The sequence below is a fragment of the Pipistrellus hanaki genome (genome assembly GCF_964339955.1).
Source record: "Pipistrellus hanaki genome assembly, chromosome: 7".
NCBI lineage: Eukaryota > Metazoa > Chordata > Mammalia > Chiroptera > Vespertilionidae > Pipistrellus > Pipistrellus hanaki.
In genome coordinates, this window is record NC_140509.1 from 4,438,306 (window position 1) to 4,577,761 (window position 139,456).

The 139,456-nt window shown below is 51.0% G+C and overlaps 5 protein-coding genes and 1 long non-coding RNA gene across 27 annotated transcripts; 4 read left to right on the forward strand and 2 right to left on the reverse strand.

The window, feature by feature from the left end:
- The first annotated feature begins 4,338 nt into the window (after nt 1-4,338).
- Nucleotides 4,339-18,986, forward strand: KIFC1 (kinesin family member C1). Of its 3 annotated transcripts, none has more exons than XM_084891111.1 (11): nt 4,339-4,548; nt 10,596-10,733; nt 10,874-10,973; nt 11,475-11,528; nt 11,619-11,669; nt 11,856-12,256; nt 13,991-14,770; nt 15,597-15,887; nt 15,967-16,040; nt 16,181-16,256; nt 18,797-18,986. In XM_084891111.1, exons 2-11 carry the CDS (start codon nt 10,707-10,709, stop codon nt 18,839-18,841), a joined length of 1,899 nt encoding a protein of 632 aa, XP_084747237.1. In that variant the 5' UTR covers nt 4,339-4,548; nt 10,596-10,706; the 3' UTR covers nt 18,842-18,986. The 3 variants fall into 3 exon arrangements, with proteins under 3 accessions (XP_084747237.1, XP_084747235.1, XP_084747236.1); XM_084891109.1 differs by lacking the exon at nt 4,339-4,548 and adding an exon at nt 4,563-4,720 and having other exon boundaries at nt 10,593-10,733; XM_084891110.1 differs by lacking the exon at nt 4,339-4,548 and adding an exon at nt 4,563-4,720.
- Nucleotides 18,987-20,015: 1,029 nt separating this feature from the next.
- On the forward strand, nt 20,016-25,160 carry PHF1 (PHD finger protein 1). Of its 2 annotated transcripts, none has more exons than XM_084891126.1 (15): nt 20,016-20,150; nt 20,823-20,998; nt 21,091-21,172; nt 21,467-21,562; nt 22,018-22,118; nt 22,206-22,354; nt 22,532-22,627; nt 22,808-22,876; nt 22,986-23,109; nt 23,216-23,283; nt 23,441-23,545; nt 23,668-23,854; nt 23,938-24,032; nt 24,292-24,372; nt 24,534-25,160. In XM_084891126.1, the coding sequence occupies exons 2-15, from the start codon at nt 20,840-20,842 to the stop codon at nt 24,820-24,822; spliced, it is 1,701 nt and encodes a 566-aa protein (XP_084747252.1). In that variant the 5' UTR covers nt 20,016-20,150; nt 20,823-20,839; the 3' UTR covers nt 24,823-25,160. The 2 variants fall into 2 exon arrangements, with proteins under 2 accessions (XP_084747252.1, XP_084747253.1); XM_084891127.1 differs by having other exon boundaries at nt 24,295-24,372.
- LOC311626230 lies at nt 20,513-23,020 on the reverse strand. The gene is made up of 3 exons (XR_014795655.1): nt 22,910-23,020; nt 21,082-21,150; nt 20,513-20,604 (listed from the first exon to the last, which is right to left on the reverse strand). It is a non-coding gene; the product is annotated as an uncharacterized lncRNA (long non-coding RNA).
- A 98-nt stretch (nt 25,161-25,258) lies between the features above and the next one.
- CUTA (cutA divalent cation tolerance homolog) lies at nt 25,259-26,765 on the reverse strand. Of its 6 annotated transcripts, none has more exons than XM_084891281.1 (6): nt 26,683-26,765; nt 26,077-26,285; nt 25,870-25,929; nt 25,736-25,781; nt 25,566-25,615; nt 25,259-25,482 (listed from the first exon to the last, which is right to left on the reverse strand). In XM_084891281.1, the coding sequence occupies exons 2-6, from the start codon at nt 26,256-26,258 to the stop codon at nt 25,356-25,358; spliced, it is 465 nt and encodes a 154-aa protein (XP_084747407.1). In that variant the 5' UTR covers nt 26,259-26,285; nt 26,683-26,765; the 3' UTR covers nt 25,259-25,355. The 6 variants fall into 6 exon arrangements, with proteins under 6 accessions (XP_084747407.1, XP_084747403.1, XP_084747404.1 ...); XM_084891277.1 differs by having other exon boundaries at nt 26,548-26,720; XM_084891278.1 differs by having other exon boundaries at nt 26,077-26,416; nt 26,548-26,720.
- Nucleotides 26,766-27,140: 375 nt separating this feature from the next.
- On the forward strand, nt 27,141-59,929 carry SYNGAP1 (synaptic Ras GTPase activating protein 1). Of its 14 annotated transcripts, none has more exons than XR_014795642.1 (21): nt 28,643-28,894; nt 31,949-32,070; nt 34,235-34,340; nt 40,124-40,215; nt 40,582-40,703; nt 42,298-42,451; nt 42,645-42,743; nt 44,592-45,218; nt 45,319-45,463; nt 45,678-45,822; nt 47,258-47,494; nt 47,608-47,809; nt 47,950-48,128; nt 48,661-48,702; nt 49,079-50,147; nt 50,519-50,692; nt 52,196-52,407; nt 53,295-53,398; nt 54,205-54,284; nt 57,385-57,501; nt 58,088-58,220. XR_014795642.1 is itself a non-coding variant. In XM_084891023.1 (19 exons), exons 2-19 carry the CDS (start codon nt 31,966-31,968, stop codon nt 58,232-58,234), a joined length of 3,948 nt encoding a protein of 1,315 aa, XP_084747149.1. In that variant the 5' UTR covers nt 27,141-27,401; nt 31,949-31,965; the 3' UTR covers nt 58,235-59,929. The 14 variants fall into 14 exon arrangements, 8 of the variants coding, with proteins under 8 accessions (XP_084747149.1, XP_084747146.1, XP_084747148.1 ...); XR_014795645.1 differs by having other exon boundaries at nt 28,644-28,894; nt 53,308-53,398; XR_014795643.1 differs by lacking the exon at nt 57,385-57,501.
- A 1,277-nt stretch (nt 59,930-61,206) lies between these two features.
- Nucleotides 61,207-63,906, forward strand: ZBTB9 (zinc finger and BTB domain containing 9). Its single transcript, XM_084891182.1, has 2 exons — nt 61,207-61,344; nt 61,505-63,906. The coding sequence occupies exon 2, from the start codon at nt 61,580-61,582 to the stop codon at nt 62,978-62,980; it is 1,401 nt and encodes a 466-aa protein (XP_084747308.1). The 5' UTR covers nt 61,207-61,344; nt 61,505-61,579; the 3' UTR covers nt 62,981-63,906.
- Nucleotides 63,907-139,456: the final 75,550 nt, after the last annotated feature.

Sequence of the window (139,456 nt, forward strand, 5' to 3'; positions counted from 1 at the left end):
AATATATTTTATTGATTTTTTACAGAGAGGAAGGGAGAGTGATAGAGAGCTAGAAACGTCAATGAGAGAGAATCATCGACCAGCTGCCTCTTGCACACTCCCTACCGGGGACGTGCCCGCAACCAATGTACATGCCCTTGACCGGAATCGAACCCGGGACCCCTCAGTCCGCAGACCGACGCTCTACCGCTGAGCCAAACTGGTTTCGGCCCAGGTTCAATTTTAATCAAGGGCACATGCCGGAAACCCAGGCTCGATCCCCAGTAGGGGGTGTGCAGGAGGCAGCTGATCAATGATTCTCATCATTGATGTTTCTCTCTCTCTTTCCCTCTCCCTTCCTCTCTGAAATCAATAAAAATATATTAAGGAAAAAAAGAGGTGTTGGTACTTTTAAGTTTCCTGAACTTCTAGGAAAGAATTACCTATTTATACTCCCAGTAATAATGTGTGAGAGCACCAATTTGACAGGAAAACATATTTCATTTTTCTCATTTCCTTTCAATCCTATTTATCTTACTGTGTAATATATTCATATGGTTCAAAATGTGAACATTAACCCATGCCCAGCACACTTTGAGTGTGTGGGCATCATGCCATCTTGGTCTTCACTTTCTACTCAGCTTTTCTCATCCCAGATACAGCTTTCCTTAGGGAATGAAAGGCTGCTGGTGCGCCTCAAGCCTCATGGCAGCCACACACCTTCCACAGAAGTGGATACGAGCCGCTGTTGGAATGAGATGGCGGGATGAAGGGTTGGCATCCTCCAGCAACCAAGGTCCGCACGGCGCGCCTGGACATCTGTGGAGAAACCTGCAAAGGGCCGAGCAGCAAAAAAGGCATCTGCCAGAGAAGCCAGGAAGAACAGCAGGGCAAGGAGGGGATGGAAGGTTCAGGAATATAACTTCCAAGGCAAGAAGTCCTCCCCGGCGTGTAGGAGTGATCTTGGGTTGTGGGAAAGACAGCCAAGGGCTACCCAATTCAGGCTGCTCCTGAGATGGGCAGGTGGGAGAGACTCTAGCAAGACCAAGCCTCAAGGACTCTGCTATCCTCTTAGCCCAACACCGAGACCTTTGGGAGAATTGACATCTTTGCAATATCAGTCTTTCCCTGCAAGCGCATAGCCTATGTTTCTGTCCACTTGGATTGTCTTTAATATCTTCCAGTAAAGCTTTATCGTTTTCTCCACAAAGGGCTTGCACGCCTATTATTAAATTTATTACTCTTTTATACTTTGTTGCTATTGCAAATTGTATATTAAAATTGTTATTGCAGTATAACATGAAGTACACAAATCAAGTGTACAGCTTCTTTAATATGTACTAGAAGCCCGCTGCACGAAGAGATTTGTGCAATAGGCGTTCCTTCCCTTGGCTTCCAGCACGGGTTTTCCTTCAGCACCCGGGACCCAGGCCTTTGCTCCAGCCAGAGTCTGCCTTTCTCATCTTTGCTGCAGACTTCGGAGTCTGCAGTCTTGTCTTCACTGTGGCAAGACTGCTCCTGTAGATCCCTTCACATACCTCCCCGCTCCCTTGCTCCCTCTCAAAGCAGGCGTCCTGCCCCGCCTGGCCACTGGGCCTGCAGCAGCTGGGTGGCCACCATCTATGGCCTTCTAATTTGCATACTCACTCTGATTTGCTGTGGGCATAGTGGAGGTATGATCAATTTACATGTTTGTCTATTATTAGGTAAGATATATTCATGTAACCAAATGGTATCTTTTTAAAAAATATATACTTTATTTATTTTTTACAGAGAGGAAGGGAGTGGTATAGTTAGCAACATCAGTGAGAGAGAAACATCAATCAGCTGCCTCCTGCACACTCCCCACTGTGTATGTGCCCGCAACCAAGGTACATACCCTTGACTGGAATCAAACCTGGGACCTTTCAGTCCGAAGGCCCTCCATCTATCCACTAAGCCAAACTGGTTAGGGCCGAATGGTATCTTTTTAAAAGTTATCCTTTCTAACTGATAGATATTGATGATAGAAATGCAATAGATTTATCTACTGATTTTTTATATTGATCTTGATAGGTGAGTTTAGAGATAACCTTGCTAAACTCACTTATCAAATCTATTGAATTTTCTTTTGGGGTTGCTACACATGCAATAATTTAATCTGAAAATACCGACATTCTTGTTTCTTTCCAATCCTTATATATTTTTCTAAATATACTTTTGATTTCAGAGAGGAAGGGAGAGGAAGAAATAGAAACATCAATGATGAGAGAGAATCATCAATTTACTGCTTCCTGCCCTCCTCCTACTGGGCATGCTCCCTGACTGAAATTGAACTGTGACCTCCTGGTTCATAGGTCGCTGCTCACGCATAGAGCACATTGGCAGGGCCAATTTTATATATGTTTGTTGTCATTTAGTGGACTGGCTAAAACTTCTATTATTGTATTGATTAGGATGATTGAGAGCAGGTGTCCTTGACCTGTTCTTCATTTTAAGAGGAATGCTTTCACAAGACAAGTAACAACAAGTGTTGGACAGGTTGTAGAGAGAAAAACACACAAATGAGAATGCTTTCCACATTTCAGCATTATTGTGATGTGTGCTTTATATGGGTTATGGGTTTTTCTTTAAGATCAATGGATGTTGAATATGTTGAGTATTTTTCTACATTAATAGAGATGAATAAACTTTTTCCCTTTAATGTACTAAAGGGTCCATATTTCTCCTAAAATGTGTGTTTTTAAAATATATATATTTTATTGATTTTTTTTTACAGAGAGGAAGGGAGAGGGATAGAGAGAAACATTGATCAGCTGCCTCCTGCACGCCCCCCACTGGGGATGTGCCTACCACCAAGGTACATGCCCTTGACCAGAATCAAACCTGGGACCCCTCAGTCGACAGGCTGATGCTCTATCCACTGAGCCAAACCAGTTAGGGCTGTGTTGTTGTTTTTAACTTCGATAAATGCCTTTTGCTATACATTCCTTTTCCGGTTTCCTTCCTCAGTTCTCCCTCCCTGCCCGTCCATTAGTGCTGGGCTTCTCCAGTTTCCTTCTTCATGCCTCACTCCTCTTCTCACAGTCAGCCCTCCACAGCAGGTTTGCATTTAGGGTAAAGCACTGGATTTGGGGGTTGGTGGCTTGAGTTTTGGTTCTGTGAGTCTCCAATTACGTACCAAGTCCGCTGCCTTTCAGTCCTCAATCCCTGTCTGACTTCCACCACGGTCGGCTGGGAACGCAGATGACTAAATGTAGTAGAACCACGCTGCCAGGTATTCACAGGTTGTTTTTGTTACCGAGATAGTTAGTTACAGGTGGCCGGAGAGAACAGGTACAGCTGTGTTCAAAGCTAATGGAATCTAGACCCACTCAGCTAGTGACCCTGTTCTTACTGTGGAAAGACACAAATGGAGTCTTTCTCCCCGCCCCCCCCCCCCCTTCCTCTGGGGCCATTGTTCCTTGAAACTTGGGACTGGACTAAACAACTAATTTTTTTTCTTATTTTTTCAGGTTTTTTTTTTTTAATTTCAAGAAAATAAATCACTATTGTTTACAAACATAAAGTCAGCAGGAAATTGGACATCCTGATCACAAGGGACTGATGGTCACACGCCTTCTGTATGAAGAGAATCAGTAACCCACCCTGTGTGGCCCAGATAGCAGCTGGGCAGCACCAACAGGACTTTTTATCACCTCACGTAATTATTCCGTTTCTCTCACGGAAACTGCTTCCACCCAGTTATTAGGGCACTGTTTGGGTTTCTGCCTGAATCAGGAATTACAATTCTTAGATTCCTGAGTGAACGCTCGACTCAACTGGTTTTTCAGGCTGCCATACTTAACCTTTTAACCTTCACCTAGCTTGCAGATAAGCTGTGCAAAGCACCTGACGCGTAGTAGGCGCTCAGTGAACTCAGCGATTATTAAATGGAGACAATGCACGTGCAGACCACCCTGAAAAACACAAGATACCCATAAACCAAAGCAGTGAACCCACCGTGGGTTCGAGGCTCTGGCGGCCCTCAATCCGTTCTCCAGCACTAGGTAACGCCATCCAGGCACGAGGAGGTCTGGTGAGGAGTCTGCAGAAAAAATCCTGAGCCTCGAGTCCCCACTGTCGAGTTTCCACGAAGCGTCAGGCTGCATCCCTTTTCCCTAAATTTGGTCAGAAGACGGGGGAATGGGCGGACGCGGCCACGCTCACAACCGCCTGAGGGCGCGGCTCCCACTTCCGGGCCGCCAACCAGCCGAATCGTCCGGCGCGAGTGCGCTCCCTACTTTGGTCGCTAGGGGCGCTAGTCCCGCCCGCGCCCGCATTGGACCCAGTGTGCGCACGCGTGATTCCTGGGCTCCAGCGTCCCGCCCCAGCTGCAGTGACGTCGTGCGGCGTGTGCAGGCCTCGCCTGACGTAGCGGGCGGCGGCCGGAGCGGCGGTTAGAGACGCGGGGCCGGAAGTGGGACTAACCCGCTGGCCAAGCTGGCAGAAGGCGCCGGCCCGACGGGTGTGGCCTCGGGAGGCGGAGGGCGCTGCGATTGGCCCTCGGTTGTGGCGGCGGCGACGATTGGCCCCGGCGCGCGGAGCGCGGTGAGTGTGGAGACAGCCGTTGGAATTCAAAAGTGGCGGGTGTGGCCCGGGCGCTGAGCGGCCGTGCTCTGCGTCGCGAGCGGGCGAGGGAACGCAGGTCCCGGAGCCGCCGCGCCCTGTTCCTTCGTCGCGCCCCTGGCACGTGTGGCAGGAGCCGGTCATGGAGCCGCAGGTGAGTGGGGCCGGGTGGGTCTCCTGCCGGGGGCAGCGGGGCCGACGGCGGCCGCCCCAGTGCAACGAGCCCCCACCCCGGCCTACCTTGGCGGACGAAGGCCAGCGCGTCCCTCAGTGATCGGGGTGACTTGGGAGAGGAAGTGGGCACAGTGGGTACTAAGAGGCAGCGCTTTGGAAGCGTTTACTACAGAAGGCAACAAAAAAGGGAGATGGCAGGAAAAGCAGAGTGAAGCTACGAGGCTGGAAGAAATAATAGCGTGTGTTGCATGCCTTTTGGAATGATTCCGGGGAGCAGAAGAAGGTGATGATGCAGAGGAGAGAAGGAAGGATTGCTGAAGTTCGCGACTAGGCGAGGGGGTGGGATCTCAGCCGTAGGAGCCGAGTAGTGGGTATAGGAGGGGCTGGGTGAATATGTTTTCGCTGCAAGCCTCCAGCGTGCTTGGGTCTGCGGTGACTCTGTGCATTCCTACAGTGCTTGCAAGAACATCTTGGAACGGTTTGAGGCCTTGCCCTGCTGCATCCAGAGCAAGGTTATAGAAATTTCAGACACGGGGGAAAAAAATTTCTGTTTTAGTTTGTCCGTTAATTTTTTTTAATCCTCTCCCAAGGATATTTTTTTCATTGACTTTTAGAGAATGGAAGGGAGGGAGAGAGACACACAGAGAGAAACATCTATGTGAGAGAGACACATGATTAGTTGCCTCCCACCCCTGATTGAGGATGGAGCCTGCAACCTAAATAGGTGCCCTTGAGTCCTTGGGCCACGTTCTAACCATTGAGCAAACTGGCTGTTTTTATAGGTTAAGACTTTAGTGCTCATGCTAATTGTACAAAGTTGAGAGACATTGTGTCTAGCTTTATAGATGGGAGAAAAATAAATACTGTACTCTTGGAGTTGTCCTGAACAGAATAAACTTATGAACACATTTTCTGAACCTATACCAATTCCTGGATGGTAGGCCTTTGGTAGTAGAGAGACTGAAGGGCACAGGTTATTAAAAAAAAATTATTTGACCTTGGAAAATTTAAAGAAATAAATATATTTTGTGTACATTTCTGCAGGTGATGCCCCCCCCCCCCCCCTTTATGTGTATGTAAGCCAATGATTTGGGCATTGTGCAATTTAAGTATTCTTCTACTGATGGACATCTGATTTTATTCCTTTAAAAATTTACTGAGCCGTGCTACGTAGCAGACATTGTACTAGACACTCTGGTTATATAGTTGTGAGCAAAACATGTGTTCATGTGATGCTCACAATCTAATGTAAGGAAAGATAACAGACCAATAAACTAAAATGTAAGAAATCAGGGTATCAAGTGGTTTCAGAGTTTTCTCTATAGTGATACTCTGCTGTGAATGTCGTGAATATATCTATTTATATCACAGGTAGTTCAAAGTCACTTTCCCAAAGCTGAGCTTCCCAAACTAGCCCTTCAGGTACTCAGATCTCTCCATGTTATTTCTTACAACTGCATGTGAAGCTACAATGAAAAGTTTAATCAAAAACAGAACCAGCTCTTCCTCCTGATTAATAGAACCATGGCAGGTATCTTGGAGTCAGTCTGGACTCTTCCATCTCCCTTATTGCCTGCCCTCTATCTCTGCCCCCCAAGGCAGCTCCCAAGTAGGTCAATACAGTGGTCCCTCTTATCTGAGATTTTGCTTTCCATGATTTCAGTTACCTATGGTCACCTATGGTCCAAAAATATTAAACCGAAAATTCCAGAAACAAATAACTCATACGTTTTAAATTGCATGCCATTCTGTCCATGCCTATCCTTCGGTCCTGCCCGGAACATGAATCATCCCTTTGTTCAGCATATAGTGCTGTGTAGGCCACCTGTCTGTTAGTCACTTAGTAGCCATCTCGGTTGTCAAGGTTTCGCAGTGCTTGTGCTTGTGCTCAAGTTTCCCTTATTTTACTTAGTAATGACTCCAAAGCCATTCACATATTTTTATTACAGTACTAGAGGCCCTGTACACAAATTTGTGCACCAGTGGGGTCCCTTGGTCTAGCCTGTGGGATCAGGCCGAAACCGGCTTTCTAACATCCCTCGAGGGGTCCCGGATTGCAAGAGGGCGCAGGCCAGGCCGAGGGATCCTACTGGTGCATGATCAGGACCACATGACTGGAGCCAGGGAGAGACTTGGGAGGTTGGCCAGCTGGGGAGAGACTGCAAGAGGGCTCCAGAATGTGTCTGGCCCTTCTTGCTCAGTCCCAGTCTGCCAGACTCCAGCAGCAAGGTAACCTACTGATCACAGTGTCTGCCTCCTGGTGGTCAGGGCACATCATAGGAGTGGTTGAGCGGCCTTAGCATATCATTAGCATATTATGCTTTGATTGGTTGAATAGCCGACCAGTCTACCGGACACTTAGCATATTAGGCTTTTATTATATAGGATGTTGTTAAATTGTCCTGCCTACTAGTTATAGTTATTAATCTCTAAATTAAACTTGACCATAGATATGTGTGTGTAGGAAAAAACCATAGTATATATCGGATTCAGTACAGTCTGAGGTTTCAGGCACCCACTGGAGATCTTGGGAAGTTTCTCCTGCAGATAACAAGGGACAAGGGGAACTACTGTGCTTGACTTTTAGTCAGCATGTAATGCAGTTCTTCTTTGGCCTTCTTTCTGATGGATTTCTACTTAGCACTTAGACCAAGCATATCAAACTCACGCCTGGCAAGCCGCATTTGACACGCTTGGCTTAGAACGGCCCTTCTCTACGGAGTTCCTTGAGAATTAAGCTCTAATGCCCTAAGGCATCCTTTTTATCTAATGAATTTACTTCTCTTTCAAGCAACTAAAATGTTCAGAGCTATATACATCCTTGAGAAAACTGAGAAAGTAGATGGTGTTCAGTAGAGCTTAGTTCTCTTGTGGTGCCCCAGTTTGGAAAGGCTGCCTTAGAAAATAGCTCTGGAAGCAGAGACTTCATGTTCATTACTCGCCAGTACCTACAACAGTGCCTGTTACAGAGCAGTCTGTCAACAATTCTTAGTGCAAAAATTCTTGTTGAGGCCAGCTGACATGGCTCAGTGGTTGAGCATAGATCTATGAACCAGGAAATAATGGCTTGATTCCCAGACGCATGCCCGTGTTGTGGGCTTGATCCCCAGTGTGGGGCATGCAGAAGGCAATCGATCGATGATTCTCTCTCATCATTGATGTTTCTATCTCTTCCTCTCTGAAATCAATAAAAACATGTTTTTAAAAATCCTTCTTAAATGGGTGAATAAATGAACGATGAAGTGTCTGCCTCTGATACTTCTCATCTTCCAGTTCTATTCATTCTTCACTTTGCTCATAGTTCACTTTTTACTAGTCATATTATTCTCCTGACTAAAAGTCAACAGGGTCTCTCTTTTTTATTTTTTATTTTTTAAAATTAATTTTATTGATTTTTTACAGATAGAGAGTTAGAAACATCGATGAGAGAGAAACATCAATCAGCCGCTCCTGCACACTCCCTATTGGGGGTGTGCCCACAACCAAGGTACATACATGCCCTTGATCGGAATTGAACCTGGGACCCTTGAGTCCGCAGGCCGACGCTCTATCCACTGAGCCAAACCCGGTTAGGGCAACAGAGTCCCTCTTGCCATCAATAAACTCTAGGCTCTATAATGGCATACCAATCACCACAGTCTTTTCTCTTCTGCCTCTGTTCTCATCTCCCCACTTTCTTTTTTAAAATTTTATTTGTTTTTTGTTTTTTTCATCTCCCCACTTTCTATGCAATTCCCTCTGTTCAGCTTAACAGAACAGTGTGTCTCTTGTTGAATGCATTCTTCCTTGCTTTTTGCCTGGAATGCTCTTGGCTGAAATCCATCAAGCCAACTCTTTCTCACCCTCAAAGCTCTGCCTAAAAATACTTTTTAGAAGTGTTTTCTGACACATTTGTACTTGATGCCCACCCCCCTCCTCTGGGATCCTTTTATGATAGCACTAAGTAAAGTTTTAATCACCTCTAAATGCTTCCCTTCCGGCTGTCCCATGAGCTGCTTGAGGGCACAGACCACAGCTGTTACTCCAGAACCTAGATCATTTCCTGGCACTTAAAAGGCACTTAGTAAGCATCGAATGAATGAAGTAAACTGAAGGGAAGAGAGAGACTGGCCTTGGAATTAAGTTACTTCTAATAAAAATCAAAAGTTGATCTATACACAGTGTTCTCCTGGTGGTGGGATAGAAGTGAGGTGACTAATTGTCCCTGTTTGCTTGGGAATGTCGCAATTTTAGCACTGAAATTCTCATGTCCTCTGAGAAACCCCTCAGTTCTAGTCAAACCCGAATGGCTGGCAACCATGGGGTGAACATAATCCCCAGGCCTGCATTGTGCTGCTTACAGTGAGGTGCTTTTTCCCATTGCCCCCACCTCATGCCTCTATACTTCCGTGGTCTCCAAACTGGTCATGCTACTTGCTGGTCTTCCCTGCAAGTCGACAGCCTTCTTACAGCTCATTCTTATTCTTTACAGTAGGCTCGTTTGCAGAGTTTTCAAATGCTTCATCAGAAAGTGTGTGTGGCTTTCCATGTATGCAGGGGTAAAGCCTAAACTCCTTAGCTTGGCATCAAAGCCCTTCAAGCAGTGTTGCCTAGTGGTTAAAACATGGCCTTTAGAACAGACTGTCTAGATTCTAACCCTGGCTCTGCCTTCTATTGGCTGATGACCTTAGACAAGCTATTTTACCTCAGTACCACCTCTGAGCTGCTCTGAGGACTAAGTTGATACAGATAGAGCACTTAAAACAGTTCCTAATAAATGTTACCTGCTCCTCCAACCCAGCTGCCAGCTTTATCTATCTTCCACTCTCTCCCTTACTTATTTCCTCAGCTCTGGCTAAAAGAGTGTGTTGGTTTCACATTCATACCATGTGGGTGTGTGTTTTTGCCTTCTAAAAGAAGTGTCCAGCCGAGACCAGTTTGTCTCAATGGATAGAGCGTCGGCTTGGGGACTGAAGGGACCCGGGTTCGATTCCGGTCAAGGGCATGTACCTTGGTTGTGGGCATATCCCCAGTAGGGGGTGTGCAAGAGGCAGCTGATCGATGACTCTCTCTCATCGATGTTTCTAGCTCTCTATCTCTCTCTGCTTATTGAAGTACTACCCTTAGAGCTAGTTGAAGTCCAAAGTCCGCCCAGCTTCTCCCTTAAAGATTGCTTCCACTTCTCCATGCTTTTTAAAATAATTATTGACTAAAGGCCTGGTACACGAAATTTATGCATGGGTAGGGTCCCTAGGCCTGGCCAGCGATCAGGGCCGATCTGTGGGGTGACCAGCAGGACAATCTGTCCCCCCCTTGCACCCGCCTTGGCCTGGTGGCGCCCACGCACCTCCTCTGCCGAGGTTCAGCGCCTCCACTGCCGCCCACAGCCAGCGCCACGTCGCCGATGCCCACCGTGTTCCATGCTGCTCCCTAGTGGTCAGCACAAGTCTAAGTCCCAGTCAGTCGAACTCCTGCCCATGGGAACAATTGGCATATTAGCCTTTTATTATATAGAATAAATATATTTTCAGAGAGGAAGGGAGAGGGAGAGAGAGATAGAAACATCAATGAAGAGAGAGGCATTGATCTGCTGTTTCCTGCATGCACTCTATGGAGGATCGAGCCTGCATCCGGGCATGTGCCCTTGACCAGAATTGAACCCAGGACCCTTCAGTCCTCGGGCCAGTGCTCTTTCCACTGAGCCAAACCAACTAGGGCCTCCATGCTTTTTGGCTGCCATATAATGTGGCACAAGAGGTCCAAAGTTAATGCTGTTGGTGGTGATGTTGAGAATTAGGCTGGGGGGCCAAAAAGCAGAGGTCTTTGGACGTTTGGGTTCTTGGGTGATGTCTTAAGTGTCTTTCTTTTCCCAGCAGAGGTCCCCTTTGTTGGAAGTGAAGGGTAACTTAGAGTTGAAGAGACCCTTGGTCAAGCCCCCTTCCCGGCTGCCTCTCTCAGGAAGCAGGTGTAAGAGGAGGTTTGACCAGATGGAGGATGTCTTGGAGCCGGAGAAGGTGAGCTGGGTTTAGAAAGCTGTGTGTGTGTGTGTGTGTGTGTGTGTGAGAGAGAGAGAGAGAGAGAGAGAGAGAGAGAGAGAGGGAATGTAAACCTATCAGGGAGGATAACTATGGACCCTGTCCTTGTCCATTCCTAGAAAAGGACACGAGGCCTGGGCACAGTGACCAAATTTGCCATATCCCACCACAGAGCTCCCGTCGGCACCACAGTGCCCCAGACACAAGGCCAGGCCGCAGGTGAGTTCTGGGGTGGACAGATCAGTGCTCTCCAACTCACTTTTCTTTCAATTTTAGCTTAGTTTGAACAGGTAATATGTTTCACTTGTTCTAAAATTTCAAAGGCTCCGAAGTTGTTATACTTCTGAAAAGGCTCCCTCTTACTTCTGTCCCCTAGCCACCCACTTCCCCTTCGTAGGGACCACTGTGTCTACTTCAGGGATATTCTATGGGTATTCAAGCAAATACATGTTCCCTAACATCTTTTTACAGAGATGTAGCACACTTTTCATATGGTTCTGCCCCTGCTCTCTTTGCTTCTCCAGGTCCAACTTGTTTCTTAGCATGTTCAGTAATTTCTGGTCCTGGGGAAGGCTATCTTTAGGAGCTGGCCAGACCTAGTGGGAGGGAAAGTTTTCTAATTCCTAATCCTCAGTAAAAGCAACTGCCCTCCCGTCGCCCAGCCAGAGTGCATGCCGCCCTGAGAGTGACGGCTCTTTTCCTCTGTCCCGTTCCCGACAGCTCCAAAAGTTCCCAAGAAGACAGGACCCCGATGTTCCACAGCTGTTGCCTCAGGTAATTAGCCCTTAAGAGCCCTTTCGGGGTACATATAAAGGGAGAGTGATGGAGGTGGAAGTTCCTGATGTCAACTCCCCAATTCTCTAGTGTTGAAGAATCAGAAAGCGGCCCCCGCTGCTCCTGCCCAGAAGCCTGGCAGTAGGTGACAAACATGACTGTTGGGATAGGGAAGGGGAGGTGGTGAGTACCCCGAAGAACCCATCTGGTCTCTTCCCTATCTGGAGGAGAAGAAGATGTAGCATCCGGTGTGGAGGCCCTAAAGGTTAAGAGGGGGAGAGATAGGGAACTAAGACTTGACCTCTGTCCTTTCTGTGCCCATCTTAGCAACAGCTGCTCCTCCTAAGCTGGGAGGGAAGAAACCCAGCAAACGTCCTGGCTGGGACTTAAAGGGTCAGTTAAGTGACCTAAATGCAGAGCTGAAATGCTACCGTGAGAGGACTCAGACTTTGGACCAGGAGAACCAACAGCTGCGGGACCAGCTCAGGGAGGCCCAGCAGCAGGCCACGGCCCTGGGGGCAGAACGCAGGACACTCGAAGGGGAGTTGGCCAGGGTTCGGGCCCAGGCTGAGCAGGGCCAACAGGAGCTGGGGAACCTGAGTGCCCGTGTCCTGGAGCTGGAAGAGCGGCTGGGCACACAGGAAGGCCTGGTGCAAGAGCTCCAGAAAGAACAGCTGGGATTGCAAGCGGAGCGGAGGGAACTGACCACCCGGCTGGAGGAGCAGGAGGTAAGGACCAGCTTTTCACTAAATGCTGCTCCTGCTTTCCAGGTTTGGGCTTAGAATCCCTGACCACCTCTGTCCAGCAGCATACCTATATGTCTGTCCTTCTTAAAAAAAAAAAAAAAAAAAAAAAAGCTTGTGTTTTTCCTCCCAAAGATTATTTATTTATGTATAGAGGCCCAGTGCACAAAATTAATGCACAGGAGTGGGGGTTGTCCCTCAGCCCAGCCTGCACTCTCTCCAATCTGGGATCCCTCTCACAATCCAGGACTGCTGGCTCCCAACTGCTAGCCTGCCTGCCTTTCTGATTGCCCCTAACCGCTTCTGCCTGCCAGCTTGATCACCCCTTAACCACTTCCATGCCAGCCTGATTGATATCTAACTGCTCCCCAGCCAGCCTGTTTGCCCCCAACTTCCCTCCTTTGCCGACCTCATCACCCCTAACTGCCCTCTCCTGCAGGGTTGATCACCTCCAACTGCCCTTCCTTGCAGACCTGGTCCCTCTTAACTGCCCTCCCTTGTAGGCCATCTTTTGGTGACCATCTTGTGTCCACATGGGAGCAGCTATTGTGTGTTGGAGTGATGGTCAATCTGCATATTACCTTTTATTAGATAGGATAGAGGCCTGGTGCATGGGTGGGGGCCAGCTGGTTTGCCCTGAAGGGTGTCCCGGATCAGGGTGGGAGTTCCCTTGGAGCGTGGGGCCTCCTGAGCGAGGGGCCTGTGGTGGTTTGCAGACCAGACACGCCCCCTGGCGACCCAAGCGGAGACCCTGGTATCTGGAATTTATTTACCTTCTACAATTGAAACTGCAGCCTGGAGCAGAGCCAAGTTTCCTGCTTATTCTGTGGCCAGCAGACATTTCTGTTTGGATTTGTTTACCTTCTATAATTGAAACTTTGTAGCCTTGAGTGGAGGCCTAGGCCTGCAAGGGCAGGCGGAAAGCTTGGCTTCTACTGTAGCCTGGGAAACCCAACCCTCCCTCCTGCTCTCTGTGGCTGTAGTCATCTTGGTTGGGTTTATTTGCATACTCGCTCTGATTGGCTGGTGGGCGTGGATGGTGGGTATAGGAGAATGATGATTAATTTGCATATTACTCTTTTATTAGGTAGGATTCATGTATTTATTTATTTTTTAGAGAGAGAGGAAGGGAGAGGGAGAGAGAGAAACATCTATTGACTGCCTCCTGCATGCCCCCTACCAGGGATCGAGCCCACAACCCTGGCATGTGCTCTGACTGGGAATCGAACCGACAAACTTCAGCAAGGAATGACACCCAACCCACTGAGCCACACCAGCCAGGGCTGTCCTCTGTTTGCATAGCTCTTCCAATCTATATCTCCCCTATTCCTCCACCCTCCTCTCTTTCTGTGTCTCCTCATCCAAAATCCCCATGCACTTTTCTCCCTCTGCACATTACTCCTTGGTGAGCATCCACTAGATTGAATTTTACTTCCAGGGGATTTTGCATGTGCGCTTCCCTTTGTGGGATGCTCTTTCTGTACTGTCCTTCCCCTGGGTCACTCCTATACTTTTGGGTGTGAGCCTAGAGTCACCTGCCTGTGCCTCTTCTGGATATTTCCATTGCTTCCTGCTCTACTACCTGATTCCTATTTCTTATCTCGTTCTTTACCGGACTGTGAAGTCACAGTGGGCAAGGGCCACCCCCTCCACCCCCACCCTGTCATGACTTGTTCTGATTCTTGCTTTATCTTGTCCTCTCTGTTTTGTTCTGGGCAGAGGAGGCTTCAGACATCAGAAGCAGCTCTGTCAGGTAGCCAAGCGGAGGTGGCATCTCTGCGCCAGGAGGCTGCAGCCCAGGCGACCTTACTGGCTGAGCGAGGGGAGCGTCTCCATGGGCTAGAGATGGAGCGCCGGAAACTACACAACCAGCTGCAGGAGCTCAAGGGCAACATCCGTGTGTTCTGTCGGGTCCGCCCTGTCCTTCCAGGGGAGCCCACCCCACCCCCTGGCTTCCTCCTGTTTCCCTCAGGCCCTGCTGGGCCCTCTGACCCTCCAACCCACGTCAGTGTCCTCCGGTGTGATGAGCGCCGAGGGACCCTGAGTGGGGCGCCAGCCCCCCCGACTCGCCACGACTTCTCCTTTGACCGGGTATTCCCGCCAGGGAGTGGACAGGACGAAGTGTTTGAGGAGATTGCCATGCTTGTCCAGTCAGCCCTGGATGGCTACCCAGTATGCATCTTTGCCTACGGCCAAACAGGAAGCGGCAAGACCTTCACCATGGAGGGTGGGCCTGCGGGAGACCCCCAGGCGGAGGGGCTGATCCCCAGGGCCCTGCGGCACCTGTTCTCTATAGCCCAAGAGCTGAGCGGCCAGGGCTGGACCTACAGCTTTGTGGCGAGCTACGTGGAGATCTACAACGAGACTGTCCGAGACCTCCTGGCCACCGGGACCCGGAAGGGCCAGGGGGGCGAGTGCGAGATTCGCCGGGCAGGGCCAGGGAGTGAGGAGCTGACTGTCACCAATGCCCGCTATGTTCCTGTCTCCTGTGAGAAAGAGGTGAGCGCTGTGGCACTGTGGCTGGAAAATGGGAGGAGTGGACGGGAGATGGAGGTGGATGAAGGGAAGCTGTGAGGACCAGTTGCCTGTTGAGTGTGGGCTGGGCTGGGGTAGATCTGCCTTCATAACCACGGAGTGGGGAGGAGAGCCACCTGCTGAGGCAGGGCTGTCACTTGCACCCTGCCCACTGCCTCACCTCCCTTCTTTTTTTTTCTTTTTTAAAAAAATATATATATATATTTTATTGATTTTTTACAGAGAGAAAGGGAAAGGGATAGAGAGCTCGAAACATCGATGATGAGAGAAACATCGACCAGCTGCCTCCTGCACAACCCCCACTGGGGATGTGCCCACAACTGATGTACATGCCCTTGACCGGAATCGAACCTGGGACCTTTCAGTGCGAAGGCCGACGCTCTATCCACTGAGCCAAACCGGTTTTGGCTCACCTCCCTTCTTATTGCTCTCCTGCTCACTGCGCTGGAGCCATGCTCTAGCCCGTTCCTGAGCCCACAGGGCACACTGAGCCTAGCAGGGTCATCGGGCTTGCTGCTTCCTTTTGCCTCAAATAGCGTGCTTCCTCATTGCCTTAAGACCCGGCCATCCTGTCTAAATTGCAACCCTCACCTCATTCTTACACACTCCTTATTTTTGTTTCATTTTATTCCTTAGCACTCTCAGACATGTTGTGTATTTTACTTTTTGTCTCTTCGCTGGCTGGCTAGAAAGCTCCACAGAGCAGGTGCTGACTCGTGCTCATTGCCGTTATTGACATTGCTCTGTGCTAACTTCCTGCCTGCTTTTGCCCCTTGCTCTTCCCTCCCAGGTGGAGACTCTGCTTCTTCTGGCCCGCCAGAACCGGGCCGTGGCCCGCACAGCCCAGAACGAGCGGTCGTCACGCAGCCACAGTGTGTTCCAGCTGCAGATCTCTGGGGAGCATGCTGGGCGAGGCGTGCAGTGTGCGGCCCCCCTCAATCTTGTGGACCTGGCCGGGAGCGAGCGGCTAGACCCTGGCTTAGCCCTCGGTCCTGGGGAGCGGGAGCGCCTTCGGGAAACACAGGCCATTAACAGCAGCCTGTCCACGCTGGGGCTCGTCATCATGGCCTTAAGCAACAAGGTGGGAAAGGGGTTGGGCAGGTGGGACCTGGGGCTGAACCCTGTCCAGTCCTAATCACTGCTCCCCCGCAACCTTCTAGGAGTCGCATGTGCCGTACCGGAACAGCAAGCTCACCTACCTGCTGCAGAACTCTCTGGGCGGCAGCGCCAAGATGTGCGTGGAAGGGGCAGGTGGAAGGGGTCGTGTGGGAACTGACGCGGGGGTCAGGTGGGAAAGGGGAAGCAGTGGAGACCTGGTCCAGGCTCCACACGGCCACTAATGCTGGGGTTTGGACCCCTCTTCTCTCTCCACAGGCTCATGTTTGTGAACATTTCTCCCCTGGAAGAGAACGTGTCCGAGTCCCTCAACTCCCTCCGCTTTGCCTCTAAGGTGAGGTTACCACCGAACCCGGCCCTGCAGGACCCCTGGCGGCTGGGTTTCTGCCTCCGCACCCTCTGTCCTTTAGGCCATTCGTCCAGAAAGGACTTACAATGACTAGCCATCCGCAGCACACACCCATCTAGATAGACTTTTAACTCTTGGCTTTTGGGGATTTTTAATTAAGTTTTTAAAAATAGGTAAACTTCATAGGAAGCTATACACTACCCCATCACTTTTTCCCCCACCTGTCATTTTTATCATCACTTTGCTTATTCTAATGTCCCTTTTGCAAATACAAGCAATATGCATGTGCTTATTCCCCTCCTCCTTATATAAGACATCTCTCCCCCTCTCTCGCGTATGTTATTCTGCATTTGTTTTGCTTAATAACAGCCTCAAGATTACTCCCACCAGCACACAGAGACCATCTCATTGTGTTTACATCTGCCTAGGAGTTGTAGAACTAAAGTTTATCCGCCAGTTCCCTCTACTGGGCACTTGGATTGTTTCCACACTTTATTACAAACAAGGCCGTGTTGACTAGTCTCTTATGTATATCACTTCCTATTTGTTTAATCACATCTAACTATCTAGGGAAGGATGCCTTGAAATGCGATTGCTGGATCAAAAGAGACCTAGAGGTTTTTCAGACCTTTCCAAATAGTGTGAGTTCAGGCTCCGAACCTCACAAGGGTCAGCTGTGGCCGTGGCCATGAATTCTCTAGGACAGCAGTTGCCAGCTTTTTGGACCTCATGGACCACCGGTTGGCGACTGCTGCTCTAGGATGCTTATACTCCCTCCACTAGAATTAGGTCAGAAAGCTTTTTTACTGCCTCCTCTGAAGGGTAATTTCCCCCCTCTGGTCACTCATTTTCCTGAGGCTGTAGCCCTGCCGTGGGTTCTGGCTTTTTTCAGGGTCTCTTGTCAGGTGTGCCCTCCTGCTCCATTGGGGCTTCAGCCTTTCTTGCTGCCATGGAAGCAGCCAGCCACCTTGGCACCCTTACCTGGTCTGCTTTGATCAGTATTTCTCTTGCTATCTAGCAATCCAATTAAAGTTATATCAACATCATTAGCACCAAACAACATAAACTCCTTAATATCCTCTAATACTCAGCTTATATTACATTTCACCTAATGTCTCAGCAATGTCTTCTACGTTGGGCTTGTTCTGATGAGGATTAAGCAAGGGCCACTCAGATAATTTAGTTGAAATTATCTCTTAACTCTCTCTTTAACCTATAATAATCCCACCCCCATTGATGGTATCTATTTATTGAATAGGGTCATTTGTCCTACAGAATAGCCATATTCTGGATTTTGGCTGATTGCTTCCTCTTTCCTCCATAAGTTTTGTTGTCTTGTTTGTTGACTAGATTTGAATCAGGTTTAAATTTCTTAGCAAGTAAACTTCTGTGAGGTGGTACGTTTTCTATCAAATCATATCCGAAAGCACCTAATATCTAGTTGTTTCACTTTTAATGATACAAATATTGATCATTGGATTTGGGTGTTGTCAGCCTGATCTATCCAGTAAAAACTCCCAATCGACTTTTTCACCTGTGAAAAAGTGATTTTATCAAGCAGGGATCATACCAAGGTCTTATTTTACTAGGGAATGTTAAAATGGTGATTTTCTAATTTTCCCAGTTCTACATTTATTAGTCCAGATTCTTCTATAAAGTACTTCCCATCCCCATCTATTTGATTACTCTGAAATTCAGCTCATATATGAAAGGCAGAATAAATGCTGGATTCTTTATCAATTTTCATATTATAAATTGATACCCAGGCAACTCCTAAAGGTGCTCAGTGAGTTTTCATCCGGAGTTATCATTTTACAGATGCTTATGTATTTTTAAAAATATATATTTTATTGATTTTTTAGAGAGGAGGAGAGAGGGATAGAGAGCTAGAAACGTCGATGAGAGAGAAACATCAACCAGCTGCCTCTTGCACGCCCCCTCCTGGGGATGTGCCCACAACCAATGATGCCCTTGACCGGAATTGAACCTGGGACTTTTCAGTCCGCAGACCGACGCTCTACCACTGAGCCAAACCGGCTTCGGCCAAATGCTTATGTATTTGATACATGTTCTTTGCAGGTGTCATTCTTTCTGATGTGCAAATTGTACGTCTTTGTCCGTTGTGTGCTGCAGTTTGGCTATGTCCTTTAAATGGGTCCCCAATAGTCTTTATTCCAGGTTCATCTTGCACATTTCCTGCTCTAGACTTGAAATCATTGATTTTCCAAGGAGCCTTGGTTTCTAAGTGTTACTGTTCTATTTAGCTTATTAAACATTAGTGGTGGGAGGGCTAGAAATGAAAACTCCTTCTTTCTCTGCATCTGTTCTTAGGCCTTTTCACCTCTTCCAGTCCCAGGCCTAGTGGAGAACTAACCGTAACTGAGGCCAGCGTGAACTGTCTTCAGAGCCTTATTTCAGTGCTCTCTGGGGCAGCCCTAATAACGGGGTTGGGGGATGATCTTTGGAAACCAGTCTCTTGGTTGCTCTGAAAACTTTTTTATTCTGTCTATACCCTCTGCCCACAGGTGAACCAGTGTGTTATTGGTACTGCCCAGGCCAACAGGAAATGAAGACAGATCCACATCTTCTAGGGGTGGATGATTTATTGGGGTAGGAGTGGTGCCCCATGTTACCCAGGCCTATCAAATAAAGAAAAGTTTTCTGTGTTGTTGTTTTTTCTCTTAAATAAAGGTTTTGTTAGCAGTTGCCCTAGAAGGATATTTTTCATATCTGTAAAAAGGGGAACTGTGGATCTGTCCACTCTACCCAGCATTTGTGTGTTTTGAGGGCCAGAGCCACCTCTTTTCTCCTTGACAAGCCATACCTTGGGGTCTGGGTGGCCTCCAGCTCCCATTCCCTTACCCCTGGTCCATACCTGGAGGTGTGCCCTCTAGCTATCCACAGGCACCCTGAGAGGTGGGCACTGGAGCCCAAGGACCGGGCTGGTGCACCCTCCCACTCATTGCTGGCTCTTTCCTCCCGCCCTTTCCCGGTCCGCCCGTTCGAACGGCCGGGGCTGGCCCTGCCCGCTGCCCATTGGCCAGCTCTCGCGGCGTCACCGCCTCGGTACTAGCCCTCTGGCCCGGGGAGCGCGGGGCCAAGCAGGGCGGCCGAGCCCCAGACGCCAACTGCCGGCGGCCGCCGCCCGAGAGCAGGGCCCCGGCCTCCCAGGTGCCGCGCAGGAGGGCCGCGCGTGCGCAGAAGCGCGGGGGGGGGGGGGCGCTGCACCGGGAGGGCGGGGCCGGGCAAAGGCGGGAGAGGAGGGCGGGCGCCGGAGGGAGGAGGGCGTGGTGGCCCAAGGGCAGGGTGAGGAGGGCGGGTCCCGGGCTGGAGGCGGGGCGGGACTTGGGGCGACCAAGGATTGGGGGGCAGTTAGCCGATGTGGCATGGAGCGGGGACCAGTCCGGGGACGGGCTGCCGGGAGCGGGGAGCCCCTCCTAGCCCCAGGGCGGTCCCGCTCCGGAGGAAGGGGCTTCGGGGACACCCCTTCCCGCGGGCCCGCCGGTCCGCCAGCCCCACCCGCAGACAGGCGGCGCGGGCTCCGCGCCCTGCGGGCCTGCCGGAGGTGAGGGAGGTGGGGTGAGGTGGTGCCCGTCCCCCGCCCCGGGCTCCTCCCCCCATGCTCCCCTCCCACCGCCCTCCCCCTGAGCCGGCTCGGCCCTCCCTCTCCTCCCCTCCTTCCCCGGCCGCCTCCTCCTGCGCGGCTTTGGCTGCTGCGTCATACGCCCCAGAGCCGCCGGGACGCAGGGGCTGGGCCCGGGGACCCCCGGCCTGTGCCCGCACGCCCCCCGGCGCCCAGGCGCGCCCGCCCCGCGCGGGGCTCTCGCCTCGGTCTCCCGCGCCCGCCTCTGCCGGCTGCCGGCGGCCCAGCTGTCACTGGTGAGGAGGCGGCGGGAAGCGCGGGGTGGGGGAGGCGCCGGGAGCCGGGGGTCGGCGCGGAGCGCGGGCGGGAGAACCCCGCCACCCGGGCGTCGGGCGGGCTGGGCCGACTCCTGCCCCGTTGGACTTGCGGTCACGGTAGTGGAGCCCGAGCCTGGGACACGCCCCCCTCCTGGGGCACTCAGGGAAGTTATCTAACCCGAGGGCAGGGATCCCCGAATTTGAGGATGACCTGACATAACCTGGTACCCGGATGATTATTCTAAATGAGACTCGCGGGCCCAGGGAGCCAACTGTTTCTACTCTGGAAAAACATCTCCAAAAGAGCTCCCAAAATACATCTCTGGGTAACCCCAATTATACCTCTAACTGCAGGAGTGGTAACCTTTGCTTCCGTAACCATCGTTCCTGTTAAAATCTCAAGACCGGGACAGTCCCAGGGGAGCTCTGGAAGCTGGGAAGCTGGAGAACTAGGTTGGGGTGGGCTGGTTAGGGGGAGAGACTGGTCACTATAGCTGCGAGAGCTGGAGTCCAGCAGAGGGGTTTCCTATCCAGCTGTCTCAGGGGTATGGAGACAGGGAGCACAGCTGCCTGAGTCCTTGACAGAAAAATAGGCAAAGAAAAGAGTGTTTCTCAGCTTCCATAACCTCCTCACATTCTGCTTCTGGCTAGGCCCCCCCCAGGATGCAATGGCACAGCCCCCCCGGCTGAGCCGCTCCGGTGCCCCCCCACTTTGGGACCCAGCTTCCCCTGCTTCCACCTCAGGCCCCAGGCCTCGACTTTGGGAAGGTCAGGATGTGCTGGCCAGATGGACAGATGGGCTGCTGTACTTGGGAACTATCAAGAAGGTAAGACCTTTGACCTCTGACCTGTCACCTTTCCCCCAGTCTCTTCATCTAGTTCTGATGCCCATTTTACCTTCCGTACTCACCCCCTGCAGGTGGACAGTGCCCGGGAGGTGTGTCTGGTCCAGTTTGAGGATGACTCCCAGTTTCTGGTTCTATGGAAAGACATTAGCCCCGGTGAGACCCTAGAGTAGGGGTGTCGAACTCAATCAGAGAAGGGGCCAAAATCTAAAATCCAGCCTAAATCGTGGGCCGAATGGTTTACTGAACAGTCATAAACTGACAATGTCATAAACTGACAGCGGAGTGCAGTGATGACAGCGAGGTGCGGGCCACATTGCAAGGCCTGGCGGGCTGGATTTGGCCCGCGGGCCTTGTGTTTGACACATGTGCCCTAGAGGCTTGGGAGTGCGTCCGTGGAGGACAGAGACCTGCCTAGAGGACAGGCCGTGACTCTGTGTTCCCTCGCAGCCGCCCTCCCTGGGGAGGAACTCCTCTGCTGTGTCTGTCGCTCAGAGGCCGTGGTCCCTGGGAACCGGCTGGTCAGCTGTGAGAAGTGTCGCCATGGTGAGAGCACAGGACACCTGAGCGGTCCAGCTTGCCCTGGACATTCCAGGCTGCCCTGTCCCTTCCCACCAGCTCTGGTCCTTACATCGCCTGTTCTGGCCTGTGCCCCAGGCCCCCGCTCTGGCCAGTCTCTTCAATCCTGTAACCTCCCTCCCTCCCCACCCAACACAGAGAGGCGGCCATGGCGGGTGTGTGTGTGTGTGTGTGTGTGTGTGTGTGTGAGCTTTGCAGGCAGAGGGTGGTTCAGATAACCTTTCTTAACCATATGGCCTTGGGCAAGTCTCAAAACCTCTAGGAGCCTCAGTTCCCTCACCTGTAACATTAGGGTAACCCCCGCCCCCCTAACAGGACCATGACCAAGAATTAAATGAGATAGATGACTCTTCCTCTCCCAGGACCTAGTACATAGAGGTTTTCAATTCAGTAAGCGCTCTACCATCAATATCATTATTCAGCTTATCACCAGGACTGCCATGTTCCGAGGGCCCCGGCCCCTGGAGAGGGCGAGGGCACGTCCTGGGTCTGCCGCCAGTGCATCTTTGCCATCGCCACCAAGGTAAAGGCACCTTCCTGTGGAGCGTCCCACCACCCTCTCCCAAGCCTTTTCTCGCCCCCTCTGAGCTGGCCTGCCTTGTCTCTGCAGAGGGGAGGTGCACTGAAGAAGGGCCCCTATGCCCGGGCCATGCTGGGCATGAAGCTCTCCCTGCCGTACGGACTGAAGGGGCTGGACTGGGACGCGGGACATCTGAGCAACCGGCAGCAGAGCTACTGTTACTGCGGTGGTCCTGGGGAGTGAGTACTGAGGGCGGGGGCTCAGGGACAAGGAGGCCGCTGGTTGTGCAGGAATCCCCGGGGATGGAGGAGAGAGAACAGGGCAGCAGTGCTGAAGGGGAGGCAGTCGGTGGTGACCAGGGTTTGAGGCGGTTAAGAGGGGGTGTCTGGAGGTCACTGTCCTGTGTGCCCCCTCAGGTGGAACCTGAAAATGCTGCAGTGCCGGAGCTGCTTGCAGTGGTTCCACGAGGCCTGCACCCAGTGTCTGAGCAAGCCCCTCCTCTACGGGGACAGGTGAGACCAGGACAGACTCCGGGATCCGCTCCACCTCTCAGCTCCCCCACGCCTGCCTATCTCGGATCCGCTCTCTCACAGCCTTGGAAGTGTTGCTCACGGGTTCCGTCCCTGCTCTGTGAGCCCTGCAGAGCATGGTGTCTTCCCGTGTAAGGCGTGTTCTCTCTTGCCCACATCCAGGTTCTATGAGTTCGAATGCTGTGTGTGTCAGGGGGGCCCTGAGAAGGTCAGGAGGCTACAGCTTCGCTGGTGAGCTTGACCTCAGTGTAACCTCTCACCCACCTGCCCCAGCCTCCCACTCGGAACTCCCTGGCTTCTGTAATGCTTCCACAACCTTGACACCTCACTGCTTCTCCAGGGTGGATGTGGCCCATCTTGTCCTCTACCACCTCAGCGTTTGCTGCAAGAAAAAATACTTTGATTTTGACCGCGAGATCCTCCCCTTCACCTCTGAGAATTGGGACAGCTTGCTCCTTGGGGAGGTAAGGGGAGGTGGAACTGTGGGGCTGTGGCGGGAGAGGGAGATGGGAAGGGAGGGGAGGAACGGATCACTGCTTCCAGGACCCCATTTCCCCTCCTCTTGCCCAGCTCTCGGACACTCCCAAGGGAGAACGTTCTTCCAAGCTCCTCTCTGCACTCAACAGCCACAAGGACCGGTAAGGTGGAGGGAGGCTTGGGGAGACGATGTGGATGTGGCTGCCTGGGAGGGAGGTGCTGGCATCCATCAGACACCACCTCCGGAAAGGACGAGGAGGTCAGCAGAGGGGCCCTTTTCTATAACACTGACCTGTATCATCTCTCTCCTCACCCCAGTTTCATTTCAGGAAGGGAGATTAAGAAGAGGAAATGCTTGTTTGGTCTTCACGCTCGGATCCCTCCTCCTGTGGAGCCACCTACTGGAGATGGAGCCCCCACCAGGTCACTGGTCTAGGGAGGATGGGGGAATTCTCAGGGTAGTCACCTGGGGGTAAATGCATATGGAGGTGGGGGTCTTTGGGGTGTCCGGGAGGGGGCTGGGGGGATAAGGAGGCCTCTTACAGCTTCCCTTCAGGGCAGGGCCCTGGGGGAGGGGTTCCACGTCCCCTGGGGAAGCGCCGGAGGCCGGAGCCAGAGCCCCTGAGGAGGCAGAAGGGGAAGATGGAGGAGCTGGGGCCATCCTCAGCGGTGCGCAGCCAGCCAGAGCCCCAGGAGCAGAGGCAGCGGGCCCCTCTGCAGAGGGCACTGCAGGTACCGGGCAGAGGGAACCCCATGGGCAGATGCTGGTATGGGGGATCGAGGGTTCTCTCTCAGTCCTTTGCTCCTACTTCTAGGCCTCAGTGTCTCCACCACCCCCCAGCCCTAACCAGAGTTACCAGGGCAGCAGCGGCTACAACTTCCGGCCCACAGATGCCCGCTGCCTGCCCAGGTCAGTGCTTCTCCCCCTCCAACTGGATATGCTGCCCTAGAACCTCTCCTCTAATTGCCCACATCCCCTGCACTTTCTCACCCAGAATTCTCATTTGGCTACCCACTTTTTGTCCCAGAGAGACTTCTAGAACCACTGTCTGCTCCCCAGTATCCGGGGGTTGGGGTTCCTCGGGGGTAGTGTTTAAGCTCTGCCCTTTTCAGGGGGAGACCGTCCTGCTCTGATTCAGGTCCTGACTTTTCTCCCTCCCCAACCCTAGTAGTCCCATCCGGATGTTCGCTTCCTTCCACCCCTCTGCCAGCACTGCAGGGACCTCTGGGGATGGCGAACCCCCAGACAGGTGAGATTCTGCCCCTTTACCTGTGACAGCCCTCTTTGCCCCTGTGTTCTTAAGGTCCTCCATCTTCAACCATTTCTTCATTCCCCTGATCTACCTGTGGCCTCTGTTTCTCATCAGTCCTTACCGGTGTAGCTGGATTCACAACTGCCTTCTCTCCCTAGGTCACCCCTGGAACTTCACATTGGTTTCCCCGCAGACATCCCCAAAAGTGCCCCTCACTCGATGATGGCCTCGGCACCCTCAGGCCCAGCGCCCTCCCCAGGTCTTCCTAGACGCTCAGCACTCTCTTCTCCCCTGTGCCGCAGCTTGTCTCCGGGGGCTGGGGGAGGAGTCCGAGGTGGGGTTGGCTATCTGTCCCGAGGGGACCCTGTCCGCGTCCTGGCTCGGAGAGTGCGGCCTGATGGTTCCGTGCAGTACCTGGTGGAGTGGGGAGGTGGGGGCATCTTCTGAACAGCCTGCCTCCGCCCACCTCCCCATTCACACACACACCGGCACTTTCGTACCCTGACCTCTGACCTCACCTACAGCTGGGATGTACCTGGGAGGTAGGCGGTAGTTTTCCTACTGCCCAGGTGGGATCCAGGGGAGGGGGGAAGAGGCTCTCTTCTCTACTCCCTTCCTGATTCCCGAGCTTTCCCCCACCCTGCTTCCCACTTCCTTTGATGTTATTTTGTTACAGCTTTTAAACTATTTTTAAAAATTATTTAACCCCTGGGATGGAGACTGAGGAGGGGAAGGATGGTAAAGGATTCTGGGCTCTGTATGATTGAAATAAAGATAAACAAACCCAGCAGCTGAGTCATTCTGAAAGATGAGAACACAGGCGCTGGAAGCACTTGCATCTTCCCAACCAGACTCACATACGTGACGAGAAAAGGCAAAGGCAGAAAGAACCAAAGGTGGGATTTATTAGGGCCCAGTCATCCTCTGCAAGCCAGAGGGCACTGAAGTACGTGAGGGGGACACGGCAGGAACGGGGCTCCTCACGGGGGGACCGTGCTGGAGTCGGAAGCTGACCCTGTGACCTGGTGCACCCAACGCAGGTACGGGGAGTTCCCCTGCTCCACGGGCAGCGAGATCACCTCGGCCACTTCGTACGGGTGCACAGAGCTGTGGAACAGAGGGGGTGGGTCATTCAGACTGCCCACATTACCTGCCTTACTTCTGCCCGCCCCCCAGTTCAAAATTCTCACCGAACAAACTCTGTCAAAGCTGGAACCAGGGAACTTGAGGTTTTAATCATCTAAGGGGTGAAGACAAAAGTGGTTGAATCCACCCATGGGGCTGATCTCGGGATCTCATGAAGGAGAGAGGTCAAAGGTCAGAGGATTGAGGTTTGGTGGGGTGGGGAAGTGGTTCTCACCATCAGCACCTCACTGTCCTCCTCAATCTTTCCTTTCCACTCATAGCTGAAAAGGTGAAAGCAAAGGTTTTCCTCCAGGAAAACGATCGCCAGGCGCCCCGAGCGTTAGGTTAACCCCGACTCCTCTGACTCACATGGATGTGATCTGAGGGATGAGGTTGACACAGGCTGCCAGGCGCTTCTCCACCACCGCCCTGCAGGCGAAGAGACACCCCACTCAGAGCACACCACGACCCGCATTTTTGCACTGCCAGCCCAGAGGTGGGAAGCGGCGGGAGGGCGCCCTTCAACACCCCCAACTCTCCCTCATGGTCTCCCTCTTCCCACACTGGGGTCCCCACCTGGCGATCTCCTTGGCGACCTTCTCATTGGGGCAGGTGACAAAGGCTGCAGAGACCGAGCCGGCAACATAACCCGAATCCGAGGTGGGCGAGGGCTGGGCCGGGGGGCTTCCTGACGCCATGGACATCAGGGCTCGGGGTAGCGAGAGGAGGCGGGAGGCCGCAGGCGGCAGCGCCGGCATCCACAGCAGCGCGAGGAGCAGCGCGGCCTGGGACAGGCGGCGAACTCGGTGTCTCCCCACTAATGCCACAGGCAACTGCACCCCAGAAACCCTTCGTTTGGACAGACACTGGGATTCTGCCCTCCCTCTGCTGCACCCCGAAGGAAAGGTCCCTGAAGCTGAGAGAGAAACGTGAAGAATTAAGGCAGAGGCTCGGTTACACTCCCTCCTCAGGGGCCAACCTCTGGGGTTCGGGTGCAGGTGGCGGTCCAGGCTTCCAGAACCGGAAGGGGCGGGGCCGGTCACTCACCCCTCCGCCGAGCAGGATCGCGGGAGCCCGCACCCCTCTCATGCAGCCTACGCTGGCGGAGGAGGGTTGAATATCAAAGGCCACAAGTCACGCCGAGAAAGGGCCCCGAACTCAGGAAGCGTGGCCTCTACTTACCTGGGTGGTGACCACGTGACAGTGAGAGCTGCGCCTCCAGAGCCAGCCAATCCGGCCCTCGCACGGCCCGGTTTGCCCCGCCTTCCGGCGGGGGAGGAGCGAAAGGGAGCTGACCAATCCACAAAGGATCTGCAGCCGTGTACGGATACGGCCCGCCCGCTTCCGGATCCGGCCAATGGCAGGCTGAGGAGCGCACGGCGGCGGCCCACTGTCATGTGAGGGGGCGGTACCCGCGGACGCGGTCTGTCAATGAGGGGCGCGAGGAAGCCAATCGCGGGCCGGCCCTGCGGGCCACGTGACGGGGGAGCTGGCGCTAGGAAAGCGGGGCTGGAGACCCCGCAGACTCGATACGTCAAGTTGTAGAGTGGGGAGTCATCCTTAGTCCCCAGAGTGCACCCCACAACGGCCCCTGCGCGGCTCCCGGGACCTGAGGTGGGCGGGTCTGCGGAGGTTTACCGCGGAGGGCGAAGAGAGCGCCCCCTGCCCTTCTGCCTAGGACTGGCACTCGCCTGGGCTTGGGCATGAACAATGATAATCTGAGGAGAAGCCAGCTGTCCCTGGGTAGGGGGGAGTGCTGAGGCAGGCACGCGCATGGCTAGACCATGGCTGGGTGAGGAAAGACGTCTTTTGGAAGGAGCCCCTGTAAATGGGATGATGAAAACCGGGCTACAGGCGCCTCGGCCTTCTTAACTTGAAACCCCAAAGCTGGAGACAGACTGGTAAATCCGGGAAAAGTAGGGCTGAGGTTGGGGATATGGAGAGGACACTGAGAAGTAGTGATGGTCCCTTTGTCCCTATCCCCTTCCTATTTCACTCCCCGGGACTGGTCTACCTGTCAGCTTGGGTCTCCTTCCCTCAACCCATCCTCCGAGGAGCCAGGACCTGCCCTACATAACCTCCCTGGGGCGCAAGCACATCCTGTGACCCAAAAATGGAGAGAGGGGCCAATGAGAGGAGCGTGGTGGGAGGACGAAGCAGAGGAAAAGGCTCTTTCTTGCCACACCCTCCACCCAGTGTTCCTCCTTCCTCCAAGGTCTAGGGTCTCTGGCCCTCGGGGTGGGTATGCCTGGCATTTCCCAGGCTGACACCAGAGTTCCTTCACGCACACCTCTCTGGGGCTGGGTCTCCTCAGAGCTGCCTCTGGTTTGGAGTTTGTTTCTGAGACACATCTCTGTGGGGTGGGGTCTTTTCCGTGTTTGCATGGGGGTTTCTTTTTGTTTTTCTGTTTTAGGGATTTGTTTTCCCGGATCTGTAATCACTCTCTCTCCTAGAGATTTCAAACTCTCCTTTATGAATTTTGGGGTCGCCGAGTTCTCCATCTCTGCACTAGCTAAGTGTCTTTTTCCTTCCTCCCTCTCTATCTCTGATCTCTTCCCCTTCTTCTCCCACTCTCATCCCAAGCACAAGGTCTGCAGTTCTCTGTATCTGGGGTCTCTGATTGACAGCTCTCTCTGCATGTGGGTCTAAGTCTCAGATCTGGGTCCCTGAAATAACCATTTGAGTCTACTGCCCAAGATTTCTGTGGCTGTGAACTTTGTGAGACTGGTTGCTCAGTTTTTGACCTTTCACCCCTTTCTCTAGGGGGTCTGTTTTTGGGGCGTTGTTTTGCTTTTACAGAGGTTGAGGTCTGTTTTCCTCTAGGTTTTGGACTGTGCCTCACATTAACCTCCCCACACCTCACCTCCCTGGTGACAAGGTATCGTTCGCTGGGTCTGGGGTCTCTTGCTTTCAGGGTCTGGGATCTGCAGCTTTAAAACTGTTCTCTCTCCAGCGCTAGCGCGCTCTCTCTCTATCTCTCTCTCTCTCTCTTTCTCTCTCTCTCTCATTTCTGAGTCAGGGGTCTCTGTCTCTCCGATTCCCACTGGTAGGGGTGGGGGCTGCAGAGGCTCTCTCTCTCTCCTCCTCCTCCTGCTCTCTCCTCTCTCGCTCACTCCCCCGCCCCCCTCTCTCTCTCTCCCGGCTGCCGCTGCTGCCGTTGGCTCCCATTCTCCTCCTCCTCCTCCTCTCTCCTCCTCTCTGCTCCTCTCCGCTCTTCTCTCCTCCTCTCTCCTCCTCCTCTTCCACCTCCTCCTTCTCCCCCTCTCTCTCCCCCTCTTTCTCTCTTCTCTTTCTCCCCCGTCCCCCGCCCCCTCCCTCCCAGGCCTGATGAGCAGGTCTCGCGCCTCCATCCATCGGGGGAGCATCCCCGCGATGTCCTATGCCCCCTTCAGAGGTACGGTGGCGAGGGGAAGGGGAGGGCCAGGGAGGGGAGGGGGAGGGCCAGTTAGGAGGGGTAAAGGGGGGAGGGGCAGGGGCAGGGCGGAGGAGGGGGCAGAGCCGAGGCCACGGAGGGGAGCTGCTGAAATGGAGGGAGACAGGAGGACTAGGAAGACAGGATAGGAGCAGTGAGGAAGGAGGGATTGAAGGCCAGAGGACAGGGGAAACAGGGACCGGAGGGGCCAGGAAACAGGCCTCAGAGAGGGCTGAGGTGAAAATGAAGGGGAAAGAAGAGATCGCAAGAGAGGGTGGGAAGATAGGACAGGGTTGGAGGAAGAGCTGCAGAAATAATTCTGAAGCTAAGAGATGAGGAAAATATCAAGGAAATAGAAGGGCAGAGTCAGGAGAGGGGCTGGGAGGGAGGAATGAAAACACAGGGTTGCAAAGAGGAGCCAGGAAGATGGGGGTCAGAATGTGGTGGGGGTGGGGGAGGTCAGAGAATGGTATGGAATAGAAAAAGAGAGGAGGATGGAGGAAGAGAAGAAGGGGCCAGATGGAGAGAGAGGGAGGCAGTGTGTGTGGGGGGAGGAATAGAGGGTCCAGATGGAGGGAAGAGAGGAGAGGGAATGGGTTGGGGGAGGAGAGACCAGGGCAGGGGGAGGGCTAAATATGTGTGTGTTTGTTGAGGGGGGAGGGGGCATACAAGTAAGATTGAGTGATGGGAGTGGGGGGCAGGTTAGACTGCCCAGACCTCTCTAACGCCCTTGGCCAGGATAATGTAACCCCTGGGGTCTTATCTGCTTCATTCACTTCCCCACTTTTACTCCCCTCCCCCATCTCCAATCCTTATTTCCATTTCCCCCTCCCTCCTCTGGTGTCCATCACCTATATCTTTCCCCCCATATGGTGTCCGTTCTTTATATGGGTCCCCCTTCTGTCCTTCCCCTTTATCAGTCCCTTCTCTGGTGTCCTCTCTCTCTCCCCCTCTCTCCCGCCTCTTCCCCCCTCCTTCTTGGCCCCCTTGTTCTAGCACTCCTATTAGGTTCACTTCATTCTGCCCCAGGTCCAGTTGGGCCCTTCTGGTATATTTTTCTTGCAGGGATTTGCCGTGTTTCTACCTCCTCTTCTCCTCCATCCGTCCCTGTTATTTGTCTCCTAGCCCATCCCCTATTGCCTACTCCGTTCCCCATCTTGTCCCCACAAGCCTGTGCCTACCCAAGCTCCCTTAACCTCTTCTCATCCATTCTTTTCTTTTTGTCCCCTCTACTTTTTGGAGTGTTGGAGATTTGAGGGGCAGTTTTGATGGTTGGAATAGGGCCCACAAGCAACCCCCATCTGAGCCCTGTGGGATTTCTCATCCTAGTAAGCCTTTCCCCTTTCTCAGCTGTGTTCCTCTTGCATCTGCCTCCCAGACTCACCCTTACTTAAGTCCGGAGTGTGAGTGTGTGTGTGTGTGTGTGTGTGTGTGTGTTTCTGGAGTTGCTCCTAAGCTAAGTTCCCTGTGTTCTTCCCTGCTCCCAGGAAGAAGGTGCCCCCTGAAGTCTAACCTGCCTCCCCGAGGCTGCAGCCTGAGCCAGCCCCTCCCCTAATGACTGTGTATCCGCAGATTCCTCCTCTGGGGCCCTCAGAGTCAGGGCAGGGGCACACACCTGCCGTGTCTGCAGCTCAGCCTCGGTAATCTCTGGGTCTAGAGGGGCTTGCTCATAAGGTCTCTGAGGTGGCAGCGAGATAAGTGAGGGCTTCAAAGTGCTGGGGTTTCTAGACATCTATGTTCTGGGGATCCATCCCGCCTGTGACCTGCAGGTGGGGAAATCTGAAGACCATATTTGTGGACAAAAGGGGACTAGATTTTCTCAAAGCTCTCCTATTCAGGGCATTCAGTTGGAATGAAGCTCAAAGATCAGATATTTTCCTGCAATATGCTCATGAGTAATTACCCTGCAAGGTGACAGAATTTGATGTTCTTCCTCTAAACTCTCACACTTGGACACCTTAAGCCTATTTTCTATCATTTTGATGTTACCAATTTGATTTTCCTCTCATCTCCATTGGGCCTGTCCCTGTGATGGTGCGCAGATGGGGGTTAAACAAGAAGCAGTTCGCGGGATGGCAGCACAGGGGGAATACGGGCAACCGTGGGCTGCTGTTCTTAGGAGTTTTGTCCCCGCCCCCGGGGCCAGTCTTTGGAGGCCACTCTATGTCCCAGGCCTGGATCACCCATTCTTTCTTCTTTCTTCTTCAAACTCCTCTACGGGCCTTGGGCTTGGCCTCCATCCTGTCCGTGGCGAGTAGGTGGGGAGGCAGGGCGGGTATTAAACCTTGGCCTTCATCCTGTCTGTGGAGACTAGTGGGGGCGGAGGCTCCTAGTCTCACTCCCAGGCCCCTTCACAGCCAGATGCTGACAAAGAACCAGACTGTCCCCAAATGCTGAGCAGGGTGGGCTAGGAGAGGAGGGAGCAGAGCCTAGGGAAAAGCAGGAGGGGAGGCCTGTTCATGTCTCTGGCTCTGAACAGGTAAGCTGTCTCTTCCTTCTCCAGAGGTTTAGTTCTCAGAATCTTATGACCTAAATGCCTCCCCCCCCCCCCACCCCCCAGCTTTCCTCTTACTCTCGTGCAGGGGGTTCGTGCCACCTTCTAAGTCTGTCTTCTTTGGTTACTTAATTGCCCTCCCCCTTCCCAGACACCCCCACCAACCTCTGTGTGCTTTTCTCTGTCAGTTTAGCTGCCTTCACCTTTTTATTTTTTGGAAGTGGATGGAGAGTTCCTTCACTCTTTTCTGCCTTCAAGTTCGTACCCTTTGTCATGCTCTAATTCCCCTCCTTGAGCCACCCTTCCAATTTCTTCCTCCAAGTCAACAGAGCCCTGTGCTGAGTCCCATTCCTCTTTCCCCCCAGACATAGAGGCTTATCTTCTGCTCCCCTACAGTCACCAGGTGCCTCCCCCATCTGCGATCTCAAGGCAGGTGTGGTCCCCTTCTCCCACGTGTGGACTCTCTTAGTACCCATTTTAGGCCTCTGTCTCCCAAATGCTTAGAGCCTCCCTTACTGTTTCTGTGTGTCTCTGTCCCCCAGATGTACGGGGACCCCCTATGCACCGAACCCAATACGTTCATTCCCCATATGATCGTCCTGGTTGGAACCCTCGGTTCTGCATCATCTCTGGGAACCAGCTTCTCATGCTGGATGAGGACGAGGTGAGCCGGGTGGGAAGGTTGGAAAGACCACCGGGTACCACAGGGGATGTAGAGAGAAAGATGGGGAGAGCCCTCACTAGTGACAGGGTGAGAGGCACAGAGAAGACTGACAAGAGTGGCATCGGCCAGCGTGGAAGGAGGCTGGCCGCTGGGATTTGGCTGGGATGTGGAAAGACAAGCATTCTCCCACCTTGGCTTGGGGTCTTCGAGGACCCTGTGAAGAGGAAACGAGGTTCGGAAGACTTGGGGTGCCTCCTGTTTTCACTGCCCGCATTGTGGGATAGGTTAGGGTGGGAAAGAGAAACCGAAGGGTGAAGAAATGGGGATTGCTCTGGAGGGATCAGCTCCACAGTGTTCTCAGGAACCTGCCTCTCCCCACACTGAGCAAGATCACTGCCTCCCAGTCCTGTTCCCGTCATGGCGCAACGTGCAGGGGGGTGGGGGTGGGGGCTTGAGGGACTTGGAGAAAAGGCAGGGACAGTGGGTTCTCTGGGAAACTGGGAGAGGCTGGAGGGTCCTGGGAGAGATGACAAAGGTCAGTGGATCTCGGTGGGGAGAGCAGTGAAGGCTGGGAAGGCACCTGAGATCAGGGTTTAGAGAGGCACTGAGGGGGCTTCTGCCAGGGAATCAGGAAGGAACATGGCGGGGAGGGAATGCCTGGAGGCGAGGGCACTGGGAGTAAGGGGAGTTGCCTAAAACAGTAAGTGAGGTAGGGGCAGGGACTAGCCAGAGGGAAAGACATGACATGAACAGAGGGTTCCTGTGGGAGGTGGTAGACATGCAGGGTGACCAGAGAGCCAGGAGAGTGTGGGTTCAGATTTGGGAGCTGGGTCCACAGTGGAGGGTCCATCAGAAGAAATAGAAGGGGGCGACTATGAAGGGTAGATGTCCAGATGTATGATTCAGGGAGTGGAGTGATTTGGGGGACCATCTTCAGAGAGTGATAGGGTAGCTCACCAGACCAGAGGTGGGGAGAGCTGGGCCCCAGAAGCTGTTGGGGAGGTTGTGTTAGAACTGGAGTTGAAGGTAACCAGAGTTTGGAGGGATCTGTGAGGGGGAGTGGAGAGATGGCTGAGTAGAAAGCTCTCAGGCCATGGTGGAAAGTCGAGGAATGGCCTGGGGGGAGGGTGACTTTAAGGGAGAGGCGGTGTGGGTGGTCGGTTTTAGGCACTGAGGGACGCACTAGTGGTCACCAGTCTTGACCAAGGATTTGTGGTCCTTAGGATGAATTGAAGAAACCAGGACCAATAAGAGTGGGGACTGTGGTGAGGTGTGAGGACGAAGAGGGAAGAGATGGATGGGGTAATGAAGGCATGAGAGGGAGACAGGTTGAGGGGACTTCGGGGACTGGTGGCCAGCAAGCTGAGGGGAACAGGAGTGGCCAGAATCCAGGAGGAAGTGTGCCGGCGGACAGGATTAGAAATGAACACTGCAGAGCCCAGGTTGGGCTGTGGGACGGGCTGGGCCCAGTGGGGGAGGAAGTTCCTAGGGGCAGAGGAGATGGGAGGGTGACAGGGGCAGGTTGGGAAGAGGTGGCAAGGGGAGGTGGGATGAGGTTCAGAGAGAAGAAAGGGAAGTGAGAGGTTGGGTTGGGGGTAATGGTAGAAGATGAAAGGGGGGAAGTGACCAGGCCTTCCCGGGTGCAGGAAGGTTGGGTCCCAGCCTGGCCACAAGCCCGTGGGGGCCGGGTGGACGTGGGAGGGAGACAAGCTGGATCCTGATTATAAATGCGGTTCCTGCTCCCCACCCCCTCCGTGACAGGCAGGAGGGAGAGGAGGGGTGCGGGAGGTGGGAGGTTGGGGGAAAGCAGGGAGAATGGACGACCTGAAGGTCAAGGGGAAAGTGCAGGGAGTAGCCAACTCCAGAGAGCTGAGGGGTTTGGGAGAATTCCTGGAGGACGTTCCAAAAGAAACGGAGGGAGAAGAGAGGAGAGTGGGACGTGAGAGAGAGAGAGAGAGAGAGAGAGAGAGAGAGAGAGAGAGAGAGAGAGAGAGAGACCTGGGAGAGAAGGGAAGGAGAAGTTGGCTCACGGGACACTTAAAGTGTCGTGGGGCAGGGGCAGAAGGTGAGCTGGCCTGATGGCAGGGGGGTGCAGCCTGCTTGTGGGGGAGGGCAAGGGGGGCCTGTCGGTGCCCCTGAGCTCTGACACACCCGCATCCCCTAGATACACCCCCTTCTGATCCGGGACCGGAGGAGCGACTCCAGCCGCAACAAACTGCTGAGACGCACAGTCTCCGTGCCGGTGGAGGGGCGGCCCCACGGCGAGCATGGTACGGCGGCCGATCACTCTGGTGCCCCGGACAGTCGCGGGGAGAGAGCAGAAGGCAGACGGGCTGCTGGGCGGAGGAAGGCGGGAGCGAGGGAGCAGCCGGGGCTGGGAGGCAGCGGACAGTGGCGTCCACGAGGGGAGCCTGGGCGGAAGGGTGCGCTCCGCGGGGCGAGCGCGGGCCGGGCGCGGGCCGGGGCTGCGGGTGGCAGTCCTTACTGTTTCGCTCCCTTTTTCCTCTCCAACTGCGAAGCATGACTTTTCCTGGTGCTTGTAAAAATAGTCTCCTTAGATCTTTAGCTTCCTGTTGGAGTGCCCGCCCCAGCCCCTCCCAGGGCTTGGTCTGGGATCTTGGAGAGAATAACCCAGTTCCGGCCCCTCGCCCCCCACCTCTGGTCCACCCCACGCTCCTGATTCTCCCTCCAGACCTTCTGGCCCTCAGGCCCTCCCTCTCTTCTTGCCCCCCTCTTCCTCTTCTCATCAACTGCTTCTATTTTCTGCAATTCTATCACCCCTTTCTCTTTCCTCCCGATTTCTCTTGTTTCCTCTACCCCTCTTCACTCCATCAGACCCCCATTCATCTCCTGTCTGTCTGTCTGTAGAGCTCTCTGCTCAGTCTGTCTCTTCAACTCTCTCTCTCTCTCCATCTGTCTCTTCCCCTCCCTCTCTCTTTCTGCCCCCCCTCCACCTCCCTCTTTAGTCATTTAAAAAAAGATTTTGTCTTCCTGAGAAGTTAGCTTAAAAGGTTTCCATGGGAACAGTGAGGGGAGATGAAGGCAGAGAACAGAGATTTGCAGCCAAGGTGCAGAGAGACACCCCCAGCCCCGGAACCCCCCTTGTCACTGCCCCCCCGGCACTGCATTTCCCTCCCAGGACCAGGGATCCAGGTCCTCCATGTCCTCCCCCACCCCCATCCCCACCCCCACCCTAGTGACTCCTTTCTTCCCCCAGTTCCCCTCCCCTCGGGGACCCAGGCTTCCAGCCTCTCTTCCTCTGAGAGAGCCAGGGGCCCGCCTCCATCTCTTGGCCCCCCTCAGCCCTCCTCTGGTGGGCCCAGAAGGCCCTCGGGGGTCAGCTCTGGGACCTGGGCGTTTGGATGGCCAGGGATGTGTCATTGTCATGGAAACCTCTGACCATGGGTGTGTGTGGGTAGCACATATATGTGAGGCAAAGCCAGGTGGTGGTGGTGCGTGATTTCTGTTCCATCTGTGAGTGTTATGTCCATGTCGGGGAAAGGTTTGTGTGTTTTTGTGCACGTGTGAGCACCCGAGTGTCCAGGCCAGCATGGGATATGTTTTTCCTATGTCCAGTGGTTGGTGTCTCTGCCCACTTATTCCCACCTCCCTCTTTGCCCTGAGCCTCAGGGTCTGGGTCTCTGCTGTGGGACTGCTGGTGCTCCTGGGTGCAGGCAGCCTGTGTTTGGAGCTGGGATGGCACTGGGGGTGGAGTTGGAGGTTCGGTAGGGTTGGGAGGCGTCCAGAGGTGTACATGTTGGGGGAGGGTGTAGAGAAAGAGTGATGGCTGGTGGACGTCTGGGGTTTTCGGGGAGCCGGGGCTGTGTAGAGGGCATGGAGGATGTGCGAAGGTGGCTGAGGCCGTGGGTGTGGGAGCCCAGGCCGGGTCCCGACCTCTGCGGGCACTGGGATCCAGGGGTCCCTCCGCGGGGGAGCCGCGCCCCTCGCTCTCCGCGGTGTGGGGCAGGGGCTGTGCTTCGCGGGCGATGGTGGGAGGCCCGGCTGGTTTAGGGGGTCCCCTGGTCCCCCTCCCCCAGTCTCTCTCGCGCTGTCTCCGGGCGACGGGGCTCGTGACAGAGGCGGCCACGGCAGCAGCGGTCGCCTAGCAACGGCGGCGGGGCCCGGGCAACGGCGGCAGCGGCGGGAGCGGCGGCGGAAGGAGCCGTTCCGCGGCCGTCACCGCGCGGCCGTCCGGCCGTCCCGGGCCCGCCGCCGCCCCCGCCGTTTCGGGCGGTGCGAGCCGGGCCGCACCGCCCCCCGTCCCGCCGCACCCGCCCCTCCCCAGCGGGGCGGAGCCCCTCCCGCCGGGGACCCCCAGGGGCGGTGCGAGGTAAGGGCGGGACCGCGCCGGAGAGGAGCGCGCGTGGGGGCGCGTGGGGCGGGGGCGCGCGTTGCGTGGGCTCGGCGGGGGTGGGGAGGCCGCGGCGGCGGCGGCAGCTGCTCCCTCTGCATGTTCTCGCTGCATCTTCCGAGTGGGGGGAGTTATGGTAACTGGAGGGGGGCGGCGGAGGTCCGCGGGTGGGGGAGTGCCGGGGACCGATCTTGGCCTCGTGGGGGACAGTCTCATGCGCGCGGGGGCGGCCGGTGTGGGGTGGTCGCGGAGCTCCTCTGTGGAGGCGGCAGCCTGTGTGTCCACGTTGTGTTCGTGCTCATACCCGTGTCCCCTGTGTGTCGGTGCCATGTGCACAGGGGCCCAGTTACTCCTGCACACATGTGCATCCAGCCAAGTGCAGACCTGTCAGCCTGTCCTGTTACCTGCCTCTGCCGCGTGCCTGGCTAGGGAGCCGCTGGGCTGGCCACTGGCTTGCGGGGCAGTCCGTGGCCATACCGGTACATGTCACCTCTGACCCTGAGCATGCATGTCCCTGGCGGGGGCTCACCTCGAGTCTTTCTCCTGTGTGTGGGATGTGTGGCTGCATGAACAGGATTCCTGTGTCCCTGCTGGCAGGTGTGTGTCTTTGCATGTGTGTTCCGACATTGATCTGGATATCTGTGTCAGTCCCAGCATGGGTGGCCAGGGTGTGTCTGGATGTGGGTGGTGTGCAAGGGGGGGAGGGAGTGAGTGTGTGTGTGTTCCTTGGAATTCTACTGTATATGAGACACCTTTGGGCTAGGCAGGTATGAGCCCCTCTTGCCAGGGCGTGGGGACAGAGAAGCTGAAAAGGAAGCTGAAAGTGGAGGGAAGAGGAAAAGTGGGGAGAAAGGGGGAGAGAAGGGATGAGAGAGGCTTGGAGGGGAGGAAAGAGAGGAAGAGTAGCTGGAGAGACGCAGATTGGAGGAGAGGAGAGAGGGTCAGAGAGCTTAGGAGGGGAAGTGGATGGAGACTTGGGGAAAGGGTCTGGGAGGTGGGGAGGAGGAGCCAGGCCTCTCAGTAAAGGGGTCTCTGGGAGAGAAAAGCAGGAGAGAGAAGATGGCACCAGCTCAGTGGGCCATGTCAGATCAGGGAGGCCACTGAGGCTCAGACACTGCTGAGCGAGGCCGGTCACTCAGGGACTGTCATTAGAGCTTCCTGTCCTGGTGCAGAGTTTGCACCCCATTTCTCTGCTCTCTGTCCAACTCTGTTCCTCACCCCGTTCTGCCAACCGCCCTCCCTGGCGCCTTATGTGAGCTGCCAGCTGGGAGTGACAGGGAGAAAGGCCGAAAGCAGGGTTCCTGTGAGGGGATTGCAAGGCGGGGACATGGCAAGATTCCAGAGACTGAAGAGGTGGGAGCGCAAGCTCTTGCTGTGTGCATGTGAGAGCAATTGTGTGTGGATACAGGGTGTACACATGTGTGGGTGTATGCACAATGCCTGGGTTACAGGCCTGTGTAGGTGGCTGTTATGTGTGTGCATGCAAGAATGCAAGAATGGGCCACGGAGACCCAGTAATCACAATATGAGGATCAGGTTTGCTGTGTGTGTGTGTACAGGGGTGTGTGCTGTGCTTTCTATACATGTCACTGCATGCAGCATTAATAACAGGATGTCCCGAGTTCCTGTCACTCTCCCCCCTTTTCCTATGTGCTTCTGCTGTTCTTAGCCTTGTGGCCGTGAGTTTTTGTACGCCTGTGTGTGTGTGTGGCCAGCTCCATACCTGTGACCTCTGTGTGAGCTCCTGGATCTTAGTTTCTGGTGACATGTGGAACCGAGAGAACCAATCGGCACATCAGTTCTCCTGTTAATTCTTTAGTTCCAAAGCAAAATTTTGTGGATTTCAAGTCAGGCTTTATGCCTTTATTGGGGGAGCCCACATCTGAAACCAGGCTGAGCTGGGCTCCCCGGAATGAGGGGGAGGCAGCGGAGACTCGGACGAAGGTATCCGGAGCCCTTAGGTGCCTTGTCGCATGTGTGACGGGAGGATGGTGACACATTTGCTCCTTGTCTTTTCTTTATCCCGGTAGCAGTCACGGGAGCCTGTGCTGGGTCAGGGAGGGCTGGGAAGAGGAGCGTCCTGAGATGGAGTTGTTCTTTTCATGTGAATGAGCGGTGTCGGTGCTTGTGGGATTTGAGGGCACCTTGATGTGGTCCGAACCCTGGTGTACTCAAGCATGTATCATGGTCATGTGTGTGTAAATGTCCGCTTCTGTAAGGTGCTGCCTACATGATTGCCCATGGGATTCGAGCCACACGTCCACACCAGCAGCCCTCCTGTGAGTGTCCTTCCAAGTATGTCCGCCCCTGTTGTGGTGCTCACACGTGTCTAAGCATGCACCAGTGGGGGATGTGGGTCAGCAGCACCCCGGCTCACGGTTGTCTCTGTCTTCTGAGCACCTAGATTCCCGTGTAGCTTTGTATTGTGGTTCTCATATACATGTACCTCCACAGCTCAGAGTCTGTTTCTGCGTTTACACATGTGTTCCTGAGGGGCTGACAAGGGCTCTTGTGTCATAGATCCACATTTTTGTGTGCAGTTCTCCGAACACCTGGGTTTTAGAGGGAAGGGAACGTGGGGACCGGTTCTAGGACCATTTGCCATTCTGGAAGCAGGCAGTGAACATGTGGCTGTGGCCCACCCTTGCTTTGGGATGTAGAGGGTTAACTGGCAGCTCTTCCGGTCCAACCCCCTCCATCCTGTAGCTTCTTGTTGCTGTGGAGATGGTAGCCCCGCCCCTGATGCAGTACCTGCCCCCCCATTGGCTGCAGTGGTGACTGGGGCTGAGGGGGGAGCCCAGGCCTGAGCAGCCATTCTGGAGCTGGAGCCGGAGCTTGGCATCCCCCACTTTCATTCTCCTCTAGCCCCTCGCCCCCCTGACCCCCTGCTAGCAGAGCCTCAGCTTCCCTCCTCCAAGCCGCCACCTCTCCAAGACTCTTGGCAGTCCCAAGCTTCATCTGCAGTCACCTCCTCTCCTCCTGCCCGCACTTGGGAGTCCCCCAGCCCCCACTGCCCCTTTCCCCACTGCCTGGCATTCTTCTCTTCCTTTCCCTCCTTCCCTCCTGAGTCCCCGCCACTGCAGTGCACGTGGAGCCAGCCCCTGCTCCCCTCCCCCTGCCTGGCCCTTCCTGGAATTGTCTGTCCCTGGGATTCTCCCCTTGCCACTCCTCACAGGCCTCTTCCCAGCTCCCCCCTCCAGCGCAGGGAGGGGGTCATGGGAGGCAGCGCAGGCCCTCCCGATAGCCCTGGCTTCCAGCGGGAGGGGGGCAGGGGGCAGATGCACCCAGCTGAGGGGAGAGTAGAGCTTGCCCATGGGCAATGACCTTAACCCAGCTTCCCCCCCCAGCTAGCCTCCTCCTGGGGGGGTGGCCACCAAGGACCTATCTTTTGTGGAACGGTGTCCTTTATTATTCGGGTTTTACTGACCCCCTCAGCCATGCCCCTGGGCTGACTGCCAGCCCCAGTCATGGGCCTGAGGCCTCCCACTCCGTCCCCCTCGGGGGGCTCCGGTTCGGGTTCCTTGCCCCCTTCTTCCCGCCGCCAGCCTCTCCGCCGCCGCTGCTCTTCCTGCTGCTTCCCGGGGGGTAGGTGAGGCTGGAGCGAGGGGCCAGGGCGGTGGGTGAGCGTGCTGGGGCCAGGGGCGGAAGCCTGGGCTGACAGCGACCCCTCCCCAATTCCCGCTGCCCCTTCCTTCCCCCCAGAGTACCACTTGGGCCGCTCGCGGAGGAAGAGTGTCCCCGGGGGGAAGCAGTACAGCATGGAGGCCGCCCCCGCTGCGCCCTTCCGGCCCTCGGTGAGTGAAGGTGCCGCCGAATGTGGCTGCTGCCCCTCCCCCAGCGTCCCCGCTGGAGCCGGGATTCTGAAAAGGGACCGCGGGAGGGATGGAGGAAAGAGAGACTCCCCACGTCTTTGGTTTCCCCCTGCTTGGCTCTGCCCCCCTGCTTCTCAGACCAGCCCTCCCACCTTCTGCAAGCTGGTGTGTGTTTGTGTATGCGCTCGAACCCGTGGGAGCAGAGGAAGACAGGCCGGTGGCAGGGTTTTTCTCCCCCTCTCCTCGCCCCTAAAGACTCCCCATCCTCCCCTCCCCACCTTCAGCTGAGGGCTGAGCTGGTGGGGCTGACCCTGCTCCGACCACCCCATCCCCACTTCCCTCCCCCAGCAAGGCTTCCTGAGCCGGAGGCTGAAAAGCTCCATCAAGCGCACGAAGTCCCAGCCCAAACTTGACCGGACCAGCAGCTTTCGCCAGATCCTGCCTCGCTTCCGAAGTGCTGACCATGACCGGTACGGCTGGAGCGGGAGGGGAGGCTTGGTGGCCGAATGGGGACTCTGCAGTGGGATCCGAGGAATGGGTGTGCTCTGCCGAGGCTGGAGGCCCAGGCCGGCGGGGGGTGTTATGGGGTTAGGGACGGGGAGAGGTCGAGCCAAGGAGGGACTCTGCTGGCCCCAGGAGGGAAGGAGTGCTGGCGCCGCTGGGAGGCCAGGGGAGGGGCTCAGGGAGGAGCAGTGTGGTCCAGGGAGGGGGCGAGAGGGAAGGGCGGAGGGTGGAGTGGGGCTGGGGCTGGCAGATGTAATGGCTGAGGAAGGGACCGCTGAGAGCTTGGCTGGGAGGGGGAGGGTGGCACAGGTGTGCCAGCGGGGGAGGGGCGTACAGGGTTAACCCAGGGACTGACGCTGAGGAGGAAGTCCTCAGAGTGGTCCAGAGCGCCCTCACTGAGGCTGGGGCTGAGGGACGTGTCATGTCTGCTCCTATTGTCTGCTTCTGGGGTTCCTCTTTGGGGTTCCCCCTCACCCAGTCACCCCCCAGGAGGAGCCCTGTCCTCCCCACCCCCCCCCTCCCTCAGGATTGGGCAGGTAGGGAGGCTGGGATAGGTGAGTCACACCTTCCCCAGCCCCCCTCCCATGTCCCCGGAGCTGCATTTGGGGCTGGCAGGGGGGGTGAGGCCATGGTATTCCTGGCCGCGGGGGCGGTGGGCTGGGGGAGCGTGGCGCTGACGACAATGGAGCCCAATGACGGGGCTGCTATAAATAGCTCTGAGGAGGCTCCCACACCCGAGCTCTCCCTCCTGCTTTCCTACTGCTCTCTACTCTTCATCCCTAGCCATCCTCATTCTGCTCGCTCTCCTTTCCTATCCCTGGGCCCAGCCCCATCCCGGCTCCCTCAGCCCCTCTCTCTTCTCCTGGATTTCCTCCGTCTTACTCCCATCCCTGTTCCCATGGCCCTCTCTGCAGCTCTGCCCCCTCACCTCTCCCATCCTCTATTTCTGCACATGCCTTTGCCTCCCCCTTGTCTCCTTCCTGCCCCAGCTCCCCCTCGTCCCCAGTCCCCATTTCAGTCTCTCCATCCTCACGTTTCTGCCCTTCCTCCTATGTCTTGCGATTCCCGTCTGAGTTCCCTCGGCTGCTGTAACACATTACCATAAACCCGACTCTGCTGGAGTGTCCTCCTACCTCATTCACTCACTCTGGGTTAGTGATGTTCTGGGAGCACTGGCGTGCGCCAGGCCCAGGTGAACGTCTTTGCACTCTGCCTCTTCACCTCCACCTTTCCTCCCTCGTTCCGAGGCTCTGGATGGTGGAGGTCCCCTGGAGGTGCCCCAAGCCCACCTGCTCCCCTTTCTCACTGCCGTGTCCATTTCTGGATTCGGATATTCCTCAGTGTCCCGGTCCTCACAGCCCCGTAGGTGTGAACTGAGGGCGAGGGGGTTTCCTCAAGGAGTCTTGCTTCTCTCACGTCCCTCGCATCTTTCCCCAGGGATAGGCTGGTTTCTGTCTGTCTGTCTGAGTCCGGGTGGGAAGGGAGTTCAGGAGGCACTCTCCCCAGGTCTCGGTGTGTAAGGGGAGCGGGCCTGATCCTCCCCCGCCCCTCCCGCCCTAGGGCCCGGCTGATGCAGAGCTTCAAGGAGTCGCATTCTCACGAGTCCTTGCTGAGTCCGAGCAGTGCAGCCGAGGCCTTAGAGCTCAACCTGGATGAGGATTCCATCATCAAGCCCGTGCACAGCTCCATCCTGGGCCAGGAGTTCTGTTTTGAGGTATTGGGTCTGTGTGCTGGCTGATGGAGGGGAGGACAGAGAGGCCTCAGGAAGTGGCACCGGTGGGCATGTGGGGAAAACCGAAACCTTGGGGGCTGGAGCGAGGCGGGGGAGGAGGAGATGGGGTGGAGTCTCCGGTCCTCAGGAGTCATCTCCCCTCTTCAGCCCCATCTCAACTCCAACCCCTCTCCAGGTGACCACGTCATCAGGAACAAAATGTTTTGCCTGTCGTTCTGCGGCCGAAAGGGACAAATGGATCGAGAACCTCCAGAGAGCAGTAAAGCCCAACAAGGTATCAGGAGCACAGGGGCAAGCGGAGGTCAGGCCACCGGAGCATAGGGACCTAGTGCAGAGGAGTTAAGGAGCGGAGGCTTGGGGGAAGAGGGAACTGAGGTGGAGGGGCCATGGGTGAAAGGAGGTGACCCCCATTTCTCTCCGAGTCTTTCATTTCTTTCCCTTTTCTACCTCCTGACCCGTTTCCCTGCTATAAAAATCATACTTATGGCAGGGCTCCGAAGTGCTCTGGGCTATGTCTGCCGCAAGCAGAACTGCCCACCAACCCCTGACAGGTGCTGCCCAGCCCCTGCTTGCCGTGTTTCTGTAGGACACACTCTGCCAGTTCGCGTGTTCTCGCCCTCAGTCTGCCCTCTATGAAACTGGTGGCTGCCGAAACCGGTTTGGCTCAGTGGATAGAACGTCGGCCTGCGGACTGAAAGGTCTCAGGTTCGATTCCGGTCAAGGGCATGTACCTTGGTTGCGGGGACATCCCCAGTAGGGGTGTGCAAGAGGCAGCTGATTGATGATTCTCTCTCATCGATGTTTCTAACTCTCTATCCCTCTCTCTTCCTCTCTGTAAAAAAATCAATAAAATATATTTTAAAAAAAGAAAAAAAGAAACTGGTGGCAGTGGAGTTGGGCCACGTGATCTCTAAGGTCCCTTTGCTCACAAGTTCTAGGAGTTGGCTCTTCCCAGGACTTACATTTCCCAAGAGAAATGCTCTCAGTTCCATCAGCTGATCTCTGTACCCCATTTTTCAGTGAGTTCACAGGCTGGTGGCCCTCCTGGGGGGACCCTTGTTTCTCAGTGTCCTTCTTAAAGAATTAGGCCCAAGATGCTGATGCGCCTTGGCTGGTTTGCTCAGTGGTTAGAGTGCCAGCCTGAGGAGTGAAGGGTCACGGCCTCGATGCTGGTCAAGGGCATGTACCTCAGTTATAGGCTAGATCACTGGCCCCGGTCGGGGCACATGCAGGAGGCAACCAATTGATGTGTCTCTCTCACATCAGTGTTTCTCTCTGTCTCTCCCCATCCCTTCCACTCTCTCTGAAAATCAATGGAAAAGATATCCTCGGGTCCAGATTAACATCAAGAACAAAAAAAAGATGCTGGATGTGGTTTAACCCTGCAGTCTCCCCCGTCCACCCCCCATGGTGCAGGTCACCTCAGCCTCTCAGGCTCTGGTGTCAGTGTACCCCAGGCCCTTTCACACCAGCTGTGTTGCCTCCCCCATCTTGTACTTAAGCACTTCTTTTATTGTTTAAAAAATAAGTTCTGATTGTCTTTGAAGGACTTGCCAGTTCTCCCCTTTAAATTAATGTTTCTGGCTTATTATTCTAGCTTTTAAAATCTTTCCCGATACTGATGCCATTTCTTAGGTCTGCTGTGACAAGTTACCACACGTGGGCCGCTTAAAACAACCGAACTTTATTCTCTCACAGTTCAGGAGGCTAAAAATCCAAAGTCAAGGTGTTGGCAGGGCCTTGCTCCCTCTGGAGCTCTAGAAGGAATCCTTCCCGGTCTCTTCCGAGCTCTGCTCACCGGTGGCCCCTGCATCTGTCCAGTTTCTGCTGCCACTGACCTCCCATGGCCATCTCCCCTCTGTGTGTCTCTGGTTCCCACAGCTCTCTCCATGCGGACGCCGGCCCGGGGTCTGGGGCCCAGGCTAACCCGTGCGACGCTTCTCAGTGGGCATATCTGCAAGGACCCTGCTCCAAATAAGGCCCCTTTGCAGGTTCAAGTGCACATGAGCTCTGACTACTGCCGCACACAGATTCCCTCTCACTGCCTCACTGTGTCTCCTCTTCCGTGTCTCTGTCCCCTGTCCCTTCCCCTTTATCCGCCATGCCCACCCCACCTTGCCAGGACAACAGCCGCCGGGTGGACAACGTGTTGAAGCTGTGGATCATAGAGGCCCGGGAGCTGCCCCCCAAGAAGCGGTACTACTGCGAGCTGTGCCTGGACGACATGCTGTACGCCCGCACCACCTCCAAGCCGCGCTCGGCGTCGGGGGACACCGTCTTCTGGGGCGAGCACTTCGAGTTTAACAACCTGCCTGCGGTCCGCGCCCTGCGGCTGCACCTGTACCGCGACTCAGACAAAAAGCGCAAGAAGGACAAGGCGGGCTACGTGGGCCTGGTGACTGTGCCCGTGGCCACCCTGGCCGGGCGCCACTTCACAGAGCAGTGGTACCCCGTGGCCCTGCCCACTGGCAGTGGGGGCTCTGGGGGCATGGGGGGCTCAGGAGGGGGTGGGGGTTCGGGGGGCGGGTCAGGGGGCAAGGGCAAAGGAGGCTGCCCGGCGGTGCGGCTGAAAGCACGTTACCAGACAATGAGCATCCTGCCCATGGAGCTGTACAAGGAGTTCGCAGAGTACGTTACCAACCACTATCGCATGCTGTGTGCGGTCCTGGAGCCCGCCCTGAATGTCAAGGGCAAGGAGGAGGTCGCCAGCGCCCTGGTTCACATCCTGCAGAGCACGGGCAAGGCCAAGGTGAGTGCTGCGCCGGCGGGACAAGGTGACCTGGGACGGGCTCCTCTGTCTTCGGGAGGCTGGCGCACGGAGGCTGACCCTTGGCTTTTCCCGGCCCCAGGACTTTCTTTCAGACATGGCCATGTCTGAGGTGGACAGGTTCATGGAACGGGAGCACCTCATATTCCGCGAGAACACGCTCGCCACTAAAGCCATAGAAGAGTACATGCGACTGATTGGTCAGAAATACCTCAAGGATGCCATTGGTACGGCCCACCCTCAGGTCTCTGCTTCCTAACCCCACCAGATGTCCACCCAGCCCTAAACCTGGCTACTCCAGACCCAAGTCCACCCTTCCTCAGGCTTGATGCCTCTGAACCCAGAGTTTCTGGGTGCCAGCATCCAACCGCCGGGTTCTGAGATCCCCCACCCAGCAACCCCTGCCCCTGCCCCGGAGTGTGACCCCGTTGTGCTCCCCAGGGGAATTTATCCGAGCTCTGTACGAGTCTGAGGAGAACTGCGAGGTGGACCCCATCAAGTGCACGGCGTCCAGTCTGGCAGAGCACCAGGCCAACCTGCGGATGTGCTGTGAGTTGGCCCTGTGCAAGGTGGTCAACTCCCATTGGTGAGACTGGGAACGCTGGGTTGGGGGGGCGGGGAGCTGTGTGTCCATTTGTTCATCCATCTGTCCATCCTCAGAGAGGACTGAGGACCAGTTACGGGCAAACAGCAGGCTGGGTGCTGTAAAAGCAGGCAGAGCAGTGAGGCCTGGCCCTGCCTTCAGAGGACCCCGGGGTGGAGTAGGGGCAGAGGAGATGCATAAGAGCTGCAGAACAGCTGTAGGCTGTGCTAAGTGCCAAGTGAGGGTCCCCCCGAGCAATACAAGGTCAGGAAGGCAGGGCTTGGAGGTGAAGCAGGGAAGGATTCATAGAGGGGGTGCCCCCGGGGCTGGGCTTTGGAAAGTGGGTCAAGTTCTGATGATTGGATCTGGTAGGGAAAAGAAGACTCTTCAGGAGGGGCTGTGGACAAAGGTGTGTGCCTGGTGGGCAGGCCCAGGAGCCTCCAGGAGACAGCAGTTGGCACAGTTTGGTAGAGCACGTGGCAACTAATGGAGAGTGGTGGGACAGGTGTCTGGACAGAGGGATTGGAACTAGAATCTGGAAGGCCTTGGCTACCAGGTTAAGGAGTTTGAGGTCATTTGTAGGCGATGGGGTGTTGTAGGCGATGGGGTGTTGTAGGCCATGGATGCCGTTAATGGTGCTGGTGCCAAGAAGTATGGTGGCCGAGAAGTAGGAGAGTGGGGGTGGGGGAGCCTGGAGCAGGAAGAAGGAAGTCCAGAGTGGTTGGGGCTAGAGTTGACCGGTCAGGCATGGGGATCAGACCTCGAGGGGGAGCAGCAGGATAGTGGAGAAGGCTGCGGGAGAGACCCTTGAGGAAAGGATCAGCAGCCGTTGTCAGCGATTGGAAAGGAGGCTGGTCTTCGGGAGACCTGTGGTCTCACTGAGAACCGTGGAAGTCGGAGGCGAGTCAGAGGTGGGGAGTGATGGTGAGCCCTGCTTTACCAGCCAGCAGCAGAGTTGAAGGTGTTAGTGGGGCATTAGAGTGGAGCATGAGCAGGAGTCGGGCAGTGAGCTGAGCCATGGCAGGGACTGGGACCATGCCTCATTCCCCTGGAATTCAGAAGAGTTGGGGGGTCCGAGCTCCCTGTACCTCAAGTGACCCTCCATCTCTCTCCCATCTCTGTCTCTCCCTGGTGTCTGTTTTTCTTCTCTGCTCGTCTCTCTCACATGACCCCTGTCTCCCACGTGTCTCTCTCCCCTCGCCTTTTCTGCCCCTCCGTTTCTCTCCCCGATCCGTCTGTCCCCTCTGCATACCCTCTGCTCCCAGCAGCCACCCGTCTTCTCGCTGCGGTCCCTCCCTGCCTGTCTCTCACCTGTTTCCACACCCCACCTCCTGCCACCTCCTCGGCATGTTCCCTGGAAGCTGAGGGTCTCTGGGGCTCAGTCCTGGTCTCTCTCTTTCTTTCTCTTTCTCTCTGTCTCCCCACCCCTTCCCCCCAGCGTGTTCCCGAGGGAGCTGAAGGAGGTGTTTGCGTCTTGGCGACTGCGCTGCGCAGAGCGGGGTCGGGAGGACATCGCTGACCGGCTGATCAGCGCCTCGCTCTTCCTGCGCTTCCTCTGCCCAGCCATCATGTCGCCCAGCCTCTTCGGGCTCATGCAGGAGTATCCGGATGAGCAGACCTCACGAACCCTCACCCTCATCGCCAAGGTCATCCAGAACCTGGCCAACTTTTCCAAGTGAGGAGGGTTCGGGCTGGGTGGCAGCAAGGGTGTCCTGCATGCCGGTGGCCTGAGACACGGGGGGCGAGCGGCCTTCGGGGTGTGTGACCTCCGCCTGGATGCCTCGGCAGGTTTACCTCAAAGGAGGAATTTCTGGGGTTCATGAACGAGTTCCTGGAGCTGGAGTGGGGCTCCATGCAGCAGTTCCTGTATGAGATCTCCAACCTGGACACGCTGACCAACAGCAGCAGCTTTGAGGGCTACATCGACTTGGGCCGCGAGCTCTCCACACTGCATGCCCTGCTCTGGGAGGTGCTGCCCCAGCTCAGCAAGGTCAGCGGACGCCCCCTGCCCTGTCCCGCTGTCTGCACAGGCTCCTGTGCCCGGGATCCCTCCCCTGCATAGCATGTCCCCCCGCCTGCCCCAGCACCCCCTCCCCCTGAGGCCCCCAGGTAACAGCCTTCCCCTTGCAGGAAGCCCTCCTGAAGCTGGGCCCACTGCCCCGGCTCCTCAATGACATCAGCACAGCTCTGCGGAACCCCAATATCCAAAGGCAGCCGAGCCGCCAGAGTGAGCGGCCGCGGCCTCAGCCCGTGGTGCTGCGGGGCCCGTCGGCCGAGATGCAGGGCTACATGATGCGGGACCTCAACAGGTGAGCACCGCGGGACCCCACACCTGGGACCCGGGACCCCCACCATTCTGTTCCAATACATTCACTGGGCTCCATGTGCGCCTGTGGGGCTAGAGAGGAAGAGCAGCAGGTGTCAGGCGGAGCAGGCCCTGGGGCCAGGGGAGTGAGCCGGCCCTGAGTCCACTGCAGCGCTGACCTGCTCTGTCCTGCGCCTGTGCCCGCCCCTGAGCTGAGGTCCAGCAGTGCGTGTCGGATCAGCCATGTGGCGTCCAGGCTGCCGATCCAAAATACCTCTGTGCGTGCTGGAAAGAAGCACTGGCCCAGCCCCCACCAGCCCTACAGACCTCACCACAACCAGGGCTGGGGAGTCACACCTGGCCCTGGGGCCTCCCGAGCCCCCGCTCCGAAGGGTGGCGCTCGCCTAGCGGCTGCTCATGGTGATGGCCACCCTGCTCATTCCTTGCCTGCCTCTCCCTCCATGACGCCACATCCGTGCCATATCCCCACCTCTCTCCTTCCCTGTCTGCTCCCCCCTCTTTCCATCTCTCTCCAGCTCCATCGACCTTCAGTCCTTCATGGCGCGAGGCCTCAACAGGTGAGGGGCTCTCCCCTCCCCCCCTCCTCTCCTGCCTCCCACTCCAGTGGCCTCCACCTTCCTATGCTCCTCTCCTCCTCCATGCACCTCATCTCCTCCACATCTGCCCAGACCTGCCCCTCATCCCTCCACTTGCTGCCCCCAGCTCCCCTCCTCTCGCCCTCCCTCCCTCCCGGCAGAGGTCTTGTCCTTTTCTTGCCCTTCCCCACATCCCCCTCCCATCCTCCCTGCCTTCCTCCCAGAGCTGTGGCTGCCAGCTCTTAGCCCTTCCCTGGAAGGTCCCACTTTTCACCTCGAGCCTGTGCCAGACCACAGCCGGCTTCATTGCCAGCCACCTTGGCCTCACTCCTGCTGTGTGCCCCTTCCCTTCCGACAGCTCCATGGACATGGCTCGCCTCCCCTCCCCAACCAAGGAGAAGCCGCCCCCGCCGCCGCCCGGCGGGGGGAAAGACCTGTTCTACGTGAGCCGCCCACCCCTGGCCCGGTCCTCGCCAGCGTACTGCACGAGCAGCTCGGACATCACAGAGCCGGAGCAGAAGATGCTGAGTGTCAACAAGAGCGTCTCCATGCTGGATCTGCAGGGGGACGGGCCCGCGGGCCGCCTCAACAGCAGCAGCGTGTCCAACCTGGCCGCCGTCGGGGACCTGCTGCACTCCAGCCAGGCCTCGCTCACCGCCGCCCTGGGGCTGCGGCCCGCACCCGCCGGCCGCCTCTCCCAGGGGAGCGGCTCGTCCATCACCGCGGCCGGCATGCGCCTCAGCCAGATGGGTGTCACCACGGACGGCGTTCCCGCCCAGCAACTGCGCATCCCCCTCTCCTTCCAGAACCCTCTCTTCCACATGGCTGCTGATGGGCCAGGCCCCCCAGGGGGCCACGGAGGGGGCGGTGGCCACGGCCCGCCTTCCTCCCATCACCACCACCACCACCACCACCACCACCGAGGGGGAGAGCCCCCGGGGGACACCTTCGCCCCGTTCCACGGCTATAGCAAGAGCGAGGACCTCTCCTCGGGGGTCCCCAAGCCCCCTGCCGCTTCCATCCTCCACAGTCACAGCTACAGTGACGAGTTCGGACCCTCTGGTACTGACTTCACCCGCCGGCAGCTCTCCCTACAGGACAACCTGCAGCACATGCTGTCCCCGCCCCAGATCACCATCGGTCCCCAGAGGCCCGCCCCCTCGGGGCCTGGAGGGGGGAGCGGCGGGGGCGGCGGCGGGGGTGGGGGCCAGCCGCCTCCACTGCAGAGGGGCAAGTCCCAGCAGTTGACAGTCAGCGCCGCCCAGAAGCCCCGGCCGTCCAGCGGGAATCTATTGCAGTCGCCGGAGCCCAGTTACGGCCCTGCCCGTCCCCGGCAACAGAGCCTCAGCAAGGAGGGCAGCATTGGGGGCAGCGGGGGCAGCGGTGGCGGAGGGGGTGGGGGGCTCAAGCCCTCCATCACCAAGCAGGTAGGTGAGGCCGGGAGGAAGGCAGGGAGGGCAGAAGGAGACGGGTTGGGAGGTAGGGGTAGATTAGAGTTTGTGGTCTGAACTGACAATTTTCTCACCTCCTTCCGCTCGTTACACAGTGTGTGCGAGTGCCCTCCGTGAGCTGTGGAGTCACCTCAGTGCTGCTCTGGGCGCTGATGGGGCAGCGAACAGCAGGCAGAGGTCCCTGTGCAGGGAGCTCGCACTCGGGAGGCGCGATAGCGAACTCGCCTAGCCCTCCCGGTGGTCAGAGCTGGAGCGGGGAACAGGGCGAGGCCCATCTGGCCGTGCTCACTCTGAATGCCCCTGCCTTCTCCCACCTTCCCTCTCTGCCCCCACCTGCCCGGTCCCAGCACTCACAGACGCCATCCACACTGAACCCCACAATGCCAGCCTCTGAGCGGACGGTGGCCTGGGTCTCCAACATGCCCCACCTGTCGGCCGACATCGAGAGTGCCCACATCGAGCGGGAGGAGTACAAGCTCAAGGAGTACTCCAAGTCGATGGATGAGAGCCGGCTGGACAGGGTACGCCAGCCCCACCAGCCCCAAGCCCTCCCTGCCCTGCCCTTGTCATTGCCGAGGGAAGCAGCCAGGATCAGGTGGTTATGGTGGGAAAAAGAGAAACACTTGACCCCCCGTCTTGAGAAGCCTTCAGTCCATAAGGGGAGACCACATAGAACCAGTCTGTTGAGAATTCAGTTCCAACTCTGATTGTGGGTTGTCCACAGCACGGCCCGTCTGGGGAGAAACGGGCTCTGTGGAAGGCGGCCCCCCATGCTGAGCTCAGGGAGAACACCGTCGGGGCTCCTGTGACTGCTCAGGAGTGGGAATCACTTCACTAGCAGCGAGCTGACCCGCTGGGCGGGGTAGCGGGGCTGAGGTGCACTGTAAGCGGCCCGCTTTGCCCAGTCACAGCCCGGCAGAGGTGACAGAGGGTTGTGCTGTAAGTAGTGCACTTGCCTGTGTGTGAAAAGACCATCCAGACTCCCAGCGGGTGGTGGCCCAGAGCAAAGGACAGCAAGAGCTCTGGGCACACAGTAGCTTAGCGGCACATTCCCTGGTGAAGCCACTGCTCCAGGAACCTTGAAGGACAGCGTGGCGGCAGGGTTAGGGTATAGGTAGAGAGCGTATGGCTGCAACTGGGGCAGTAGAGAAGTTTCTCAGGGGAATTGGTGTTGGATGTAGGAAATATTGAGACCGACCGAGATGGACTTGGTTAGCAAGCCCGGGAGAGAATGAGCCCTGCCGGCCGGCCGGGTAGCATGCCTCCTTCCCCAGGACGCCTGGCTGTGAGTGTGTCCGCAGCGGACGGAAGACCCTCTCAGATCAGTGTTCTGCTGGCGGTTCCGGTGAGCAGTCTTGAGGAAGGCTCTGTATTGGAACCGTCCAGGAGGTTTTCCGTGGCGGTGGAAATGTTCTGTGGTCTCCTCTGTCCAATCTGGTGGCCACGGGCCATGGCTGGCGCAGTTGCGGAAATGAAGTTTTAATTTTTAGTGGTTACTGTACTGGACAGCACAGCTCCAGACTTGAGAGCCAGCAGGGCAGAGAGAATGACTTCTGAGCCTTCCAGCCTCGGAATCCCACTTCACTGCCAACAGAGAGGCATTTGTAACTTCTCAGCCGGGACTCCTCTGCAGCCCAGACACTCTGCCCCAGGATGCAGCCTGCCTCTCCCCAGCCTGTCCCTCCTTCCTGCTCTTCCCAGGCTGAGGAGTCCCCTTAGCTTTAAATTCAGGGTGTGTCTGAGTCTGTTTAGGTTCTGAGTGGGCCTCACATGTGCAGGTACACATGTGAGGACATGTATATACCTCTCTGGTGTGGGAGTCCGTGGCCATGCTCCATGGTGAGGGGTCTTCAGTATGGTGGGGCCTTCAAAAAAGTGGGATCAATGGCAGGGAGGGCTGGAGGAGGTGGTGGGGATGTCAGCCTCAACCTGGCACAGCTGTTCCTGGCAGGCAGGGCTGGGCAGGGTGGTGGGGTGAGGGCAGGGCGCCCCTCACAGTGCGGGGTCATGTGCCCGGCGGGCAGGTGAAGGAGTACGAGGAGGAGATCCACTCCCTGAAGGAGCGGCTGCACATGTCCAACCGGAAGCTGGAAGAGTATGAGCGGAGGCTGCTGTCCCAGGAAGAACAGACCAGCAAAATCCTGATGCAGTATCAGGCCCGCCTGGAGCAGAGCGAGAAGAGGCTAAGGCAGCAGCAGGTGGAGAAGGATTCGCAGATCAAGAGCATCATTGGCAGGTGAGGGGCGGCCCGGGGAGGGGTAGCAAGGGAGACCTGAGGTTGCAGAGAGCCCCCAGACCCAACTGCAGACACGGAGGAAAGCCCACCCTACCCTTACCCACCCCAATGGAGTAACTTCTGACACTTTTGGGAAATGTGCCTGTGACCGTCCGCCCACCACTGTTCCTTCCCACCCAGGCCATGATAGTCACCTCAAACCAGTCAGGGGTCCTTGTCCAGAGCAGCTCTGACAGGCCCTCCTGGGCCCCGGCCTGGAAGGGTGTCCAGTGGAAGAGGAACACCTTCTTTTATGAAGTCTGCACGTTCTCAGCTGCTCCAGGAGCCCTGGGCTCCATCTCACAGAGGTGTCTGAGCATGGGGCTCAGTTATCCTGAGAACTGGGGGCACCCTGGCCTTACTCCCTTCAGCGCCAGCTCCTTTTTTATTCATTCTTAAAGTGTTTTTGAGTAACATTAATTAGAAGAACAAGACTTCATTGGAAACTGTTTTGAAAACGACTGCTCTGATTGCTGCCCACTATCAGAAATCACCTTGAGGATCTCTACCAAAGGCAGAGGGATGCTGGGATAATGATGATTGTAGGGGACCTCTGGGGTGAGGGGCATCGGGGGCTACCCAGGAGGTGGAATGGGGGACATGAGAGCCAGATCTTCAGCCACAGGGGTCAGGGAGGGCGCTGCCCTGGATGGGAGCAGACGGCCTGGGGATGTGGATGGTAGACACTCCGAAAGCTGTCCTTAGGGGGACGAGAGGGTCCCTGGCGGAGGGTGAGTAACAGACAATGGAGGGGTTCTGAGGCAGGGGAGGAGGGTGCCCGAGAGCTGCATGGTGCCCGGGTCAGGAGTTCCCTGGGCAGTTAGTGCCCGCCACTAACCCCACTGAAGCCCGTCCCTTCAGGCTGATGCTGGTGGAGGAGGAGCTGCGCCGGGACCACCCCACCATGGCTGAGCCACTGCCCGAGCCCAAGAAGAGGCTGCTCGACGCTCAGGTGGAAATTACAATGTCATTTATCTTCTCCGTGTCCCATCCCCATCCATCCCACGGTCCTTCGTGCTCTCACTGCACCGGCACCCCAGCCCCATTGACGTCTGTCTCTCCCATTGTCCTCCATGTGTCCACTGGCTGCCCCAGCAGCCCCTCAGTGACCCCATCTTCATCCCATCGTCTGTGCCTTTGTCACTCCTGGCCGTGTCATCCCACCCCCTGTGCCTTCCTGCCCTGTCTATCCCACTTCTGTCTGTGTCTCAGGACCTGCGAGACCCTCACTCTCCGCCCCAGACCACTCCCAGCTCCTGGAGGCCCCGCCCTCCTGGGCCCGCTCCTGTCCAGGCCGGAGTTCAGCCTCCTTGGAGCTCTTCTTGGCGTGGCTAGCCTAGATGCTGCGTTTCACTAGGACAGAGCACAGGGCGCATGGCTGCTGGTTCCCCCGGGCTCTGGATGGGGCCCTAGGTCTCCATCCTCTGTTCTCTTGGCTCCTCCGTTTTCCTGACTCCTGGGCAGCTCCTGCAGAGTCCTCCTGGCTCTTCAGAACGTGAACCCTCCCACCCTGTAAGCTCTCCACCCTCGGGGTTTAAGTCCAGCCGCCTCTGGCCCTCGCACCTGACTAGCTCTCCACCTCTCTGCTGCCCTCCCTCTTCTCACCAGCCAGCTTTAGGACCTCCCTCCTGCACTCTTGCCCCTTTGCTCTCCCCAAAGTCTGCTCAGTTTCCCGCCACGCTCTTCCTCCTGCTCCGCTGGCCAGGCTTCCCACCCCCCAGGCTCCTGACCCCATGACCCCACTCTCTCCCCCTGCAGCTCCTCATCAGGTAGTTCTCCTGGTTGCTCTTTGATCACGGGCGGAGGACACAGGGGGAGGTGACTCCGGACCACTGCAGGTTGGTCACTCCTGAAGCCCACTCCCCTCCGACTCTCCACAGCCTTCCCCTCACTGCGGCCCCCTCACTGCGCCCCCCTCACTGTGCCCCCCTCACTGCGCCCCCCTCACTGCGCCCCCCTCACTGCGCCCCCCTCACTGCGGCCCCCTCACTGCGGGCCCCTCACTGCGGCCCCTTCACTGCGGGCCCCTCACTGCGACCCCTCACTGTGCCCCCTCACTGCAGGCCCTCACTGCAGCCCCTCACTGCGGCCCCCCTCACTGTGGCTCCCCTCACTGCAGCCCCTCACTGCGCCCCCCTCACTGTGGGCCCCTCACTGCGGCCCCCTCACTGCGGGCCCTCACTGCGGGCCCCTCACTGCACCCCCCTCACTGCGGCCCCTCACTGTGGGCCCCTCACTGCGGCCCCTCACTGCGGCCCCTCACTGCGGCCCCCTCACTGCGGCCCCCTCACTGCGGGCCCCTCACTGCGGGCCCCTCACTGCAGCCCCTCACTGCGGCCCCCTCACTGCGGCCCCCTCACTGTGGCCCCCTCACTGCGGGCCCCTCACTGCGGCCGCCTCACTGCGGCCCCCTCACTGCGGCCCCTCACTGTGGCCCCCTCACTGCAGCCCCTCACTGCGGCCCCCTCACTGCGGCCCCCTCACTGCAACCCCTCACTGCGGCCCCCTCACTGCGGCCCCCTCACTGCGGCCCCCTCACTGCGGCCCCTCACTGCGGCCCCCTCACTGCGGGCCCCTCACTGCGGCCCCCTCACTGCGGGCCCTCACTGTGGCCCCCTCACGGCAGCCCCTCACTGCGGCCCCCTCACTGCGGCCCCCTCACTGCAGGCCCTCACTGCGGCCCCTCACTGCGGGGCCCTCTCTGCGGCCCCCTCACTGCGCCCCCTCACTGTGCCCCCTCACTGCAACCCCTCACTGCGGCCCCTCACTGCGGCCCCCTCACTGCGGCCCCTCACTGCGGGCCCTTCACTGTGGGCCCTCACTGCGGCCCCCTCACTGCGGCCCCTCACTGCAGCCCCCTCACTGCGGGCCCCTCACTGCAGCCTCCTCACTGCGACCCCCTCACTGCGGCCCCTCACTGCGTCCCCCTCACTGTGGCCCCTCACTGCAGCCCCCTCACTGCGGGCCCCTCACTGTGGGCCCTCACTGCGGCCCCCTCACTGCAGCCCCTCACTGCAGCCCCCTCACTGCGGCCCCTCACTGCAGCCTCCTCACTGCGACCCCCTCACTGCGGCCCCTCACTGCGTCCCCCTCACTGCGGCCCCTCACTGCAGCCCCCTCACTGCGGCCCCCTCACTGCGGGCCCTCACTGCGGCCCCCTCACTGCGGCCCCTCACTGTGGGCCCTCACTGCGGCCCCCTCACTGCGGCCCCCTCACTGCGGGCCCCTCACTGTGGGCCCTCACTGCGGCCCCCTCACTGCGGCCCCTCACTGCAGCCCCCTCACTGCGGGCCCCTCACTGCGGCCCCTCACTGCAGCCCCCTCACTGCGGGCCCCTCACTGCGGCCCCTCACTACGACCTACACCTGGGAACCTCCACAGGCCCCGCCCCCATACCTCCTGCATAGACCACCTCCCAAGGTGCTGCCCAGAGACTGGTCGGCTAGGTGACACCTTCAAGTGCCAGGCATCTGCCCTGGCGGCAGTGCCTTCCCAGATCACACCCCCTTTCCCACAAAGCCACCCGCAGCCTCCTCTTAACGGTCAGCCTCTTCCTCTCCCTCTAACTCTCCAGTGTATGTCTGTCACCCCCCATTTCACCAGAGTGTCCTTGGGGCTGGGCGGCTGGGCGTGAGCTTGTTGAGGGGAGCGGTGATGGGTTGGGCACCCTTGCTAGAGGGGCTGCTCTGACCACAGCAGGTAGGTGGGGTTTCCTCTTCCTTACCTGACCTTCGCTCTCTCTCCCCCACTTCTCTCTTCCTTCTCCTTGCAGCTGGGAGGTAGAGGCATCTGGTGGGAGTTAGGAGGAGCTCTTATCTCGGGGAGGCCTGGGGGCCTGGGAGGACTGCTGATCAGAGGTCAGGGCAGTAGGCAGGCTTGTGGAGCGGAGGAGCGAGGAGCTGTGGCAGGCGTTAGCACTCCGACCTGAAAAATAGCCTCTGTTCTTCCTGTCAGAGCCACATCCCAGGTGGCTAATGCCAGCGCTCCCCCTCCCGCCGCCCCGTGGCCTTGCAGACACAGTCCTACCTAAAAGGCCAGTCACGGGCACCTGTTGGCCACGGAAGTCACTTCTGAGCGTGGTCTGCGGCGGGCAGTGCTCCTCGGGCTGTCACTAGCTCTGTCCGCCCAGCCTCTGTCCAAGTCTTAGTGGTCTGTACACACGCTGAAAGTCACCTCACCATGAAGGACTCCTGCAGCGAAGATGAACAGTGGCACCCCAACTTACCCACTTCCTAACGGGGTCCGTGGGCCATGCCGGCAGCCACGCGGAGGGACGGGCATCTGAGGGCTCTTCCCTCCCTGCCGCCCGCGCGCCCGCCCTCCCTCCTGACTGGAGAGCCAGTGAGGCCGCTGTGCTTCTGGCCGGGCTCTGAGAGGGGTCTTTGGTTTGGAGGGAGAGCTGAGTGGGAGCTTCTGCCTGGGAGGATGTGTGTCCTTTAGAGAGAAGGTCAGACATGTGGCCCAGGAGATAATGTGAAGCTTTTGCTAAAGCACTTTTAGGTATTTGCTAAAGCACTACCTAAGCTCAGGCATTAATTTAAAAATTAATTCTGTGCCTGTGCTTTATTTTTTGGTTGGCGGGAACAAGAGGGCAGGAGGCACGGCCAAAGCGGGCTACCGAGTGCTGTGTGTGAGGCCAGTGAGCACCCAGGAGCCTCTTCCTTCTCGCCCAGCAGAGGGCCGGAGCGAGGCTGAGGGCTGGAGCGCAGGGGTGATACAGGACAGGGATGGGAGGAGGGTCTGGAGCCCTCGCCTGTACTGGAGCCAGGGAGGGAGTGGAAGGAACACGGGGGTGGGAGGAATGAAGCGTTTGTGCTTCCTGTGGCTGCAGAGGTTGGGGCCTGCGGTGTCTGCAGGGCTCCCAGGCTGTTGTGGTTAGAGAGAGAGAGAGGCAGCCCTCCCACGTCACTTCCCTGAATCCCCTTCCTTTCCCCCCAGTACAGTTAAACCTCTCTAATTTGGAATGTTATATTTGAGAAGATGGCTACTCTGAATAAGTGACAAAACTGAATGACAGTGTCTATTTAATGAAATGCATGTCTTCAAATATATACAGTAAGTAAACTTCAATGAATAGGCTTTTCTCCTCGCGCCCTCAGGGAGCATGCGTTAATGAATAGATAGGACTGAACAGTCTGCTTTCTGGAATAGGTTAAATATTCCTCCCACAGACACGTTGCCACTGCTAATTTGCTTAGCACACCCTTTCTTCACGGATAAAGGAAAACTCAAGCCCCGTTTTTATTCAAATTATGAAAAAGTTCCAACCCGTGGGGGTTTGGATTAATGAGGTTTTGCTGTACTGCCTCCCCTGTTCCTTCCACACAGTCCTACCTTGGCTGGGGTGGGCTGGGCGGAGGGACCGGGTGGGCGTGGGCGGAACGTGCCTTTGAGTTGGCGTCCCGCCGGGACTCCTGGGTGAAGGCCCTGTTAGGAGTCGGGGTAAGATTCCTTCTCCCTGATCCCAGAAGAAGTAACTTCTCCTGAAGGTGAGGAACGAAGGCAGCAGGAGCGGGCGCGGGTCCCGGGGGAGAGGACGGGGTGCCTGGGCTGGCTTCGGGGCGGCCGGGCGAGGGGCTGGCACCCAGGCCACTGCGATGCGTCTCAATAAGTCCGCGCTCTCCTCTTTGGTGTCTTGCAGGAGAGGCAGCTTCCCCCCTTGGGTCCAACAAACCCGCGTGTGACGCTGGCCCCACCCTGGAACGGCCTGGCCCCCCCAGTCCCGCCCCCCCCACCCCGGCTGCAGATCACGGAGAACGGCGAGTTCCGCAACACCGCAGACCACTAGCCCCCGCATCACAGACCTCCTTGCCCATCACCACCCCGGACGCCGCCGAAGGACAGCGGGACTGCCTCCCTGAACGCTTCCTGGGGCAGCGGCCCCCACCCACCGCACCGTTCCCGGGAGGGAGAGCGGGACCGCGGCTGCCCCTTTTCTTCCTGTTGGGGTGCTGCCCCCTGTGACCCCCGCGGACCCTTGCCCAAGGACACCACCTGGCCCACGCGGACCCCTTCACTCCGGGGTGCTATCCCCACCCTCTGCCTCATCGTTCCCCTGAGCGCTGGGGGACAGGCCCTCGCCCCCACCCTGGGGGTGTGGCACCTCCAAACTTTCAACTTCAGGGTGATTTTTTAGCAGTAACAAAGCTGACAATCTAACTCCCCTCCATTGCCCCACTTTGGCCTCCCCTGTCCCCCTTGTTATGGGGAGAGGACCCCGGGTGAGGGGGCCCTACTACCCCTTGATTTCTCAGGAGCGTCTGGGGGGGCTCAGCACGCACAACTCCTTCTCATCCTTCCACTCAAAGTTACTCCCTCCCACTCAGACCCAGCCGGGCGGGGGCCACCGGGCAGGGTGGGGGCGGCAAGGGGGGAACGGGAGCTGTCTCCCCTTCCTCCCACACCTGATCTGCTCTCGGCTGGTCCCAGAGCGGGGTGAGGGGGCTGATGCCCCCCCCCCCCCCCAGTGTGTTGGGTGGGTGGAACTGAGGTGAGGGTGAGGGGTTAGGGTTTAGGAGGGTGTGTATGTTGGGAGGACAGACTGGCTGATCTGCCCTGCCGTGACACACAGTCCCCTGCCCCTCCCCTCTCTCTCCATGGTCTCTGCTCCCAGGGGGACGGGGGAACTTACCCTAGGAAAAGCCATGTCTCTCTCCCCCAGGGTGGGGGGACCTGTGTGGAAGAGGGGTGTTGGGGGCCTCTTTCCATGACTCTGTCCCCTGGGGGAGGTAGGACAGGGCTGGGCTACCCTCCCCTCTCCCCCCCAAGCTCCCTCCACCTCCCTCCCTCCCGCCAGCTCCACAATTTTCGGTGTTTCTCTGTACATAGCTCTCTGGCGGGATAGGGGAGGTAGGATGGATGGGGTTTGGGGTGGGTAGGTCATGAGGGGAGACCCCCTTCTGACACCCCTCTTCCTTGACTGCTATCCCCTACCAGCCTTGCCCTCTCATCCCTTCTTGCGTTTGGTATTGAGACTTCGCAGACTCCACCCTTCTTTCTTTTGTATGGACAGTTCCCCTCAGTCCCTCCCCAACCACATACACCCAGCCGGGGCCAAATTTATACTTATATAAAAGTGTAAATATGTGAAATTTTATCCCTGTGCCCTTTCCCTGCTTTCCCAACCTCAGACCCTACCTGGGACCCCCTTCTCCTATTTGGCTGTTGTAATTATCTGGGGTTTGTACTGTACATATCTGGGGTGTGTGTGTGGGGGCTGGGGCAACCCCCGTGTACAGAGCTTCCTAGCCCCCTCCCCCATGCTGCCCTCCCCGCCCACCACCCTGAGGATAGGGAGATGCGTCTCCCTATCAGTTTTATTTTGTTTTCTCGTTTTCCCTCCCTACCCACCCCCACCCCCACCCCCAGCCTTCTCTACCCTACCACAGCCCCTTTTTCTCCACTCCCAGCCCCGTTTCCTTTTTTTCTGGAGTGTGTGGTGAAACTGAAAAATCATGTTTAATAAACGGAGATTGTTCTTTTATTTCTCTGCTACTTCCTAAGCTGGGCCCTCCAGAAGGACCAACAGGGTGGTTAGACCTGCTTTTTGAAAGGAGACCCACAGCCCAGGAGAAACTATGCCTGTGCAACACACAGCCCCTTCCCGGAGTATCCCTCTCCCAGCCAGCCGGGCTTCCTGTTTCAGAGCCGGGTGTTAAAAAATCACACAATATTCGACTGAGTAAATGTAAAGATCTAATTGGCTTTATTCACTGATTCTGAATTGGGCAGCATCCATCCAGCAAAAAGCTCAGCCCGACTGCTGCGGAAAAGAAATGGTTTTAAAGGTGGTTAAGAACACATTGTTTTAGACAAGGCAGCCCTCGGCAGCAGGAAGGGGTCTTATCAGGTAACCCCAGGCTGAATAGTTAAAGGTTACATTCCAGGAAGAAAGTGAAGCTGCAATTAGGGTAAGTATTAAGTCTTTGTTTGAGACTTGGGCTTGGCACAAAAGACTCCATTTGGGACTTGCCGTCGGTTCTTTAACTGGGTTTTGCACTGGCCAAACCCAGACTAGCTCTCCCCTCCCCACTGCCCCACTGAACCCCAAGTAAAGAGGCCAAGGAACAGGAGCAATACCGGTAAGAGGCCAAGTCTCTATCTACAGACATCCTATCTACTTAAAGAGAACAGTTACCGCCTGGCAGGCCTGGCTTAGTTGAGCTTAGACTTAGGAGCCAGGAGGTCACGGTTTCATTCTGGGGCTGTGGCGGCGATGTGGGCTCCGTGGCCTGCAGGCCGCAGCCAATCAATGATTCTCTTTCATCACTGATGTTTCTACCTCTCCCTAACTTTCGGAAGTCAATAAAAACATATTAAGTAAAAAATAGGGAAAGTAATTACCTAGAAATAAGGTTTCATTGCTGGTTAAAATGTCCCCAGGAGGAAGGGAGGAAAGAACATGGTTCCTTAGCGAATTGGGTTTCAACCCCAGACCTACCTCAGGCCCAGCGGAGGACACAGGAAGGCGCACCCACCTGCAGGCGGGGCCGGCTCCGGTGACCGGACAATGCCTGGCCCACGCGGCCGGCGCCCCCTGGTCTCGCCTCTTAGCACCCAGCGGGGCGCGGGCGCCACCTGAACCCCGGGCGGCTCCCCAGTCGCCGCTCCGCCTGCGCGCGGCCCGCACCGCCCCAGCCCCGCCCTTTCGCCGGCGCAGCCTATCACCACGGGGCTCGTGGGCTCCGATTGGCTGCGTCTAGTCCCGCCCACCGCATCCGGCTTTGGCGTCGGGGAAGGCGGCGGCTTCCGGCCGGGACGGCGCGGTGGCGGCTGAGGTGCGGTGGCTGCACCGCGGTGCAGGCGGCGTCCCGGGAGCCCGGCTCTGTGGGCAGCGCGGCGGCAGCGGAGCGGCGGCCAGGCGGGTCCGGCTGGAGGTCCTCCGTCTTCTCAGACCCGGTTGGTGGTGGCTGGTGGTTTGTTGGTGGGGGAGTGCGCGGGACCGGCCTGACTGAAAAGTTTCCGCGGGTGTGAGGGGTGGCGGTAGGGAAGGCAGGTGGTGTTTGAGGCAACGCGCAATCCTCATTCAGAGCTGCTGTGACCCCGTCTCTCCTCCCAGCCTGCAACCGGCGTGAGGTCCACCCCTGCCCTCATCTCCTGGAGTCGGTCCTCTGGGTCTCTCTCCGTGGAGGCCATGGATACCTCGGCACCTTTGCCTCCCGTCCCCCCGTCCCCGAACCGCAACCCAGCCCCACGGACCATCCAGATCGAGTTCCCTCAGCACAGCTCAATGCTCCTGGAGGCCCTGAACCGGCACCGGCTGGAGGGGAAGTTCTGCGACGTGTCCCTCCTGGTGCAGGGCCGGGAGCTGAGGGCTCACAAAGCAGTGCTGGCTGCTGCCTCGCCTTACTTCCACGACAAACTTCTCCTGGGGGATGCCCCGCGTCTCACCCTGCCCAGCGTCATTGAAGCTGATGCCTTCGAGGGGCTGCTCCAGCTCATCTATTCAGGGCGCCTGCGCCTGCCACTGGATGCTCTCCCTGCCCACCTCCTCGTGGCCAGTGGCCTCCAGATGTGGCAAGTAGTGGATCAGTGCTCCGAGATTCTTAGAGAATTGGAAACCTCAGGTGGTGGAGTTGCAGCCCGGGGAGCCACCCCTTATCACACACTTCTTTCCACTACCTCATCAGCAGGAGGTTGGTGCATTCGCTCTTCCTCTTTCCAGACTCCGGTGCCGTCTTCTGCTTCTACCCAGAACCCCGCTGGAGGGGAGGGGAGTGAACTGGGGGAGGTGTTACAGATTCAAGTGGAGGAGGAGGAGGAAGAGGAAGAAGAAGATGATGAAGACCAGGGGTCGGCAGCACTTTCTCAGACTCCTCAACCTGCCAGTGTCTCAGGGGTTCCCCACTCTCACGGGTCCCACTCACTGCCCATATCTGCTACGCCCCGCAGGCTTCCAGAGGAGGGGAGTGCACCACTTGAACCTCCTGCCCTTCCTTCTGCACCGCCCCCCAAAATCTTCTACATTAAGCAGGAACCCTTTGAGCCTAAGGAGGACATAACCGGAAGTGGAACACAGTCTGGAGGAGTAAGCGAGGAGACCACAGTGTTTCCTAGAGGAGTCACTGAAGGGAGCGGAGAGCTGGGGTTCTTGTCGCCCTCAGGAGTTGGGGCAACCTCTGGAGGAGGAGGTCCATCCTGGAAACCAGTGGATCTTCATGGGAATGAAATCCTGTCAGGGGGTGGGGGACCCGGGGGAGTGGGGCAGGCTGTTCATGGGCCTGTGAAACTAGGGGGGACACCCCCTGCAGATGGAAAATGTTTTGGTTGCTTGTGCGGGAAGCGGTTTGCAGTGAAACCAAAGCGTGACCGGCACATTATGCTGACATTCAGCCTCCGGCCCTTTGGCTGTGGGATCTGCAACAAGCGCTTCAAGCTGAAGCACCACTTGACAGAGCATATGAAGACCCATGCGGGAGCCTTGCATGCCTGTCCCCACTGCGGTCGTAGGTTCCGAGTCCATGCCTGTTTCCTTCGTCACAGGGACCTGTGCAAGGGCCAGGGCTGGGCCACTGCTCACTGGACTTACAAGTGACTGTGAGGCCATATACTAACTTCTAGGACAAGAGAGCCACTGCTGCTGATGGATACTTACCCTCACTACCGTGGCACCCCAATCATGGGTCTTATAATCATGCCAGGAGGATATGTTATGGACCTCTTGTTCTTGGGTATGGACCTCAACCTGGCAGATTTGGGACTCAGAATTCTCATCTTGCTGCAGGTTTTTACTAATCACATTATAGAAAAGTGGTTTATAGGCCATATATAAATTGGTCACTTGCTGATAATAGACCTTTTTATACAGGGAACCAGGTTTTAGATTAGAAATTTAATTGAAGAGAGAAGAGTTAAAACAAAAAAGACAATGATAAATATTTCATTCAGTCTCCATGAGATGTTAAAGAGCTGGTCTCCATCTGGGGATATGTTTGATTTTGAGTTTTAGTGATTCAGGGACTGAGCTCTAGTTTTTCTTTCCCTTATCATTGATGAAATGTGAGCAGAGTTCTTTTTTATGTACTTTCCTTATTATGTCTTTCCAGAAGCCCCTCAGGTGATAACTTGCTTTTTTACCAGTAGATATCTTCCCAACACCTTTATTTTTATGTTGTAGTTGAGCACTTTAACAAATTGAGCATTCCATGTGTCATTACCAGAACTCTCTTTAATAGAGGGTATTCCTTCAACAGCCTGTGCCTCTTGTCTACTTTTGACCATTATTAATTACTCATATATTGATCACAATGATTGGAATGTGACCAGGGAACTCAGGAGATGGCCACTGACCTAAAATGCTCTCAAGGTAGCACCACTATGAACAAGTGGCTTTGGTCAGAGACCGGCTGAGACAGCACATACTGAAGGCTAGAGAGTAACTGCATAGTGGGACCACACCCCCACCCTTTTCATCCCTACTTGCACATGACAAATAAACTTTGTCCTGGAATTGAGAACTGACAGTGGACTGGACTGAGTAATTTATGTGGGAGAAACAATGTGAAAACAGAGTTGCCAAGAGTTGGCTGTGTTTTGCAGCTGGGTTATGCTGATGGGGAAAGAATAGGATAGTCTCACACTGGTGCAGAGAAAACTATTCTGGATTTCACTGGGATAGATTCTAGGCCCAGACCTGCCACTGAGTAACCTCTGGTAAGCTACCTTATCTTTCAGAGTCTGAACTGTTGTTTTTCTTTCTGGGTGATATCTCCGAACTGGTTTTCTGTCTTCGTCGCTTTTTTTTTTTTAAATATATATTCTTATTGATTTCAGAGAGGAAGGAGAGAGAGAGAAAATAAAAACATCAATGTTGAGAGAAAATCACGATCGGCTGCTTCCTCCATGCCCCCTACTGGGGATCAAGCCTGCAACCCAAGCATGTCCCCTGTCTGGGAATCAAACTGGCCTCCTGAGCCACACCAGCTGGGCCCTCTTCCCCCCCCTTTTTTTTTTTTAAGGGGCTTGATTCACATGATCTTTTAATGTTCTCCAATTTCATATATTTTGTATGTTTAGTTTGCTCTACAAACACTTAGTGCAAAGCACTGTGCCAGACCCTGCTTTTATACTCTGCTCTTTTGGAGTTCACAGCTACTACTGAAGCTAGACAAATGACAGTGTAGTGTGGTAAGTCCATATAGTGAACAGACAAATTCCTTTAGTTGCACAAAGGAAACTGAGCCAAGACCTATAATAGGTCAGCAGAGGTTTCACAAAGAATTCCATGTGCCAGACTAGTATGGCAATGGTGTGGATGGCTGAACTAATGTAGAAATGGTGAACATGAGTTCAAGTCACAACTTTACTTCCCTAAAGCATGTTCCTCAGAAGTGGCTAAAAAATGTGACTTTCTGGCTGAAAAGGTAAATTGTAGCTGCTATCTATCAGCCTCTAAAAGAGCCACGCCATGGTACCATTAAGGACTGAACACATTGGGAAAGGCATCAAGGAATAGGCTCCAATCTTCAATCTATTGCAATCTCACCCACCTGTCATTCTTTTGGCACACATCCTGTTGGTGGCTATAGCCATTGGCCAGGATCCTCAGGTTGCATGCAACGGGAGCTGGCTCTTAACTATCAAAACAGGAATCTATGAAAGGATGTGGGATGGCTCCTGAAATGGAAGGGATGAAGGACCAGCATTTGGTTGAATAAGACCTGGGTCAGATCTGAAAGTCCAGGGAGCAGGTACTCCTGGAAGTCTCTTTAAAGAGGTCATTGTTTTGGGGTGATGAACTAGTCATTATTTCTTGTGTCACTCAAGATTAACCCTTTGCACTCCGAACCATTCTGGACATTGGCTACCAGCTACTCGACGCTACTTTGCGGTGGAGTGCGTTGAAATAACTCAATTCCCCGTAATCACCAATAAACTGCAATGTCCCCTGAGAGGGGACATCCGAGTGATATGCTAGAATTCCGATGTCCCCTGAGAGGGGACAGCGGAGTGCAAAGTGTTAAATTTCCCAGATGACAACTGTGAGCCTCAGATCCAACCTCTGGCCAGAGCACCTTGATCATGTGTTCCCAAAGTAACAGAGTGGGCATGGAATCCTCAAGGGGCAATGGAAGTCATGGGATAGAAGAGTAGGGAGTAGCTGCTGATCAGACCACAGGGGCACAAACCCACCCCAGACAATCTCCACATGTTGCCCACTTTGGGGTCCTTAAAGCCTCAGATATACCTGGCACTTAATAGGTGTTCAAGATAGGTGAACCTGCCCTGGCTGGTTTGGCTTGATAGAGCGGTCTTTGGACCAAAGGGTCACAGGTTTGGCTCCTGGTCAAGGGCACGTCCCTCAGTTGCAGGTTCAATCCCCTGCCCCAGTTGGGCACATTCCGGAGGCAACCAATTGATGTCCCACTCTCCCCCCATCCCTTTCCACTCTCAAACAACAACAACAAAAATCAATGGAAAAAATATCCTCAGGTGAAGATTAAAAAAAAAAAAAAGATGTGAACTTGCCCAGTTTCCACCTCTGCCCTCTGACTGAAGGCAGAATTGTTTCCTTCCTCTACTTAATCCCTGTAGCACTTTGTTTTTACTCTATAAGCCAGTTACAGCACCATGTTAGCCGTGGCTGGTGTTCCTCAGTGTTAGTGTTGGCCCCCACACTAAAGGGTTTGAGTCCTTGGCCTGGGAAGCAACCAATCAATGTGTCTCCCTTCCACTCTAAAAATCAATGAGGAAAAAATCCTGAGTGAGGATTAACAAAATACAAACAAACATAAACATCATGTCAGAGCTTTATTTCAAAAGTTGTTAGGTATTGTACCTTGGCCCAGGTGGCTCTGTTGGGTGTCACCCTGTGCACGGGAGGGGGGGCGGTTTGCCGGTTCCCTTCTGCTCATGGCATGAGTCCAGGGTGCAAGCTTGGTCCCCGGTGCAAGAGGCAGCCAATTGGTGTTGCATTCTCACATCGATGCTTCTTTCTAAAAATCAACGTTAAAATCTTTTTTAAAGAGTTTAGGTATTGTACAGAAAAGTTTCCATGATGAAAGTGTTTGTTTTAAACAGATAAACATACTTTTCTACCTCTGTCCTTTCCTCCTTTTTAAAAAAAATACATTTTATTGATTTTTCACAGAGAGGAAGAGAGAGGGATAGAAAGTTAGAAACACTGATGAAAGAGAATCATCAATCAACTGCCTCTTGCACACCCCCTACTGGGGATGTGCCCGCAACCAAGGTATATGCCCTTGACCGGAATCGAACCCGGGACCTTTTAGTCCACAGACTGACGCTCTACCCACTGAGCCAAACCGGTTTCGGCTGTCCTTTCCTCCTTTAGTGGAAGAGATGTTCCTACTGTCCAACGCTGGCCCCCTCCCAGAATCTTGGCTACTTTTTGAAGTGAATTGCCATTTGCAGTTAATCATACTCATAGAGTATCAGAATACATGTAAAATGCTTAGGACAGTGGTCGGCAAACTCATTAGTCAACAGAGCCAGATATCAACAGTACAACGATTGAAATTTCTTTTGAGAGCCAAATTTTTTAAACTTAAACTTCTTCTAACACCACTGTTTCAAAATAGACTCGCCCAGGCCGTGGTATTTTGTGGAAGAGCCACACTCAAGGGGCCAAAGAGCCACATGTGTCTCGCGAGCCGCAGTTTGCCGACCACGGGCTTAGGACAATGCTTTACACTCAGTAAACTCAATAAATGTTAGCTATTATTATGAAAGAACATTAGTCAGTTACAACTTTACTGGGATCAGTTCTCTCAGGGAGGAATCACTTACATAAAGAAAAATGTTTTCAACTAAAAGGAAAGGAGGCATACAGCACTCAATAAGGATTAAATGTTATTGTTATTACCTTTTTCATAAGTGTTAGAGTTCTTCAAGGCTCTTTCACCTTCTTCTAACTTTATATACTTTGAGTGATTTTTTTCCTTTTAAATACTGATGACTCTTAATTTTATATCTCCAGTTTTTCTGACTCCCAAACCCACTTAGATTTCTTTTTTCCTTCAACAATAAATGCAAAAGGTATCACAAGGGCTTGGGCCCTGGACAAATATTTAAACCAGCTATGTAGATACTTTAAGAGACAAATATTTAAACCAGCTATGTAGATACTTCATAGACATCTCAAGCTTAGCATGACTAAAGTGCTCGGCCCCACCTCCAGTCAGCTGTTTCGCTGTTCCTTCCAGGTTTAGTTCCACCACCTACCTAAATGCCCAAGACGGAAACCTAGAACATGTCTCACCTCCCATACCTGTCCTACTAGTGCTGTTTCCCAAATATTTCCAGCTGATGCATTCCTTCATTCTTACTACTGCTACTAAACCTAACTCGTTGTCTTCTGTCTGTCTTCCCTCTATTTTTCACTCTACAACGATGGCCAGAGTGATCTTTCTAAAGCAAGTAAGTACTGTTACACCAACTCTTCAGCTTCCTCTTTCATTCCCCTTTCATTCGCTTCCTCTTGCTCTTTCATAGTCTCCTCCCTCATTACTCTCCCCCAGGCCTCTGCTCTTTTCCTCTGTGCCTCATGCTCATCTCTACCTAGAATAGTTACCTACCTCGAAATAGCCCTCAGTGGGCTAATTCCTCTTGTTAGTTATCAGCTTAAACATCACTTCCTCTAGAAAATCACCCTTATCATTAGGGCCTCTGCTATGTGCTCCACTAGCTCTTATTTTCCCATACCATGAGACTCTTGGGACTTTCATTATTCAGTACAGTAAATAGTTGCCAGCTATCCACGATTACTCATATATAGGTGCTGTTTTAGGTATGGCGGACATTGCTTGCCTCATAAGATCACATTCCAGTGCTGCAAAGGAAATAATCCGGGTAGTAAGGTGGGAAAGTATCAGAAAGGGAAGGCGTACTGTGCACATTGATCTGCATCCAAAGGAAAAGAAAAAACCAGAGCTGCAAAGCTGGGCAAGGAAGATGTCCATTAAAGTGTTTAGCAGATGCAAAGGCCAAGAAAGAAAGGGGTTGGATGATTGACAAGGAAACCAGTGGACCTGGAGAGGAATGAGCTGTTTTGACTTTGTCTGGGCTGCTGTAACACTACATAGACGGTGCTTATAAACAACACGTTTATATCTCACAGTTCTGGAGGCTGGGAATTCCAGGATCAGGCACCCGCAGATTCTATGCTGTGCGGACCTGCTTGATGGTTTTTGGATTGCCATATTCTTGTTGTATCCTCACACGGCAGAAAGAGAAAGGGAGTCATCTGGGGTATCTTTATAAGAGCACCCATCCTGTTCACGAGGGCTCCACCTCCATGACCTAATCACTTCCCAAAGGCACCACCTCCTAATTCTGTCACATTGGATGTTAGGAATTTAGCATATAAACTGGGATGGGGGTTACAATTATTAAGTCCATCGCAGATTGATTGAAGAAGTAGACTGGGGCTGGATTGTCTAAAGCCCTTCAGATTTAGGACGAGGAATTTGTATTTTTTTCTAAATGCAATGTAAAGGCGGCAAAGAGTTTTAAAGTAGCCCTAGCTGGTTTTGCTCAGTGGATAGAGCATCAGCCTGTGGACTGAAGGGTCCTGGGTTTGTTCATTCAAGGCACATACCAGGGTTATTGGCTCCATCCCCAGTAGGGGGCATGCAGGAGGCAGTTGATCAATTATTATTTTTTTGTCATTGATGTTTCTATCTCTCCCCCTCTGCACTCTGAAATCAATAAAAATTTATTTTTAAAAGAAAGAGTTTAAAGTAACATTTTAAAGAGTTTCCTCTGGCTACAGATGAATATTGAATCATTAGGGGACAACAGTGGAAGCAGGGAGACCAATTAAGCTATTTCAGTAGTGCAGAGGAGGTTAAAAGCAGATATGGAGAGAAGTAGATGGATTAAAACTATTTTATTTGGAGACAGGACTGACAGGACATTCTAACAGATTAATAGAGACATTGTAGGAAAGTAAAATATCAAGGAAGACTTCTAGAATTTTGGCTTGAACAATTGAACTAGAGGCACTTTAATGAGTAGAAGATGGGAATAGAACTTGGGAGTGGATCCAGGTTTTTGTTTGAATGTCTGGGAGTATCCAGTGGGCAGCCCAATGTCCTTGTCCAGTGTTCTTCTAGACCAGTGTTGGCAAACTTATCCTGTAAGGGACTAGATACAAAATATTAGACTTTGCATACCAAGAAGCAAAATCAAGGATATTATGTAATCACATAAAAATTAAAGAAAACAAATCACAAATTTTTTATTGACAATTAAAAATATAACTGAGTACATTTCTTTTTTGGTAATACAGGTCTGCTGCTTAATTGGGATTCAAAGTTAGTGTTCCCTATCATCAAAGCCAACTGCAAATGTTTATCTGTTAATGCTGATCTGTAATGAGATCTTGCATATTTCATCTTTGAAAAATGTCTTCACACAGATAGGACTGTCAAACACTGATATCCAAGAGCATATGATCTTTTTTTAATCCTCACCCAACGATATTTTTCCATTGATTTTTCCCCCCCCTATTTATTTATTTATTTATTTATTTTTTAGAGAATAAAAGGGAAGGAGGAGGGGTGAGGGAAAGAGGAACACTGATGTGAGAGAAACATGATTGGTTGCCTCCCACATTTGTCCTGACCCAGGCCAGTGATTGAACCTATAACCAAGGTATGTGCCCTTGACTGGGAATCGAACCGATGTCATTTAGGTCCTTAGGGTGATGCTCTAACCACTGAGATAAACTGGGTAGGGCCATGAGCAAATAGTTTTAATTGAGCATATTCAACACTTGAAGGGCATTTATAGAACTTTGTTATATTCTTCTCTTAATACTTGCCTTTTATCATTACATTGTAGATTAATCACATCCAATTGATGAAATTAAATAGAGAATTTTTTTGCACTTGATGTCCAGAAAACTGCTGGGTCTGTAGCTTGAACTCAGGAAAATCTATCTGCTGTAAATTTCTGTGGAAATGGAGATCTTGCTTTTTGTTTTAACCTTTGATAGTACAGGAAGTGTGCATAATAGCTTGATAATATCTGCAATTTGAACAACTTTAATGACTTGACTGCAATATGTCTCACATATAGCCACTGTTTGTTTTGTAATTTTAGATTACATTCATTAAGAAACATTACCACATCTGCAGCAAGTGTGCACTAACAGATGAATGGATAAACACAGTGTGATATAGACATAAAATGGAATGTTATTTGCTGGAAGCTAATTCCAGCATGTCCTAATAAATGCAAGAAGTTCATCAAAAGGTTGGTGGACCTTGAGCTTTCAGCAAGGGCTGAAGATACATATTATTGCCTACTGGAACGGACGCCAGCATTTCCCCAAACCTGAAAAAGATGCATAAATGATTGCTTGCTGCCAGACAGCTGAAGGCATTTCAATCTATATGTTATTACCTGCTGCTGGCCAAACAGCTGAGCAGCCGGCAGTTCTTCCAGACTGACAAAGCCTACTGTATACCAAACCTTAACCTTTGATATGTATATCTACTTTGCTATAGGGCAAAATGTGCGAATAAAAAGAGCTCTGGGTCCGGAGATAGAGAGAATTTAGCTACTATAGCAAAGCTTCCTCTGGCTCCCCCATGGATTACAAATTTATATTATGTTCCTAGTCTCTTTATTCATTTACTTGCAGCTTTTCTCCAGATTCCTGAACCCTTCTAGATGCCAGATATCACCCTAGCATTAGTTATTCAGTCTTAAAAAGGAAGAATATCCTAGCCCTGGCTGGTGTGGTTCAGTTGGTTGGAGCCTCGTCCTGTGCACTGAAAGGTGGCAGGTTCAATTCCTGGTCAAGGCACATGCCCCTTTATGAACCCAATTCCCGATGGGGGTGGGTGGGGGAGGCAACTGATCCCTATTTCTATCTCCCTTTCTCTCTCTAAAATCAATAAATAAAAGAACAGGAAGGAAATTCTGAAAGAAAGGAAATTCTTATATATGCTACAATATGACTGAATCTTGAAGACATTATGCTAAGCAAAATAAGCCAGCCACAAAGGACAAATACTTTATGAATCCGCTTATACAAAGGACAGAGAGCAGTCATGTTCATAGAGACAGACAATAGAACGGTGGTTGCTGGGGCTGGGCAGAGGAAAATGAGTTATTGTTTAATGGGTACAGAGTTTCTGTTCAGAAAGGTGAAGAAAGTTCTGCAGAGGATGGTGGTGATGGTTGTACAACAATGTGAATGCACTTAGTGAACTATATCCTTAAAAGTGGTTTAAACCCTGACCAGATAGGTCAGTTGGTTAGAGTGTTGCCCCTGATACACCAAGGTTGTAGGTTCGACCTGGATCAATCCTTAGGGCACATAAAGAATCAACCAATGACTTCATAAATAAGGGGTACAACAAATCATTGTTTCCTCTCTCCCTCCCTCTCTCTTCTCTCTCAAACCAATAAATAAAAATTAATTGTAACTTTTATGTTATGTATATTTTGCAAAAATAGAAATCCTATCTAATAAAAGAGTAATATGCAAATTAACCATCATTCCAAGACAAAATGGCAGCACCCATCGCCACAAGATGGCGGCGCCCAGTCCTCTTAGACCTGCCCGTGTCCCCAAGTCCGCCCAGTGGGGGCAATCTAGGGTGTCTAGCTGGAGGCACCCACCCCCCACGCAGCAATCCCTGCCCAGTGGCGGCAGCCCAGGGTGTCCCACTGGGAGGCGCCAGAGCCCTGCACATCCTGGCTGATCCCGGCCAGCCTGGGCTGGGGTCTCAGGGGTGTAGGGCCAGCACCCCCACTGCTCGATCACCCGATCAGAGACCAGCAGCAGCAGCCTGGGCTGAGGTCTCAGGCCAGCAGGGCCAAGCACCCCCACTGCACGATCACCCAACCAGCAACCAGTGGCGGCAGCCTGGGCTGAGGTTTCAGACCTGCAAGGCCTTGCACCAAAGCCACACGGCAGCATGGGCTGAGATCTCAGGCCTGCATGGCTGTGCACCCCCACTGCGAGATCACCCCACCAGAGGCTGCAGCCTGGGCTGAGGTCTCAGGCCCTACCATCCCCGCGGGGCAATCCCCTGGCCCTGGAGGCAGCCTGGGCTGGGGTCTCAGCCTGGCCAGGGCCCAATCCCCTTCAGTGGTGGCAGCTTGGGGTTACACCAGCCAGGCAGATATGGAGGAATTTTAAATGTTTCTTTTTAAAAATATATGTTTTATTGATTTTTTACAGAGAGGAAGGAAGAGGGACAGAGAGTTAGAAACATGATGAGAGAGAAACACGGGTCAGCTGCCTTCTGCACACTTCCCACTGGGTATGTGCCCCCAACCAAGGTACATGCTCTTGACCGGAATGAGACCCTTGAGTCCGCAGGCCCATGCTCTATCCACTGAGCCAAACCGGTTTTGGCACATCCTTTCTTCTGGACAAAGCAGCAGTGGGCTGGGGCTGTGGTGGCAGTAGGTGGGGGCTGGGGCCAAGGCCCTTGCACAAATTTTGTGCATCGGGCCTCTAGTCAAAAATAAAAGAAAAAAAATTTAATTCTTTTAATTTAAGCACAGATGAACCATATTAACTTGGCAACATAATCACATAGAGTTAATTCTAAAGATTTTATATGCTTAATGGGGTGTGCTATAAGGACAAAAATCTCCAAATGAAACTTCAAACTTTAAACCCTTAAATATTAATTATAATTACTTAAATTTTAAACTTCTTCCAGAAGTTATATTGTATGTAATATTACTAATACTAGCATTTTGAAAATACAGTATTTTCTTATAAATAGGTTAAAGGGCATCAGTGATTATATAAAAATCAATATTTTACCCGAAACCAGTTTGCTCAGTGGATAGAGCATCGGCCTGCGGAATAAAGGGTTCCGGGTTCGATTCCGGTCAAGGGCATGTACATTGGTTGCGAGCACATCCCCAGCAAGAGGCAGCTGATTGATGATTCTCTCTCATTGATGTTTCTAACTCTATCCCTCTCTCTTCCTCTGTAAAAAATCAATAAAAATATATATTTTTAAAAAATCAATAGTTTAGAATAAAAGATATGCTATTATATAACCAAAGAAACTAAGTGAAAACATAATATTAAAAATAAAAAAAATCAATATGAATTCATTAATTGAAATGGATGTCTGATGGTGGGGCAAAGATATTGGCCACCAAAATGAGAAGGTACCTTCAGACTGAAAGATGAAGCAGGCAACTCCCTAGAATGCAACAGAATTTATAACAGGGTAATATGCTTACTTACAGGAAGATTGGGCTGGAGCAGGCCAACAATCCAGCAGTTTTGTGCAAATTATTCACCTCTAATTATACTTGTAAAATAGTATAACGTGGGTACTAATGAATGACAAGACAAAGGGACAAAGAATGCAGGACCTCCTGGTGGTCTTGTAATAGATGATTGTTTATAATCCATAGTCTGAAATTTACATTGATTGTCATGCTATTCTGGGTGTTACTAACAATAATATTCATGGCTACATCTTTTTTTTTTTTTTTAATAAATTTTTATTGTTCATATTATTACAAATGTTCCTTTCCCCCCCCTTCTCACCCCACCCTCTGCCCTTTCCCCACCCCCCATTGTCCTCATCCATAGGTGCACAGTTTATGTTCAGTCTCTTCCCACATCCCCCTCTCCCCTTTTCCCCAATAATAAACAGTTCACTCCCCTTCCATACCTCTGATTCTATTATATTCAACAGTTAATATTGTTCCTCAGATTTTTTTTTTTTTTTAGTTTCCTTGGTTTTTAGATTCACTTGTTGATAGTTACGTATTGGTTGTTCATAATTTTTATCTTTATTTACTTTCTCTTCTGAAAGAACCCCCTTCAGCAATTCATATAATTCTGGTTTGGTGGTGATGAACTCCTTTAGCTTTTTTTTATTAGTGAAGCTCTTTATCTGACCTTCGAATCTGAGTGATAGCTTTGCTGGATAGATTATCTTTGGCTGTAGGTTCTTGCTATTCATCACCTTGAATATTTCTTGCCATTCCCGTCTGGCCTGCATGGTTTCTGTTGAGAAATCAGCTGACAATTGTATAGGTGCTCCTTTATAGGTAACTACCTTCTTTGCTCTTGCTTCTTTTAATATTCTCTCTTTGTCTTTTGCTCTTGGAATCTTAATTATAATTTGTCTTGGTGTGGTCCTCTTTGGATTCCTTTTGTTTGGAGTTCTGTGCGCTTCCTGGACTTGTAAGTCTAATTCTTTCACCAGGTGGGGGAAGTTTTCTGTCACTATTTCTTTCAGTATGTTTTCGATATCTTGCTCTCTCTCATCTGGGACCCCCATAATTCTGATGTTGGTTCGCTTGAAGTTGTCCCAGAGGTTTCTTACATTATCTTCAACTTTCTGGATTCTCTGGCCTTCTTGCGTCTGCGGAGGAGTGTCTTCTGGCTCTTTATGTTCCAAATCTTTGACTTGATTCTTGCGATCTTCCATTCTGTTTTTAGGACTCTGTATAATATTTTTTATTTCAGACAATGTATTCTTTATTTCTTGTTGATCCCTTATTATTTCTAGTTGATCCCTTTTCATATCCTCATAGGTCTTGTTTATTTTATCGGCCTTTTCTAGGAGATTCTTGAACAACCTTATAAGTGTGGTTTTGAACTCTATATCCAGTCGCTTTTTGTCCTCCATTTCTTTCGTTTGTGATCTATTTGGTTTAGGCATTTTCGCAGGCAGCTTTCCTGATGGGGTGGGGTTTCAGGGTGGAGCCTACAGCCTTGGCTTCCGTCAGCCTCGCCCTATGCAACTCCTGAGACTCAGGGTCCTTCAGTACTTGTTGCAAGCGCCTCTGAGAGAAAGGTGCCCTCGATTTTCGCCTGCTGCCAAACTGTCTATGCTCTCCCCCAATGAGTCCGGTATTGGGGTTCAGTTCAGTTGGTAGTGGGATTGGAGGTGGCGTTCAGAGCAGTCTGGAGCCCCTGTCTCCTTCCGGCCAGGGCAATCCCTCGGCACAACCGGCCGGCCCTTCTCTGCGTGCAGTGTGCGCGCCTCTGGGACCTCCTTTCGCCGCTTCCCCGGAGTCCCGCCTTACAGCCCGGCTCCCTATGGATGAGCCTGGGTCCCCGGGGTCTGGCCTAGAATTGGGGTTCAGAGCAGTTGGAGCTGGGCCCAGCACAGTTGGAGCTTTTCTCTCCTTCCTGCTTGGGACCGCCAGCCAGGCACTCAGCCTCCCTCCTCTCCGGCTCTGTCCTCTCCTCGCGCACCGCGTGTCTCCGTACCTTGGGCTTTTACAGCTCCTCAGCGCTTCCTTCTGGTTTTCTCCTTGCTTCTTGTTGTAGAATTTCCAGTCAGTCGACTTTCCTGTAGTTCTGGGTAATGTCCATTTTATATTTTAGTTGTATTTTATTGAAATTGTTGTGTGCGGCTGCGGCTAGTTGCCTACCTGAGCAGCCATCTTGGATTCTCCCCATTCATGGCTACATCTTAAGGAACACAGTCAACTAGCAAGCTTTGGTGTTCTTGCTAAGGAGAGTGAGGTTGCTCAAAGATCACAGCAGAAAGGACAAAGATAGAGATGGTTTTGTTCACATCTACTTCTATACAATGGACTATAAGCAGTGAACAGTCCTAGTGCCCATGTTGTAATCTCTAATCCCATTTTCCATTACATTAAAGTATGGATTCTTCCAGAAATTTCTGATTCCAGGTCTAGAGCAGGCACTTTATAAGGTATACCTAGGACACTTTTTTTGTGTTAAGAAGCCAGAAAGCTTTTGAAGATAATGTCATGTCAAAAGGGCCCAGGAGCCCATATGAAAGTGTCCCTACTGAGCAAAGTTGTGACAATCTGAGAAACAAAAAGAATAATGATTATATTGAACACATTGAATCAATGAACATTCATTATTTTATATTGAGACTCAAAAATGAGAGTAAATCAAGAAGTCTCATTTGTTATCATCTGAGGCAACTATTAAAACAGGAGCTTAGCAGAAACCAGTTTGGCTCAATGGATAGAGCGTCGGCTTGGGGACTTAAGGGTCCCGGGTTCGATTCCGGTAAAGGACATGTACCTTGGTTGCGGGCACATCCTCAGTAGGGGGTGTGCAAGAGGCAGCTGATTGATGACTGTCTCTCATCGATGTTTCTAAACTCTCTATCTCTCCCTTCCTCTCTGTACAAAATCAATAAAATATATTTAAAAACAAAACAAAACAAAAAAACAGGAGCTTATTTTGAAAATTGTCAATTAAAAAATAGTAAGCATTTATTTTGCTCTACCAATAAAAATGTATTGGGTCTAGTAATAATTAATGTCGTTTTTAACATTCGTTTAAAATCTTGCTTGGCGTTGACTTGTATTGACATAACCTTCAAACACGTGGTATCTACAGAACGTGTGAAGTGCAATTAACAAGTTTTGCTTGAAAAAGTTTGTGTTTGGTTTGTTTTTTGTTGCAGGACTAGGGCTAAGAAGATGGCGGATGAAGAGCATATTCGGCACTGCATGCTTTACGAGTTCCAATTAGGAAGAAAAGCAAGTGAGGCTGCAAAAAACATCTGTAGTGCTCTTGGTCAAGATGCAGTTAGCGCCAGAAAATGCCAGCGTTGGTTTGAGAAATTTCGCAAGGGAAATTTTTCGTTAGATGACAAGAGTGGTCGAGGCCGTGTGTCCAATTTTGATCAAGAAGCTCTTCAAGCTCTTTTGGTGCAAAATCCTCAAATTACCCAACAAGAGCTTGCGACACTTTAAATTGTTCACAAAAAACAATTTCCAATCAATTGCGTGCACTTGGCAAGTCCAAAAGTTTGGAAAATGGGTTCCTCATGAGTTGACTGACAACAACCGTAATCAAAGAGTCACAATTTGCAGTTTGCTCCTCTCTCGTCAAAACCGTTTGCCATTTTTAGAGCAAATTATTACCGGAGATGAAGAATGGGTGCTGTATGTTAATTTGAAAAGGCGACCTCAATGGTTGGACAAAAATGAGGCTCCGCAGCCCACGCCAAAACCTGACTTGCATGCGAAAAAAGTGATGTGTGTTTGGTGGAATTTTAAAGGAATTCTTCATTATGAACTTTTACCATCTAACCAAACCATTACAAGTGCAGTGTATAGTGCCCAATTGGAAAGGTTAGCCCAAGCTTTAAGAGAAAACCCGTGCTGATTAATCGGAAGGGCGTAATTCTTCACCACGATAACGCAGGACCACATACTGCAAGAATCACTGCTGAAAACTGCGCCAGTTGAAATGGGAAGTTCTCCCTCAACCTGCATATTCTCCTGATATTGCCCCTTCCGATTACCATTTGTTTCGTTCTTTGCAAAACTTTCTTCTTGGAAAAAAATTTAATAATGAAGAATGCCTCAAAAATGCATTGACCGAATTTTTTGCATCAAAATCACAAGAATTTTACAACAGAGGGATTAAAATGCTTCCTGAGCGTTGGGCACAAGTAGTAGAAAACAATGGCAACTATATTGTTGATTAAATTTTGTTGTATTGTTTAAATAAATTCAATTTAAAAAAAGTATTAGAAAACGACATTAATTATTACTAGACCTAATAGGATAAGTAAACATTTTAGTTAATGAAGAAAAAAGTCACAGAATTCTAGTTAAACAATATTAAAGAAATACTGGTAAAAGAGGAACCAAGATGGTGGTATAGGTAAAAGTATATACTCACCACCTTCTACAACTATATTAAAATTACAACTAAAGCCGAAACCGGTTTGGCTCAGTGGTAGAGCGTTGGTCTGCTGACTGAAAGGTCCCGGGTTCGATTCCAGTCAAGGGCATGTACCTTGGTCGCGGGCACATCCCCGGTAGGGGGTGTGCAAGAGGCAGCTAGTCGATGTTACTTTCTCATTGACATTTCTAGTTCTCTATCTCTCTCCCTTCCTCTCTGAAAAAATCAATAAAATCTATTTTTTTTTAAATTACAACTAAAATACAGAACAACTATCATTCAGAACCACCTGAAATCAGGCTGAATAGAAGTCTTACAACTAGAGAAGTAAAGAGGAAAGCACGTTGAGACTGGTAGTAGGGGCAGAGGGGCAGAATGGGATGGTCTGATATTCACATGTGGCCTTTTTTCAATTGGGAGGGATATCTCCAAGACTTCCTATGAGAAGCAGGGTCTCAGCAACACACCATACCCCCAGCCCAGGGTTCCAGAGCTGGGAAGAGAAGTCCCCGTAATTTTGGACTGTAAAAACCAGTGGGATTGTGGCCTGCATACAAACTTATACTGTCTCCCTTCCTCTGAGCTCCAGCTCCAGGAAGAGGCTTTGAGGGAATCCAGGCACATATGAGGAGGAGATGAACTGTTTGACATTGGGCAGGAACTTGGGGACAGCTTTCTCCCTGCAAACATGGGTCATTGTTCCTGTGCTAGGACCTCTCCCATCACAGAAATGACTGGCAGCTATATCTGAATTTCCATTAGCATGGCTCCCATTATTCACTCTATTCTGGTGATTCCTAAGCCCTGCCCCATCCAGTTTGCGGCCCCACCCAAGCCGTTTGCAGCTGCTTTTCCATATAAATGGCCTGTTCTGTCTCAGGATTCATATTTTGCTAAAATCTCTTAAACAAGCATCAACTGCAGTCACTGTACCCCAAATCTATCAATAAAAGGCCCAAGACCTGGCACTAGCACCAGGCTGCTTTGCTTCACAATTGGACACTTCCTAACCCAATACAAGTAGCAGCCATCTGCAGATCTCTCTGTAGCTCTTCCAGGTAGCCCTAGGCAGTGGCTGATTTTGCACCTCCTGGTAGGCCCCGGAGCCAGTGTACCCAGCGGACAACTTCAGACCATACCAGATTAAAACTCTACACATACACAAGCAACACACTCAAGGGGCAGACTCAATGAGCACCAAAACTCCACTGAAGTAAGCCCTGCTCCACAGGGGTGTTTCCTGCACATTAGCTCTTCTACTATAGTCACAAATGATCCTACAGCCAATTCCTCCCAGTGACACCAACAGCAATCAAGGCTCAATCTCAACAAGACTGTGCACACAGCCCATACAAGGGTGCATGCAAAGTGCACAGCTTAGGTGACTTGGGAGAGTGAGCCACTTGGCCCACAGGATACTTAATACACAGGCTACTCTACCGATTCCAAGAGACATAACAGCTCCATCTAATACATAGAAACAAACACAGGGAAGCAGACAAAATGCAGAGACAAAGAAACATGTTACAAATGAAAAGAATGGGAGCAAGCAAACTACTGGATACAGAGTTCAAAACAATGGATCTTAATGTGAGTTTCAAGCGACTTAATGAGAGCCTCAAGGGAATTAATGAGAACATCAAGGGACTTAGTGAGACCAAAGGATTTTAGTGAGAATGTCAACGACATGAAAAATGACCAGTCAGAAATTAAGCATACACTAACTGAAATAAGAATTTACAGGGATTCAATAGTAGAGTAGAGGATTCCAAGAATCAAATCAATGATTTGGAATATGAGGAAGCAAAAACACCCAATCAAAAGAGCAAAAAGAAAAAAGAATCCCAAAATGTGAAGATAGTGTGAGGAGCCTTTAAGACAACTTCAAGCATACCAACATTTGCACTATGGGGGTACCAGAAGGAGAAGAGAGAGACCAAGATATTGGAAACCTACTCGAAGAAATGATGACAGAAAACTTCCCCTACCTGGTGAAAGAAATAGACTTACAAGTCCACGGAGCTCAGGTAGCCCCAAACAAGAGGAACCAAAAAAGTCTCACACCAAGACACATCATAGTTAAAATGCTAAGGGCAAAAGACAAAGAGAGAATCTTAAAAGCATTAAGAGAAAAGCAGTTAGTTACCTACAAGGGAGCACCCATATGACTATCAGCTGATTTCTCAACAGAAACTTTGCAGCCCAGATGGGAGTGGCAATAAATATTCAAAGTGATGAATAGCAAGGACTACAACCAAGATTACTCTACCCAGTAAAGCTATCATTTAGAATTAAACGTCAGATAAAGAGCTTTCCATACAAGAAAAAGCTAAAAGAGTTTATCACCAGTATTACATGAAATGTTGACGGATATTCTTTAAAAAGAGGAAGATGACAAAGAAGAGAAAGATAAAAAATATGAACAATAAAATGGCAATAAATACATATCTATCAACAATTGAATAAAAAAATTAAAATAAGCAAACAAAATCTAATGAATGCCCAGCCAGTGTAGCTCAGTGATTGAGCATTGACCTATGAACCAGGAGGTCATGGTTTGATTCAGGGCATATTTCAGGGTTGTGTGTTTGATCCCAAGTGGGGGGCATGCAGGAAGCAGCCAATCAATGATTCTTTAACATAGTTGATATTTCTATCTCTTCCTCTCCCTTTCTCTCTGAAATCAATAAACATAAAAAGATGAAAGAAACCTAATGAACAACAAAAAAAAATTGATGAATTAAATAGAATCAGAAGTATAGAGACATGGAACAGACTGACAAATCTCAGCGGGAAGGGAGGTTGGGGGTGGAAAGAGATTAACCAAAGATCTTATATGCATGTATGCATTACCTATGGACACAGAAAATAGGGTGGTGAAGGCTTGTAATGGGGTGGGAACCAGGTGGAGGGAAGCAATGGAGGGGGAAAATGGGGACATCTGTAATACTTTCAACATTAAATATATTTTTTTATCCTGTAAATCTATGTCATTTATTTTTTTAAATTAAATTATTATTTTTGTACATATACCAATGCCCCCCCCCTCCTGTACATACCCTCCCTCCCCAGAGTTTTGTGTCCATTGGTTGTACTTACCTGCATGTATACAAGTCCTTCGGTTGATCTCTTATCTCCCCCAGATCTCCCCAACCTCCCCGCTGTAATTTGACAGTCTGCTTGTTGCTTTACTGTCTCTATATCTATCTTTTGGTTCTTCAGTTAATATTAAATATTTTTTTTAATTTTTATTTATTTATTTTTTAAAATATATATTTTATTGATTTTTTACAGAGAGGAGGCAAGAGGGATAGAGAGCTAGAAACGTCAATGAGAGAGAAACATCGACCAGCTGCCTCCTGCACACCCGCTACCGGGAATGTGCCCGCAACCAATGTACATGCCCTTGACTGGAATCGAACCAGGGACCTTTCAGTCTGCAGACCGAGGCTCTACCACTGAGCCAAACCGGATTCGGCAATATTAAATATTTTTTAAATAAATCTTTATCGCTCAGATTATTACAATTGTTTCTCCTTTCCCCCCCCCATAGCTCCCTTCCACCCGGTTCCCACCCAACCCTCTGCCTCTACCTCCCACCCGCATTGTCCTCATCCATAGGTGTATGATTTTAGTCCAGTCTCTTCCTGCACCTCCCACACCCTTTCCGCCTTATAATTATCAATCCACTCCCTTTCTTTGCCCCTGATTTTATTATATTCACCAGTTTATTCTGTTCCTCAGATTTTTAATTCACTTGTTTTTAGATTCAGTTGTTGATATATATGTATTTGTCGATCATAATTTTTATCTTTTTTCTTCTTCTTCCTCTTCTTAAAGAATACCTTTCAGCATTTCATACAATACTGGTTTGGTGGTGATGAACTCCTTTAGCGTTTTTTTGTTTTTTTGTTTTTTTTTTTTGTGAAGCTCTTTTTCTGCCCTTCAATTCTGAATGATAACTTTTCTGGGTAGATTAATCTTGGTTGTAGGTTCTTGATATTCATCACTTTGAATATTTATTGCCACTCCCGTCTGGCCTGTAAAGTTTCTGTTGAGAAATCAGCTGGTAGTCATATGGGTGCTCCCTTATAGGTAACTAACTGCTTTTCTCTTAATGCTTTTAAGATTCTCTCTTTGTCTTTTGCCCTTAGCATTTTAATTATGAAGTGTCTTGGTGTGGTCCTCTTTGGATTTCTTTTGTTTGGGGTTCTGTGAGCTTCCTGGACTTGTAAGGTTAGTTCTTTCACCAGGTGGGGGGAGTTTTCTGACATTATTTCTTCAAATAGGTTTTCAGTATCTTGCTCTCTCTCTTCTTCTGGCACCCCCATAATTCTGATGTTTGAAGTTATTCCAGAGGCGTCTTAAGTGTAAGATTAAGTCCTCACAGTCCAGATTCCCCTTCTTCAACTTTATGGATTCTTTTCTCTTCTTGCTTCTCCAGAGAAGTGTCCTTTGCCTCTTTGTATCCCAAATCTTTGACTTGGTTCTTGCATTTCTCTAGTCTGCTGTTGGGTCTCTATATAATATTTTTTATTTCAATCAGTGGATGTTTAATTTCTAGTTGGTCCTTTTCCATATCCTCAAGAGTCTCGTTAAATTTATCAGACTTTTCTAGGAAATTTTTGAAAAACCTTATAACCGTGGTTTTGAACTCTATATTTAGTCTTTTGTTCTCCTCCATTTCTTTTGTTTGAGATCTCTTTCCTTGTCTCGGCATTTTCACTGTTTCCCTGAGTTGGTAGGGTAGCTTTATGTTCTAGGTATCCTATATGGTCCGATGGGTCAGCCTCCCTAGTTACCTGAGGTAGACACTCTAGGTGCTTCCCTTTTGACTGCATGTACAGCCTTGTTGTAGTTAAGTCTTGATTATTGTTGGTATCACTGGGAGGAATTGACTCCAGGCCTATTGGATGTGAGTATCAGCTGTGTCTACACCAGGATACCTTCTGTATTGGAGACAGTCTTATAGGATCAGACTTGCAAAATTGCAAAAGCCTCTGAGCTCAGCTTGGATGGGGCAGAGTCTCAGGGCTGAGCCGCCAGTCTTGGCTTCCTGTCAGTCCTGCCCTTGTACATGCGCCTTCGATCTCTGCCTTCCACAGATCCCCTGAGTTTCTGCCTGACAGTCCAGATTCCCCTTGTAAGAGCATGGGTGCCCCAGGGGTTCGCCCTGAACTGGGTTTCAGTGATCAGTGCAGTCAGAACTGGGGGTTCAGTGCAGTTAGGAGCTTCGGACTCCTTCTGCTATGGAGAGGCCTCAGTAACCTCTGTGGTAAGACCTCTCTGTGCACACTCACTTGCGTGCTGCGGCTCCAGCTCCCCCGCATCTCCCAGTCTTTGAGTCTCCGAGTGCCTTTCCCTACAGTCCAGACACCATGCGTATGAGCCTGGGTCCACGGGGTTTTGGCTGGGGCTGAGGTTCAGTGCAGTCGGGGGCTTCCTTTCCCCTCCCACCAGCCAGGCACTTGGCTGCCCTTCCTCTCTGCGCGTGAGCATCTCCCTACCTCAGTGCTTTGCGGCTCCCCTGATCCGTGAGCCTCTCTCCTTCTTTCTAGTTGTAGATTTCCTGCTCAGACAGCTTTCCTGTGGTTTTGGATGACGTCCGTTCTGTCTTTTAGTTGTTGTTTTGAAATTGTTGTGCGAGGTGGCAGTTAATGCCTATACCTAGGCCACCATCTTGGTTCTCTCCTCAACATTAAATATTTAAATAAATAAATTTAAATTAATACAAAAAAAGAAAGAAAATAATTAGAAAAACAAAATTTTGCAAACTTCACAAAATTATTGATTCAGACAAGGATTATCAATTGGCGTTAAAATCAATAGGTAAGTGATGGTTGTAAACACTCATATAGAGCGAAAGTACCACCACACACTTTCCTTTCTAGTCTCAGGAGGGAACTGTTAACTGTAGATGAAGAGATCTCACTGTCACCACCCTACCTAGCGGGTAAATCTTAGCATTACAAAGGGCTGATCAGCGTCTTCTAATGGAATGCGACATTAAGTACACAGCAATATAATTATGTGCCTTTATTCTTTCCGTACCTTGCTTCCCAATTCAGGTAGCCCTCAGAAGATGTAATCCATTCCTAAAAACATGTTGGATAGTGAATTTTTAGGTAGTGGGTGTCTGTACGGCATTATTACTATTATCATTATTATTGATTTCAGAGAGATGAAGAGAGGGAGAGAGCTAGAAACATCAATCAGGGGGCGGAGCTTGAAGATGGCGACCGAACAGACGGACTTGTTCTGACCCCGGTCCCAAAACAGATAGAAGCAACATCTGAGTCGCTCAGGGAATGTTGATTAGCAGCTAAGGGGCAGCGGATCACTCTAGGAAGGTAAGGAAGTGTCCGCTGGACAATTTTTCCTGACCAAGCGGCCAGCACTCCCGACTTCTCCCGGAGCTCCGGGCTCAGCGCAAAGGCGGCGCCACCCTACCAGGAAGGGAGCAGCTTCTCTGAGGCCTGGAAAACCCACAGCCGAGGAGTCCATCGAGCACCTGTGGCGCCCCGATCGGAGCAAGCGGGAGGATTCAAGGAAGCTCTTCAACCACCCACAGAAAGGTCAGAGTCTGCGTGGCTAGGCTGAGAGTTCAGGCTGCGATAGCGCCATTGCTCCAGCGAGGCCCCGCCCCCAGAGCGGCCCTGAGCGCGCCACCAGGAGCGCCACGAGGCCCGGCCCCAGTGCTGCCCTGAGCTCCACGGCCCCGGAGCGCCACGAGGCCCCCGGCCCCAGTGCGGCCCAGAGCACCGCGGCCCGGAGCGCCGCGAGGCCCCGCCCCCAGAGCGGCCCTGAGCGCGCCACCAGGAGCGCTGTGAGGCCCCGGCCCCAGAGCGGCCCAGAGCACCGCGGCCCCACCTATTGATATATTGTAGCACCAAAGCGCCGCGAGGCCCTGCCCCCAGTGCGGCCCTGAGCGCTGCGCCCCGAGGAGCGCCGCGAGGCCCCGCCCCCAGAGCGGCCGTGGCCCCGCCTATATTGTAGCCCGGGAGAGCTGCGAGGGCCCGCCCCCAGAGAGAAAGAAGGCCAGAGCAACCAAAGTCTGGGAGGTCAAACCAGTAACACTGACACCTAAGGGCTGAACTACAAACTGCCTTTTTTTTTTTTTTTTTTTTTTTTTTTCTTTTTTCTTTTTCTTTTTCTTTTAATTAATCAAAAATAAATAAATGGACACAAATAACTAAGATATAGCCTGCCTAAAATTAAGGACTACCTTACAAAACTGAGGTGCAGTGGAAAGCTGGGAACTGCAAGACTCTCTGATCCAAGAACCAGGCATACCAAATACAATAACAGAGGAAGTGATTGAACTCTACTGGACAATTTTATGCTAATTATACTATTCTTTATTTTATTTTCATTTTTTACATTTTTTATTTAATTTTCATTTTTTACATCTTTTACTTCAGAAACGATTTTTTTTCTTTTTTCCTTACTTGATTTTACCTTTTCAATTATTACATTTTTCAATCTCTATCTTCACTATTACTACTGCTATTTTGCAATTTTTTTTTCTTTTTCTTTTCCTCCCCAGTACCATTTTACTTCGTCTTTATTTTACATTGGGAGTAACCTTCATTCTATTTTAATCTCTACTATAGCATCATTCAACCCTATCTCAATTCGACCTTTACCCCATCACTCTCTTACTAAACTTTAACCTTTTAGTCTCCAGTTTATCCTATCCCTTTCCGGCTTTAGTTTTTCCTCTATTCTTTCTGTATACCCCCTGCTAAAGCTCTCACTATACTCATAGATCTAAGTTCCAACCCCTGATACAAGTGTATAAATATCACTCTCTGCACTATATTAACTAGTTAAAAAAAAAAAAAAAAAAACACAAAAAAAAAAACGGTTCTACTTTCTATCCTTTTCTCATTGTTTGAGTGAAGGTTGATTATTGTGAATATTGGTGCTTTTCAGTGAAATTGTTATGCTTATTCCAGTGTTGTTATTGTTGCTTTGTAATTTTTTTTAAATCCTCTGTTTTTGTTTGTTTCTTTGACTTCTGTATATCATAACCTTACTTAATAATAGTGGATATTGTATTGTAGTTTGTATTAATCTCCAAGTATTGTTACCGGCATTGGCTGGGCTCACTGGTTGATCTATGGCAATTTTCTCCACATATATATAGTTTGTTTCCCATTTTTTTAGTTTGCTTCTTCTCTCTCTCTCTCTCTCTCTCTCTCTCTCTCTCTCTCTCTTTCTCTCTCTCTCTTCTTTTTCTCCCTGTTTTCTAACTTCATTTTGTCATTACTTTATTTCTTCTTTGACTTTTTTTTTTTTTTAATTTTTCTTTATTTTATTTTTACCTTCCTTCCTTCCTTCTCTCCTATACCCTAATTTGCCTATCGCTAGGGGTTACCTTTATTAGAGGTTATTAATATTGTAAATACATTCCTGTTAAGTGCCTCTCGTGTTGTACATGGTAGTGTTGTATTTTGCACCTATAAATTAACGCAAGAGAAAGAACACCACATAACCAGACATCCTGAAAAGAGATACCATGGGAAGACAAAGAAACACCCCACAAATGAAAGAAAAGCAGGCATCACCAGAAAAGGAAGTAAACGAGCCAGAGGCAAGCAGCCTACCAGAGCAAGAGTTCAGAATAATGATTATTGGTTGGCTAAAAAGAATGGAAGAGAAATTTGACAATAACCAAGAAGAAATGAGGAAGAACCATCAGGAATTGAGGAAGAACCAAGAAGAAATGAAAAATGACATCGCTACCATGAAGAACTCAATAGAAAGCATCAAGAGTAGACTAGATGAAGCGGAAGACCGCATCAGTGAGCTAGAAGACAAGATGGAAAAAAATACCCAATTAGAGCAGCTTCTAGAAAAAAAGATTAAAAAGCAGGAGGAGAGCCTACGGGAGCTTTGGGACATTACAAAACAAAATAATATTCGAATAATAGGGGTTCCAGAAGGAAAGGAAACTGAGGTAGACGTGGAAAAAGTATTTCAAGAAATAATGACAGAAAACTTTCCTGAGATAGAGAAGAAAAAACCCACACAAATCCAAGATGCTCGCAGAGTCCCAAGCAAAATGAATCCCAGAAGACAGACGCCAAGGCACATTATAATTAAAGTGGCAAACAACAACGACAAAGTAAGAATCTTAAAAGCAGCCAGAGAGAGACAGAAAGTTACTTACAAAGGAACCCCCATCAGACTAGCAACTGATTTCTCAACAGAAACATATCAGGCCAGAAGGGAATGGGATGAAATATACAAAGTCATGCAAAGGAAGGGTTTGAATCCAAGAATACTGTACCCAGCAAGACTATCAATCAAAATTGAAGGGGAAATCAGGAGCTTCACAGACAAAAAAAGACTGAAGGAATTTATCTCCACCAAACCAGCAATGCAAGAAATGCTAAAGGGTCTACTGTAAAAATAAAGAAATAGGAATTGAAGAAGGAACATGGGTATAGAATAAAAATGCCATCAAATGAGTACCTATCAATAATAACCTTAAATGTAAATGGATTAAATGCTCCAATCAAAAGACATAGGGTGTCAGATTGGATAAGAAAACAAGACCCTTACATCTGTTGCCTACAAGAAACCCACCTCAGAAAAAAAGATGCACACAGACTGAGGGTGAAGGGATGGAAAAAAGTTTTCCAGGCAAATGGAAAGGAAAGAAAAGCTGGGGTAGCAATACTTATATCTGACAAATTAGATCTCAGAGTGAAGGACATAACAAGAGATAATGAAGGTCACTTCATAATACTAAAGGGTACAATCCAACAAGAAGAAATAACCCTGGTAAATATATATGCACCCAATACAGGAGCACCCAAATACATAAAAAAACTGTTGGAGGACATTAAGGGAGAGATTAATAGCAATACAATCATAGTAGGAGATTTTAATACCCCACTGTCACCCTTCGACAAATCATCTAAACAAAAAAGCAGCAAAGAAATATCAATCCTAAACGACTCACTAGACCAGATGGAATTAATTGACATCTTTAGAACATTCCACCCCAAAGCCACAGAATATACATTCTTCTCAAGTGCACATGGGACATTCTCAAAGATAGACCACATTTTGGGACATAGGCAGAGTCTATTCAAATTCAAGAAGATAGAAATCATATCAAGCATCTTCTCAGACCATAGTGGCATAAAACTGGAAATTAATTACAATAAAAATAATCCAAAGAAATCAAATACATGGAGACTAAACAACATGCTATTAAACAAGGACTGGGTTACCAGAGAAATCAAGGAAGAAATTAAAAACATCCTGGCAACAAATGACAATGAAAACACAACAATCCAAAATCTATGGGACACAGCAAAAGCAGTTTTGAGAGGGAAGTTCATATCCTTACAAGCCTATTGCAAAAAACTAGAAAAAATGGTAACAGATGAACTAACTCTACAACTCAAAGAGTTAGAAAAAGAGCAACAAGAAAAGCCCAGTGTAAGCAGAAGGAAGGAAATAACAAAAATCAGAGCACAGATAAATGACATAGAGACCAAAGAAACAATACATAAGATCAACAAAACCAAGAGCTGGTTCTTCGAAAGGATAAACAAGATTGATGGACCTCTAGCCAGGCTAACCAAGAAACAAAGAGAGAGGACCCAAATAAACAAAATCAGAAATGAAAGAGGTGAAATAACAACAGACCCCACCGAAATACAACAGATTGTTACAAAATACTACGAACAACTCTATTCCAACAAACTAAACAACCTGGAGGAAATGGACATATTCCTAGAAAAATACAAACTGCCAAAACTCAATCAGGAAGAATCTAAAAATCTCAATAGACCAGTGACGTGGGAAGAAATTGAAACCGTCATCAAAAAGCTTCCAGCAAACAAAAGCCCAGGGCCAGATGGCTTCACAGGAGAGTTTTACCAAACATTCAAGGAAGAACTAAAACCTATCCTCCTCAGACTATTCCAAAAAATCCAAGAGGAAGGAACACTTCCGAACTCCTTCTATGAAGCCAACATCACCCTAATACCAAAACCAGATAAAGACAACTCAATGAAAGAAAATTACAGGCCAATATCCCTCATGAACATAGATGCCAAAATCCTCAACAAAATTCTAGCAAATCGACTCCAGAAGAACATCACAAAGATCATACACCATGACCAAGTAGGATTTATTCCAGGAATGCAAGGATGGTACAATATCTGCAAATCAATAAACGTGATACATCACATAAACAAATTGAAAGATAAAAATCATATAGTCATATCAATTGACGCAGAAAAAGCATTTGACAAAATCCAACACCCTTTCCTGTTAAAAACTCTTAAAAAAGTGGGAGTACAAGGATCATACCTCAACATAATAAAAGCTATATATGATAAACCCACAGCCAACATTATACTCAATGGGCAAAAACTAAAACCATTCCCTCTAAGAACAGGAACAAGACAGGGATGCCCACTCTCGCCACTCCTGTTTGACATAGTTCTGGAAGTACTAGCCATTGCAATTAGACAAGAGGAGGAAATAAAAGGCATCCAAATTGGAAAAGAAGAAGTAAAGTTATCCTTATTTGCAGATGACATGATATTGTACATAAAAAACCCAAAAGACTCCATTAAAAAACTAATTGACTTAATAAATGAATTTGGCAACGTAGCAGGATATAAAATTAATGCCAAGAAATCCATGGCATTTCTATACACCAACAGTGAAACTACAGAAACAGAGGCTAAAAAAGCAATTCCATTCACCATCGCACCAAAAAAATTAAGATACCTAGGAATAAATTTAACTAAAGAAATAAAGGACCTATTTGCGGAAAACTACATGACACTGAAAAAAGAGATAGAGGAAGATGTAAGGAGATGGAAGAACATACCATGTTCATGGATTGGTAGGATCAACATCATCAAAATGTCCATACTTCCTAAAGCAATCTATAGGTTCAATGCACTCCCCATTAAAATACCAACGACATATTTCACTGACCTAGAAAGAACTCTCCAAAAGTTCATTTGGAACAATAAAAGACCCCGAATAGCCACAGCGATTCTGAGAAAGAAGAGTAAAGTAGGAGGGATCTCAATACCAGACTTCAAACTATACTACAAAGCCACTGTTCTCAAAACAGCCTGGTACTGGCACAAGAACAGACAAATAGATCAATGGAATAGAATTGAGAACCCAGATATCAACCCAAATCACTATGCTCAATTAATATTTGACAAAGGAGGCACGAATATACAATGGAGTCAAGACAGTCTCTTCAATAAATGGTGTTGGGAAAATTGGAAAGACACATGCAAAAGAATGAAACTAGATCACCAACTTACACCATTCACAAGGATAAACTCAAAATGGATACAGGACTTAAACATCAGACGGGAAACCATAAAAATACTAGAAGCATCCACAGGTAGCAAAATCTCAGACGTATGCCAAAATAACTTCTTCACTGATACTGCCCCTAGGGCAATGGAAGCTAAAGAGAAAATAAACAAATGGGACTACTTCAAAATAAAAAGCTTTTTTACAGCAAAAGAAACCATCAATAAAACAACAAGAAAGCCCACGGTGTGGGAGATCATATTTGCAAATATTACCACTGATAAAGGTTTAATCTCCAACATTTACAGACAGCTTATACAACTAAATAAAAGGAAGATGAATGATCCAATTAAAAAATGGGCAATGGACCTAAACAGAATATTTTCAAAAGAAGACAGAAGGAAGGCCAAAAGGCACATGAAAACATGCTCAAAGTCACTAAGTATCCGAGAGGTGCAAATCAAAACAACAATGCGGTACCATCTCACACCTGTCAGAATGGCCAACATCAACAAATCAACAAACGACAAGTGTTGGCGAGGTTGCGGAGAAAAAGGAACTCTCGTGCACTGCTGGTGGGAATGCAGACTGGTGCAACCACTGTGGAGAACAGTATGGAACTTCCTCAAAAAACTGAAAATGGAACTCCCATTTGACCCAGTAATCCCACTTCTAGGAATATATCCCAAGAAACTAGAAACACCAATCAGAAAGGATATATGCACCCCTATGTTCATAGCAGCACAATCTACAATAGCCAGAATTTGGAAACAGCCTAGGTGCCCGTCAGCAGATGATTGGATCCAAAAACTATGGTACATCTACACAATGGAATACTATGCTGCCATAAAGAAGAAGGAATTCTCATCATTTGCAGCAACCTGGATGGAATTGGAGAGCATCATGCTGAGTGAAATAAGCCAATCAACGAAAGAGAAACACCACATGACCTCACACATCGGTGGATGATAAAGATCTTTATAAACTGATGAACCAAGAGACAGATATAGAGAAAGTAAAGCAACAGGCAGACTGTCAAATTACAGTGGGGAGGGTAGGGATATCAGGGGGAGATAATAGATCAACCGAAGGACTTGTATAAATGCATATAAGTACAACCAATGGACATAAAACTATGGGGAGGGAGGGGATGTGTGGGAGGGAGGGAGGGGGGCAATAAAAAAAAAATCAAGAAAATATGTAAAAAAAAAAAAAAAAAAAAAAAAAATAAAAATCAAACAAATCTTCCAGACTTGAGATCAAATGTAGATTTACTTTGTTTATGTGTAATAAAAACACCAAGGTAAAAGAGCCGAAGGTGCTTCAATTCAGACAGAAGCAAAGCCAAACACTGTGAAGCTGGCACCCAGGGAAACGTTCCCCTCAAGAGTGAAGTGCGCCAGCTTGCAAGTCCCGCTTAGCTTCTCAAGCATCATAAACTAATGGAACTGAAGGCTTCTGTTTGGAAGCAAAGTTTACAGTCCACTTGCCGATGGAGGGGCATTTTATGGACATGGGCTATGAAACTTGTTTTCATTTTGAGGTTTTCAAAATCTAATTTCCATGCAAATAGGAAAGAATTTGTTTAAGAGTGTTGACTTCAGGATTTGTTTGAGCATTAAGCGGCATGACTAATATTCGAGCGGTGGGAAAGTATCCAAAGATACTTAAGAAAATTCCAGTATTACAAAGGAAACCAAATATGTTGTAATTAGAGCATTCACTGTCCCAAGCAAATAAATGAGCTGGCTCAGAAGAGGAGCCGTTTTGCACTGCAAAAAAAAAAAAAAAAAAAAAAAAAAAAAAGAAACATCAATCAGCTGCCTCGTATGAGCCCTGTACTGGGGATTGAGCCTGCAACCCAGGCAGGCATCCCGACTGGAAACCAAACCAGGATCTGCGGGTTCATGGGTCAATATTCAACTATGCCACACTGGCCAGGCCTGTACAGCATTATTTTATTTATTTATTTGTTTGTTTGTTTGTTTGTTTATTGTACAGAATTATTTTAAATGAGGAAAATACTAATGTATTCCCAGCACAGCTAAAAATCCCAACCAATTTCCCTCAGTACTTGAAACTTTCTAAAATACATATGTAATGATCAACCAGGTATTTCTGCTTAATATAAAGCAGAGGTTCCCAAACTTGTTTGTGCCGTAGACCCCTTGCCATGTTTTTCGGTTTTGGGTAGACCCCCTACTTACCTGATATTGATTTTTTTGTAAATTTCTAACTGTAGTGAAGTTTAGTGTTAAAAACTTGAAATAAAAACACATGTTAAGTTTTATACATTTATTTATTGAATTTAAATTAAAACTACTCAAAATAAAATTTTGTATCTGTTATATAAAATATACGTAACATAAAATTTAATAAAAAATAATGTACCTATTTTTCTCCGGCATTCTCAAACAAAATAACACTGATTCACTATAATTTGTATGATAAACTACCAGTTTATATTTTTTTAAATGTTTTCTCAGCACTTTCCTATTTAAGATTCAGGAAACAAATGAACGTATTTTTCTCACATTCATATTTATAGAGTGACGAATTGAACAAGTTGGTGCAAGTTCGCGAAGCTTTGAGACAAAAATTGGCAAGAATGTTTACTGCGCATATGCTTGTAACAAGATGATACTGGTATATCATTATGTGCAGGTTTTTATCCTACAACTTACACAATTTTATAAACATATAATAAATTTTTTACTTCATAGGTACTTTTATAAATAATTTATATGTTTTTATATTATAAGATAATATGATGTAAGTAAATAGGTACTATCAGTGTATGTTGAGATCCACTATCGTGGACCCCCATTTTCATTTCATGGACCCCCAAATTTTTTTTTCGCTGACGTAGACCCCTTGCAGGTTGTCATAGACCCCTGGGGGTCGATATAGACCACTTTGGGAATCACTGATATAAAGCCTTAAAACACCAGTTACTTAATTGATCAACACTTAATTGACTCACTAATGAGTTTCTTTGTGCAAGAACATAACAGGATACAAATCATGTTTTCCTTTTAAGTGCAATAAATATATGCTATAATGTAAATGAACAGTGAAATAATGCCGAAGACACATAATGAAGGGAAATGACACTTAGCAATAATAAAATAAACAAGGCGAAGTTTTAAACATAGATACTGCAGATGGCAGTGTTTCCTGGTGAGGTTTGGGGTGAGGGGAGGAAGCTGGAATGGATGCTGCCAGCTGAGCGGTGGGAAAGGTGAAGAGCTTCGGTCAGTGTCAGGCTCGCCATGTCCGTATCTGGGAAGCCGGTGGGTGGTCTGCTCGTCTCGGCAGTGGAGTCTTCAGAAACGAATCACCTTGTGAAAGTACTGATAAAGCGTGACAAGAAACTCAAAAAGGCCCAAATGGGCAAGTGTTCCACTCCCTTGCTCGTGCTATGCTTCTGAGAACCCTCGACTGTGCTGGAAATTGCATTTTTGAATATGATTTTTCTGCTCTCGTCACAATTATGATCTTTTACAAGCCACAGAAATCATTCTGTCTACACTTTCTAAAATTTCCTTGAAATGTTTTTTGTCAAGTACCAATCTGTAGGGCTGCCATTACGAACAGCCACAGGCTGTGCGGCCTAAGCAGCAGAGGCTTACTTCCTCACAGTTCTGGAGACGGAAGTTCAAGATAAGATCCTGGCAAACCTGAGACTTGGGCTCTCTGTGCGCGGACACTCGTGGCATCTCTTTTCTATGGGGACACCAGTCCTGCTGGATTAGGGCCCGCCGCTGGGTCCATTTCGCCTCACGTCTCTCTTTAAAGTCCCGGTTTCCAAACGCAGTCACATGGAGCGTTATGGCCTTCAACACAGGAATTGTGTGGGGACACAGCTCAGTCCATGACATCCCTCTCCTTCCAACCTAGCTCTTTCCTCCCAATGGAATGTGTTTCTTGGAAGGGTCTTGATAAACTTTTCATGATCAACTGCATTTAAAAAGTTTCATTTCATAACACACAGGAAGTAAGGTAAATGAAATTGTGTGCCTGGCCATGTATATGTCTTTTTATGGTTTATCTCTTAAAAGATGTTATCATTTTCTTTCAGTATAGACGTACTCTCATGCCTTTCCCTTCCCTCTCTTCTCCCCCCACAGGCACGCATCTCCTGAACTCTGAGGGACCCACAAGTCTTGCAGGGGAGCAATGGGCACCGGCAACTTGTCCCAGGCTAATCCCTGAACCTGTCCCCAAGGCCCTTTTCTCTGACTTCTCAGTGAGCCAAAGCTGCCCCGCCTAACTCACCTGTTGCTTCTCTGTCCTAAGTCCTGCCTTGTTTCACTGTCCCCAGCTTTCATAAACACCCTCTCAAAATCACTTGGGCTCAGGTGAAATTTTCCTGAATGAAGTTAAGAACCCACACACTCCTGGCCTGCCCTGGGCAGACCCACTCAAAGTGGGCCCCCTTGCTGGTAACAAAAGTTCATGTACCGAAACCAGTTTGGGTCAGTGGATAGAGCATTGGCCTATGGACTGAAGGGTCCCGGGTTTGATTCCAGTCAAGGGCATGTACCTTGGTTGGGGGCACATCCCCAGTAGGGGCGTGCAAGAGGCAGCTGATCAATGACTCTCTCTCTCATCGATGTTTCTAACTCTCTATCTCTCTCTCTTCCTCTCTGTAAAAAATCAATAAAATATATATTTTTTAAAAGTTCATGTATAGTGTATTAGTACTTCATTCATTTTTACATATGAACTAGACGCCCAGTGCATGAAATTCGTGCATGGGGCAGGGGGGAGGTTCCCCTCAGCCCACCCTGCACCCTCTTCAATCTAGGATCCCTCTCACAATCCAGGACTGCTGGTTCGCAACTGCTTGCCTGCCTGCTTCCTGATTGCCCTTAATTGCTTCTGCCTGCCAGCCTGATCACCCCCTAACCGCTCCCATGCCAGCCTGATTGATGCCTAACTGCTCCCCTGCCAGCCTGATTTTCCCCAACTGCCCTCCCCTGCTGGCCTGATCCCTCCCAACTGCCCTCCCTTGCTGGCCATCTTGTAGCAGCCATCTTATCTCCACATGGGGGCAGCCATCTTATGTGTTGGAGTGATTGTCAATTTGCATATTACTCTTCTATTAGATAGGATAATCTATACTAATAAAAGGGTAAAATGCTAATTAGGTGGACGTCTTTCTGGCAAAGCCCCAGTGGCTGTGAGGGCCAAAGCTCAGGCAGCTGTTGGTGGCTGCAAAGGGCCCAGGCTCAGGCCAGAGGGGTAATAAGGGTGGTGCCTTCCCCTGATCTGCCAGGTTGCCTTCTGCAGAGGGAGGCCAGACTGCGGCTTAGGCTAGGGCAGAGGCAGAGGCAGTTAGGGGCAATCAGGCCAGCAGGGAAGCAAGTTAGAGTTGATCAGGCCAGCAAGGGGGAAAAGTAGGAGCAATTAGGCTGGCAGAGGGGCAAGGTAGGGGCAATCAGGCCAGCAGACAGAGGCAGTTAGGGGTGATCAGGCCCGCAGGCAGAGGGGTTAGGGGCGATCAGGCAGCCAGGCAAGTGGTTAGGAGCCAGTGGTCCCAGATTGTGAGAGGGATGTTCTACTGCTGGGATATCTCCCGAGGGTCCCAGATTGGAGAGGGTACAAGCTGGGCTGAGGGACTTCCCCCTCCCTCCCAAGCTTCATGTACTGTGTCTCTAGTCCTATATAATAAAAGGCTAATATGCAAATTGTCCCCTTGGGAGTTCAACTGACAGGGAGTTCAACCGCTCGCTATGATGTGCACTGACCACCAGGGGATGGTGTGGAATGAAGGAAGGCCTTGGCCAGCAGCCAGAATGCCCCAATTGGCTCTGATCACTGGCCAGGCCTAGGGACCCTACCCATGCACAAATTTCATGCACCGGGCCTCTAGTACATAAAATAAATACATAAGAACAATACATTTTTATGTCTGAATAATGCACCATGTTCTGTTTATTCATAGTATCACATTTGGGTAGTTTCCACCTTCTGACTGCTGTGGATAATGCTGCTGGGAACATTGATGTACAGTATCTGTGTAAGTCCTTGCTTCTCATTCTTTGGACTTATACCCAGAGGTGGAATTGCTGGATCATGTGGTCATTCTGTTTAATTTTTTTTTTTTTTTAGGAACTGCCATTTTGTGTTCCACAACAGCTGCATCATTTTACATTCCCACCAATGTTTGCCCATCTTATTTTTGTGTGAAGCCTGAATTTATTTCAATTTAAATATATATATATATATATATATATATATATATATATATATATATATATATAATTGATTTTTTACAGAGAGGAAGGTAGAGGGACAGAGAGCTAGAAACATTGATGAGAGAGAAACATTGACCAGCTGCCTCCTACACACTCCCCACTGGGGATGTGCCCACAACAAAGGTACATGCCCTTGACTGGAATTGAACCTGGGACCCTTCAGTCCCCAAGCCGACGCTCTATCCATTGAGCCAAACTGGTTTTGGTTCAAGAGACTTTTAAAAGGCCCAAAGGTTAATTTAAGATCATCCTGAGGTGGTGTCTGTCAGTTTCTCCTTTTGTGAGGCATCAATTTGATCCTGGTTAATGGAACATCTCGATAACTCTAGTTGGGTCGTGGAGATTTCCTGTGGCTCCCGGTATCTGTCATAAGTGGCCTCCAGGTTATGAACCAAAAAAAAAGTTAATACCAGAAGTAACCATCTGCAGATTCTGCTTGAATATCCTTTCTCACGGTTCTTCACGCAGGCGCAGCGATGATCTGTGTGAGGAGCGGAGGTCATGATGGGTGTCACCGGCGAAGACTGGTATTAAATCCTCTCTCAGGAGGAAACCAGCAAACACCCTCCGAGAGGAAACAGCAAAACATCTCGCCATTCCAAAATTGGGTTGTTTATCTTTTAGTTGCTGAGTTGTAAGAGTGTTTTACATATTCCGGATAATATGTATGTATGTATGAAGTATTTTCTCCCATTCTGTGGGGGGTCTCATTCTCCTAATTCTGATGCACAAATTTTTAAATTTTGATGAGGTTCTCACCTATTTTTTGTGTTTCTTGCACTGGTGCCATATTTTAGAAACCATGAATAAATCCAAAGTCACGATGGTTTCCCCTAGGTTGGCTTCTAAGGTTTTTTTATAGTTTTAGGTCTTTAGTCAATTTTGAGTTAGTTTTTGCATATTGTATTGAGTAAGGTTCCAAATTCATTATTTTGCATGTAGATACTTTGTCTGTGTGTGTGTGTGTGTGTGTGTGTGTGTGTGTGTGTGTGTTTCTTGAATTGTAGTTTGATGTTTATTAATGACTGGGGAAATTCTCAGCCATTGTTCTGTCAAATGTTGCTTCTCCCACATTCTCTGTCTTTTCTAGAATTCCAGTTGCACCTATTTTACACTTTTTACCATTTCTTTTTTTTTTTTTTTTTTAATAAGTTTTTATTTTTCATATTATTACAAATGTTCCTTCCCCCCCCCCCACCATTGCTCTCCTCCACCAGGTTCCCACCCCACCCTCTGCCCTTTCCCCTCTCCCCATTGTCCTCATCCATAGGTGCACAGTTTATGTTCAGTCTCTTCCCACGCCCCCCTCTCCCCTTTTCCCCAAGAATCGTCAGTTCACTCCCCTTCCATACCTCTGATTCTATTATATTCAACAGTTAATATTGTTCATCAGATTTTTTTAATTTCCTTGGTTTTTAGATTCACTTGTTGATAATTACGTATTTGTTGTTCATAATTTTTATCTTTGTTTACTTTCTCTTCTGAAAGAACCCCCTTCAGCAATTCATATAATTCTGGTTTGGTGGTGATGAACTCCTTTAGCTTTTTTTTATTAGTGAAGCTCTTTATCTGGCCTTCGATTCTGAGTGATAGCTTCGCTGGGTAGCTTATTTTTGGCTGTAGGTTCTTGCTATTCATCACCTTGTATATTTCTTGCCATTCCCTTCTGGCCTGCATGGTTTCTGTTGAGAAGTCAGCTGACAATCGTATAGGTGCTCCTTTATAAGTTACTACCTTCTTTGCTCTTGCTTCTTTTAATATTCTCTCTTTATCTTTTGCTCTTGGAATTTTAATAATGATGTGTCTCGGTGTGGTCCTCTTTGGATTCCTTTTGTTTGGAGTTCTGTGCACTTCCTGGACTTGTAAGTCAAATTCTTTCACCAGGTGGGGGAAGTTTTCTGTCACTATTTCTTTCAGTATGTTTTCGATATCTTGCTCTCTCTCATCTTCTGGAACCCCCATAATTCTGATGTTGGTTCGCTTGAAGTTGTCCCAGAGGTTTCTTACATTATCTTCAATTTTCTGGATTCTCTTGCCTTCTAGCTTCTGTGGAGGAGTGTCTTCTGGCTCTTTATGTTCCAAATCTTTGACTTGATTCTTGCGATCTTCCCTTCTGTTTTTAGGACTCTGTAGAATATTTTTTATTTCAGACAATGTATTCTTTATTTCTTGTTGATCCCTTATCATTTCTTGTTGACTCCTTATTAATTCTAGTTGATCTCTTTTCATATCCTCATAGGCCTTATCCATCTTTTCTAGGAAATTCTTGAAAAACCTTATAAGCGTAGATTTGAACTCTATATCCAGACGCTTTTTGTCCTCCATTTCTTTCGTTTGTGATCTATTTTGTTGTCGCATTTCGCAGTTACAGATGGGACGGGGTTTCAGGGTGGAGCCTGCAGCTTTGGCTTCCGTCAGCCCCGCCCTCTGCGGGTCCTTCAGTGCTCGCTGCCGGCGCCTCTGAGAGAAAGGTGCCCTCGATTTTCGCCTGCTGCCAAACAGTCTATGCTCTCCCACAATGAGCCCGGTATTGGGGTTCAGTTCAGCTGGAAGTGGAGTTGGAGGTGGCGTTCACAGCAGTCTGGAGCCCCAGTCTCCTTCCCGTCAGGGCAATCCCGCGGCACAGCCGACCGTCCCTTCTCTGGGGGCAGTGTGCGCACCTCCGGGACCTCCTTTCTCCGCTACCCCGGGGTTCCGACTTACAGCCCAGCTCCCTATGGCTGAGCCTGCGTCCCCGGGGTCTGGCCTAGAACGGGGGTTCAGAGCAGTCGGGGGCCCAGCACAATCGGAGTTTTATCTCCTTCCCGCTAGGGAACGCCTGCCAGGCACTCGGCCTCCCTCCTCTCCGGCTCCGTCCTCTCCATGTGCCGCGTGTCTCCGTACCTTAGGCTTTTACAGCTCCTCCGTGCTTCCTTCTGGTTTTCTCCTTGCTTCTTGTTGTAGGATTTCCAGTCAATCGACTTTCCTGTAGTTCTGGGTAATGTCCATTTTATATTTTAGTTGTATTTTATTAAAATTGTTGTGTGCGGCTGCGGCTAGTTGCCTACCCGAGCAGCCATCTTGGATTCTCCCCTTTACCATTTCTTATATGTTTTCTTCTGCTGTGTGTGTGTGTGTGTGTGTGTGTGTGTGTTTAATCTTTTCATCTCTCTGCTTCAGTCTGGATATTTTCTACTAACCCGTTTTCCTGTTCACTAACTTCTCTTTAGCTGTGTCAATTCTGCTGTCAAATTATTATTATTAATTTCATTTATTGTATTTTACATTCTAGAATTTCAATTTTGTTTATTTTACATATTCAAATTCTGTAAATTCTCCATTGTGTCATCTTTACATTTTTTTTTTTTTTTTTTTTTACTGATTTTAGAGAGGAAGGGAGAGGGAGAGAGACAAGGAAACATCAACGATGAGAGAGAATCATTGACTGGCTGCCTCCTGTATGCCCCACAGTGGGGACCAAGCCCACAACATGGGCATGTGCCCCGACCAGAAATCCAGCCATGACCTCCTGGTTCATAGGTCAAACCTCAATCACTGAGCATCCAGGCTGGGCAAAATTTTGTTTGTTCTTGTTTTTATCTAGCCTTTCTTGTTCTTAGTGGGAAGGTTAGTCTGCTGTAAGCCAGTCCACCACAGCTTAAAGAGGCAGTCCCTTCACTTTGCACCCATTTCCTTGCTTTATTTTGCATGTTATTTCTGGCTGATTGGTATCTTTAAGTGTTTGCTTGTTGTCTGTGTTCCCTCACTACAATGGGAACAGGCAGTTGATTGTCTTGTTCATCGCTGTGATGCTAGGACCTAAAACAGTGGCTGGTATATAGTAGGGCATCGATACATATTTTTAAACTAGAGGCCCAGTGCATGGTGGTGGTGGTGGGGGCTGCCCTCAGCCCGGCCTGCACCTTCTAGCAATTCAACACATCCCTCGGGCAATCTGGGACCGCTCACCCCAACCGCTTGCCTGCCTGCCTGCCTCCTGCTCAGTGCACGTCGTAGTGACCAGTTGTTCTGGTTGTTCCAGTCATCCCACCATAAGGGTTGCTCGGGCTTTTATATATATAGATGCTATAATAGCCTTACAAATAAGTTGTAAAAAAAACAAAAAAAAACCCCAAACCTTTTATTTTTCCTGGACCTGCTTATATAAACACTATAGGAAAGTGATTGAGAACACATGCCAGTCATCTGTTTATTAACTCTCAGCTCCAAATCTGTGCTTCAGTGCTTGCTCTGCAGTAATGCACTGGACCGTGTAAGCATTTCTTCTCTGCGGTGAGCATGATGGAGGGGGCACAGGAGGACTGTGTGGGAGGAAGGGAGTTTTTCTTCTTGGTTCCAATGCAATGTGCTTTCTGCTCCTGCTCCATGTCTATCGGCAATGTGAATGTGTATGTTTGGAGGCAGGGGAACCAGCCAGGCATGCTCTGCTCCAGCTGTGTGCTAGGCAACCAGGCCCCAGGCCCCACGAAGCCCCAGTGAGGGCCACGTGATCACTTGCTGCTGCCCTCTCAATGCAGACAGCACACTGCCGCCTCATGCCCAGGGTGGCACCCCGGCGCCTTCTGCGTGCCCACCCACCAGCCTCACTCACTGCACCCTGGAGGGTCGTCCCCTGTTTGCGTGGCGATTGCTAACTCCTCTGGCCTGGGCAGCCCAGCACCCTTTCCAGGGAGCTGCAAACACACCTCCTCCATTAGGCCTGGCCCACAGCCGTGGGGACCTCCCTCGGCTCTCAGATACCTTTTAGAATCTCCTTCCCATCTTTATCATTACTACCTTATTGTTTAGCAATTCTTTATATTAATCTACACACTCTGTTACTATGTGGTTTCTGTCTCTTGATTGGACATAGATTGCTAAAGAATTGATACCAGGAATGTCCCAGGAAGCAGACCCCTCACCGTGGGTTTGGGCATTGGCTGGCTGTGCCCTGGGCCTGAGCACAGTCTGACCTCTTGTCAATGGAAGATGGGAGCCAGCTCTGGCCGGTGGCCTGGTTAGTCAGAGCACCATCCATACACTGAAAGGGTGCGGGTTTGATTCCCGTCAGGGCACATGACTGGTTTCGGGTTCTATCCCGGGTCGGAGCACCTACAGGAGGCAGCCCGTCGATGTTTCTCTAAGTTCAGAGAATACAGCCTGGGGTGAGGACAAAAGTGAGAGCGGGCCAGTAACCCCTGCCGGGCCGTGGCGTCCCCGCACATCAGACTGCACCTGGGTGCTTGTGACGAGGTGCCAGGTGCCCTGGGAGCTGCCGCCCTTCCCTGCCAGGGCAGCAGAGGGGACCCCATGGCCTGTGGCCTGAGACAGGGAAGTATGGGGAGAAATGTCGCGCCCACAACTGCTAACCTCAGCTCTAGTCGGGGACGGAACCAGAGAGCTTCGGTGGGCCCGGAAAGGACTCTCAGGGGAGAGCTGGGAGCAAACGCCGAGACCCTGCAGGCTGCTGACTGTAGCTCCTGTTGGATTAACAGCTTCCCCAGGGTTTCATGGAAACTCGGGCACTGGTCATGAAAGAACGGGCCTGGACCCGGAAACAGACATCACCAACGAACCAAGAGCCCACACGAAGCTGATCGTCCTGAACTCAGGCCGCTCCGGCCCCTTCCCAGGGAGCAGTCTGCCCTCTGGTGTCTGAGGACACATCTCTCTCCGCGTGAAGGCTCCGGGGCATCCCAGCATCCGCCTCGGACCCGCCACAGCAGCCCCCGCGGCCACGAGGCCCACACGGAGGGTCACACCTGTGACAGGCGGCTCAGTGAGGGTGTAGGAGCCGCTTAAAGGTGGGCTCTGTTCCACGGAGCACCGGCCAGTGAAGCACTTAGCCGTCAGAGACCGGTGGGCACGCTGCCCTGAGGGCAGCGGGGGTGTCTCCTCAGTTCCCCGGCCTGCAGAGAGCTCACTCATCATGGCGCCCCTAGCAACGCATCAGAGGGCCGGCCTACTAGGCTATGCGTGATCTCTAAAAGGAGGACAACACTGAGGTTGGTGCCAAAAACCTGATGCGAGTCCCCAGAGTGGAGAGCGACACCCTTACCCTGGTCCAGGCTTAAGTCAGTTCACAGCCCCAGAGCCAGAGGTCAGCTTCCCGTGAGGAGGGACCTGGCACCACCTTCACAAGTAAACACTAACCTTCCTCCACCTCCCGGGGACGGGCCAGTTAACGAGCAAGTGTGCCCCGGGGGAGGGAGACACCCAGACCTGCCAGGGTTAGAGACACTGGCTCTGAACCTACACCAGTTCCTTGGGGCTCAAAATGCCACTGTGGGCACCACTCCGTGGACGGGTCTGTGGTGGCAGGTGAGAGATAGGATCTCAACCACAGTCTGGCTCTCTCTGGCCCCGCTGGCCATGGACTCACCCTGTTGTGAGTTCCCGAGCTCCTGAAAGTGTAATTGGCAGAGATGCACATGGCAGTTCACAGAGGAGTCATCGTGTGTGTGTGTGTGTGTGTGTCTCCCTGGCTCTGGCCGAGGCGGTCGTGACGGTAGGCAGGGTTAGTGGAAGCCTCTGGAACTTCCTCTACCCTTGCAAGATGGTAACCAAAGCAATACTGCACTCTTGGGGGAAGTGCAGACATTAACACCAAAGACTTGAAAGAAGCAGGGCTAGTGATTCCCAACCCTTCCCATTTACTCAGAAAAATGACTGGGACTAATGTCCGTTCAGTCCGGTGCTGCCTGTGCTGCCTGTCTGCAGCCACTGTCCAGAGTAAGATGGAGGAGAATCTTTGCTGGAGGATCTTTCACGTTAGGTAATAATTGGCTTTAAAATCTCCAAGTTGTTAAGATATAATAAATAGATGTAACTAAAATGAGGGATTAATGATAAAGCTTTTCAATAATAATTATAAATATCCTATATAATAAAAGGCTAATATGCAAATTGTCCCCTCTACCTGGAGTTTGACCAGGGGGGTGGGGCCAGCCAGCCAACCTCCCATGTCCCCTCCCCCCAGCTGGCCCGACCCTACCCATGCACGAATCCGTGTCCTGGGCCTCTAGCGTTAATACTGAAAGTCCGATCACTCAAGAGGAGACTGACTGTGCTCTCTGGTGGAGGAAGGGCTGGTTGTAAAGACAGAGAAGCCTAACAGAGAACAAAGGTAGACAGAGAAGGGGGATCCCTTGCCTTGCTGTCCCTTCCCTAAGCGGCCCGGCCCAGGACAAGCAATCCCAACCCCGCCCCTCAGGAGAAGGGCTGTCCTGATAAGGCTCCAGCTGGCCCTGAGGCCACAGCATCACCCGGAACAGCTTTGTGAAAGGAGTTGGAGCAGTGGGGGGCGGGGGTTAAAGCCTCTGCTGGAGGACCCACGTGTCTCAGCTGACCAGCCAGCCCCACTTTTGGGCCCTCACGTGTATAGGAAACCTGAGTTTACGTCTATCTTGGGAATCCTGTTCTCAGGAAGAGAAGGGGAAATGATTCAAAGGTCTGGGAAAGGGAGCAGATGGGTCACGGAGAAAAAGGAAGAGACCTCTTACTGAGCCTTTAGATCCCAAGGCCACATCCTCACCCCCTTCCCAAGGAACAGTTTCTTGTTTCTTTTTCTTTCTTTCTTTTTTTAATATTTTATTGATTTTTTTTTTTTTTTACAGAGAGGGAGAGGAGATAGGAGTTAGCAACATCAATGATAGAGAAACATTGACCAGCTGCCTCCTGCACACCCCCCACTGGGGATGCGCCTGCAACCAAGGCACTTGCCCCGACTGGAACCAACCCAGGACCCCTCAGTCCGCAGGCCAACGCTCAATCCACGGAGCCAAACCGGTCTCAGCCAAAGAGCAGTTTCTTTACTTAACAGTCCTGATGCTGTCAGAGCTGAACTCATTGTCACCTAAACCTTAGCATGTTATCTAAGCATGGAAAAATGTAGCAGTTTCGAACCCAAGCAGCTTGAGGTCTGGGAACAGGCTGCAGGGCCTGCTCCCTTCTCCTCTCACCTTTTTCTTCAGCCTCATAGGCCTATACATAATTTTCCAAAGGCTTTGATAACTTAAAAGTTTTGGAGCATTGCTGAGTTAAATGATAAACATCTAAATATTTTGAAATAACAGGATACTGAAACGTTCATTAATTTGAGTTTTCCTCTTAGGGAAAATATAGAGGATGGATTTGAATCCATTAATGAATAAGTCTTGTATTTTATTTGAAACTAGTGATCCAGCAGGCAAAATCATGCGAGACCCAGATCCTCAGGAAATTGTGCCAGACTGCACAGGACCCAGGACTCCCTTGAGTCCCACCACGCTGCAAGAACCAGAGTCAAGTCCCTGTAGTCAGAGGGGAGCACACAGCCCCACCCACCTGCATTCACCTCGCCATGCATGTAGCCTCCTGGTATTTGGTCTTTATGGTGTAAGGGCCACTTGGTTTTTATAACATAGATATCTCTTAACATGTGAAGTATTGTTAATCTGAGGAATACTAATTACTTACATGCCATCTAAAAATAAAGGTTTCTAAGGGTTAAGAATTCTAAAATTATGGTAAGAAATTATGATTTTGGTATAATAGAAAAAACATGAGGCATGGAGATGCATTTTGAAGGAGAAAGAAAGTGGTTTCTAAAGCTGGTCATTTCTGAAAGTTGTAAGGTTTCTAAAGAAAGGTTTGTGAAAGTTATAGAATGTTTGTAAAGAAAAATGTTGAAAAGAAGTTGAATAAATGACATAGGCCAGTAATCCAGGATAAGTAGAATAGGGAAATTGAAATAGTTAAACAGCAATTTGGAGCCGTCTAGTAAATCCCATCTGCCCTAAACCAAGGACACTTCAGAGTAAATGATTTGCATTTTGCCTCCCTAACCAGAGGGTAAATAGCTTATCTCAGTGTTCTCAGGGAGACTGATAGCAGAAATCCAATTAGTGTCATTTGCTGACCGCACCCAAGGACAAATGGAGTTCGGAAATAAAGCTTATTTTGGTTAGCCCTTTTCTGAAGCAAAAGTTCTATAAATTATTATGTATTATACTAATCAGGTATTAACAAAAGTAATCTTATGGGGAGGGAGGGTATGTATGGGGGGGGGGCAATGTTAAAATATGTACACAGATAATACTTTAATAAAAAAAAAGTAATCTTAGTTATAAAACTGAAGTTTTGCTAGCTTATTTTATGTTTAATACCCTCTTGTCACTTTGAATGCTAATAATCTCTTGGTAGAATGGGTTTGACAACCTTCCTAGGGTTTAAATTTTAAGAAAAGATTTTTGTTTGTGTGTGTGTTTTTTTTTTACCTGGAGTTGGCTGTAGGTGATTCCAATAGGCCCTGGAATGCCTCAAGCTCTTCCTACAATGGAAACTAGGGACCAATTTCTTAAGAACTGTGCACTGGGGGAGAAACCAAGATGGCGGCATAGGGTAGACACCCGAATGCAGCCTACCACAACAAATTTGAATTTAGAACTGAAAAGCAGGGGAGGCATTGCCCTGAAGCGCCGGACGGCTAGCTGAGAGGAGGCTCTGCCATCTGGAAGGAGAGAGAAGGCACGCTGAACCTCAGGAACTGTGAAGGTACGGAGAACTGTGTGCGCGAAAAGGCGCTGGCTTACTCCCGGCGCGCGCGGAGAGGAAGGGCCGGGCTGAGTTTGCTACTGGCTTACTCCTGGCGCGCAGAGAGGGCGGACAGCTAACGCGTGGCTGGCTTTCTTATTCGACAGGAAAACAGAATCACCCTATTGCTCTGATAGACGGCCCCAGACAGGGAGAGGCCAGACTGTCAGGCAGTGGGCAGAGATCTCTCCGAGATGTGTGAAGCCAGAGGCCATTACTGCGGGACTTGGGGAGGAGCCAAAGGGAAAACAAAGTTTGTCTGCACCAACCTGAGACTCCACCCCATCTGTGGCTGAGCACAGAAGCTCTCCCAGAGGCTGGCTTTCTCTAAGGAGGGACTGGCCGGAATCCAAAGCTTGTCTGAGCCTTTACCAAAGAGGTGCATGTGCCTGCAACCAATCTTCCGAAACTCACAGCAAACAGGACTTTTCTAGGGCAAGACTGACAGTGAACCAAAGATTGTCTGCGCCACCCCAAGACCCCGCCCCAACCAAGCAGAATACAGAAGCCCTCCTAGCCGAGACACTGCTGATCCTCACAGCCAATTGGCTTGGAGATCAACGCTTCCCAGTGATACCAACAATAAGCAAGGCTTAACAACAAGACTGCACACACAGCCCACATAGGGCTACACCAAGACTGTCCACCGCAGGTAACTGGGAAGGCTGTGCTACTGGGCTCTACCAGAACACCTAGCACACAAAGCTATTACATCAAATCAGGGAAACAACTAAAATGCAGACAAGAGAAAGGACACAAAGGAAGGAGATGGAGGAAAAGAAAATATTGGACATTGAGTTCAAAACTACAGTTATAAGATTATTCAATAATATCCTAAAAAAGGCCAATAAAATAAATGAGACCTATGAAGATATGAAAAGGGAGCAACTAGAAATAATAAGGGATCAACTAGAAATGAAGAAAACATTGTCTGAAATAAAAAATATTATACAAAGTCCTAAAAACAGACTGGAAGATCGCAAGAATCAAGACAAAGATTTAGAACACAAAGAGCCAGAGGACACTCCTCTGCAGAAGGGAGAAGATAAGAGAATCCAGAAAGTTGAAGATAGTGTAAGAAACCTCTAGGACAATTTCAAGCGAACCAACATCAGAATTATGGGGATTCCAGAAGAAAAGAGAGAGCAAGATACCAAAAGAATACTGGAAGAAATAGTGACAGAAAACTTCTCCCACCTGGGGAAAGAAATAGACTTACAAGTTCAGGAAGCCCGCAGAACCCCAAACAAAAGGAATCCAAGGAGGACCACACCAAGACACATCATAATTAAAATTCCAAGAGCAAAAGACAAAGAGAGAATATTAAAAGCAGCAAGAGAAAAGCAGGTAGTTACCTATAAAGGAGCACCCATATGATTGTCAGCTGATTTCTCAACAGAAACCATGCAGGCCAGATGGGAATGGCAAGAAATATTCAAGGTGATGAATAGCAAGAACCTACAGCCAAAAATAATCTACCCAGCAAAGCTATCACTCAGAATTGAAGGACAGATAAAGAGCTTCACAAATAAAAAAAAGCTAAAAGAGTTCATCAGTGCCAAACCAGAATTATTTGAATTGCTGAAGGGGGTTATATAGAAAGAGGAAGAAGATAAAGATAAAATTATGATCAACAAATATGTAACTATCAACAAGTGAATCTAAAAACCAAGGGAATTAAAAAATCTGATGAACAATATTAACTGTTGAATATAATAGAATCAGAGGTATGGAAGGGGAGTGGACTGACGATTCTCAGGGAAAAGGGGCGTAGGGGTGCGGGAAGAGACTGAACAAAAACTGTGCACCTATGGATGAAGACAATGGGTGGTGGGGAAAGGACAGAGGGTGGGTTGGGAACCTGGTGGAGGGGAGCAATTGAGGGGGGGGAAGAGGATCACATTTGTAATAATCTGAACAATAAAGATTAAAAAAAAAAATAACTGTGCACTGGGTGTCTCTTCTACTTTAGCCTCTCTCAGGTTAGAAGGCCTCCTGACCCAAGGCCTTCTGGAGTTTCCAGTGTATCACCATCGAACGGAAGACTATGTTTGTTCTAATCAAGACATGGAAAGGAGGCAAGTTGGAACCCTCCTGGGAAGGACCTTACCTGTCTTGCTTCACAGAGACTGATGTTCAGGCTGCAGAGCGGGGTTAGACCCATCACACACAGGTTAAGGGCGGGCACACCCAACTTGAACAGCCACACCAGGACATGTCCCCTTGAAATTGATGCTAAAAACTGTGAACTGTCTTCATAACCATCATGGACTGAGTTCTATTTGCTTTAGGGATCTGACAAATCGCAGAGGCTTACAATGTGGGCTGGGGAAAGGTGTACAATCTGGATCATGCTTATCCAGTTTAGTTATTGATTATAGATAATTTGAATGGCTTGGATATTTCAGCTTTTAGGTCAAAAGATTGGCTAGGACTAGATTTAGGAATAGATGTCACAGGACAAGAGCCCCTAGGCCACTGCCACCATCATGCAAATAGAAGTAGGATAGCCCTAGCCGGTTTGGCCCAGTGGATAGAGCATCAGCCGGACTGGAGGGTTCCAAGTTCAATTCTGGCCAAGGGCACATACCTGGGTTGTGAGCTTGTTCCCCAGTAGGAGGCATGCAGGAGGCAGCTGATCAATGATTCTCTCTCATCAATTTTTTAAAAAAATATATTTTATTGATTTTTACACAGAGAGGAATTGAGAGAAATAGAGAGTTAGAAACTTCGATGAGAGAGATACATTGACCAGCTGCCTCTTGCACACCCCTCACTGGGGATTTGCCTGCAACCAAGGTACATGCCCTTGACCGGAATCGAACCCGGGACCTTTCAGTCCGCAGGCTCTATCCACTGAGCCAAACCGGTTTCGGCTCTCTCTCATCATTGATGTTTCTATATATCCATCTTCCTTTCTCTCTAAAATCAATAAAATATATATTTAAGGAAAAAAAAGTAAGATATAAGGGAACAAATGCCTGGGTGGAATGGATTAACTATTCTGTACGCGTCCTAAATAAAAGCGACTGTTACGCTTGCACGGCTGGAAGGCTAGAGGCCCAGTTGGTCCCATTTTCATTCAGACAGTAAGGGGATGGAGTATGTGTTTGCCTTGTACCAGGAGGAAACCGCATGGGGAAACGTTTTCTGTAAGACTCTCGCCCTGTTGTTCCCATCTGGCAGAGGTAAAGAGCAAGGACCCCCCCAAATGATCCAGCCCCCGTCCTCCGACATAAACTATGCCTCCTGCCTCTCAAGGGGGGAACAGTGCTCGGAGTGTATGGGAAATGCATTTGGATGCGTAAATGGCCGAGTAACCTCAGAAACCCATCGTGCTGCACTGTCGGTACCCCGTGCTGATGCCTGGTGGTGTCAGGGGGGACCCTCACTTGTGGCCTTGCCCAGCAAATGGTGTGGATCTTGCGCTCTGATACAATTAGCTATCCCTTTCACCTTTCACGTTGGCACACTGTAAACCTTCCTCAATGGACAGACAGACTAGGAAGAGGAGAGTCTGGGGGCCCCTTTGGTCCCCATATACACACAGATCCCATTGGGGTTCTAGGAGGAGGGCCAAGGAGTTTAAGGCTAGAAATTAGATTACCACAGGGTTTGCATCTGTCCTGTGCTGGTGGCCACTGTGAACAAGAATGTGGTGGATTAGTTATATTTACTATCACCAGCAAAGGCTTGTTAACTACGCTCGAGATGCAGCTAAAGGGACAGTGAGCAGCTAGATGCCAGCAGCAGGGTGCCCTGGGAGAACAGGCTGGCCTTGGAGATAATTCTGGTAGAAGGAGGAGGAAGACGGGTAATGTTGAGGCCAGTGCTGCACATTCATCCCTGGCAACACAGCACACAGTCGCTGAGCCTAAGACATTGGCAGCTTTAGTGACGAGTGAGCTGGACCCAGGTTTGAAGTCCTTTCTCTGATTCACTAGAGCAATGGTGTCCACACTCACCCCTTTAAAAAAAAAAAAATATATATATATATATATATATATATATATATATATATATATATATATATATGGTTGATTTTTACAGAGAGGAAGGGAGAGAAATAGAGAGTTAGAAACATCGATGAGAAACATCTATCAGCTGCCTCTTGTACACCCCCTACTGGGGATGTGCCCGCAACTAAGGTACATGTCCTTGACCGGAATCGAACCTGGGACCCTTCAGTCCGCAGGCAGACACTCTATCCATTGAGCCAAACTGGTTTCAACCACACTCACCCCTTTGATTAAGAGTTAAAGTGATGGGATGTCACATCATCCCATGTCTTATCAGTCAATGAATGTCAGCCAAGTTTGAAGAAAAGAGTTTAAATAGAGAAAGGTGGGATCTTATAAGAATAAACACCTCCTGATTAATCTAAAAAACAAGAGAGAGAGAGAGAGAAAAGGGGGGGAATTGTGAGAATAAACAAGTCATCTCTTCTGTCAAAGAAGTTTAAGTTTAAAAAATTTGGCTCTCAAAAGAAATTTCAATCGTTGTCCTGTTGATATTTGGCTCTGGTGACTAATGAATGAGTTTGCCGGCCACTGGCTTAACTGGTTAAGTTGCCAGATATTTCCCTAACAACTGTGAGGACAATGCTCCTATGTCTTCTACTTTTCACAGTTGTTGAGAAATTCGCTGTTTGTCCAGGCATCGTTGCTTTGTGAAAGCATTTGTTTTCTTTCTGGTTTCTTTTCAAATACTCCTGCACCTTTGAGTTCTTCAGTTTCTCTCTGACGTGTCTGGGTGAGGGTTCAGGGCACCATGGGATTAATTTCCTGAGACTGAGATTTCTCGTCCAAAGTCAGTTCTGGAAGATGATCAACCATAATCTCTTCTCATCATCTTTTATCTGTTGTAAGATCCTAAAATAGTGCCTGGCACACGTGAGGTGCTTATAAACAGTTGTGAATAAAGTTGTAAATAATGGGAATTGTCTATATCCCCCTCAGCCTCTATCCTCTCCTGGACATCTCATTCTGTTCACCATGCCTCTTCCTCTCCTTTACACCTTTTTCATCTCTTCATCTTTCTGTGCTACGTTTTTTATAATTTTGTCATTTATCTTTCAGTGCCCAATTCTAGCCTCTGCTACTTCTAATCTTCTGTTTAGCCCAGTGTTTCCCAAACTTCTCTCATGATGAGAATCACCTGGTGGAGTTGTTAAAACACAGATTCCTGAATCCCAACTAAGAAGTGCTAAACTAGAATTTTTGAGAACATATAGGTAAAATTGCATACCTAACTTAGTGCTCTGTATATAAAATCTGTCTTAGAGCACTAGTTAAGTATACAATTTTACCTATATGTTCCCAAAAATTCTAGTTTAGCACTTCTTAGTTGGGATTCAGGAATCTGTGTTTTAACAACTCCACCAGGTGATTCTCATCATGAGAGAAGTTTGGGAAACACTGGTTTAACCCATCCATTGATTTATAATAATCATTTTAATCATTGACAGCTGTGTGATTTTTTTTATTGTATTCCATTCATTTCTCTTTATTTTTTTTTTTTAAATCAATCTTTATTGTTCATATTATTACAAAGGTTCCTCATTTCTTCCCCCCTCCACCAGGTTCCCACCCCACCCTCTGCCCCCTCCCCATCCCCCATTGCCCTCATCCATAGGTGCACAGTTTATGTTCAGTCTCTTCCTCCCTCCCTTTCCCCGATAGTAAATCCCTTTTCAGATAGTAAATCTGTTACTTAGCATTTTCTCATATCAATAATACCTCCACATGCCCAATGATACACTTCACACAAAAGACATTTTCAAATAGGTCAACCAGCCTCATCCAGGCCCCACCCAAGGCACTCACAGATCAACACCCCAGCGCTATACTAACTCAACACATCCAGATCTAAGCCTTCATCACTTGATTCAGCAGACCCTCAAGTTCCCACAAAAGTTTCCAGCCACGTCTGAGAGGCAGCCGTGGGCAGGTACAGGCGAGGAGCGAGCTGTTCCGGGCCTGGCTGCTCCGGACCTGGCCTCTGTTGCTCTGGTTCGTTCCACAACCAGCTGCTCCGGGTCTGGTCACTGCCGCTCCCGACCTAGTTGCTCTGGACTTGGCTGTTGCTGCTACAGGCCTGGCCGCACCCGACCCGGCTGCTCTGGGCCCGGTTGCTCCGGTCCCGGCCGCTCCGGGCCTGGCCGCTCCCAGCCTGGCAGCCACTGCTCCGGGCCTGGCCGCACCAGATCCGGCTGCTCCGGGCCTGGCCGCTCCCAGCCTGGCAGCCGCTGCTCCGGGCCTGGCCGCTCCCAGCCTGGCAGCCACTGCTCCTGGCCTGGCCGCACCAGACCCGGCTGCTCCGGGCCTGGCCGCTCCCAGCCTGGCAGCCGCTGCTCCTGGCCTGGCCACACCAGACCCGGCTGCTCCGGGCCTGGCCGCTCCCAGCCTGGCAGCCGCTGCTCCGGGCCTGGCCACACCAGACCCGGCTGCTCCGGGCCTGGCCGCTCCCAGCCTGGCAGCTGTTGCTCTGGGCCTGGCTGCTCCCAGCCTGGCAGCCGCTGCTCCGGACCTGGCCACACCAGACCCGGCTGCTCCGGGCCTGGCTGCTCCCAGCCTGGCAGCTGCTGCTCCGGGCCTGGCCGCTCCTAGCCTGGCAGCCGCTGCTCCGGGCCTGGCCACACCAGACCCGGCTGCTCCCGGCCTGGCTGCTCCCAGCCTGGCAGCCACTGCTCCGGGCCTGGCCGCACCTGACCCGGCTGCTCCGAGCCTGGCCGCTCCCAGTCTGGATGCTCCGTGCTTGGCTACTGCTGTTCTGGGCCTGGCTGCTCCCAACCCGGCTGCTCTGGGCCCGGCTTCTCCGGGCCCGGCCACTCAGTGTCTGGGTGTTCCTGGACTAGCCACCCTGGGCTTGGCTGCCTCTGCCTCAGGCCTGGCTGCCACTGCCCCAGGTCTGGCTGCTCCAGTGCTGGCCGTTGATGCTCTTGTTCTGGCTGCCGCTGCTCTGGGGCCTGGCCACTGCTGCTCCGGGCCCAGCTGCCACTGCCTTGTGCCTGGCCACTCTAGGCCTGGTCGCCGCTGTTCCAACATTCTGTCCCTTTTTTCTCTTTTTTTTTTTCTTTTTTTAAAAAAAAAACAAAAACGCATTTATGTTGCAATGTTGGCTGGTGCGTTGAGTTCTGACTTAGTCTTTGATTTTTCAAGATCTTCTTTGTATTCTTTCTTAAGTAATTTTACTATCATTTGCTCTCACTTGATTTCTTCACATTGAGAACTTCTTTGGTTTCTTCCTCCTTGTCCTGGGAGCTCAGCAGGTTGGCCTGTGGCACCCCTTTGTTCTCCGCGAGCTCCCGCGCTGCTCCAGCCTGTTGCCGGGGTCGGCGCCGCCCAGGAAGCAGCCCCTCTCCTTGGCTCCGTGGCCCGAGCTCAGCAGTCAAAGGCTCAGGGGCACCCCCCCCCCTGGGGGCCCCGTCGCCCGGCTCCTTGCTGGCGCCCGGCTGGCCGGTGTCCGGCAGGGGCTCCTGCTCCACGTCGCGTTCCTCCAGTCTGGAGCTTTCTTTCTCCCTCCCACTAGGGGAGTCCAGGATCAGAGTCAACAGACTGTCCTCTGCGCACAGTGTGCGCGACTCCGGGGGCTCGGCCTTTCACCGCGCTCCCAGGACTCCACCTCACAGCTCCGTCTCCCCCTGCCCAAGCCTGGGTCCCCAGGGACTGGCCCAGACCTGGAGTTCGGGGCGGTCTGGACTGAGGCTCAGCGCCGCCGCCGGAGGCTTTGTTTCTTCCGACTAGGGTAATCCAGCATCAGAGTCAACATTCAGTTCTATGCGCGCCATGTGCGCGCGACTCCGGGGGCCCCGCCTTTCGCCGTCCCCCGGGATTGTCTCCCCCTGCCGGAGCCTGGGTCCCCAGGGTCTGGCCCATAACTTGGGGCTCAGCGCTGCCGGTTCTGGGGTTCAGCCCAGGCTGGGGGTTCTATTTCCTTCCTGCTAGGGAACGCCGGGCAGCACCCAGCCCTCTCCTCCTCTCCGGCTGCGACCTCTCCGCGCGCGCGTGCGTGCGAGCGCGCCGCATGTCTCCGTACCTTAGGCTTTTTTTCAGCTCCTCTGATTTTCCTTCTGGTTTTCTCCCTCCTTCCTATTGTAGAGTTTTCAGTCAGTCGACTGCCTGTAGCTCTGGGCAATGTCCACTCTACATTTTAGTTGTATTCCCTTGAAATTGTTGTGAGCTGCTGCGGCTAGGTGTATACCCGAGCAGCCATCTTGGATCCTCCCCCATTTCTCTTTATTTTGATTACTTGTTTCATGACTTTAATAATTTTTGTTGCTGTTAATCTTCATCCAAGGATATTTTTTCCATTGATTTTTAGAGAGAATGGAAGGGAGGAAGGAAGGGGAGAGAGAAAGAGAAGGAGAAAGAGAGAGAGAGAGAGAGAGAGAGAGAGAGAGAGAGAGAGAGACATCTGTGTGAGAGAGACACATCGATTGGTTGCTTCCCATGCTTGCCCTGACTGACAGAGGCCAGCGATAGACCTGCAACCCAGGTACGTGCCCTTAATGGGGACTCAAACCCGCAGTGCTTCCGTGTGCTGGCCGACGCTCTAACCACTGAGCAAACCAGCCAGGGGGACTTCAGTGCTTTTTTAAAAAATATTTTTAATGGTTTCAGAGAGGAAGGGAGCGGGAATGAGAAAGAAACATCAGTGACAGAGAGAGAATCATTGATTGGCTTTCGCCTGCATGTCCCTCACTGGGGATTAAACCCTAAATCGGGGTATGTGCCCTGGCCAGGAATTGAACCGTGACCTTCTTCTGGCTCATAGGCCGGCACTTGACCACTGAACCACTCTGGCTGGGAAAGGACTTTGATAACTTTTCATATTCTTGTAGCTTGGATCTTGTAATTCCATATCTGAAGTGCTCGAGGGCCTCACTCTGCCTGTTTGTTATGTAAACAAACTCTCATTCATGGATTAATTCCTTGTGGGTTTTCCAATTCTGGATTGTGAGATCTGTCCGTGGCCTTGCGATAGACCTTCATAGGCTGTGGTGAAAATCAGATAGATGAACTCACAGGAAGGTATGTCTCAAGTCCAGGTGAAAATAAAATCACAATGAAAGGAACACACAAAGGGTAAGAACAGTCTACCAGTCATGCTGTGTGTAAAGACAAAAACCACACCAAACCCCATGAGAGTGACATGCTTAAACCATCGAAGTCTGGCAAGAATTACACAGGGAGTGACATTAAACCTCTCTTCCATGGACCAGACACTTGGCTCATATTATCTTCCACCTTCATTACAATGGCAAGGGAGGGACAGTCCCGATTCCCACACCAAATGCCCGGGTCATCCTTTACAGCTCACTGGGAGGGCCGTTAGCCCAGACCTAAATGATTGTCAAGTTCATGCTCTTCCAGACCCACCCTTGTCCCTCAGAACTGTTATTGGGAGGGGGGGGGGGGAACTCACCATTACTTTTTCCTAGTTTCCGTTTTAATTTAGGCCAGTTACCCTAATGGATCATAAAAATGTGTTAAATAATTAACAATAAAGGGAAAAAGAATGCATTTTAAGTGGAGACATTTTACTTTTTAATTTTCTTTCATTTTTCCAATTAGGATTTTGTTTGTGTACAAAAAAGGCAATTAACAGGAAGCTTACTTATGAGAAACCTCTGGAGTTCCCAGAATCCAATAAAAATGTATCTGAGCTGAGCATTCCAAGTGCAACACAGCAAACCAGCGTAAATCCCAGCCCTTAACGAGGTGCTGGTGCCTTAGCTTTCACACGGGCAATTTTACTTGGCAAACCGGAAACGTTAAGGCCCATGGGTGGCAAAGCAGTTCATAGCCAGGCCTGTGGCCCGGGCGCAGGCTGCAGGGAGGGGCGGAATGCTGGGGCCTGGGCGGTGGCGCTCCCAGGATGAGATTCCGACCGCCCCGGGCTGTTCAGCAATTGCCAAATGCCTTAAATAGCTCAGCGTAAACTACACCTCACATTTGGAGTTAGATCTGTTTTGTTTTGTTTTTTTTTAATTTCTTTATTAAGGTATCGCATTTTTGTCCTCGTCCTCTCATTCCCACCCCCCACCCTCCCCAGGCATGCCCCCACCCCCCTCTTGTCCTTGACCACTGGTTAAGCTCATATGTATGCACACATGTCCTTTGGTTGATCTCTCCCCTGTATCCCCACCCTCCCCCACACTCCCTCTTGGTTTTTTATCGAGAGAGAAACATTGATAGGTTGCCTTTTAATTGGAAACATTGATCCGTGTGGGCCCCAATGGGGAACGGAACCTGCAACCCAGGTATATGCTCGGACTGGGAGTCAAACTGGCAACTTTTGATGCATAGGCCAATCCTCCACCAACCGAGCCCTCGGGCTGGGCTAGGGGATCTACTATTAATAAGGTGGATTCAACTCACTGTTTAAGACACATGGCCCTGGCCCTGGCCCTGGCCCTGAGCGCCAGGCCCTCTCAGTCCAGTGATGAGGCCTCTGGCCACTCCAATGGCTCTTAGCTCCCCCACCCCCACCCCCACCCCCCTCACCCTCTGCCCTTGACCTCTGAGGTGGCGCGGCACCTGCGTAGTGAATCTTATTTAGTTAATAACCTGGGGCCGTAGAAGGAACACCGGCTTTGCAGTCAGACCAGACGCGTCTCCACAGCTTGCTGGCGTGTATGATTTGGGCTCTTTGGTCTCACATAGCAACAAAACCTTGTATTTCCTGATGATGAACAGAGAAAACCTTCCTTCTTTACCTGTGTCTGGCTGTGCTGGTTTTGACAGTTTGCCTGATCAACTTGTCAACAGATCCATTCAGCAAGGCTTCTGTTTTCATATTCTCTGTGTTGGGAGGATGGAATTGAAAAACCAGTGCTGCCTGGACAGCATGGCACAGTGGTTGAGTGTCAACCCATGAATCTGGAGGTCAACAGTTCGATTCTTGATCCGAGTACATGCCAGGGTTTTGGGCTCCATCCCCAGTAGGGGGCATTCAAGAGGCAGCCGGTCAATGATTCTTTCTCATCATTGATGTTTCTATCTCTCTCTCCCTCTCTGAAATCAATAATAATATATATAAAAGAGAAAAACCAGTGCTGAGATATATATATATATATATATATTTGTGTGTGTGTGTGTGTGTATTTTTAAAAATGTTTTTATTGATTTCAGAAAGAGTAAGGGAGAGGGAGAGACACAGGAACATCAATGATAAGAGAGAATTATTGATCAGCTGCCTCCTGCACCCCCATACACACACTGGGGATCGAATCCACTACCCAGGCATGTGCCCTGACCAGGAATCGAACCATGACCTCCTGGTTCATGGGTCGATACTCAATCACTGAACCACAATGGCCAGGCTGATATAAATATAAATATAAAAATGTAGCACAGGAAGATAAAGAGATAAAAAGGGTGTAAAAGAGAGGAAGAGGCATGGTGAATAGAATGAGATGTCCTAACAAATGTCTGCCCATCCCCCTAGACAATTGTTGATCGGCTGCCTCCTGCACGCCCCCTACTGAGGGATCTAGCCCGAAACCTGGGCATGTGCCCTTGACTGAAATCGAACCTGGGACCCTTCCGTCTGGAGGCTGACGCTCTGTCCACTGAGCCAAACCAGCCAGGGCAAAGCAGGTGCAGCTTCTAAAACTGAGCTACAGAAGTTTCAGATCAAGCTCAAGAGTGAGCTGGCCCTCACTGTCTACATGTGCCCAGTCCCAGCACTAGTGCTAAGTTAGTGCCCTCCGCTAGCTGTGGTGGGCAGTAGGATACGGTGGAAGTAAAAAATGAGATGGCCAGAGCCGGCCAGAGCCTGGGGTGTTGCACAAGTGGAAAATGAAGACCGATGTGAGTTTGTAAGGAAATGCCCAGAGGTACCAACACGGAGGATCTGTGCGGACAGGCGCGCACCAGCACTACGAACTGGGCAGATGTTGCAAACTGGGGGACACAGGCTTCCATGATGGGGGCCCAGAGAACACACTGTCAGGCCGCGAGACCTACCCAGCCAAGGACACCAATTTTACGGGAACATCCGAGGAAGGAAGAGATGGAGCAGATGTCTGTTCAGCAAGTCATGTGGTGTTTCTCCTTTTCCGCGTCCCGCACGGAACAGCGATAGGTTCCTGAGAGGAGGAGCTGGGGATTAAGAAATTAGAGAAAGAAAGAGGCAAGAGGCAGAAATAGATTCATAAAGCTGGGAGCTAGGTGGGTGCCATCTCTTTGATGGAGAGGCAGTCACACTCACCACAGACAACACAGCATATTTATTGGCTTCCAAAGGGGAGTTTAAGGTCAAAAGGAGCTTCCGGTGTGCCCAGATCCTATTCATCAAGATCTGGGTAAGCTCCCTATTTTTTGGTACAAGATTTAGCATATCAAGACCTGGGTGAGTCAAGGTCCTATTTGTTCCTCATTCCAAGCACATGGATTAAGACATCAGTACTGATAACAGGATTCTGCCAGTGCCCTCAGGCTCAGCTGATCAGAATTAAAAGAATGTCCATGTGCCTTTTCAGGGGGCTCTCTACAAGTCAGAGGGAAAGCAGCCATCTGCAAGAAGCTGGCAGAGAGCAGCAGGCCGAATCTGAGCACCATTAGAGGGTTCACCAGGAAGAGAGAAAGAAACTGGAAGAGAAGAGTAGACTTTTGAAAGAAGAAATAATCTCTTTCTCTAAAGAGAAAACTACCTCCTGAAATATGGTAGCAATCATACTTGGGTAAAAACTGATGTTTGAATTTTAACCTTGTTATCAGACTTCGACCTTCGATTACTTGCTTAAACAATAGGGTAGTTACAGGAGATTGACTCCCACTGACTCGACTCCCACTGACTCAGTAGCTTCAGGGGTAGAAACTATAGATAACCTTTAGTTCTGCTTTTGTATTATGGGCAAGATAGGGCCACATTCCAATGTTTAGCAGGGTGTGACTGGGAACCAACCCTGCAGGCTGTCCCCAGTCTTTAGAATTTAGTCTTTAGGATTTAGGAACAGATAAGGACGGCCAGTTCTTTGTCCTGAGGGGCCAATCAGGGTTAGCCGAGGCAGTGACATCACCACCGACCTGAGTAAAACCCCTGGACTAGGCGAAATTCGCTCTCTTCTGCCATGCTGCCGGCGTGAGTGGGACGGAGCCCTTGCTAGCATGGAAAAGGCTCTTTTGTTTATTGCATTGGACTCGGCTCCCTGGTGGTCCTTGGGGATCATGAATTCATCTGGGATCCCCAGCCAGGGCCATGAAGGACCCCGATCTGGAGAGCCTGACTGGCCGCGGTAGGTGTGTGTTAGTCTGTGTTTTTGTGTGAGCGCTCTGGAGGGACTGCCCCTCCATCGGGGCTCTTATCTGGGTGTTTGCTGGCTGCTGCGTCAGCCACAGTTTGAGCCCAGATTCGAATCTGTAATAAATTCTTGCTGGCTTAATCAAATTGGCTTCGGTGGTCCATCTCTTGGGGACTCGCTCCATAACACCTCTGTATGTCCTAAGAATCCTGAAACACCAACCAGAAAGAATGCTGCACCCTCTGTTCATAGCAGCACAATTCACAACAGCTGAGATCTGGACACAGCCCAAGTGCCCATAAGTAGATGAGTGGGTACAAACCTGTGGTACTTTATACCATGGGATACTATGCAGCAGTGAAAAAGGACCTCTTACCCTGTGAGACAGCATGGAGAGGCCTGGAAAGTATCATGCTAAGTGAAATAAGTCAGTCAGAGAAAGACCAGTATGAAATGATCTCACTCATATGTGGAATCAAAGTAACAAACAAAATACATTTAGAGACATAAGCATGCAACAGACTGACAAATCTCTGAGGGAAATGGGTCTGGGAGCTGGAAAAAGACTAACCAAAGAACTTATCCTATTTAATGAAAGAGTAATATGCAGATTGACCATCACTCCAACTCACAAGATGGCTGCCCCATGTGGTCAAAGATCCTGCCCCTATGTGGACACAAGATGGCCACCATAAGATGGCCAGCCAGGGAGGGCAGTGGGGAGGGATCAGGCCTGTAAGGGAGGGCAGTTTGGAGCTATCAAGCCTGCAGGGGAGGGCAGTTAGGGGTGACCAGGCCTGTAGGGGAGGGCAGTTAAGGGCAATCCGGCTGGCAGGGGAGCAGTTAGGCATCAATCAGGCTGGCAGGGGAGTGGTTAGGTGGTGATCAGACTGGCAGGCCGAGCAGTTAGGGGCAATCAGGAAGGCGAGCAGTTGGGAGCCCACAGTCCTGGATTGTGAGAGGCCCCCATGTGTCCGATTTGGAGTCTGGGAGCCACTGAAATCAGGCTTCTGAGGCAGTGGGCCGGGGCCTAACTTCCTTATCCCGAGTTGCCTTTGACTGTATGCTGGTCCTTAGACTCGAACAACTATTCTGGCCGGGGGGGGGGGGGGGGGGGGGACGGCGCTGAGCTGGTTGAGCATGTGCCAAAGGTTTTGGGTTTGATTCCGGTGGGAGCACATACTTGGGTTTCAGGTTCAGTCAGGGTTCAGATAGAAGGAAGCCAATCTATTTCTCTGTCACATCTCTCCTCTCTCTCTCCCTGCCTCTCTCTAAGCATGATGCCAGGTGAGGATTAAATATATATTGTATATATATTTATGGGCATAATTTGAGGGCCAGGGTGGTGGTAGTTTCCCCCACAGAGAATTTGCATGGGCTTCTCTCAGAAGCCTGGGCACTGCCAGGCTAAGCTACTCAGAGTCAAGGCTTGGGGATCCCTGCGTTCCCCCAGGCACAGAGGCAGGCTGCAGTGCTGGCAGGGCGGTCCACTTCTGCTTCACTCTCACCCAGGTTTATTGGGGGGAAGGGTCTCCTGGGGCAGGCCCAGGGGCCATGGACAGGGCTCCCCATGCCCTGTGGGCAGAGGTGGACGGAGAGCCCTCCCCCCTCCTGGGCTCCTGGGCCTGCAGAGCAATGCTGTCTGGCCTGTCAGGTCCTCACAGAGGATGCTGTCCCAGAGGGCGCTGTCCCAGAGGATGCAGTCACAGGGGATGCAGTCCCAGGGGATGCAGTCCCAGGGGATGCAGTGACAGGGGATGCTGTCACAGGGGACGCAGTCACAGGGGACGCAGTCACAGGGGACGCAGTCACAGGGGATGCAGTCACAGGGGATGCAGTCCCAGGGGATGCAGTCACAGGGGATGCAGTGACAGAGGATGCAGTCACAGGGGATGCAGTCCCAGGGGATGCAGTCCCAGGGGATGCAGTGACAGGGGATGCAGTCCCAGGGGATGCAGTCCCAGGGGATGCAGTGACAGGGGATGCAGTCCCAGGGGATGCAGTCACAGAGGATGCAGTCACAGGGGATGCAGTCACAGGGGATGCAGTCACAGGGGATGCAGTCACAGGGGATGCTGTCACAGGGGATGCTGTCACAGGGTTTCAGCTGCTATTTCCAGGGTTTCAGCAGGAGGGCTGCTGGAGGGCGTGTCCTGCTATCACCAGAAGAGCAGCCGCGCTGTGTTAATTGCCTTTCTTTGATTAGCGGTGGATCTCAGCATCTCTTACTGATGGGGCTCCAGTTTGCTCTCCCGTGAAATGCCTGCGCCCCGGGCCTCTTCCCGCTCCCCGCTTCTCTCTGACTTGCAGGAGTTCCTGATACTCTAGCCTCTGATTCTGTGTTCACTTTATAAGATGCCTTTTCTTTCTGGTACCCACCCAGTCACTACCTCTCTGGGGCTCCTGCTGAACAGAAACCCTGGGTTTCGATGCAGGAAATTCAACACGTGGTTCTCCTCGGGGTTTGAAAGGTGTCATGTGGCCTCGATGAGGCCGGGCTCCGCGCCCTGCGCTCCGGGCGGAGTTAGGAAGCTGTTTCAGGTCCGGGGTGGGGGCAGCTCTGCCGTCTCCATCTTGCTCCTGCCCGCCTGCCAGGTGCTGGGGTATTTTTGGGCACCGATTCTGCCATCCAGCGCGTTGGTTGCCCTAGTTTTGCCACCGGAAACTTTGATAAATATTATGTCCTGCCCTCCCCGGTCCAAGTAACCGGTGAGATGCGGGGCGCGAGGGGACGGAGGCCCGAGCCTGGGGGGGCCTGGGCTGGCGCCCCTGGGCACCCATGCCCCCCGGTCCCCAGGAGCCGGCCGCGCCGCCCTCAGCGGGGACGCGGCTGGGTGCGGGGACACAGGTGCCGGGGAGGAGGGGGTCCCCGGCCCTCAAGGGAGGAGCCGCGCCGGGAAGTCGCGATGGAAACGCTCCGCGCTCAGCGCCCTCGGCCTCCCCGGCGCCCCAGCGTGTGGGGCCCCGGCTGCGGGGAGAGGGAACGCGCCTGAGGCCGCAGACCGCCCTCGCCCCCCGCCCCGGAGGGGTTCCTCCCGGGAGGGGGGCGCAGCCTGCGGGACGCGCCCTGGGCGCGGGGCTCCCGCGCTGGCGGTGGCTCAGCCTCAGCCCCGCAGGCTGCCGCTGGAGGGCTCCGGGACCAGAGGGCGGGAACAGGAGCTGAGGCCTCCGGTCTATCGGGGAGGTGTCTACCCTGCGCCCGGCGATCCCGGGGCGCCTGGGCGCCCTCTCTGGGTCCGCTGCGGAGACGGCAGCGCCGTGTTTCCACCTCCGGGTCCTGTCCCTGTCCCGTGGGTGAGGATGGAATGCATTTAGCAGGTCCTGACCAGCAGCCTTTTAAATGAAATAGGACGAATAGAGCACAAAGGACTCGGTGGGTAGTGCCCTGTAGGCAGGAAGGGTATGCACATACTGTTTTATTAAATGTCCTCTCATATGTTACTACAGGCCCGATGCATGAAATTCGTACAAAAGTAGGCCGTCCTTTCCCCGCTGCTGGCACTAGGGACCCGGGTTTCCCTCTCAAGGGGAGGCCTCGCCCACCCCGCCCGTCGGTGGCCTGGGCCTCCCTCTGTGTGCGATGGTGGACCCTCAACCGCATTGATCACCATGGGGCGATGGCGGGGCCCTGACCAATCACATCGCACCGCCTTGGCTGGCCTGGTGCCAATGGTGTCATAGCGTGGTCCCCGATTGTCGTCTGATGTCTGATGGTCGTTCTGAGGAGGCTAAAAGGGGTAATTCCAATGTAACCCTCATATTTGGCGGCTAGTGATCTGAATCCATGCCAGCAAGCTCAGTGTACACTCCTGATAACCTAGAATTAAGTCCCTACCTCCTTCCCAGATGCTGGTCTTGCAGAACCTCTTACTGTGGACAGTGCACTGCCCCTCAGGAGGGCTATTAGCTCTGGCGCCAGGCCAGACCCTCAGACGTGGCCTGGAGACCCCAACACCTGGGGGCTTCTTGCAAGGCCCTCGAAAAGGACCGGAAGCAGAATCCATGTTTGCGGGACAAAGGCCACAGGGAGCTATAAAGGAAAGCCCCGCACGTTCCTTCACTCAGATTTGGAAGGCTGTTCCCTGAGTCCGCCGGCGTATTAAACAGCGTCCCTCCGACTTCCTCAGTGTCCTTGGTCTTCTTGGGCTTCTGCAACAGCTCCACTGCTCAGCCGTTCAGTTGACTTGCATATTACACCTTTATTTTAGAGGAGGAGGATTTGTATGTGTGCTGGGCTAAGATCCAAAATATAGGGTGTCCCAAGCAAAATAAGCCAGTCAGAGAAAGACAAGTGCCACATGATCTCACTCATAGGTGGAATCTAATGAACAAAATAAACTGAAGAACAAAATAGATCCAGAGACAGGGAAGCCTGGAGCAGACTGTGGAATCTCAGAGGGAAGGCAGGGGAGGGTGGGAAGATTAACTTTTACGCATTGTGCATACCCCATGGCCACAGACAACAGTGTGGTGAAGGCCTGGGGGTGGGGGTGGGGACAGGTAGAGGGTGGAGGGGATCAAAGGGGGGAGAAAAGAAAGACATCTATAATATTTTCAACAAAAGATAGGTTTAAAAAATAAAAAAAGTACAGGGTGTCCCAAAAAATGTATACACACACTTCGAATAATTATAAAAGTGTTTATTAAAATATGTTCGTTTTCAAAATTGAGCTATCGGCTGTTACGGTGGGTACACATTTTTGGAGACACCCTGTACATCTTACTGTGGGTCTTGGTCAAGTTTAAGTTTGAACGCTGCTGGCATAGTGATTACATCATCCTCTTGAATCAGCTACAACCTGGTTCAACTGTGTGACTTTGAGCAAGTAATCTACAGGGATTTCCTCCATAAAACTGGCGGTAGTAGCCACCTCTTTGGGTTGGTGTGAGGATAAAATTAAGCAATAATGCAAATTGCCCAGTTCAGCACCGGCAATGGGAAGTGCTGGGAAGATGTGGTTATTGCCACAGTTATGATGGGGCACTTGTAATCGGATAGACAGAGCACCTAAATCAATCTGAAAATAGTCATATTATTTTATTTTTTTAAATATATTTTTTATTTATTTCAGTCAGGAAGGGAGAGGGAGAGAGAGAGAAACATCAATGATGAGAGAGAATCATTGATTGGCTGCCTCCTGCACACCCTTACTGGGGATTAAACCCACAACCATGGCATGTGCCCTTGACCGGAATCAAACCCAGGACCCTTCAGTCCACAGGCTGTTTACTGTCTTTCTGCATCTAAGATAACATGCCCTTTAATGTCAGAGTAACCTTCTCTTCCAGGCCCCTCAGGGCACACTGGGACCCCAGCACAGGAGACCACAGAACCCCTCCCTGTTATCTTGTTCCCCACCTCCATGTGCTGTGAATGTTAACGGCCCTGTGCCCACCAATGTAGAAGCGTGTTTCTGTTTTATTCTTTATCCAATCTCAGTGATTTTTCTCCCCACTTTGCTTTCTCCCACCCCCTTCATCTACCAAATCTACCTCCAATGGATTGTAGGTAACCCTCTCCCCTTACAGCTCCTCCTTTAGTGTAATGTATAAAATAAGCTCAAAACTGCCATTCTCAGAGCATTTTCTTTATTCTTTGTTAATTCTCACCTGAAGATATTTTCCCATTGATTTTTAGAGAGAGTGGGAAGGAGGGGGAGAGACAGAGAGAGAGAAACATTGACACATCAATTGGTTACCTTCCACACACCCTGACCAGGGCCGGGGATTGAGCCTGCAACCAACACTCGTGCCCTTGACCGGAATTGAACCGGGGACCCTTCAGTCCTTGGGCCAGTGCTCTATCCACTGAGCCAAACCAGCTAGGGCTCTGGAGCATTTTCTTAAACCAAAGAGATTTTGCTTCTCAGCAACTGTTAATTTGGCTCAAATAAACCATAAAAATTCACTACAGGCCCTAGCCTGTTTTGCTAGTGGATAGAATGTTGACCCAAGAACTGAAGGGTTCGGGTTTGATTCCAGTCAAGGGGACATACCTGGGTTGCATGCTTGATTGCCAGCCCTGGCCAGGGCATGTGCAGGAGGCAACCAATCAATGAGTCTCTCTCACATCGATGTTTCTCTCTGTCTCTCCCCTTCTCTTTCTCTCTCTCAAAAATAAATAAATCCTATATAATAAAGAAGTATTATGCAAATTAACCCTCATGCCCTCACAAGATGGCTGTCTATGACCAGGTTGGCAGGGAAGTTAGTGAGGAAAGATCAAACGACTGAACAAGCAGGCTTCGTGGGGCAACCAGGTTGGTTGGGTGGCAGAGGGGTGACCAGGCCAGTGGAGGGGGCAATTAGGAGCAACCAGGTCAGCAGGGAGGGGAAGTTGGGGGCCACCTGGCTGGCAGTGGGGGGGGCAGTTAGGGCCAATCAGGCTGGCATACAGAGGCAGTGAGGTGCGATCAGGCTGATGGGGGAGGAGAGCAGTTAGGGGTGACCAGGCAGGCAGGCAGTTGAGCGATTAGGAGTCAGCGGTCCAGAATTGTGAGAAGGCTGTCCCACTGCCGATTTAGGGGATTGAGCCTAAATTGGCAGTCAGACATCCCCCGAGGAGTTCGGGATTGGAGAGGGTGCAGGCTGGGCTGAGGGGACATACCCCGCCCCCCCTCACCGTGCACGAATTTCATGCACCGGGCTCTAGTAAATAAATAAATAATCAATGGAGCCCTCGCTGGTTTGGCTCCGTGGATAGAGTATTGGCCTGCATACTCAAGGGTCCCGGGTTTGATTCCTGTCAAGGGCACTTGTCCAGGTTGTGGTTGGATCCCCAGTGGGGGATATGCAGAAGGCAGCCGATCAATGATTCTCTCTCACCATTGATGTTGCTCTCTCACACCCTTCCTCTCTGAAATCAATAAAAAAATATATATATTTTAAAAACCAATGGAAATGATATCCTCAGGTGAGGATTAACAACAATAAGAAAGTCACTCCAGGTGTAAACGTCCTTCAAAAATCAGTGTCTGGAGCCCAGCCTTTGGAGTTCTGCCAGCACCTCTGTCCCGCTGGTGCCCTCAGAGTGCCATGCTTAGGGCTGGTTCCACCTCCCGCTCTGCTCTCACCTTGTGACGAATAAAACACCCGCCCTGAAAAACAAAAACGAAAACAAAGAGAAAAAAACCCCACAAAAAACCCCTCCCTGATCCACATTCTGAGCAAAAGCAAACTGAGAACAACGGAGTGATCACTACAACAAGGCGAGGTGGGGGTGCAGCCCCGCTACCCTCCCAACTGTTACCCTCCCAACCGCAACCCTCCCACCAGCATCCCTCACAACTGCTACCCAAACAACCGCATCCCTCCCACCCGCTACCCTCACAACCGCATCCCTCCCACCCGCATCCTTCACAACTGCTACCCTCCTGACCGCATCCCTCCCAACCGCATCCCTCACAACCGCTACCCTCACAACCGCATCCCTACCAACTGCGTCCCTCACAACCACTACCCTCACAACCACATCCCTCACTACCGCATCCCTCCCAACTGCTACCCTCCCAACTGCATCCCTCCCACCTACATCCCTCTCAACCGCATCCCTCCCAACCGCATCCCTGTCAACTGCTACCCTCCCAACCGCATCCCTAAAAACCGCATTCCTCCCACCCGCTACCCTCACAACCGCATCCCTCCCACCCGCTATCTTCACAACCGCATCCCTCACAACCGCATCCCTCCCACTCGCTACCCTCACAACCGCATCCCTCACAACCGCATCTCTGACAACCACATCCCTCCAACCCGCAACCCTCACAACCACATCCCTCCCACCCGCAACTCTCCCAACCGCTACCCTCACAACCGCATCCCTCACAACCCGCATCCCTCCCACCCGCATCCCTCTCAACCGCTACCCTCACAACCGCATCCCTCACAACCGCATCACTCACAACCAGCATCCCTCCCACATACATCCCTCTCAACCGCATCCCTCCCACCCGCATCCCTGTCAACCGCTACCCTCCCAACCACTACCCTCCCAACTGCATCCCTCCCAACCGCTACCCTCCCAACCGCATCCCTCCCAACTGCTACTGCAACGCAGGGAGTGGGCACAGGGACACCCTATGAGCCCTGGACAGAGAGGACAGCCCGAGGGGGACAAAGGACAGGAGTGAAGGCAGTCGGCCCCAGGAGAAGGCAGGAAGGGGGAGGGGCTGAAGGCTCTCAGCAGCAGAGAGGGCATGGGGGCAGCACACGGAGGCTCAGAGGCTGAGAAAACCGGGAAGCACCTACACTGGTGGTCACTGCGGGGAGAGGGGGCATATGTAATCCTTTCAACAATAAAGAAAAAAATCTTTTTTTAAATTTGGTGTTCTGCCCTGTGCACTCCCGGGCTTCCAGCGCCCAAGGGAATGGGCTGCAACCGGACCGGGCTAATAGACCCCCCAAACCTCCCCCCAAACACACACACACACACACACACACACACACACACACACCCTGTGCAGCCAGGTCTGTCCGCGGGGGCTGCAGTGCCCACGATGCTGCCCGGCCCCGGGAGGGGGATGAGATCAGGCTGGGAAAGATGAACTTTGTTCATTGCACTGGAAGCAGGAAAGTGGAGGAAATGGACAGACGAGCCCAGGCCTGTGCCAGCTGAGCAGGCCGGTGGGAGCCAGCGGGGCCTGGGAAGCAGCCGGGAGGCTCTGCATGAGGGGGCGTCTGGGCAGGCGTGCCCTCCCACGGGCAGGGCCTTCAAGGCAAAGGCGGACCGGCCTGGGAGGCGCCCGCAGACTCCGCACAGGAAAGCGGCCCCGCAGCGAGGGAATACCGAACCCACCGTTAACAGGAAGCAGAAATCGCCCACCTTCCGTGAGAAGGGACCAAGCAGCTTGCAAAGAGTCAGACACTAAAACACTAAACGGATCCCTTAGCCCCTGGACTAAATGGGTGCCGCAATGACTTGGTTGGCCAGGGGTGGGCTGAGGTCTTGTCCGAATTCTCCGTCTTCGCACCCAAAGGAGATGCCTCCGAGGGGCAGAGATGCGAGTCCAGGCATGTGGCAGGGCCTCCTCACCCTCTGAGGTCGCCCGGTCCTGAAACATGAGGTCCCTGCCGCCACTGGAGTGATGACCCCTGAGGACAGCCAGGTTCAGCCGGATAACAGGGAGGCTTTGAGTCCGTGTGTGTGTGTGTGTGTGTGTGAGCCTGTGTGTGTGTGTGAGCATGTGTGTGTGTGTATGTGTGTGAGCGTGCATGTGTGTGTGTGAGCGTGTGTGTGTGTGTGTGTGTGAGCGTGCGTGTGTGTGTGTGAGCGTGCGTGTGTGTGTGTGTGTGAGCGTGTGTGTGTGTGTGTGTGTGTGTGCGTGCGTGTGTGTGTGTGTGTGTGTGTGTGAGGAAAGAATGAGCAATGGCCTTGGCCATCCAGGGAGACTCTTCCAGGAGGAGATGGGCAGGGCTCCATGGTCAGCAGATGTCACAGCAAAGAAATGGTTCCATTTTCCTCCTCTACCCTCTGGTCACCAAACGGGCCTGGGTGGGTTCTAAACCAACAATTCTCAGACACCAGTCGGTGTCCCTCAGTTCAACTCAGTTCTGGCACTGAGGGCCTGCAGACAGTGTCCGGCCCCAGGGTGAAGGGCCTGACCGGACTCTGTCCCTTCACCCCAGTGCGGTGGCACCCGCGCTGACGGCTGGCTGTAAATCAGAGGTCCCCACCAGCCCTCCTCGGGTTCCACTAATTTACTGGAGTAGCTCTCAGAACGCAGGAAGACAGTGGACTTACTACAGTGTTTATTACAAATACCGGTAACATTGAAGGTTACAAATAAACAACCAGATGATGAGCTACGTGGGCAGCAGCTTTCAGTCCCCATGGAGTCAGGGTGTGCCACCCTCCTGGTGAGTGGCCGCACTCTTGTTCACCAACCCTGGAGAGCTGGTCACATCTCTGTTTTTATAGAGCTAATGCCCACCCCTGCCCTCCCAGAGGCCGGCAGCTGGGTGGGAAGTCCCTCCACTCACTAGGTCTCTGGTGACCAGCCCCATCCTGAGGCTCCCTACGGTCCCCACTGAGTCACCTCATTAGCATAAACTGAGATACACTCAAAAGGAGTTAGTTCCTTATGAGTTTACTAATCCTATCACTCGGGAAATTCCAAAATTTTTAGGAGCTCTGTGCCAGGATTGGGGACAAAGCCCAATTTACTTATTTCTAGAGTATAATACAGCGTCCGGTGCATTAAATTCATCATGTGCATTAAAAGGGAATTAATTAAAGGAAATATTTTAATATTGCTATTTGCCCTTTCTCTATAATAGAATTATCAGAGATGAAAGAAAATTAGTAAAATCTTCCTCCTCTCAGAGTCTGGGGCATGCCTCGGGACCCAGAGTCAAGTCCCCACCCACCTGTATGAACCTCAAAATCACATGAGATCCAGACCTTGCTGTCCCCACCCCCATTGGGCAAGATCCATACCCAGCCAGCCCTACCCCCATCAAGCCCTGCCAGGTGGGGGCTGTAGCTTCAGGGGCCCTATCAAACCCTGCTGGGTGGGCGGCACAGTCTCAGGTCCCCTGGCCCGGCACTGGGGTGGGGTGCACAGACTGAGGTCCCCCATTAAGCCCCACTGGGTGGGGGCTGTGGCCTCAGGTCCCCTGCTGTGCCCCAGCGCCATGAAGTCTCAGGTCCCTGCTGATCACTTTTTACAGCTCATTACAGGAACCCTGCCTCTGCTGTGGGTGCAGCCATCTTGTGATGGTGTGACAGAGTGAGGGTCAATTTGCATATTGTCTCTTTATTATATAGGATACCACACACAAAAAATGTCAACCTGTGTGGGTGGCAAGGCTGCGGCCGGGCCTGGCCTCGTGGCTCTCCTCCGCAGAGGTTGTACGATGGGGCCCCGACTAGCCAGGTTGGGGAAGTGTGAGCTAAGACAGAAAAAAATGGCAGTCCCCAGTCTTGTCCATTTGTAACCAGGGAAGCAGCTGAAAATGGTCCTGTCCTGTTTAACAAGACATGGAGCTGCTTTTTGGAGACAGCCCACCCAAACTGCAGGCCACGCAGCCTGGGCGCATGTGCAGAGCAGAGAACTTCAGCCTCGCCGCACCCGGAACCAAAGTCTCCCAGGAACCAGAGACCGGACATGATGTCACTTGGACACCAAACCCTTTCAAAAGCGAAGGCTCCATCTGTTGTCCAGGAAGGTCCAGCGCGAACGCCCTTTGCCACAAATGGCCAAGTTCCAAGGTCCTCCAATTGCCCTTCCGCATACATGCTCCCCCCAAACCCCTTAAACACCCTTAACCAATCCAGCAGGCAAGATGGATTGAGGCACGGCAGGTCTCCCATCTTCTCTGTGGTGCCTCTTCGATTAATAACCCTTCCCTTACCTCCAGCCTTGCCGTTTTGAGTTTTGGCCTTTATAAGTGTCAATGCATGAACTTGGGTTTGGTAACACCCCGAGGGACTCCCAATGACCAGGGAGGACCCCACACACAGGCAGGAATATTTGTCTAAGTGGGGGTGCACAACAGCCCTGAGCTCTGAACTTGCACCCAAATCCGCTTGAGAAATCAGACTCTAAGGTAATAGTGTACCCAGCATCTTTCTTTCTTGTAGAGAAAAAGAATTTAAAATCTACCCATAAATACTCTAACCATCTGAACTTGGGCTGCTAAATAAGAAAGCAACTAAAAGCATCACAAATGCTACCCCCCACTGGCCAGATGGGCCCGCATGTCTGCATACGAAACCCGTGAGCCGCTGAGAGAATAAAGCAGGTCCCTGTGGGGGCCTGGGACGTGATTGGACGCAGTAAGTTGCTGCAGTAGGAAGACAAGGTTCCGCTTGATCCTTTTAAAAATCTATATTCACACATAAAACCCGGATTAATTTCTCCTAACTCTTAAATGAAAATGTCACTTTCCACATGCTTTTTCACACATCGAACTGTATTAGTTTATTAAAAGTTTTCTTTCAGATTTTGCTTTTAATGCTAAAGTTTAAACACAAAGTGCTGGTACTTATTTACTTCTTAAACAAGAGCGCACATGTGCTCCTCAAAGGCTGGGGGCCTGCGGCTTGGCTCCTCGGCATCGGCTGAAGGAACACTCCCAGCCCAGCTTGCTGGTGCTCGGCCCCACAGCAGCCACTCTGCTTTTAAAGGTTCCGTTTTTAATAAATTTAAGTGGCATTAAGTAATTCACACTGGCAAACTCACCAGAGTTTGGAACTATAACAAGAGCATGACTGAGCAGATATTAGTATACTGATGCCACACAGTGAAATTCAATATCCAAGTCCCCTCCACCCCCCAGTATGTAAATTCATGAGGGAAGGGTTTTTGTCTTTCTTTGTTCATGGATGATCCCAAGCATCTAAAATAGTCTCCAGTATATATTAGATATACACTATATCCTATATAATAAAAGCCTAGGCGGCATCATGTGACATTGTCACAAGATGGCTGTTGTGACGTAATCACAAGATGGCCACCCCTATGTCATCACAAAATGGCCACCACAGATGGCTGCCCCATGTCATCACAAGATGACCACCACAAGATAGCCGTCAGGGGAGGGTAGTTGGGGGTAATCAGGCCAGCAGGGGAGGGAAGTTGGGAATGATCAGGTCTGCAGGGCAGTTGGGGACGATCGAGCCAGCAGGGGAGCAGTTAGGCATCAATTAGACTGGCAGGGGAATGGTTAGGGGCCATCAGGCAGGCAGACAGGTGAGCAGTTTAGAGCCAGCAGTCCCAGATTGTGAGAAGAATGTCCAACTGCTGGTTTAGGCCTGATCCCTGAGGGCCTAAACCAGCAGTTAGATATCCCCCAAGGGGTACCAGATTGGAGAGGGTGGATGCCAGGCTGATGGACACCAATCCCGCCCCCCCCCCGCCCCCCGCACAAATTTCATCCACTGAACCTCTAGTGTGTGTGTGTGTGTGTGTGTGTGTGTGTGTATGTGTGTGTGTGTGTGTGTTTAAATCCTCACTTGAGGATACTTTTTCCATTGACTTTTAGATAGAATGGGAGGGAGGGAGGAGGAGAGGAGAAAGAGAGAAACGTCCACATGAGACACATCAGCTAGTTACCTCATGTATGTGCCTTTCCAGGTCCAAGGATTGAACCTGAAACCGAGGTATGTGCCCTTGACAGGGAATTGAAACTGCAACCCTTCAGTCTGAGGGCCAATGTTCTAACCACTGAGCAACCGGCCAGGCACAAAATAGTTTTTAAAAGTTGAGCCCTGGCTGTGTAGCTCAGTTAGTTAGGTATCATCCCATGCACCAAAGAAAAGGTTGCCACTTCCATTCCCAGTCAGGGCACATACCCAGCTTGTGAGCTTGATACCTGGTAAAGAGCATGCAAGAGGCAGCAGATCTATGTTCCACTCTCACATCAATGTTTCTTCTTTCTCTTTCCCTCTCCTTTCCTCCCTCCCTAAAAAATCAATAAGAAACATATATTTAAAAGTTGAATGACTGAGTATAGCAATAAACAGTGTCTTTGCTTGAATTTAAAAATTACACACATATGCCCAATCAGCATGGCTCAGTGATTGAGCATTGACCTATGAACCAGGAGGTCACGGTTTAGTTTGTAGTCAGGGCACATGCCTAGGTTTTAGGCTGATCCCCAGTTGGAGGCATGCAGTAGGCAGCTGATCACTGATGTTTCATTGATGTTTCCATCTCTCTCTCTCTCCCTCTCCCTTTCTCTCTGAAATCAATAAAAATATATATTTTAAAAAATAAAAATCACACACACACACATTAAATCAATTTTCAAATGTCTCCAAGAGAAAAGGAGACTGAATAGGTTTCTGCCAATCTAAACATTCATTTAACATTGTGTAAAGCTAATACACATTTTTGTCAATTAAATACTTAGATGTTACAAAGATATGGATTCTCTCCACACAGAAAATGAGATGTAAGTTTTGGAGGAAAGGTTATAAGGTTATATATATATATATATATATATATATATATATATATATATATACACACACACACAGTGACATGATGGGCAGACATGTAAGATGTTCAGGTGTCCATCTATGGGGAAGGGGGATGTGACAGGTGCTCAGGAGACAAGATGAATCACCTGCAGAACCCAGTCACCTCTGCAGGTTTGGGTAAGGAGACCCTGCCGCGCATGACCCAGGCACTGTCTCAGGTGTGACTTGGAAAGCTGTAGTGCAGTCTGATTCAAACGTGTCCACATACACATGAACGGCTATCACACAGCTTGCTGACCTCAGTTATTAAGACCAACACCCCTCTTTTGAATTGTTTGGTATCGTTTAATTTCCTACATATTTTCTTACAAACTTTATTTTAGTGCATGTGTGTAAGATATGCAGCCATTACAAAACATGATGTAACGGAGGAGAGCCTGTCATGGGGAATGTTCACAATAGAGGCTGTTTGAAAAATCACTTTACAAAACAAATGTACATATGATCCCAGCGGTGTTGAATCCCTCCAGGGTTTCTTTTTCTGTATATGCTCAGAAAAAGAAACCCTGGAGGGACCCCTAAACAAAGGTCATGTCTCAGGAAGCAAGTAGAAATGAATTGCTTTAACTTGTACTTTTGTAATTTTTTAATTTTTCTGTATTTTCCAAATTTTCTACAATGAACAATAATTCTATAATCAGAAAATAATCAGTAATTTAAATAATTCTCACCCAAGGAGTGAGGTTATTTTTCCCATTGATTTTTTGAGAGGGTGGAAAGGAGGGAGGAGGGAAAGAAAGAGAGAAAGGGAAAGAGAGCGAGGGAGAGACATTGATTGGTTGCCTCCCACTCTCACCCTGACTGGCAGGGGCTGGTGGGGAACCTGCAACTGAGGTACATGCCCTTGACCAGGATACCTAACCGACAAACCCTTTACCCTTCAGTCTGAGGCTCTAACCCCTGTGTATTTAGTTTTTAAAGAGAATTTGATAGTGTAATGTTTAAGTTAACCTTATCGGCAACAAAGCCTCAACTGTTTAAATGTCTTGATAGTGAAGTTATTCTTTTGCCTTTAGCAAACCCGTGGAGAGGACTGAATCGTGGGGTGAGGGTTGGGGGGCATCGATCCTGCACCAGGGGGAGGGCTCACTCCGTGCAACCAGGAGAGCATAGAACAGGCACCGGCTCCTGGACCTCCAGGCAGCCAGGGGAGGTTTTACCCTTCAGGGGAAAAATAGCTTTTCCTGTGGAGGCAACTTTCCAGTCCTCCTCCCATTGCCCTGGATGAGATTTGCCCTCCATGATTTCACTAAGGGGCAGAGAGGAGGGAGGAGGGATGGAGGTCCCATCGCCATCATCCAGACATCTTTTCTAGTCCAGTGTCAGAATAGGGGCCGCTGGATTCAGAGTGGAACTTATTTGAACATGAGAGGCCCGATGCAAGAAATTCATGCACTCAGGGCAGGGGTCCCTCATCCTGGCCTGTGCCCTCTCACAGTCCGGGAGCCCTAAGGTGGAGTCTTGGCACTGCTGCAGAGGCCGAAAGGCTCCCACCACCTACGCTGCACTCACCAGCTGTGAGCCTGGCTTCTGGCTGAGCGGCACTCCCACTGTGGGAATGCATTATCCATCAGGGGGCAGCTCCTTCATTGAGCATCTGTCCCCTGGTGGTCTGTGCATGTCATAGCAACCAGTTGTTCTGCTGTTCAGTCTATTTGCATATTAGCCTTTTATTAATAGGACTAGAGGCCCGATGCACAAAGATTGGGCCTTCCTTCCTCTGGCTGCCAGTACTGCCTTCACTCCAGGCCAGAGCTGCCTTTCTGCCTTCCCATGCTGCCCAGAAGCCCAGAGCTGGGGCAGTTCAGAACGCCCTTAGCCGCTTGGCGCCTGTGCATGCAAATTTGTTGGGTTAATTTGCATACTCACACCTGATTGGGTGGTGGATGTCACAAAGGTACGGTCAACTTGCATCTTTCTCTTTTATTAGGGTAGTTGAGGGTTCTGATAATTTGGAAGCTGCATATCCAAAGTCCCATTCTCTATTCTGCTTCCATTTCCAAACAAAAATGAAGATGCAGCCAAAACCGGTTTGGCTCAATGGATAGAGCGTCGGCCTGTGGACTGAAAGGCCCCAGGTTCGATTCCAGTCAAGGGCATGTACCCTGGTTGTGGGCACATCCCCGGTGGGGGGTGTGCAGGAGGCAGCTGATCAATGTTTCTCTCTCATCGATGTTTCTGTCTATCCCTCTCTCTTACTCTCTGTAAAAAATCAATAAAATATATTTTTTTTAAAATGAAGATGCAGATGCTAAGGAGAGCACATAAGAATATAAATGCTACATCTGCTCACTTAGAAATCCTGAGTCCGCTGGGAACTGGGGAGGGTGGAAGGAAACCCACCTTAAGTCCTCCTTATCAGTAACTCCGAACCAGAGCAAGATCTGGGAGAAAAAGGCTGGCTACTCATTGGTAAGACCAACCAGGGGGAGAAAACTAATTGGAATGAGACTGTATGCTTAACACTATAACGCATAAGCCTTTAGAACGACTTACTGCAATCACAGGTAGAAGGGAGACCAGGCCAGGGGCCCAGAGGCCGCCTGCACTCATGACCTGGCCATGACACACAACCTCCCTCTTTCCAAACGGCTGATCGCCTGTTTACAAACTGCAAATCCTACCGTGGGCACAGCAGCAGCATGCTGAGGAATCAAGGTGCCAGGACCACTGTCTGATGGCGACCAGATCCCATGGCCCCAGGCAAGCTAGCTGTGCTCCCTTTGCTCTGACCCCCGCTCCTTCTCATGGCGCTAGGTAGCCATTCACTTGCTTCCTTTTTTCTTTCTCCCCAAGACTAGCTGTAGACTTCGCAGCTTTCCACTTTCTTTCTGTCCATTTTGACCTAAAAAAGCTTCCCAAATAAAGGTTTCTCTGTTTATTACAGAATGGGGAAGTGGTGGTGGTGGTTAAAGCCTGGTCTATATTTTCGGTTTTCCTCTGTAGTTGGTATCCTGGGAACCTCTTTTCTTTTTTAAATATATTTTATTGATGTTTTACAGAGAGAAAAGGATGGAAACATCAATGAGAGAATCATTGATTGGCTGCCTCCTGCCCATCCCATACTTGAGATCTAGCCTGCAACCCAGGCATATGCCCTAACCAGGAACCAACTGTGACTACATGCTTCATAGGTCAGGACTTAACCACTGGGAACCTCTCTCTCCTGTTCTAATACCAAGGAAGAGGGACTGGCAAACTGCAGGCGGGAATATTTCACCTCAATGTCTCCCCAAATTTAGCTTAAGCTATCCTGACACAGGATTACAGTGACAAAAGTAGCTAAAGACTCGTTTCATATATAGCCCACCCCCATGAATACATACATTTTGAGAGCTTGTTTGGAGGTTCTAGCAGGGGAGCACAGCTACTTATATACCCTTGACCGAAGACTGGTCCTCTCCTCTTGGGGGAAAGTCGTCCTCTTCGACCGAGCGCGCAGCTTCGGGAGGGACGCACATGGATCTGTGAGGGAGGAGGGGGACACCCGCCTAGCCAGCCAGATCAGCCAAATCAATCCTGGCGATCAATGGGGTGACAGATGTCGCAGCCAGATCACCCTCACACCCCATTTTGAGTAATTATAAAGGCAGTGTTTATTTAAATACTTTTCATTTTTGAAACTGAGCTATCAGCTGTTAAAGTGTGAACACACTTTTGGGACACCCTGTATTTGGGAGGTAGGAGAAATATGCCTTCCCTGGGGCCAGATTACCCTCTGAGGCCTGGAAAGCCTGCGGTCCTGGTGGGAAGTGCTTCAGGGGCGTCCAGGAGGGCCTGAGGGACAGTGGCAGGGAGCAGCCACCCTAGACACCCGCAGTACCTGGTCCCCATCCAGCTGTGGGGACACTGACGGGGCACCCGGGCCCAGAAAGGCCGTGGTTGGGAACGCTGTTCACAGGGATGAAGCAGGAGACATGGGCCAGAGCAGAACATCTGGTCTCAGGGCAGCGGCCGCACCCCACGGCTGTCAGTATCAGGCAGGGCCCACACAGCTCAGCTCGCTCCAGTGGCACTCGCACCCAGAGGGCTCGCAAGGCCAAGGCCAAGGTCAAGACCCTTTGACACAGAGATAAGTAATATAAGAACCAAGGAAACACTGACTAAAACAAAAGCAGGCAAGACACTGGAGCCCAAAGTGTCCCCATGGGGCAGGTGCTGCTCTGCAGCCTGACGGTCGGAACCAGTGAGAGGGCCCTGGACCGGGCCTTCCAGTGCGGCCGCCAGGTCCCAGGCAGGCGCTGACCCGGTGCCATGACGCCTCCACATTGCTTTAGCTTTAGAGTCCGTGCAGCGCCCCCGAAGGCCCAGGCGCTTCCACCCTCGGTCCTGAAGCCCACGTCCCCGTCCCCGAAGGTCACCAGTTTGTCCACCCACCACCCTCCTCCGAGGGCGCCGGGGTGGGAGCTTGAGGAGGGGGATGGGCGGCCTGAGAAGGGGCGGTCGGGGCGCACCGGGGTCGACCCCGCCTCAGGCGCTGATTACGAGGGGACGTCAGCGGGGTAAAGTGCAAGCCGCCCCTCCCGCTGCGAGCCTGGGGACCGCGGGTGCGGAGCAGCGGAAGTCCTCTTTCCGCCGACCCTCCGCGGAGCCCGGGCCTCGCTTCCGGCCGGCCCGGCCGCTCTAGGCTGCGCGGAGGACCTGCGTCTCGGTGGCCTCTCCGCCCGGCGCCGCTGGTCCAGGCTTTCCCGGGTCAGAACGCGCGGATGCGAGCAAGGTTTGGCTTAACCCTGGTGTAGGCTTTATGTGAGTCATCTTCTTAAGGACTTCTCCCCGCTCTGCTTCCCTTGGACATCTGAAGAAAACAGAAATTAAAAAAGCAATTACTACTGTTAACATTTTAGCGGGTTTTATTCCGATGAATTCCTTCACATAGTTTGACATTTTTGTTTCTGTCTTCTCCAATTTTCCCACCTAACGTTGTCACTAAGCGCCGGCCCCCAATATCGCACGCATTGTAACAGCCCATTAACTGGGTTGTCAGCAATTACTTTTGCACCCGGACCGGGGATATGGGCCTTCATTGCTGGGGACAGAGCTGGTCTCAGCCCATCCTCTGCAGGTGCTAGTTCTCCCCGGAGCGGTGGACGGTGGTGCTCCCTGATGATGCGCCCCTGGTTACTCAGAGGAGGAGGCCCTATGGTCTAGCTCTCAAGAAGAGTTTATCTGGTACATTTAAAATAGCTTTTCTTGAAATATTATTGTTTAGTGCATGTAAATGGTTAATTATTTTGTATCTACAACCTGGTAATAGATTTAGCTTGTATATTGTAAAAAATAAAATAAAAGAAAGAAAGAAGAGTTTATTTAACTCTTCTACAGCAATTAGTTTTGGGCCTACAGACCCTGCGAGATTTTACTTTTGGTTGAAGTCACTGTTAGGAAGCTTTGAGCAAATCTTACCGGACAAATTATATGACCTTACAATGTATACTGTTTATACTGCTGAGCCTACTCCTGGCCCTCCCACGTTGCCATTTTTGTTTTCCCTTTCTTTATCTTTGTGTTTTAAATATTTATTTATTGTTTTAAATATTTTATCTAGCTTTTTGGTTTAGTCCTCCATAAACCAACTTAAATCCTTTTTGAAACAAGGTGGTATATAAAGGAATAAATAAAGTTGCTCAACCAGCCCTGGCTGGTGTGCTCAGTGGTTAGGATGCTCACGGAAGGTCTCAGGTTCAATACCTAGCCAAGGGCACATACCTGGATTGCAGGTTGGATGTTTGGGGGAGGCAACCAATTGATGGTGTCTCTCTTAGATGGATGGTTTTCTCTCTCCCTCACCCTTCCTCTTTCTCTCAAGTCAATGAAATAAAAAAATTAAAATTGCTCAACCGTTTCCCTGCTATTGGGATAAATAGTCCTAATTTTTTGTTCTTTTAAGTTTTGTCCCAGATGAACATTTTTTTTTTTTTTTACCATAAAATGCTTTTTGTAATTTAGGTTTTTCTGTAAGTCAAACTTTATTTATTTATTTATTTATTTATTTATTTATTTTATTAAGGTATTATATGTGTACATATCTTAACAATCCCCAACCCCCTTGT

What these genes read in the sequence shown, in the direction of transcription:
- PHF1 (XM_084891126.1), top strand. Translation starts at nt 20,840, where the DNA reads ATGGCACAGCCCCCCCGGCTGAGCCGCTCCGGTGCCCCCCCACTTTGG. An exon ending in CTCTGCAGAGGGCACTGCAG is followed by an intron (nt 23,855 to 23,937) that starts GTACCGGGCAGA and finishes TCCTACTTCTAG; the next exon opens with GCCTCAGTGTCTCCACCACC. An exon ending in GATGGCGAACCCCCAGACAG is followed by an intron (nt 24,373 to 24,533) that starts GTGAGATTCTGC and finishes TTCTCTCCCTAG; the next exon opens with GTCACCCCTGGAACTTCACA.
- ZBTB9 (XM_084891182.1), top strand. Translation starts at nt 61,580, where the DNA reads ATGGATACCTCGGCACCTTTGCCTCCCGTCCCCCCGTCCCCGAACCGC.
- SYNGAP1 (XM_084891017.1), top strand. Translation starts at nt 28,828, where the DNA reads ATGAGCAGGTCTCGCGCCTCCATCCATCGGGGGAGCATCCCCGCGATG. An exon ending in GAGCAGTAAAGCCCAACAAG is followed by an intron (nt 42,744 to 44,591) that starts GTATCAGGAGCA and finishes CCACCTTGCCAG; the next exon opens with GACAACAGCCGCCGGGTGGA. An exon ending in ATACCTCAAGGATGCCATTG is followed by an intron (nt 45,464 to 45,677) that starts GTACGGCCCACC and finishes TGTGCTCCCCAG; the next exon opens with GGGAATTTATCCGAGCTCTG.
- KIFC1 (XM_084891109.1), top strand. An exon ending in ATGTCTTGGAGCCGGAGAAG is followed by an intron (nt 10,734 to 10,873) that starts GTGAGCTGGGTT and finishes GTCCATTCCTAG; the next exon opens with AAAAGGACACGAGGCCTGGG. An exon ending in CTGTCTCCTGTGAGAAAGAG is followed by an intron (nt 14,771 to 15,596) that starts GTGAGCGCTGTG and finishes CTTCCCTCCCAG; the next exon opens with GTGGAGACTCTGCTTCTTCT.
- CUTA (XM_084891276.1), bottom strand. Translation starts at nt 26,589, where the DNA reads ATGAGAGGGGTGCGGGCTCCCGCGATCCTGCTCGGCGGAGGG. An exon ending in ATCCCTCAGATCACATCCAT is followed by an intron (nt 25,782 to 25,869) that starts GTGAGTCAGAGG and finishes TCACCTTTTCAG; the next exon opens with CTATGAGTGGAAAGGAAAGA. An exon ending in AGGACAGTGAGGTGCTGATG is followed by an intron (nt 25,616 to 25,735) that starts GTGAGAACCACT and finishes TTCACCCCTTAG; the next exon opens with ATGATTAAAACCTCAAGTTC.